Raw genomic sequence first — 135,068 nt, 5'->3', positions numbered from 1 at the left:
CCAGGTATTTCACTAGGGACAGGTCTGCTCTGAGCCAAATTCAGATACATAGGGACTAGTCAGGCCTGAAGCCCAGGTATTTCACTAGGGACAAGTCTGCTCTGAGCAAAATTCAGATACATAGGGACTAGTCGGGCCTGAAGCCCAGGTATTTCACTAGGGACAGGTCTGCTCTCAGCAAAATTCAGATACATAGGGACTAGTCGGGCCTGAAGCCCAGGTATTTCACTAGGGACAAGTCTGCTCTGAGCCAAATTCAGATACATAGGGACTAGTCAGGCCTGAAGCCCAGGTATTTCACTAGGGACAAGTCTGCTCTCAGCAAAATTCAGATACATAGGGACTAGTCAGGCCTGAAGCCCAGGTATTTCACTAGGGACAGGTCTGCTCTGAGCAAAATTCAGATACATAGGGACTAGTCAGGCCTGAAGCCCAGGTATTTCACTAGGGACAGGTCTGCTCTGAGCAAAATTCAGATACATAGGGACAGGTCTGCTCTCAGCAAAATTCAGATACATAGGGACTAGTCAGGTGGCCTGCTGAAGCTCCAGGTATTTTCTACTCAGGGGATAGGGTCTGCTCTGGAGCCAAATTGAGATACACATAGGGACTAGTCAGGCTTACCCGAAGCCCAGGTCTTACACTAGGGACAAGTCTGCTGTGAGCAAAATCCAGTTAAATAAGGACTAGTCAGGCTTGTAGCCCTGGTCTTACTCTAGGGACAGGTCTGCTCTGAGCAAAGTCCAGTTAAATGAGGACTAGTCGGGCTTGTAGCCCAGGTCTTAAACTAGGGACAGGTCTGCTTTGAGCCAAATCCTGTTAAATAAGGATTAGTCAGGCTTGTAGCCCAGGTATTTCACTAGGGACAGGTCTGCTCTGAGCAAAATTCAGATACATAGGGACTAGTCAGGCCTGAAGCCCAGGTATAACTTATTAAGGATGGGTCTTCTCTCAGCAAAATTCAGTTACATACGGACTAGTCGGGCCTGAAGCCCAGGTATAACACTAGGGACAGGTGTGCTGTTAGCAAAATTCAGTTACATAAGGAATAGTCAGGCCTGTAGCCCAGGTATAACTTATTAAGGATGGGTCTGCTCTGAGCAAAATTCATAGTTACATAAGGAGTAGAAGGGCTTGTAACCCAGTTATAACACTAGGGGCCTGCTCTGTGAGCAAAATTCACAGTTAAACACGGAATATATGCATCTGAAGTCCAGGGGGAAGTCAAGGGATCACTCTGAGATCATAATTCCCAGACAAATCTGGAACGGCACGTCTTGAAGCCCACCTGGGCATCAGGGGTGGGGTCTTCTCCAAGATACAAATTCATAGAGAAATCTGGGAATGGAAGGGCTTGATGCAGAGAAAGAACAAAGAGAGATTCCTATATGACATGTAAGTTCAAAGTGAAATCAGGGAATTTAGCGGAACAAGTCAATGTGTGAGTTGAGATGCTATTTCACAGAGAAATTTTGGAAGAGAAAGCGAAGAACCCCAGGAGAGAGTCAAGGGAGATTCCTCTAGGAAATGCATATGAACAGAGAAATCCGGGACTGGAAAGGCATGAAACCCAGTCAAGAGGTTCCTCCAGATGCTATTTCACAGAGAAATCTGGGAATGGAAAGCAAAGAAACCCAGGAAGGAGGCAGGAGAGATTCCTCTATGAAATGCATACAAGTGGAGAAATGCAGAACTGGAAAGGTCTGAGCCCAGGTGGGAGTGAAGGGTGATTCCTCTACGACATGCATAACAGAGAAATCTGGGAATAGACGGGCATGAAGTCTCTGCTAGAGGGAAGAGAGATTCCTCTATTAAATTTACTTATGTATTTCAATTTGTATGCCCCACAAGATCTCAGAGCGGCTTACAGTAGTAAGTAACATAAAATTTGATGAAATAACAATTAACGCAATTAAAACAATGATAAAATTAAAATCCAATCTGGTTAAAATGCATTTAAATTAAAATGTGTGTGTGTATATACAATGCAAAATCACCACTTAGCACTATAACCTGAACTACTGCAATACATTTCATAAGCATTAAAGGTTTTGTGTGTATATACAATAGAAATCACCACTTACCTTTACAATCTGCACTATTGCAATACATTTCATAAGCATTAAAGGTTTTGTGTGTGTATACAATGGAAAATCACCACTTAGCTCTACAACCTGCACTGTTGCAATACATTTCATAAGCATTAATGGTTTTGTGTGTGTATACAACGGAAAATCACCACTTAGCTCGACAACCTGCACGACTGCAATACATTTCATAAGCATTAAAGATTTTGTGTGTGTATACAATGGAAATCACCACTTACCTTTACAATCTGTACCATTGCAATACATTTCATAAGCATTAAAGGTTTTGTGTGCATATACAACGGGAAACCACCACTTAGCTCTACAACCTGCACGACTGCAATATATTTCATAAGCATTAAAAGTTTTGTGTGCGTATACAACGGAAAATCACCACTTAGCTCAACAACCTGCACAACTGCAACATATTTCATAACCATTAAAGGTTTTGTGTGCGTATACAACAGAAAATCACCACTTAGCTCAACAACCTGCACGACTGCAACATATTTCATAAGCATTAAAGGTTTTGTGTGTGTATGCAACAAAAATCACCGCTTAGCTCGACAACCTGCACGACTGCAACACATTTCATAAGCATTAAAGGTTTTGTGTGCATATACAACGGAAAATCACTTAGCTCGACAACCTGCAGGATTGCAATACATTTCATAAGCATTAAAGGTTTTGTGTGCGTATACAACAGAAAATCACCACTTAGCTCGACAACCTGCACGACTGTAACACATTTCATAAGCATTAAAGGTTTTGTGTGCATATACAACGGAAAATCACTTAGCTCGACAACCTGCAGGATTGCAATACATTTCATAAGCATTAAAGGTTTTGTGTGCGTATACAACAGAAAATCACAACTTAGCTCGACAACCTGCATAACTGCAACACATTTCATAAGCATTAAAGGTTTTGTGTGCGTATACAGCGGAAAGTCACCACTTAGCTCAACAACCTGCACGACTGCAACACATTTCATAAGCATTAAAGGTTTTGTGTGCATATACAACGGAAAATCACCACTTAGCTCGACAACCTGCACAACTGCAATACATTTCATAACCATTAAAGGTTTTGTGTGCGTATACAACAGAAAATCACCACTTAGCTCAACAACCTTCACAACTGCAACACATTTCATAAGCATTGAAGGTTTTGTGTGAGTATACAACGGAAAATCACCACTTAGCTCGACAACCTTCACAACTGCAATACATTTCATAAGCATTAAAAGCTGGAAAAAAAGTGGAAATCACCACTTACCTCTGCAATCTGCACTTCTGAAAGGTCCCGCACACGACACGAGAAGAGTCCAGGATCATATACATACATCTAGTTCAGCTCCCCTCAAGTGGACAGCCCCCACCCACCCCCCATGGACACAAAGATCAAGATTGTCTCCTGATTCTGCATGCAAGCCCTCTATTTCAGATATTTGCTGTGTGTGTATATAAAGATTCCCTAAGGACACTATGGCTAGCGCAGTGATGGCGAATTGTTTGGGCTCGGGATGCCAACAATTTGGAAAATGCTTAACATGACTCTGCTCCCATGTCACCCATCCCCATGTCACCCATCCCCCGAATAAAAGACACAGGTTTTTTACAAATTCATTTATTAAAAAAACAACAACAATCCATTCATGTGTGGTGCTATCTGTTTTATTTTTTAAAAGTCAAATAATTCCAAAATGCCTGAAACTCTGCTCCCATGTTACCCATCCCCATGTCACCGATTCCCCGAATAAAAGACACAGGTTTTTTACAAATTCATTTATTTAAAAAAAACAAAAAAATCCATTCATGTGTGGTGCTATCTGTTTTATTTTTTAAAAGTCAAATAATTCCAAAATGCCTGAAACTCAAGCAGGAAGTATTGTCATGTGCTGGTGAACACTAGTGTGTCCCCAAAACACTGTGGTGTTTCACCTTTGACACGAGTGTCATAGGTTCGCCATCACTGGCTCAAAGGAATGATGTATCCAGTGCAGACTGGAAAGAGATGAGCATATTAACTTAGAAATAGAAATTTCAAGGCACCAAACCCAAAACCTAAAAGCAGTGTTTCTCATACAAATCTTATGCAGCAGAATATAGAATCTCCCCTTTAAAAAATAACAATGATCATAAGCCGCCCCACTTTAAATAAGAATTACATTTTTGCTATAGGAAGGGTGATATACAAATACAAAAGGAGCACACAAATTATTACCATCACCATATAAAATGGGAGGAGAGAGAAATAATCTAAATTGCTGCTCTTTTTCCAAAGAAAAGAGAAAAAAGCTGGAACCCTTCCTATAGCAGAAATTACACAGCACAGCAAATCTTGGTTTCTAGTTCAGTCTGAGGGAGACCAGACGTAAACCCACCCATATCTGCATACATTGACAACCGCCACCTTCACGGACTGGACTCACCCAATCTAGCTGTCCAGAAGATGCTGCTGCTGGAAAGAAAAGGGAGAATCCGGTTAAGAAGGATCTAGCCAAGCCCAGGGCCAGTCCCGTTTCCTCCCTCCTCAGGCCTCAAGAATCTGCACAAAGAAAGGAGCAAGCCAGAGTCACACTCCAGCACCTGCCTCCAGCACTGGAAGAAGCCTGCAAAGGAAAGCGAGCAGCCCTGGGCACAAGGAACCCAGATCCTTCATTGGCTCAGCAACAGGAAACAGAGGCCACTTTGAACTGTGAGCATTGGGGAACTGGCAAACTTTGCAACAGACTGAAGAGCACTTTCGCACATGCAGAATAATGCACTTTCAATCCACTTCCTCAATTCTTTGCAAGTGGATTTTGCTGTTTCACACAGTAAAATGCAGCTGCAAAGTGCATGGAAAGTGGATTGAAAGTGCATTATTCTGCATGATTGGCGGGGTGGCTCCAACCAAGGACGTTAGGTAGACAGATTTTATGGGTAATTCTCGGGGGTAAATAATAACTCCCCACCCGCCCCTTAGGGCATAACCACGCTTCCCTGGGCACCGCTTCTGGCTCTAAGGTTTCTGAGGTCGGGGAGGGCAGACTCCCCTGCCCTGCCCTGCCCTGCCCCTCCCCTCTGGGCAGAGGCATAGAGGGAAAATGGAGCCTGGTGCAAAATCTGAGTTTTGCGCCCCCCTCCCCCCCGGCAGCCGTTGTGATGCTGGAATCCACCCCCAAACAGCATCACTTTCAATGGTGTTTAAACTAGAGAGCCCAAATTATCCTTTTAAATCCACCTTAAAGGGAGAATCTGGGGTCCCTAGTTAAACAACATTGAAAGTGATGCTGTTTTGGGGTGGATTATCCCCGACCCTGAAACAGCATCACTTTCAATGTGGCGTAGTGGTTAAGAGCAGGTGCATTCTAATCTGGAGGAACCGGGTTTGATTCCCTGCTCTGCCGCTTGAGCTGTGGAGGCTTATCTGGGGAAATCAGATTAGCCTGTGCACTCCCACACACGCCAGCTGGGTGACCTTGGGCTAGTCACAGCTTTTCGGAACTCTCTCAGCCCCACCCACCTCACAGGGTGTTTGTTGTGAGGGGGATGGGCAAGGAGATTGTAAGCCCCTTTGAGTCTCCTGCAGGAGAGAAAGGGGGGGATATATATCCAGACTCTTCTTCTTCTTCTAAACTGAGGACCTCAGATTCTCCCTTTAAATCCATGCTGAAGGGGGTGGATTTAAAAGGAGAATCTGGGGAAATTTGGGGGGTGCCTGCTGTCAGGGGTGCAATTGTTAAGCTATAAGCACCAAACTTTCAGGGTATCTTTAAGAGACTCTCCTAATGATACCACCCAGGTTTGGTGAAGTTTGGTTCAGGGGGTCCAAAGTTATGGACCCTCAAAGATGTAGCCCCCATCTCCTATTAGCTCCCATTGGAAACAATGGGGGCACCCCCTTTGGGAGTCCATCGCTTTGGACTCCCTGGACCAAACTTCACAAACAATAAGAGACTCCCAGGTTTGGTGAAGTTTGGTTCAGGATGTCCAAAGTTATGGAATAAGAGGGGAAGTCCTCCTATGGATTAAAAACTGGTTAAGGAACAGGAAACAAAGGGTGGGTATAAATGGGAAGCTCTCACAATGGAGAGATGTAGGGAGTGGTGTCCCCCAAGGATCCGTATTGGGACCAGTGCTCTTTAACTTATTCATAAATGACCTGGAAGTAGGGGTGGGTAGCGTGGTAGCCAAGTTTGCAGATGATACCAAATTATGATACCACAAAGGATTGCGAAGAGCTCCAAGCAGACCTTAATAAATTAGGTGATTGGGCTAAGAAATGGCAAATCAGTTCAATGTAGCAAAATGCAAAGTGATGCACATAGGGGCGAAAAATCCAAACTTCACTTACACGCTACAAGGGTCAGTGCTATCAGTCACAGACCAGGAAAGGGATTTGGGCATCTTAGTTGATAGTTCCATGGGAATGTCAACTCAATGCATGGCAGCTGTGAAAAAGGCAAACTCTATGCTGGGGATAATTAGGAAAGGGGTTGATAATAAAACTGCAAGGATTGTCATGCCCTTATATAAAGCTGTGGTGCGACCGCACTTGGAGTACTGTGTTCAGTTCTGGTTGCCACATCTCAAAAAGGATATCAAAGAGATAGAAAAAGTGCAGAGAAGGGCAACGAGGCTGATTGAAGAATTGGAGCACCTTCCTTATGAGGAGAGGCTACAGCGTTTGGGACTCTTTAGTTTGGAGAGGAGACGTCTGAGGGAGGATATGATTGAAGTCTATAAAATTATGCATGGGATAGAAAATGTTGACAGAGAAAATTTTCTCTCTTTCTCACAATGCTGGAACCAGGGGGCATTCATTGAAAATGCTGGGGGGAAGAATTAGGACTAATAAAAGGAAACACTTCTTCACACAACTTGTGATTGGTGTTTGGAATATGCTGCCACAGGAGGTGGTGATGGCCACTAACCTGGATCGCTTTAAAAAGGGCTTGGACAGATTTATGGAGGAGAAGTCAATCTATGGCTACCAATCTTGATCCTCCTTGATCTCAGATTGCAAATGCCTTAGCAGACCAGGTGCTCAGGAGCAGCAGCAGCAGGCCATTGCTTTCACATCCTGCACGTGAGCTCCCAAAGGCACCTGGTGGGCCACTGCGAGTAGCAGAGTGCTGGACTAGATGGACTCTGGTCTGATCCAGCAGGCTAGTTCTTATGTTCTTATGGACCCTCAAAGATGTAGCCTTCATCTTCTATTAGCTCCCATTGAAAACAATGGAGGATGGGGCACTCCCTTTGGGAGTCCATAGCTTTGGACCCCCTGGACCAAACTTCACAAAACCTGGGTGGTATCAATAAGAGACTCCCCTGATAATACATCCCAGGTTTGGTGAGGTTTGGTTAAGGGGGTCCAAAGTTATGGACCCTCAAAAGTGTAGCCCCCATCTTCTATTAGCTCCCATTGGAAACAATGGAGGATGGGGGCACCCCCTTTGGGTGTCCATAACTTTGGACTCCCGGAACCAAACCTCACCAAACCTGGGTAGTATCCTCAGGAGAGTCCCCCAAACAATCCCTGAAAGTTTGGTGCTGCTAGCCCAAACAATGCGCCCCCTGCAAAAACCAAAAAAGCACTAAAATGTTTTAAAAACCCACAAACGGAGGGGCAGGGCTTCGGACATGAATGGGGGGGTTCAAACCCGAGAACCCTCCCTTACCTACGTCCATGGCTCCAACCACCTTGAAGGCTCAGTGTATGAATTAAATGAAAACAAAGTTCACTCAATAGAGTACTAAAACTAAGGAGAGCAATTGCTCAGGAGCAGCAGTCGCGTAGTGGTTAAGAGCAGGTGTACGCTAATCTGGAGGACTGGGTTTGATTCCCTGCTCTGCTGCTTGAGCTGTGGAGGCTTATTTGGGGAATTCAGATTAGCCTGTGCACTCCAACACATGCCAATTGGGTGACCTTGGGCTAGTCACAGTTCTTTGGAGCTCTCAGCCTTACCCACCTCACAGGGTGTTTGTTGTGAGGGGGGAAGTGAAAGGAGTTTGTAAGCCGCTTTGAGTCTCCTTACAGGAAAGAAAGGGGGTGGGAATATAAATCCAACTCTTCTTTTAATTGATAGTACATGATTGCCCATAGGAAATAATGGAAAGCATGCTTGCCCATAGGAAATACAGCAGCCCCTTCCACATTGCTGGGTTTAGGGGTACAGCACCCCCTGTAATTTGGAAATCCTCATAAAAATTGTTACCTTCCCTTTGCACCAGAGAAGTCAGAAGTCTAAATGTACTCTATCATTTTAACATTTTTTAAAAAAATTGTGTATATTTATGGCATTAAAAGATATGTTGATATTATACAGTACTATACATATTTTAATGCATTTCTAAGTCATCTATTGGCATCTGCATGTTATCTACCAGCTTCTGCAAATTTTCCAAAAAATTCCCATTTAATTTCTTATGCCAATCAAAACCATGATGGGGAAAGTCACAATGTGGAACAGACAACTGTAATGGCAATCATGCTTTCCATTATTTCCTATGGGCAATTGTACTTTCCATTATTCCATGTGGGCAATCATGCATTCTCTATGAGCAATCACGTATTGTCAATGGTTTTAGTATGCCTCCTTAATAAAAGCTGAATCCAGCTTAAGCAGGCATGAGCCCAGAGCCTCAGTTTTTGGTGAATATCTCGCAACACACTCTTCTGAACATAATTTAATGGGATGAGTCAATTAATACCTACTATTTTGAGTTTCTACGATACTCTCAGGTTTACTGGCAAAGCTGCAATTTTGTGTTTGCCATTTATATAGGGAATGCTAGTAGCAATTATATCAATCATCCATGCCCAAATGGTAAAAATACATAAGGATAGGTACAGCTGTTCTTTAAAGCCAGGCTAGGCTGTTATTTGAGGGAAGATATTGAACTGTATCAGGGGTCTGCAACCTGCAGCTCTCCAGTTGGCCATGCTGGCAGGGCTGATGGGAATTGTAGTCCATGAACATCTGGAAAGCCGCAGGTTGCAGACCCCTGAACAGGGTCAACTCATTACCTGGGTTCTCAACCTTGAAGACTCCATGTTCCAAAGAAGAGGCTGAGGTGTTTCACATGCTGTAACATAAACATTGAAAGTTGATTAGAGATTCCTCAGCAAACAAGTTGATAGCAGAACAAATCCTGGAAGCCTGAAGTTTTAAAACTCACTATACTGAGAAATTTTACAGCCTTTCCCACATTTGGTAACTACAAGACTAATTCAGCAGGTTTCGGTTGTTGCTTTTTTTTAAAAAAAAACAGTCCTTATTATAGTTCAATCAACATAAAAAAGGCAGGTAGAGAGTAACCCTGTAAAGCTCCTCGATTGCATGCAATTGTATTTTGCAAAATCCTGGGGGAAAGGGTGCAGTTTTAAGCAAAACCCTATAAAACCCCATTTTTTAAGCAAAACCCTATAAAACCCCAGAGCCCTTCGGAGGTGGGCAGTTCATTTATTATTATTATTATCATCATCATCATCATCATCATCAACAACAACAACAACGGCAGCCTTCCCTGAATGGTTAAGGGGTGCAAATGAAAGCCTCAGGTGTTTTTCCCGCCTTTTTCAAAAGCTCCCGTTCCTGGATAGATAAGCCCCTCCCGTCCCCTCAACTCTACAGCAATTCTGTGGTAAAAAATTTTTTAAACCCCTCACACTTACAGGCTCCATATCCCATGGTTTTTGGTTTTTTTTAAAAAAACCCTTCTATTTTACTTCAGTTTTAATTTTTGCCACACCTGTTCCAAATGTTTCATGCCACATTAAGCCTCCTGCCTGTTGCTTTCTCTTCATGGCTTCTTTTGGGGTCAATGTGTGCTTTGTTTCTTCAGTGATCCTGCTCTACAATGCAGGCATGCCCACCTTGTGACCCTTAACATTCACCAGCCTTACAGCAAAAAGAAAATTTAAGTCTGTTTTCTGTTCCATAAACAATGATGTGTAGCCCAACAAAGAAATAAGGCAAACCAATGCAGAGACAATAACCAACATATAATTGTTGTTCTTACCTGTTATGCAAAACAGACTAGCACCGCCTCTACAGACTAGCAGTGCGTTTACAGCTCTCTCTAGCTGTGTCCTGCAGCACCGCTGAGGGGCTTACAGCTTTGCGGAGCCCTCTCTCCATATGTCCAAGCCTTCAAGGGCAGCCCTGAAATATCAGAATATAATGCATGAGAGCTGAACCCTCTGAGGTAAATTAACTCCAATTGCAAGCCCCTTAACAAATCTCAGGTAATGGAGCCTTATGGAAAACCTGAGCTCTTTAGCTCCCCCTCATCGACTCTGGGTTTACCCAAAATGGACTTTTTGACTATGGCTAATAACCTGTAATAATGTCCTTGCAAAAAACATTTCCCACTCTTGTATGTAATTTAAAATCTGTAGAATGAATTGGAGGCTAAATTTAAGTTGTCCATTGTGGTCAATGCTTGGCCTATGAGCCATTAAAGTATATATTCGTATCTCTTTGCCTGTTTGCTGCTGGAGACATCCCTCAGCTTGATATAATTATTTCCAAATCTATTGTAAACAGTCTTTTTTTAATTAAGGAGCTCAAATCCCCCTCCCCATTTTATTCCACATTTTTTAAATTTCAGCAATGCCTGGCAAATTGAATGTTTAAGTCACTGTCAAGGGGGGGGGGGGGCTTCTTCATACTTTTGTTCAATAAGCTGTCCGTCCCACCCACCCACCCACCCACCCCGGGCTAATTATATCTTACATTAAAACATATATTCATATGTTTTGTTCAATAAGCTGTCAGTCCCACCCACCCACCCAGGGCTAATTATATCTTACATTAAAACTTATATTCATATCTCTCAGGTTGATATAAACAATAATGTGCAGCCCAAAAATGAAATAAGGCAAACCAATGCAGAGACAATAACCAACATATAATTGTTGTTCTGACCTGCTGTGCAAAACAGGCTAGCAGGGCCTCAGCCTTTCTCAGCTCTCTCTAGCTGGGTCCTGCAGCACCCCTGAGGGACTCCCAGCCTTGCTGAGCCCTCTCCCCTTATGGCCAAAAGCGTTCCAGGGCAGCCCTGAAATATCAGAGTATAATTCATGACAGCTGAACCCTCTGAGGTAAATTAGCTTCTCAACAAATCTCAGGTAATGGAGCCTTATGGAAAACCTGAGCTCTTTAGCTCCCCCTCATGGACTCTGGGGTTTACCCAAAATGGACTTTTTGACTGTGGCTAATAATGTCCTTGCAAAAAGCATTTCCCCCTCTTGTATGTCATTTAAAGTTTGTAGAACAAACTGGAGGCTAAATGTAAGTTGACCACTGTGGTCAATGCTTGGCCCATGAGCAGTCCATCCCACCCCCAGGCTAATTATATCTTACATTAAAATATAGATTCATATATCTTTGCCTGTTTGCTGCTGGAGACATCCCTCAGTTTGATATAATTATTTCCAAACCTATTGCAAACAGTCTGCTTTTTTATTAATGAGCTCAAATCCCCCTCCCTATTTTATTCCACCTTTTTGAAATGTCACCCTTAGCAATGCCTGGCAAGTTGAATGTTTAAGTCACTGTCAAGGGGGGGGGGACTTCTCCTTCATACTTTTGTGCACTAAACTTCAGCTCTGTCCCTGTTTCCTATGATAAGCAGTACTGCTTTGATAAGGCTGCCTTCCCTGCATGGTTAAGGGGTACAAATGAATGCCTCAGGTGTTTTCCCGCCCTTTTCAAAAGCTCCCCTTTCTGGATAGATAACCCCCTCCCCTCTGGTCCCCTCAACTCTACAGCAATTCTGTGAAGTAGTCAATTCTATGACTACTTTTGGGGGTCATAAAAGTAATTTGTGCTTTTGTCTCTCCAGTGATTCTGCTCTACCATACAGGCATGCCCACCTTGTGGCCCTTAACACCCACCAGCCTTACAGTAAAAAGAAAATTTAAGTCTGTTTTCTGTTCCATAAACAATGATGTGTAGCCCAACAAAAAAACATATAATTGTTGTTCTGACCTGTTATGCAAAACAGGCTAGCAGGGTCTCAGCCCTTCACAGTTCTCTCTAGCTGGGTCCTGCAGCACCCCTGAGTGGCTTGCAGCTTTGCTGAGCCCTCTCCCCTTATGGCCAAGCCTTCCAGGGCAGCCCTGAAATAAATATAATTATTTCATAACAGCTGAACCCTCTGAGGTAAATTAGCTGCAGGCCTCTTAACAAATCACAGGTAATGGAGCCTTATGTGGGAAACCTGAGCTCTTTAGCTCCCCCTCATGGACTCTGGGTTTACCCAAAATGGACTTTTTGACTATGGCTAATAACCTGTAATAATGTCCTTGCAAAAAGCATTTCCCCCTCTTGTATGTAATTTAAAGTCCATAGAACAAACTGGAGGCTAAATTTAAGCAGCCCACTGTGGTCAATGCTTGGCCCATGAGCAGTCCGTCCCACCCCCAGGCTAATTATATCTTACATTAAAGCATATATTCATATATCTTTGCCTGTTTGCATCTCTCAGTTTGATATAATTATTTCCAAACCCATTATAAACAGTCTGGGTTTTTTTAAATTAAGGAGCTCAAATCCCCCTCCCCATTTTGGTTCCACATTTTTGAAATGTCAGCAATGCCTGGCAAGATGAATGTTTAAGTCACTGTCAAGGAGGGGAAACTTCTCCTTCATACTTTTGTGCACTAAACTCCAGCTCTGTCCCTGTTTCCCATGATAAGCAGGACTGCTTTGATAAGGCTGCCTTCCCTGCATGGTTAAAGGGTGCAAATGAACGCCTCAGGTATTTTCCCGCCCTTTTCAAAAGCTCCCCTTTCTGGATAGATAACCCCCTCCCCTCTGGTCCCCTCAACTCTACAGCAATTCTGTGAAGTAAAAAATATATATAAAGGCACAGGAGCAAGTCAGCATGGTCAGCTAGCAACTCTAGCCTGACCCGCATGTCCAATAATGCACTGCCATTCTTCTTGCTGTCTTCAGATTCCAGGCATGTAGTGGCCTTGGCTCCAGTCCGACCATTTTGTTAGGCCAGAACCAGAGGACTTGCAGTTGCTTAGCAACGGACCTGGCCTGGAAAGAATCCACAAGACAGAGGGATGCAAAGATGTGGACAAAATTTACTGTCGCCAAATTAGGAACAGTCAAAATTCCAGTGTGTTATGAAAAATATGAAGTCCTTTCCCAGAATGACTGCTCTCTTATCTAGCTGCCCACTGAATAACACACTGACTTGCTGAAATTGTGGCCCACAAAGCTTCAAGGAAAGCTGCTGGAGAACAGATCATTCTCTGGAAGGGAAGCCAACAGCAAGATTTCCATTCTATAAATAGTGTTGAACGTGTGTGATCTCTTCCCATCTGACTGTCACAGAAAAAATGCTTCAGATCTAGACCTTCTGGCAGTCACAAGGTTACAAAAGATGTCCTGGGAGTGTGGGTTTTTAAAATAATCATGGAATATTAGTTACTAAAGGAAAGGAGACGAGAAACAGGAAGGGATGTAAGAGGTGGTTTTTCAGAAAACTAATAAAACCGCCATTTCCCGCATATGCTGACAAAATAAGAGAAATGAAAATTCATCAAAAATGAACTGGAATTGGGATGGCTCTTGCGAGAACAGGAAGATGGGATAAAAAACTAAAATAATTTCTTTCTTGTACAGATTTTTCCACATCTGGCTATACATTGTGTGTGTGTGTGTGTGTGTGGGGGGGGGGATGTACAAGCTGAGGACTGCAGTTTCATCAGGCCTAAATTATAAAGCTATTCCTGGCAGCAGTCTGGCATCCCAAATTTCCAGACACCACCCCCAAATCTGCAGGAATGTCCTAAGCCAGTTTGCGCAGTGTGGAACAGACTTCTTTCTGAAGATGCACCTCTGAAGATACACCTCTGAAGATGCCAGCCACAGATGCAGGCGAAACGTTAGGAACAAGATCCAACAGACCACGGCCACAGCCTGGAAAACCCACCACAATCTATTGACTTTCATGAGGCCAGGTACAGGCTCTAGTCTTTAACACAAGGGTGGGGAGAGTGCGGAACCTGCTTTCCACCCCAACCACTGGAGTGGCCAGTGATACATGCAGGCATAGTTATTCCCTGTTGCAGTTTTGCCATATGAGCTTTGCAAGTTAGAGTAGTGTCATGGTTAAGAGTGTAGGACTAATATCTGAGAAACCCAGGTCTGAATCCCCACTCTGCCCTGGAAACTCTTTGGGTGACCTTTGGCTGGTCACACACTCTCAGTCTAAGCTACCTCACAGGGTTGTTGTGAGGATAAAAGCAGAGGAGAGGCTAAGGGGTCCCCATTGGGGAGAAAGGCAAGGTATAAATGACATAAATAAAAACCGTCTATTCGTTTACTCTCACCCATTTGTGTGAATAATTGCCACTCATGCCAGTGGGAGAAATGTAAAACAATAATACACAGCCTGTGTACGGTATTTTAAGAGCTTTCACACACTTACAACAACACTTTAAGGTGGGTCAGCATGATCCTCCAAGGGTAAACAGGAGAGCTGAGATAATGGCTTGTCCAAAGCTACTTACTGAACGTATGGCACAGTTGACATTTGAACTGTGAACCACCTTCTTCCTAACTCACAGATACCAAGCCATGCAAAAATGTTTCTTTTTACCAAGGATTTCATCTGAAGCTTTATTCTGTTTTCTGTTTTTCTATTTGATGGCCCATACCTTGCCTGCTTTGATTTTTATTACCTCCTTTTATGATTCCTGTATGCTGCTTTTATGCTTCCATTGGGTGGTGGTTTTATGACTAGAGATAGGGATGGCTTTATTGGTGGCAGAGTTAGTGTTACGGAGCTGATTTACTGTTTTATTGAATTTATTTTTGCCTTTTTATTGGCAGTTTATTTGAAGAGGACTTTAGAGAAGTGGAATGCAGAGCTTATCAATAAATAATCCAGGCACTGAATCTGGATTTCCTGATAATGAAAAGTAGAACCAAAGTTGGTCAACATATGGATGTCTCTGCACTCTATAGCAGGGATCCCCAATCTTTTTGAGCCTGTAGGCACTTTTGGAATTCTGATGCAAGTTGTTGAGCGCAACCACAAAATGGGTGCTGCAAAAGACAGAGCCAACCCCAACATGTCAGGGAGCAAAGCTATGCATCTCTCTCATAGTGACTTCAACATTTTAGGCAGGAGCTCCACATTAAAATGAACATGCTCAAAAATATTTCTGGCTTACATGTGGCTTACATGCAGTCATGTAGTGTTGTAGTGGCAGATGGTGCCAAAGGAATGTTTTCAAAACTCTGCAAAGCTGATCAGATCTCCAATAGCCAATCAGAAGTCCTGGTAGGCAAAAGCCCCACCTGGCCCCAGCCATTAAAAAAAAACACAGTTGGCAGGGGCCATAGTGGCCAAGGACACCACACTGGGGACTCAGGTTCTATATGGCTAGAATGGTTCCTCGCAGCAATAATGAATGTTTTTTTAAAAATACCAGGGACGTTATAGCACCTTGCTGTAACCCACAGGATAAAGCTTAGAAAGCACAACAGCAGTAATCTGCCGCTAACTTCAGCTCCTTCAAGCAGGAGCAGAACTACTGTGGCACAATGTCCGTACCCCCAACCCTTAGGGGGAATCTTTGCAAATTGTTTTAAGCAGTCAGTGCAAAATGTCACGCAAGCCAATAGGTATGTGCTGGAGTATTGGGATCAGTGCAGCTCTTGCAGCTCCCTTGGAATTCCACTCTGAGGTTCTGATGCCAGCAAGTCCAGGGGAAAAATATCAATAAATTCCTCAAAACCAAAAGTTCATTCTCATTTGTTATATTCTTAGCACCAAAACCACTGAATGTTGGGAAGAATCATTTTTCTTCCTCTGATCCTTGCAAACAGGCCTAAATTCCCTTGCTTTGTTACACATCCAGTAGCCTTCCAACAGCTCCCAGCGCTTTCAGACCAAGTGCCCAGACATTTTAAAATATTAATTTCCTCACCCTCATGACCATCAAGTTACTAGTTATGAACAGGAGTTTTTTTTTCAACCACAGACCACATAATGCTCTTCTCATAATTAAATTCGAGAAGTTCCCTTTGGTAGAGCAGGCCAAACATTTTCAGTTGTCATGGTGAAAAGGTATAGAAGGTAACACAGCCATGACATCTGCAAATGTTGCACAGATACCTACCAGCATGCTGAAGAAGAACATAACCTTTTTAAAGGTTCCTTCCTAGCCTGATCATCAGATACTTCCTGGAAAAATCATGAGTTAAGCAATTATGCATAATTTTCCATGTGTATATTGAACTGAACAGAAAAAGTTTAGGTGTGTACGTTACACAGGAATTAGGCCAAATGACAAGATGGCCGTCACTTACTGAGAGAAGGTTTGGAGCCTAGAGGAAAGACATACTACCCTTCATGAGAACAAGGAAGGGGATGATTTCATTAACGGAAACCAAAACACTCTGCACAGGATGGGGACACCAGTCAAAGGGACAACAGAATAACTAGCTTCCATAAGGAGCCTCCTCTGAGAGCTACAGTGGGAACCTGATGGTGTCGAGCAAGATGGTACTCAGTGCCATTGGAGCAGAGGGACTGATTCCAGGCCTTTGCAGTGGTGACAGAGATGGAAACACTGGCAGAGGAGGAGCCACAAAGACATGAAAGACTGGGTGAAGAGAGCACTGGAAACTGTTGGACGTTGATGATTTTATGTTGAGGGGTATGGAGAGTCATGACTCATGTGTCCAGGTAGCCTGAGAACTGTGTAGCCTATTATGGGTAAAGAGCAAAGATATTGTAGATGGGATGCCAAAACTGATCAAACCTTTAGATGATTACCCATTTGGGTCCGTCCATATGGGAACGATAGATGCAGCCGTGACACACACATCAAAACTGACTATGAAGTCTTGGGAGGCAGCTGAAAAAAAATTGGAGCACAGGTGGTATTCTCTTTGATCCTTCCCATCAGGAGAAGAGGAATGTGATGGGAACTGAAGATAATGGAAATGAACAACTGATTGCATTGGTAGTATCGGTAGGAATGATATGGATTCTGGGACCATGGCCTCAGTTTTTAGGCAGACAGCCTACTAGCACATTATGGACTTTGCTTGTCAAGGTCAGAAGGGCTTTAAACTGACACCACAAGGGGAAGGAGCCCTCACTGGCCGTCTTCAAGCAGTGGCTGGATGAGCACTTTCTAGGGATGCTTTAGGCTGATCTTGTATTAAACAGGGGGTTGGGCTAAATGTCTTGTATGACCCCTTCCAATACTATGGTTCTGGGCACTGAACAAAGGCCAGCTGCTGCAATTTGTTTTCCTGGCCCTGCCCTTATATTACTTAATTACTTTATTTTTAAAATATCGATCCCCCCTCTTCTCCACCCATCATCATTGCTATCAAGATGGTAGTAGCCTTGTTGGTTTGCATTAGAACAGCTAGATTCAAGTTCAGATGCACCTTATAGCCCAACAAGGTTTTCTGGTATCTGAGCTTCCACAGTCAAAAACCAATGGAATTTTGTTGCTCTATTGGCCTCCAATCTACCTATTCAAGGAGGTGATGCTGTTGCCCAAACAGACGCTAATGTGATGGGTAAAGTGTTCTCTGAGTGTTGCCAAAGTAGTGTTTACTTGGAAAGAGGTCTCACTTTATTTCAATGCACCTGTCCTCCAAATAAGCCTGCACGGCTGGAGCCTAGCATTGCCACTCAAAAACAAGCCCATGACGGGGCGTTCTCCAATAAGTCTGAAAATGCAGCCTTCGTTTCTCTGAGTCGGGCAGGCTGCCGTTCAAGGCAGAGGAGAAAACAATAACGCATCGGCCGCGTTTCATTGGCAACCCCGACGGGATCCTTTCGGTGCACAGCCTGGCCGGGAGCAGCCGCGCGCCCTGCAGGGGTCCGGGATGCCAGCAGCCCTCCGGCGCGTCCCCTGCCTGGCCGGCTCCCAACGCGATGGGGCGTTTGCCGAGCGGCACCCCGAGCCACTGGGTTGCGCTCAGGCAGGCAGCTGTTCTGCGCGCCCTGCACTCACATCCGGGGCTGGGTTTGGCTAATGGGAAGCGTAACGAACCCGGAAAAAAGAGGCGCTGGAGAGAGCCGGGCGCAGTCCCCCGATGCTGCTGGGAGTCCCGCCGGGAGCAGCTCGCAGACTCGACGGTGCCTGAGCGCCATGTCCGCGGCCCGCCGGCCCAGCCCCCCGCGTCGTCCCCAGGCGCAGCTCGGTGAGTGCTGCCAGGACTCCGGCCACGGGCCCGGAGGAGGCGCGCAACAGGCGTGGGAAAGTCGTGGGGAGCAGGGACCGGGGGAGGGGCGGGGGACTGGCAGGGACGAAGGGATTGCGGCAGGGGGTCTTGCACCCCTCAAGGCTGAAGAGGAGGCGCCGGGACAGGGCGAGGATGCAGCAGCGGCAAGGAATACCCTTGGTGGGGAGGGATTGAACTTGAGCCATGCACCAGGCGTGCAGACACACCCACAAGCTCAGCCCCGGAACCTGTTCGGAGTGCCAGGGAGCTCCCCCTCCCCAGCAACTTCTGAAGCAAGGAGGATCTCTGAGCATGTGCAGACTGCCTCTGGTTCTGAATCGAATAGCTTTCGCCAGTCTCCGAAATTAGTGGACCCGAGTTTTCTAGGTCAGATGGCCTCCATCTTTGCGCTTAAAAAAATCGTCATAAAGTACTTCCCGCGAAGTTTAATCGTCCTTCACAAATAAATGCTCATAGGCGTACGACATCAGTTGCCCCCACTTGGTTGTTTTTTTTAATGGAACTTTTTAAAAAGCGTTGCAGAGCCCTGCAGTCTGATCCTTCGCGTATTGTTTGAGTTCAGTGGGAATCACTACGAACAAAGTAAGCGTGCATAGGACTGCAGCCTATCTGTCGTTCTCTCCTGCATTCCAGGAATAACAATCCAGTGCCCTCCTGCCAGGGCGTTCTACTTTTAGGCATCCTTTCCAAAATAGCGGTTGAGCTTCCCCTCTGTGTGTTGGCAGAGGCCAGCCTATTCTCTACACTCTTGGTGCAGTCAACATTTTCAGAGTTCTGAGCCCTGCTTGAGGCCTGGCGTTGAGAAGTGTGGTTGATGATCCTCAAAGGCATGACCATACAGTGCCTGTCTGCATTCTTGGCTTCGTGGAGCAACTCAGATCGGGTACACCTGTATAATGAGAATAGGTGCAAAGTAATGGCTAAGCGGGCAGATGGTTAGCTGGCAGATTCCTGGGGCAAATCTCGCCCCTACCTTGAACTTGCTGGGTGGCTGCAGGTAAACAGATTTCTCAACAATGTAGAAAAAAAAATACTGGTTTTCTTTACAAGTAAAGATCACTCCAGTAACATGCATGAAACTGTGAATGCTCTCAAGAGTTATATAAATGCTAATTAGTATTATTCCCAAAATAGCCAGCTGTGTTGGTCCACAGCCCAATCTAAAACCAAAAGCCAGATAATGTCTTTTGTCTTTGTACCAAACAACACATTGTGCAAACTTTGAGTCCTCCACGGCTTGTAATAGGGCTGAATGTTAAAAAGAAAAGAAGGGGGGGGGGGGGGATGCCAGGAGTGGAAGTTGGCTGCCAGCCAGCCACACCCTGTGCCCATTGAAGTCAGCTAAGCATCAAATAGGAGGCTTGATACTGTGGCCTAAAAGATGTGTTTTTCTCCCCTCCTTTTGAAAACATCCAGGCTGACAAAGAATTCTGGACAACTCAGCTGCTTGCCCAACGAGGTGTGTCATTTGGGCTGGTCTCTATTACTTGCCTTTTGGCTCTTAAAATTATTGATAATCTTGCTATAAAGGAGTTCCATAGTATTCAGTAAAGATAACCTCTTGCAGGAGATAGGCTGTGGGCTGCTTCCTTTATGGCAAGATAAATTGGAATAGATATTCCCTTGGTGAAGAGCTATCAGTGCTCAAAACAATCACCTCAATTTTTCTGCACAATAAAATCTATCCCGTTTCCATTCAGATTCTCTTTTAAAGCTTTGTTTGTGCCTTGGATTGCATGCTAAAAAGAAAAGTTATTGAATTGTTGGCACCCAACTAGGATGGTAATAGCTTGAAATCTGATGTATTGCTTTTGGATTGGCCTATTTTTCTAAGGAGTTTAGAGCAACCTGCATACTTCCTATGTTATCTCTTCTCTCTCCCTCCCCCATACTTTATCTTTTGGGAGATTAAACCAAGAGAGAAGATCACCTAGTGAGCTCCACACAATGTCTTCCAGTGCCCTTCAAGATCTCTGCCTTCCCAACCAGCATTATCTCTGTCTTTTCAAGGTTTACTTTCAGGTTTTTCATTCTTAGCCAGGTTACCACAGCAGTCAGGACCTCTACCTTATCACCAGCATATTTGGATAAGAGCTGTGTATCATCTGCATATTGATGATGTCCAACCCCAAAACTAGGAATGATTTGTCCTAAGGCTTTACATGGATATTGAAAGGCATGGGGGATAGGATAGGTCCCAGACTGATGACAGCTGGTTTCCCACTGCAACCCTTTGAGCACGATCTGTGAGGAACGATTTGAACCAGTTTAGCATGCATCCCTGATACCTACTACTGCCTCCATGTACCTCAACAAGATGGTATGATCTGCTGTATCAGATCTACAACAAGGAGGCATGGCCTTTGTCTACACTCAGATGGAGGTCAGCAGCTAAAGCTAGCAGAGCCATCGCTGTCGCATCACCTCTCCTGAAGCCAAATTGAAAAGGCTCTAGAGCAGATGAGTTATCCAAGAAGTCCTGGAGTTGGTCCACTACTGCTTTCTCAGTCACTTTGCCAGGGAAGGGAAGCAGTGGCATAGCGCCCAAGGGGTGGGTGGGCATCTTGCAACGGGCGCCCGCCGGTGCGGGCGTGTGGCAGGGGAGTGGTGGGGGTGCAGGGCACATACATGCCCCAGGCGCAATTCCCCCTTGCTACAGCTCTGAAGGGAGGTTCCAGATCTTGTTCTGTAGTGGTCTACTTTAGCCATATAGAAGGGCAGCAATCAGTGTCAGGCTGTGAGGCTTAACTGGGGTGTCTCTTTGAATTCACTACAGGGTGGGGAAAATCAATTATTTTTAAAAATCAGATTCTTAAATTTTAAATTGGGTTTTTTAAATTTAAATCAGATTTTAAAATAAAATGCTTTTTGAGGAAATGTAAATCTTTTGAGCAGAATACTCCACAAATCTTTGGATCTTTGTCTGTATAGTCTGGGGTTTGTCATATTCTCTCCCTGAAGTAGAAAACCTATAATGACAGCAGGCCCAGCAAAAGAAACCCAGTTTGGGAATATTTTAATCAAGTTCCAATACCTAGTAAGGCCCCTTCCACACATGCAGAATAATGCACTTTCAATCCACTTTCAGTGCACTTTGCAGCTGGATTTTACTGTGTGGAATAGCAAAATCCACTTGCAAACTATTGTGACAGTGGATTGAAAGTGCATTATTCTGCATGTGCGGAAGGGGCCTTAAGACAGACATTTCTGCAAAATGCAAACACTGCAACAAAGGAATGACTTTGTTGACTTTTTTTCAACAAATAAAACTTACCCCAGCAGAGGGCAAACCCACCAGTGGGCAGCCATTTTGGCCCTCCACAGTGGCCAGACACAACATAGTGCCGAGTCAGCGCTCTTGTGCCTCCGCCAGTGTAGCAGGGTCATTCCGGAGGCATGGCCGGGGTGGAGCCAACATTAGTCAATGTTCATCTGTCCTTTGCCTGCTGGAATGCCAGGGCTGGGGGCTTGGGCTTATGCCACTATTTTGGGTGGCGTAGGCCCATACAGCTCAATGGAGGGCTTTTTGGTGGCGGAAAGGCTTTTTTGTTGTTGTTTGGTTCCCCGCGCCACTGAGGAGCCCTCTTGGGAGTGCTGCATCCTGCCACTGAGGGCTCTGAATTGGGCTGCCTGTTACAAATTTATTCACTGTTGCCTGAGTGTGAGTTTTTTGTTTAATATTGCGGGTGGGAAGGGAGCATGAAATTTCTTTGTCTGTGAGTCCCTCAGAACACAGTAAATTTAATTGTAGGTCCTACTTCAAAATGTTGGTGAACCACTGGCTTATGAATTACATTTCTTTATGTGTGTGTGTGTGTGTGGGGGGTGCTTATCCACATAATGAGAAGCTTAATATTTATCTACTTCATTTGTTCTCCACTTTTTTCACCAGTGGAAACACAGCTTGCATAATTCTTCTCTATGAGTGTGTGTGTGCATGCATACATGTTTACAGGGACAGTGTGTGTCCCGGAATTAAGTGTGATTTATATATTTCTGTGAGACAAAGTTGCGCGTGGGGCTTTGTGTGTGGGAACAGTATAATTCTCTGTAGCGCTAGAGAAAAGGAGATGTGCGAATGCTTGACCTGTCGTTGGCTCAACTGGGTAGAACAAATGTTATTGTTCTCATTATTCTTTTCCAAGGTTGTGTGTGTGGAAGTGGAACCTTTAAATGGAATAGGCTTTTCGTGGCCATAGAGACCAACAAAAGAATGTATGAACTGTTGAATAATATTTACTTTTTTATGTTCGTATATTATGTTAGTATGTTATGTTATGTTAGTATATCATGTTAGCATATATCCTCTCATATCACTGAGAGGATTGGGGAGTTTTTGTAAGGCTGTCTAGTACTTTCAGGGCAAATGCAAGAGTCAAATGGCAGAGTTCCTGATTCATAGCTCAGTCTTATAGCACAATAGTACACCAGTTCCTAAGTTTATCCGCTTTTTTGGCAGGTGGCTTCTCTGTCACTGGCAGAAATTTAGCAGGAGAAGTCCACTTCTTTATGTGTGTGTGTGTGGGGGGGGGGGGGGGAAACCTCCACTTGCTGTTTGTGTGTGTGTGTGTCATCAAGTCACAGGTGTCTGGTTTTCTTGCACATGTTAAAAGTACAGAAATCTTGCCCCTCGCCAGGTTGAACTTGTTTATCTACATGTATTCAGGCTTTAGTGGACTTGTCCATAGACCTTTAGTCTGCTTGAACACTTCCCAAGTTGGTAGGTAACCTTTCTGTCATGAGTGGGGGTAGAATAACAAAGAAGGACATTGGGAAGGGTTATTGCTAGGGGTGTTTAGGGTTTGTGGTCTCTTCTGTTCCTATTTCAACGAAAGGGGGATTTTTGCACCTTCCTCTTCCACAATATGTAAGTCAGCATGTGCTTTATATGCACCCAGAGAGGAAGCTATGTAGACTTCGGGCACTGAGGAAGTTGGCACTTTTCCAAGGGGATGGAGGTTCTAAAAAAGGCAGTCAGTGGAGCTGGTAAATGCTTTCTACAAAACCTCTGTTCTGTAGCTGGAGAGTTGAATGCCTCTTCTGCTTAGTTAAATGTCCCTTTTTATGATGAGGATATGGCGTGTGTGTGCACGTTTACCATTGGTCTTTCTAGCTCAAAGATATCAGGCAGAGGAAATGTATTTCTTGACACCTATACTATTATGAGATATTTAAACTGGAGAGGCCACAGGTTGAATGTTTGACCTGTGAAGGTAAAGTTTCCCCTTCAGTTGTGTTCGACCCTGGGGTACCACTGCAAGCAGTGATTTCATAGGCAAGCCGTTTTTGTGGGGTAGTTTGCCATTGCTTTCCCTGGATATTCTTTACCGCCTAGCTATGTGCTAGGTACTCATTTACTGACCAAGGAATGGATGGATGGCTGAGTTGACCATGAGCCAGCTGCCAGGATATCTGACCCACAAGGGGCTTGAACTCCTGACCGTGTGAGTGGCAGTGCAAGCACTTAACCACTACGCCACGCAGCTCCTGCAAGTAAAATACATGTACTTTAACTGAGTTATTCAACCCCATTTATGTATATATTTATATGCATCCTCAGTCTGAAGCTAATTTTGCCAGAGTGCTCCTTCAACAAAGGAGTGAGATCTGGGCAAGCTAAGGACCACTATTCAAAATGACACTGTGACAAACTCCATGGCTACCCAAGCTGCTCACACACATCTATCTTTTCCCTTGAGGAGTGGCACAGAGGCGAGGGGCAAGAAAAGTAATTTTGAGTGGAACCATTCAGGAGCCTAGGTTTGGTTTGGCAACAACCTTGCAGATGAAAAGGTATGTATTAGTCAACCATGCTAAAACAAAATAAAACTAACAAACCACCCTTTTAAACCTAAGCTATTCTGCCTGGCCACTGAAAGTAATTCAAATTCTTCACATGACAAGCATGTATGTGTTTTTAATCTTATTGTGCAAGCTGCACACGCATAATGGTAGTGAAAACTCATGTATCGTTAAGCTTTGATTTAAAAGAACTTGCGCTCTGCAAAGTCAGCCAGAGAACTTTAGAGTGCCATAAAGAATAACTCTAAACCCATTTCAGCTACCAGTATGCTATGTGTGCACATGCAGCTGGGCATTGCACAAACTAGGGCCATCACTGCATCCTGGAGCAGAGAGTTCCACAATTTAACTATGGCTCATTCCGCACATGCAGAATAATGCACTTTCAAACTGCATTCAGTGCTCTTTGAAGCTGTGCGGAATGGCAAAATCCACTTGCAAACAGTTGTGAAAGTGGTTTGAAAACACATTATTTTGCGTGTGCGGAAGGGGCCTATGTGTTGTGGGAAGAAATACTTTTGTCTGTTTTGAATCTCTCAGCTGTTTGCTTCAGTAGATGACCTTACATTACTATGAGAGAGGGAGAAAACCTTCTCCCAGTCCACTCTTTCCACACCATGAATAATTTTATATTCTGAGGGATATGCTGACACAATTTTTGCCAATACCAGTAAGCTTTTAACTAACTTTCTGTGTGAATACTCAGGAACTTTGAGGTAGTTAATAGACAGGTCTGAATGCAGTTTCAAGACCCCCTATGGGTCTTCTGGGATCTTCTTGATAGCCTTCCGCATTCCGTTGCGTAGAGTCAACAGAAGCTGAAGATTCATCAGATTCTGATTGGGCTGGCATGATATAAGAGCATAAGAACAAGTCTGCTGCATCAGACCAGAGTCCATCTAGTCCAGCACTCTGCTAGTCTAAGTGCCCCACCAGATGCCTTTGGGAGCTGACATGCAGGATGTGAAAGCAATGGCCTGCTGCTGCTGCTGCTGCTGCTGCTGCTGCTGCTGCTGCTGCTGCTGCTGCCGAGCACCTGGTCTGCTAAGGCATTTGCAATCTCAGATCAATGAGGATCAAGATTGGTAGCCAAAGATCGACTTCTCCATAAATCGATCCAAGCCCCTTTTAAAGCTATCCAGGTTAGCGGCCATCACCATCTCTTGTGGCAGCATATTCCAAACATCAATCACGCGTTGCGTAAAGAAATGTTTCCTTTTATTAGTCCTAATTCTTCCCCCCAGCATTTTCAATTTATGCCCCCTGGTTTTAGTATTGTGAGAAAGAGAGAAAAATTTATCTCTGTCAACATTTTCTACCCCATGCATAATTTTATAGACTTCAATCATATCCCCTTTCAGACGTCTCCTTTCCAAACTAAAGAGTCCCAAACGCTGCAGCCTCTCCTCATAAGGAAGGTGCTCCAATCCTTCAATCATCCTTCAATCAATCAATATAGTTGCAGTCTATGTTTGGTGGTTTGCAAGCTGTGCTTGCATGCTTTAATGAATTCTACAGGAAGTTTGTGTATATGTGGGTACATTCATGCACAAGGAAGTAGAATTTGCAAATACAAGTCAGTATGATCATGGTGTTCTTAAACCAACATCCTCCAGAGTTTAGATCAGCACTGATATTTTATCAAAAGCAATTCAGGGCCTTCTCATCTTAGCCTTTAGTTGACAACTGATGTCCTTCCGCTATTCTCCTCAATCAAGTCTCTAGTCGTCTAACCATTGCAATACACTGGCTTTTGGACTCTCAGTCAACCTAAATGTATAATCTCTGAAAGTTTGGGGGAAAGCGTGGTTGCTTTCCTGATTGAATGCCCCATTTTGGGCTTTGAAGATCTAGAATTTGCAAAAGTGGTAAGAAGTTTCAGGAGTTTTCCTTTGTAGAATACCAATCTTGCAATTAAGTCCATGAAATTTTCTATACTCTTTTCCACTGAAAGATTAATGTACAGTTGGGTATTCATCCGCCACATGCTGGACCTTTGTTGTCATAGAATGCTCTGCTTGGGTCCCAGTGCCTACCTAGTTCTGCTTTCCCCCACCTCAGTTCACCTTTTGCTGTCCCTCCCTTCCTCTTGAAGATCCTGGGTGGGGGTGTCACCAAGCTCTGCCGTGGCATGGGGCTGGCTGTGGGTGCATTCGGCTATCTGCGGCCGCCCTCTCATCCTGCTCCCCCTGCCAGCCAAGCCTTGTTGTTGCCATCGCCTTCCACCTTGTTGGCAAGGCAGCTTGAAGATTCCTCCTTGGGCGGGTTCCTGCTCCCCCCGCCAGCCAAGCCTCTTTGCTGTCTCCTGCCTCTTCGGTGAGACGGCCTGAGGATTCCTCCCCCAGTGGGTTCCTGCTCCACTCACCCGCTGAGCCATGTTTAGATATGCACAGAATAATGGTTTTGACAAAGGCAGCGCTTAAAAATGAATGATAATTCTCGTATTCATTTGGGACTATTTTCTAATGCAGAAGCATACTATTTACTCTTGGTCCACATCACAACTGACCACACTTTAATCTTTCAGTGCTGGTTTTTGGGTACAAAGCTTTAATAATTCATGACAGTGATTGGAAGGGGTGCTGGTAGAGGGCAGTCTGTTCCTCTGAACTGTGCTACCTGGCCGCTCAGGCCAATTTGATAAAGGTTATTCGGCCCATGTTTTATGTTATGGGAAGGGAAGTTTTATTTTCCAGTTTCCTCACAGAAATATGGTACTTTTGTACAAAACCACTACCTGGGTTTCTTTGGCTTATTCCTGATCTTTTGTAAACCTGCTTTGCTGTGATGTTTTGGGAAATGTCTGGATGGCTGACATGTGGGTATGAAAATGCCCTGTTTCACTATGGGGAAACCTGTAGTGTAGAAGCACTGCACTGAATTTCAGTACACTGGGGAACTATACAGACCTGTAATATTGTGGAAAATACATCAGACATGATGTTTGCCCCAGGCACCAGAGTGGGAGCATTAGCTATAGAGCTGTTGGAAGGGTAAAAGAAAATATTTTACGGCATTTTAAATGTCTAAATATGGTGTTGCTTCATTAGTGTGGTTTAGTGGCTGATAGTGTGATCCATGAGACATGAAATATCTGACTCAGATCTTGCCACAGCTAGAAATTCCCTAGAAAGCTTTAGGCATGCAGGTTAACCTTCACACACAGACCCCTTTCTCCATCATGGACACTATTGATCTACGTTATAGAGATGGGGCCCCTCCACACAGCAGAGGCAGCTAGGGGTTCGGGACCTCATGTATCTTGGAGAATCATGTTACCTTCGAAGCTCGACTCCTTCTGCTTTCTCTCTCCACACACAGCAGCTGGCTTGTGTCTCCGAAGCTGAGTTCAGAGGATGGGATTACCTCCTTAATTTGTCCGCCTCCCTTTCATTCCCCGATTACTGCCGGTCTCTATGGCGAGGAAACATGAGTGCTATCGTCCCTTTTTTTTGTTTTCTACCCGGCCTTACGTAGGAGCTACATAGGAGGATTTTTTTAAAGGCTTCTCGCCATGTCCGCCAGCGTCTCCCATTCTGGCAAGACTATTGCCAAAATACTGCACTGTGGATTGAAGTTGGCTTTGGCTGGCAGAGTCGAGGTGAAGAAGAGATTCCCGCGCGACTTCTGCCAATTCTCAAGGCTTGAGTGCAAACCCGCAGGTTCGCCAGAAAGTTATACCCCCCAGTCGAAGCCTCGGAAAATTTGTGACGCGAGAGGAGGGGGGGGAGCAGAGACAGACACGAAGTCGCAAACGCTCACGGCTAAAGCGGAGTACACGGGTTGGACCTACGTCGAACTAAGGTCGAACCCTACAGTGCGGAGGGGCCCATGGTGTGCATCAAGTGCCTTGAATGCTCAGAAGTGTTCTGCAAATGCACATGATTGTTATTGGGAGTATTTCATGCTATTGGGTAGTGACAGGTGCCAACCATATCAACAGAAACATTCTCTAGATCTATCAGAAAATCACTTGACTTCATCTGGCTCTGGAGCAGATCATTTTAATAGACCTTCCCCCTGAGAGCGTGGTGTCCCTCTAAGACTAAATCTAAGCAAATAATGATTTACCCAGATATGTATTTTAGCTGCCAACAGAAACTGAGGAAGGGGTAATCAAAGGCAGAGTGTTGGAGAAGGATTCCCCTCCCCCTTCTTTGTTCCCACATCAATTCACTGGTTGAAACCACCCTCCTTTAGGGCTTCTTAAAGCCTGGGGGTGAGAAAATATACAGATACCCCTTCTCAATCACAACAGCAGAATTTGCCCTTGCCCAGAACTGTGATTCTATCTAATCCATAAGAGAGAATGTCACTCTCTAGTGACTACTTTTTGCAGCTAAACAACACTTCTGGGAGTTTGTTCATGGATCCCCAGTGTCATATGTAGTTTTCCCCTCTGTCAGATATAGGCTAAGGTTGAAGTCTTCCTACAGCATATGGGGAGTTTATTCCCAGTTCTGGCTAGAAGTGACTGTTCCCAAGTCTCAGAGCTGGTTTGCACGTGCATTGTTTCTGTACTCTTGATGACTGGCTATGTGAACTAACTTAATTGAAGACAAGCATTGTGTATTCACGTGGCACTGTGAACGTATTGTTTGTGTTTATTTCTGTGATGGTCTTTTCAGACATGCAAGCCATACTTGGTGTTACAAGTATCAAGTGAAAGGTGTGACTCAGGTGCATATCAGTCTCCCTGCTCTGTAGCAGTTAAGTGAAAGGTCCAGTCTGGGATGCTTGCCAATAGATCTAGCAATTTTTAAAAGAGTATTTAACTTTTTAATCTTCTAGAAGAAGATTGTTTGGATAATGGAAGGCAGTGGCTTTTGTTAAACCACATTTTGGTTTTCGTATAAGCTGTCTTTTAAAAGAAATACCACTTTTGACAGAACTTGTGCAGTTCTGTGAAGTTTTTTAGGTAAAACTTCTTTCCTTGAAAATGTATAACACTTGTCTCCTGCCATTCTGACAGGAACTCAATGTGGCATATATGAAGGTAATCCTGTTTGTTCTCACAGCAGCCCTGTGAGGTGGTTTTTTTCAATATCATTCCGTGAGCTTTACAGCAAAACGGAGATTTGAATTCTGATCTCCTCAGCATTTGAACCACTATACAATACTGCTTCTCTTTTGGGCTGAAACTTGCTTTTAACATGGGGAGATGAACCCTTATAAGAATATTGGTACAAGTAGTTTTGTTTAACAGTAATACAGTCTCCTTGGAGACGTCCCAGGATAAATTTGTTTCCCGTCTCTTTTTTTAAATATGCAAAGCAGGAGAGAGAAAAAGGGCCCGCATTTGAGCATGACAAATCATTTATGGCAACCAGCTTGCACAATATGGTTCCTCTTTCTTTCTCTTTTACAAAATGTCAAACTCTGCGGTCTCTTTTGCTCTTAGAAGCTTAACTGCAGACCAAAAGCTTGGGCTGGTTTCAGGAACGATGGGAGGACGTCATTAGACTTCTTTATTAGGTAAGGCATCACAGTAATGGCTATTATTTCTAGTGCCTCTTGGGATCTCTAAGATTAAATTGGGGATCTGATGGCCTGCAGTTGGGGCCTGGCTAAGCAAGCTGAGCTACCTGGTACTGCTTGTGCTGTGTTTGAGAGCCTTCTTCAGAAGGTTCAAAAGAGTGGGCAATGTCAGCCCCTGTAATCAACAAGACTTTGGGGTTGGTTGGACTTGATGTAAAGGTTTGCCCAGTAGGGTTGCACCTGCTGAAGTGAGCTTTGACTCACAAAACTTGTCCTGGAATAAACGTCATTGATCTTTAAGGTCCCCTTAGATACCTGTTTTATTATTCCCAAATGAGGCATTTTCTCTTACATTGTCCTGGAGGCACCACCTTCTTTACCTTTGCCAACATCCAACTCCTAGATCCAATCGAAGAACCCAGCTCCCCTAGGGGACCCTGAACAAAAGAGCACTTTATCTTGGTCCTGACAGTGCCCTTCCATTCATCAGCTGGAAGCAAAGCTTTGTGGTCTTCAGATATGGGTTCTGCAGCCCAGCTGGGCAAATTCTGCACGCACAATGCTTTATCACAATTCAGCATTTGTCCATATGCAGGTTTACCTATTTTGCTTTGAACATTCGTTATATAGTCAAGGACCGGTAGAGAGATGAGTATGAAAAGTGGAACTTGCAAGGACAGGAATATAGAAATGTTACCTCCCAATGACCTGTCGCTGCATGGAGTAGTCATTACCAGTGTAGGCTGTTACCAGCCAGTTTCTGTGGACTCGCTAGCAATCGGGCTAGATCCTGCAGTTTCATTGATTGTTTCATACAAATATACTTGGTATTGAATTAAAAAGTCAACTTTCACTTGAAAAATTAGCAAGTTTCTAGCCACTGAAGTTGCTCAAGTGTGTGAACAAGCAATGATGAAATCGCAGAAACCTGGCAAGAGAGGGTTGAGCAGGATTTCCTGTAATCAAGGGACTGCATTTCAGCACCCTTCAGAGCCCACGCGTGGTGTTAGTGGTGGAAAGTGGTGTCAAGTCACAGCTGACTTGTGGCAACCCCGTAGGATTTTCAAGGCAAGAGACATTCAGGGGTGGCTTGCAGTTGCGACCCTGGTATTCCTTGGAGGTCTCCTATCCAAATACTTGCCAGAAGCCAAACAGCTATGCAAAGAAAGGGAGCTCGTGCACCTTGGTATGCACAGGCTGTAGAGTTGTACGGAATTTTGATGTTAAGACACTCGCAACCCTGACAGCGTTCCCAGGGAATGTGGTAGCAGTAGTTTGTGTGACTGGCTGACCTTATGGTCTTTGCATTCAGCTGTGTGGCAAAAGAAAATTGTAAAAGGCTGTGTAACTGTCATAGTTGTCTTCAGATTTCAAAGGCCCTGCTCTTGTGAAAGAAGACAGAATTCAAGTGATCCTCTATGGTCTCTCATTAGCAGCTGCTGCTATCTCACGGGAGACGAGAAGCCTGCTAGGTAGATGGATAAAGGGGCTCTTGTTGCTCTCTGCCCATTCATCCTCATTTCTCCTCATATGTCCTTGACCTCCCCCCTCCCGGCCTATCTGTCCATTCAAGTGCCGAACAACACTGGCAGCCATGTCTCCTGATATGGCTTGCTTAGGGCTGAGATGAGGCAGGCAAAGAGTATCGTTTAACTGCATTTTCATGATTCTCTGTACAGGGATGAGTGAATGTTCCTAATTTAGTTCCTTTTTATATCTAATTCTAGACATGGCTTTCCTACATAGATAAAAAAATTTGCAGGGGAACAAAGAGAAATGGGGGTAGCCCTGGATTTAGAGAAAAATCAGAATGCTGGAGAAAGGTCTGTGTTTGCATAAACATTGCAAATTAAAAAGAAAAAAACAAGATCTCACCCTGCTGTGTCATGAGATCTTGGTTATCATTTTGGGGGTTGCCTAGCAACCATAATAAATTGCCCAAACAGCTGTAGTGGTGGGGAGTTGGGAAGGAGATGGTTGGAGGCGGCCAAGTAAAAATGGAGGCGGGGGGGGGGGGGGGCATGGAGAAGAAGGTGATGGCAGTTCAAAGATTAAATGGAGTAATTGGGGGGGGGGGGGTTCTTAGCCCCTTTGATTGCTACTTGATTTGTATTTTTGTCAACAGTGATGGATCTTTGCTTTTTACTGTTGGTACTTAGATTCATTTGCACTGTGAACACAGCTTGTGCAGTGCTTATGCAGTGTTTTGTGAATACAGGGTATAACTTTGATGTGTAGAATGTGATTTACTGGCACACACACACAGCATTAAAATGTGTACATTTTACAGATAAATTCAGTGCAAGGGAACAAAGTGCCACAGAACTGAAGTATTTCACCTTTTATTCACACAAAAGAGCAGTGAAATCAAAATGAAGATTTGAGGGTAGAAAGACAGAGTTGAAAAGTTTGTGTGTGGGAGTGGGGTGGGGCAAATTCCTTTTGCTATCAGTGTGGAGGTTTTTATATGATGATGATTTTGGAATGGGGTATGACAGAGTGAAGTCCGAGGAGCCCTGCAGTTGTATTTATATTTTTGAACCATATGCCACTAAATTGTATGCCTAGGCCAAACCAGTTTTGCTGGGCAGCTGTACCAGAAGCTAGACTGGGCTGTGTGTTCTTTGGGTCACCTGGAAGCTGAGGATACTGCTTTGCTTACCAGAAGAAGCACAAGATCAAGCTCCCCTCCTCATGAAGCCTGCCTGCTGGGTGACCTTGGGCTAGTCAGTTTTCTGGGAACTCTGTCAGCCTCACCTACCTCACAAGATTCCTGTTGCGAGTAAGGTAAGGGAAGGCGAATGTGAGTTTTGAGACTCCTGGAAGAGAAAAACGGGATGTTCTCCTCCTCCCTCTAGCATTTGTTAGTCACACAGCCTGATATTGCTCAGTTATTCAAGCTATAGCATGTCTGAAAAGAGCTCGGAGGTCTGAGGGGAACCAATTCCCATTTTGTTGACATTTCTAGATTCTGGATTAAGATCAGAAAGGTTCTGACTTGCATAGTCTGACTATACTCTGTTCCACATGAACACCTAAGTAAAATGGAAACGTCATCCTCCATTTCCTCCTGCCCTGTCCCTCCATGTGCTCCATGGCCCCCACTCGTTTTAGCCTGGTCCGGACTAGATGGCGAGTGGGGGGCGTGGAGCATGTTCCGGGGGAAGGGGGCAGAGGAAATGGAGGATGAAGTTACAATTTTACTTAGGTCTTTATTCGGAACAGGGTATAGCACACTCTCTATGCTACTACAAACCCCGCAGGCGGGAACATCTATAGAAACTTCTTTTTAATTTTTAAAAAATCTGTATATTTTAAAAAATTCCTTGGTTTTAAACCTGAGGATTTTTAAAGGTTCCTAATTAGATGCTTACGTTTTGTGTCCATGCCTCCTGGCATTACATTATTACTCACCTTGAGTCTGAGGAAGCAAGGTGTGATATAAATAAACAGTGCCCGACTTTCTGCTCAAGCACGGTGCTACAACAGCATTATATAGCAGGGGAAGTTAGTGTCAAGCTCTAATGAAGCTGGGGAGATGCCACGACGGAGGCTTTTGCTGAAGGAGGTTAACAAGAAAATTGCGTACTAACCAGGCAGGCACCCTTTGCACAGGAAAAGACGTCATGACCTCAGATTGTACTCAGAGATCTCAGCAGATCTTGGGCAGGGCAGATAACAATTTGCACCCAAAAACCTTCGTGTACATTCCAGAACATGCTGTGCTGTAGCTTGTGCGGTTGGAAAGTGGTTACCAGTCCCCATCCTTTAACTTTGGTTGTAGAGCTGTGGTGTTCTTCTGCGTGAACTGGCCAGCCATCTCCCGGGAGACGTCTGCTTAGCTGCATTCCTTCTCTTTGAGGTGGCTCTTGCTTATGATGTCAGTGGACTCTGCAGGGTTTTTGTAGTGGCTGACTGTATTTAAATTCTAGCCCTGAGACATGTGGGCGGGCGGGGGGGGGGCTTGCAAAGGGCCTTGATTTTTCACAGAATTTTTAATATTCTTTTTTTTTTTTGCTTCTGAGATAAGTCTCTTTTGCATTTGGACTTGCAAAGATGTGCAGCAAAAAGTATCTAAGCACTGTTCTGCCTAATTGCGTAATAAGAATGAAACCGGTTTCTGACTTTACTCCTGTGAGTCCAATGGCACTGCAATTACTGGCCTTTTAAAACTGTACTAAGCTAATTATTTTAACCGGAAAGTTTAAATGTATATATTGTAGTTTTTAATTTAGTTTTTGTTGCTTTGCACTGTTGACGTGTACTGCATTTCTTCATCCTTCCCCTGTACTGTGCGGACTAGTAAATGGGCCCCAGTGTAGAGCTGTTTAGAGGTGGCCTGAGAGATTTTGGAGACAGAAAACTTAAATGTTTCTCCTATGCAAATACCTTTCCCCAACTTGCTGCAGCAAGTGCAGGCCCCGGTTAGAGTGAAGGAAGTAGCTAGAGGAGAGATTACAGAAAAGTATTGGTTGGAAATATAGTAGAAGACTGACAGACATACACTCACCAGCTTTTCTCCTGCCAGTTATGCCATTCTCTGTATCTCTTTACACTGAAAAACTACAACTGAGATTCTTGCTCCTTTGTTCATATAAATGGACCGTAACTATGCCTGGGTAAAATTAGATTTGTCAACCTCCAGGTAGAGCCTGAAGATCTTCCAGAATTACAGCAGAGAAAATGGCTGTGATGACAGGTGGATTCAATAGTATCTCATCCCTGCTAAGCTACGTCCCCTCCTCAAATCCCACCTTCCTTAGCTTGGAGTTGGCAATCCTAGAAGAAAATCAATCACATGGTTTGCCTAGTATGATTACTTATATGAACATAATTCCTCGATTTGGGGGAGGGAGACATTTACCCTTTATACAGAGAAACAAACTTTATGCTGGACTCATAACAGCAGCCTTACTGGGTCAGAAAAATGACCTGTCTAATCCAGCATACTGTTTCTCACAATGGCTGGCTGAGATGTACTAGGAGGCCCTGCGAGCCGCGCATACAGGCCTTTGCTTCCCCGTTACCCTCCAGCATCTGGCCCTCATCGATATTCTGCCATTGAAACACAGAGGTTCCATTTAGTAATCAGAGCTAATATTGTCCAGGATTGTATCCAATTCCCTTCTAAATTTTTCTGTTGGTGGCCAAAAGTACAGGCATTGTGTCAAGAAGGATTGTTGGATTCTGCCATGAGTCTGCTGCTTGTCTTCATTGGGTACTCCCTTTTCTGGTATGATAAAAAGTGAGAAGAAGCTCTTTATCCACTTCTCTATGCTAGGAACACTTCTTATTAGCCCCTTTTGTGCCCTCCTGACATTTAGCTGACCTTTATCTTAAAACAAACAAACGAACCAAAAATTGTTTACCATGTAGTTGGCTTAACTCATTACAGTCCTCTTTGCTTTTCATCATCCAAATTAAGTTGGTGTCACTTTGCCACACATCTCTGCAGATAATTTATGAACAAATTAAATAGCAACAGTCCTAATGCAGATCGATGGGGAACCCCAATGGTTATTTACATCCATTGAGAGAATTGTCAGTTTATTGTTACTGTCTGCTTCCTGTTGTTAAATCAGTTAGCTGTCCTATGCAAATCTATTACCTTGAGTATCAGAGGAGCATGCTTATGTTATTAGGTGCTGTGAAACACAGGCATGATAATGCTGCTGCTGCTGTCTTGTTTGTAGGTTTCATAGAGGCGCCTTGTTTGCCACCATGTGAATAGACTGCTAGACTTGATGGGCCTTAATCAGATCCAGCATGACTTTTCTTATGTGCTTATGTTCCTGCTTGCAATAAAGTCCGTTGGTGGGTTAAAAGTGCCCACTGAGGGAGCTAACCCCTCCTGCCTTCCCTCCCCCCTTGGCCCTGCATCACCACTCCCTCCTCATCTCCCTTCTCTTCCTGGGTCCCTGCTTTGGCACACAAGGACTGATGGTGCCCACAGAAAGGGGTGACCCTATCTGCCTTTCCTCACCCCCTCAGCCCCATGTCACCAGCTCTCTCCTCCTTCTCTTCTTCCCAGACACCCACTTGTCTTTCCGGATGCCTGTATTGTCACACAACAATTAACGGCAAAGTTGCAGCTGCCAGCAGTCGCGACCCTCCCATGGCCTGCACTTGCTCCTCTTCAGGCAGCTGCAGATGGTACCGTGACTGTAATTATTCAACAGTAGGGGAGAAGGGTGACCACACGAGAGAGTAACTGCCACATTCCCCTGTTTTGTTTGCATTGTTTTTTACGCATTCTGTATGAGTTGTGCATGGTGATTGGCTGGAAGTGAGCCGTCGCCAACGCAGCTAGCCTTTTATATAATAGGATGAAATATTATATCCTCTTATTCCATGGCTAAATATGAGAGACGTTGTTCAAAGTTTTTAGAGTAAGTCAGAGTATGTAGAGTCTTACTGGCTCACCCTTATTAGCTGGGTTGCTAACCCTCTCAAATAAATCCCAAATGTTGTAAGGCAGGAAACCTCTTTACAGACCCCATGTGATTTCTTCTTCATTGAGGTGTATTCCTTAAGTTTTCACCAGTCTTTATCCAGAGGAGACACTGGGCTCAAAAGTTCCAGGACACCCTTTTAAAAACTGGCATTTGCTACTTTCCTGTCCTCCATTTAGAGACCATGTTTAGCTACAAGTTGCCTATTTTTCTTTTAAATCACTGAGTTGTTTAGGTGCCACCCACAACTGTCTACTGATTTTAATCTTTCAACCTTGGGATGTATTTTAAAGTCACTTTGGCATTATTGGAGAAAGTGGCTCCAGAGATCCAAGTGGAGGGACTCATTCTCAGTATTTGGGAGTTTCCAAATGAGGTGTTTTCATGCTTTGAGCGCAGTGTGAAAAATGAGAATAGCAACAGCACTAGGGCCATGATGGGCCTTTTCCCTCGCTCTTGAGTTTAATAAAACACTTGACCTCCTCACCCTCTGGAGCTGTCCTGGGCTGTTGCGTTTTTGCTATGAAACTGCCAAAAGGGTGGAGCTCCCAGCCTGGGGTTCTAGCAGCAATTTCAACTTTGCACTTGAGTCAATTACAACATGCCCACATCCTTCCTTTCTCATGCATGTATATTAAGGTTCCATCCTAAAAAAGCCCTTATCTACAGTTTTCAATTCTCATCTTGAAGAAATAGAGAAAACTTGATCTTTTAAAAATCTGGTCTTCTCTTTAAAAATCTAGTTATTTGTTCTTGTGATTGGGGAATCTGAAGAGCTTTTAATGCATAGAATGGAATCATAGAGTTGGACGGGGCTAAACAGGCCATGTATTCCAACTCTCTGTTCAATGCAGGATCATCCTCAAGCATCCCTTAGTTCATCCAGTTGCCGCTTAAAGACTGCTAGTGAGGGGGAGCTCAGCACCACTGCTGTAGGCAGCCAATTCCACTGCTGAACCATTCTTATTGTATCTTTAGTGTACAGTATCCTTAGGGTACAGTAGCTGTACCTCTGGCTGTCTTACTCATACAGTCTTCCCTTTTGTCTTTTAGTAGTATCTAGATTCAAAGTACTAAGGGATATAGTTGTGCTGAAGCCTTTGGCAGTGATTGGCTTGGCTGTCTGTCTGTTACAGAGAGGCTGGGCAGCTAGAAGAGGGGAAGGCATGAAGCTTCACGTCACTTGGAGCCCTGTGATTGATCTCCTTGGTGGCAGATTAGCATGGGTGGAGGGAGGAACCTGATGGTCAGCCTTGAAAATCAATTACGGATCTCCCAGCATAACATGTAATTTGGAAGTGAGGTATATTCCCCAAGGTTCCTACCTGTCATTAACCTAGTTGCTCACATTTCAAAAAGGGGTGGTTTGGGCAGCAGGGGTTACCAGGCAAGGACCTGAGAAAGCAGCAGTCAAGGGAAGTAGAAGAGTCCAGGCGGAATGATACAAACACCATTTGTATAGCTCATTTGGGTGTTTACAAACATTTTATCAGGAGCTGCATGGCATAGTGGTTAAGTGCTTGGACTGCCACTCACATGATCAAGAGTTTGATCCCCCTGTGGAGCAGATATCCTGGCAGCTGGCTCCTGGTCAACTCAGCCATCCATCCATTCCTTGGTCAGTAAATGAGTACCTAGCACACAGCTAGGGGGTAAAGAATAGCCGGGGAAAGCAATGGCAAACTACCTCACAAAAACGGCTTGCCTATGAAATCACTGCTTGCAGTGGTACCCCAGGGTCGAACACGACTGAAGGGGAAACTTTACCTTTTTATACATGTTATCATAACGTGTTTATGAGATCACATGATGTGGTGGTGAAGGTCTTTAAGGAGGAATTTTATACGGTCTCTATTGTGTCTGCAAGCTCTTGCACACCACAGTTGTATAGAATAATTAGGTCTTTAACTTCCCTCAGGCAGGGATCTTCAAACTGCAAAAATTCAGCCATTAGCATGGATCTTGTGTAAAGTAACTTCAAATAATAACAAAAATGACTCCAAACGGAGAATAGTTATTGTCGAGTGCTGGTGAATGCAAGTGTGTCACCTAAAACGTTGGGATGTGTCACCCTTGACAGGTGTGTCATAGGTTTGCCATCACTGGTCTAGACAGTGGAGCTTTGCTATTCTCTTTGAAAAGCACATGACTATGCTTTTGTTGCATGTGTAACTAATGTCTTCAAAAATAAACAGCTTTGGGCTCTAGTACCTGAGATGTTTATGTTGAAATAAAACTTGTTCATTTTTAAGATGCCCCAAGACTCCTATTTATTTTGGCTGCAACATTTGACTTTCCAGCTGGTAATAGCTGCATGGTGCAGTTACACATTGAATTCTTTTGCAGTGCTTTTCCCCAGAGTTACTTGTCTTTTTGCCTTGATCCCCCCCCCCCCCGCCCCCGGGAGCAGATGTATGGATGTTGTCAGTTGAGAAGTAGTCTTGGGTTTTCACAGGCTGGAGACTGGAGGTGGTAGAATACTGAGTTGGCAAAATGGACTGCGCCCCCTTCAGGCTGCAGGTGGTGGTTTTTGTTTTTAACAATCCTTCATATTAAAAATACATCATTCCAGAGAAACTGAGAGCTAGCACAACAGGAATAAACATTATTTGTGCTTGCTTTGCTGAATTTCTGGTTGCAGAGAGTATTTAACACATGGGAAAATTTCCAAAGTGTGATTCTCCATGGTGGCCTGTCTCTTGCTTGAGATATTCAAACAGAGTCTGGGGCCGGAGGTTTGGAGCTGGGAGTTGGGCCAGCTGGTACAGAAGGGCCCTTCTCTGTCTGCTGTCTTGGGACATTGCCCTGCATGAGTTAATATAAAAAGAGCCTGCTGGATCAGACCAAGGATCTATATAGACCAGGATATTTTTTTCACTCAATGGCCAACAGTGGCATAGCGCCAAGGGGGCAGGGGGTGCGACGCACTGAGCGCGCCGGTGCAGGGGTGTTCCAGGGCAAGAAGGGGGGGGCGCACGTGTGCCCTGGGCACAGTTCCTTCTTGCTGTGGTCCTGATGGCGGGAGGTGGGGAGTCAAACAAGCAGGGCACAGAGGCTGAGGCCCTCCCCTGCTGCTACCTGCCAACAGAGATTTGCTGCTTCTATATTTGGAGGCTCCCTTCAGTAACCATGGCTAATAGCCACTGATGACCTCTTTTTCATGCATCTGTTTGTGCCTCTCCCTTAAAAACTATCTATGCTCATGGACATCACGGTGAATTCCACAGTTTAAGTAATTATTGAGTAAAGAAGCATTTCCTTTTTTCTGTCTTGAACCTATTTCCCAACAATTTCATTCAGTACCCCTAAGTTCTGCCATTATAGGGCAAGGAGAAAAAAGCCCCCTCTATTTACTTCTCTGGACTTCAGTGTTCAAGGGCAGTGATATTTTTAAAAATAACTTCTGAAAAGCTTATCAGAGGTTCCCCAAGACTAATAATAAGATCCATGCTTTTTTAGAAGACAGTTTGAACACCACTTATGATAATGCTTGAAATATACGGCAATAGGGAAATGTTGAGTTATTCTAGGTAACATTCTGCATCCTAGTGAAATCCTAAGATTCCTGCCTGATACCTTACATGCACTGAATGGTCTCTAATGTGCACCTGAGAATGTGCCCCAGAATCCTTTGCAAACACGCAAGGCCCCTATGTCAAGTTTCTTGGTTGAGGAATTCCTTTGGAAAGGGTTCCCTGAAAGCTTCAAAAATTCCAGCTATTGTCCTATGAGTCATCCAGGGAAATTTTCATTTGCTGTGAACTTTTCTGATGGTTTCGTAGCTGTTGAAAGTTTCCCTCTAACAGGGGCTTTTTGATGAGTTTTCTCTGGAAGTAGCTGTTTGGTATAGGGGTGGGGTAAAGAGAGGACAGTGATGAAGACTGAAAGGGAATACTAATTGCAGTGACATTTTTGTAGTCAAGTTGGGTAAATGACCTAGGTATATGTTTCATAACATGCAATAATTCTTTGAAAGGTTCATCTGACTCGCTTTACTTTAATTGATAGAGTGTATGTTAAAATGTCTTGCTTATAAATAGCCGCTTGCCTGGTCATCTGTAGTGAACAAAAATAGATCCCAGGAGATCAGGTGCAGACATTTTTGTATTTCAGGAGTTTGCATTTCCCCTTTTCCCTGCTTCAGATTGTCAGCAAATGTGCCACAAATGATGAACTCCAGATATATACAGGCTAGTTCAAATCATTTTGGTCTGAGAGGTGGCAAATTCAAATTCCATCTGCTTATCTCTGATGAACATTAGGTACAACTGATTGGGAAGTTCTCATGCATAAGCCTAATTGTTCCTACACATCTCTTAATCATTTTGATGAGGCTTATGTGGGAGAACTTATTAACAGATTGAACCTGTGGGTTAGATTTGTCTGTCATCCATTCCTTTTATTGCATCCAAAGCATTGTAGGGTTGGCTATCTAAACAATAAACTTTTATCATAATTTGTACATGATTTATTATGACTTTATATCCTGCACATTTTGCATACTTCGTTCCTAACTAGCTTCTAGCAATCCTTTAAAACGTTAATTAAACTTTATCTAAGATTAGAACACAGACCATAAAAAATCAGCAATAAAATCAGCACATTTTTAGTCTGTTTTATGATTTAAAAAAAATGGACTTGGGCAAGAGCAAGGAAGACTTAAAGTAATAAAATGGGTAATAATATGCTAGGAAGGGCTTGGCATTTGAGGTTCAGCAGGTTTGATGACATGTGCATTGATGCAGGAAGATAATTCCACAGCTGAGGTGCTGCAGCAGAGAAGAACCTGTCTCTGGCCAACTTACCTCTGAAAGTGGAAACATACAGATAATCCCATTCAAAACTGATCTTAATTGGGGGCAGACTCCAGTGGCAGCAGAAGGTTCTTCAAAGACACCGAGATCTAGCAGTAGCGTTCCCGCGACAGCACGATAGCCAGAAGAAAGCTGCAAAGGCGGGGATACGACAGCCAATCAGGATAGACCCGCCCAGCCGATCCCGTGGCAGTGGGGATTGTAACATTTTTTAAATCCGAGATAGACATAGATGTCTTCACTGGAAACATTATGTGGTGGGGAGGTTGAAACCACGATGAAAAGGTGCAGTTTATTTTGAAACTTGGTTGTATCTAGATTCAATTTCTCAGTGGGGATTCGACCTTCCATTCAATGCCTGGTCTACGTTGGCTTATCAAATGATCTTGCATGCATTGAGTGTCTGCTTATTTGACACTGAGAGGTTTCAGTGAGAATATACTAGCAAATTGCAATTACCTATGAATGTTGCATCTCTCTGTGTGCACCCCCACTCCATAAGAGTATATACCAGGGGTAGGGAACCTGCAGCTCTCCAGATGTTCAGGAACTACAATTCCCATCAGCCCCTACCAGCATGGCCAATTGGCCATGCTGACAGAGGCTGATGGGAATTGTAGTTCCTGAACATCTGGAGAGCCGCAGGTTCCCTACCCCTGGTATATATAGTAGAAAAAAACTCAAGTGTGCACTTGGCGCATGTTACCACCACCATTTTTTTTTTGCTTTCTTAAAGGCATGCTTAGGTTTTTGCCAGTGCTGTGAATTATTGGATTCATGGGCTGCTTTTCAGACAGGCCTGCATAACTTGTGGTTAGGAAGGCTGAACATACAACCAGCCTATATTGTGGTTTTATCAGTCCTTACTAAAAACCCGCCTTTGCAGTTCCAGGCAAGGAGGCAGAGAAAAGCCCCCAAACGTGGTTTGTGGGATGCATTCAAGACAAACTGGACCACAGGTTGTGCAATTCTATTGTGGTGCAATTTTTGGGTATTTTCACAAGTCCTGAATCTTATTTGTATGCGTCTGTGATTCTCAGGGGGATGTTAGAAGGAGCTCAGAATGCCTTATCTGGATCGTCAGAACCGAGTCTGTGGGTTCCTGGACATTGAAGACAGTGATGCCTGTGGGAAGTTCTTGCGAAGGTATTTCATCCTGGATACCCAGGCCAACCTCCTCCATTGGTATATGGACAATCCCCAGGTGAGACTTTCATTGTCAACAGCATTCTCAACATCTCAACATTTTTCATCCCATTTGTCTGCTTTTGGGTCCTCCCTCCTCCAAGGCAGATTTGAACTGGAACGAGATGTTGTTGTAAATAGATGGTAGCCGTTAAAAATGGCAGCCCTGTGTGTTTCCCTCGTCCTTTTCTTAGGAATGTTCATAACACTGAACAAGCTTCTTGACATGATTGGGTTTTGGATGTCTTCATCGACATTTTCTGTCCCTTCAGGCATCACAGAAACTGGTAATGCAGTGACATTCCATGCATTTTGTTTTGGAAATTGCCTCGGGAGAGGAGAAGAGACAAGAAGCTGTTCCTTTCGGTGGTAGCTATGCGTGTTCCCTAGAGGCTAGTTTGAGTATCGTTCCTGCAAGAATGCAGTTCTTAGGGGTAGCAATTTAAGAGGCCTTTGCATGTTTTGAAAGACCTATCTGCTACTTGGCCTCATGATCCAAACACTCTATTCAGGGGTCCATCCACACTAGAGACTTCAACTGGTTTAATGATATTCCCTCTTGCTAAAAATTCTAGGGTGTAGTAATTTAGGACAGAAGTGTGTGTGTGTGTGTGTGTGTGGGGGGGGGGGGGTTCTCCGTCCTCTGCCAAACTACATTTTTGAGGTTTCTTTTTTGGCGGGGAGGGGCTTATGAAAGCTAAACTGATAAAAAGGATATATGTGTACCTTTAGTAGCCAGATCATAGATTGTAGCAGATAGGTCTTTCAAACAGAGTCTACAAGTGGGGCTGTTAGACAACTAATGCCCCAGTCTCCACAAACGTATGTCAAAGCATACAGTCATTCAACAATCCACATCAATGAAAGCTTCTCTAAACTCAATAGAAAACCCACAACGAGCTGCCCGTATCCTGTAGTATCTGGCTTCGATAAATCTTCAAAGGCTTGTGGGCACCCTGCTTCCCTCAGCAGCCAGTGGGAATAACCAAAAATCAAAATGCCCTCCTTATCTCAGAGAAGATGGAACCCTCAGAGCAAGTACCCAAGGTTCCATTTTTGGACCTAGAGTCTCTCTTGTCCAGTGCTAGAATTAGAACAAAGAACTTCAACTGGAGTAGAGTACTGAACAGTTGACTGAAGGCAGTGCTCCACTGTCTAGGCATAGGCCAACTTTCATGCTAGGTGAGACTAATCCTGATGCTTCACATTGCCTCCCAATTGCAAGGGCAAATATTTCACATCCTTGTAGCTTGTGTGTGTGTGTTCATGTGCTTGTGTGTGGGTACAGCTAAAAAGGAGCTCTAAAGCTTGAGTGGATATTGTCCTAAATGATTCCTTAAATATATCCAGACTGTTTCAAGCCCCAAGATCATTGGTGCAAGGAAGGGTTCCTAGTCACCAGCCATCATTTTCTGTCTCATGAGCCCAAAGAGGAAGCTGTCCAGCGGTTTGCTCTGACTCATACACACCTTCCTCTATCTAAACCTCTTTGTAAGAAAATCACAGCAGATCTTTTTGTTTGGGAAGCCCCCTGACCAGCTGGAGTGTGTAATCCAAGCTCTGAACTGAGGCAGACCTGTTTAGAAGATGGCATATACACAAGATCACACCCCATTGCTCTAGACTGATCCACTCTGAAATAACTGCCACTGCTTGATTTTAGTAATTGCCACAATAATAATTACCATTAAAAAAAAGGTAGTTGCTCTTGCCTTGGGGTTTGTTTGTTTTTTGAGTGTGATGGGGGTTGGGTGTAGTATGGGAAGCTCCATCAGCCACCTCTAGGATTACTTCTTTGCAGCTCCTGTTAATGTTTAGCTCTTCTGCCTGTGTGGTTAGTGCAGATTCTGTGTTTTCTACCCATGCGAGCAATACCCACCTGATTATGAGAGATGCCACCAGCTTAATATTCAACTACAAGGTAAGATCGTTACAGGAATGGTGTGGAAGCAATCTCAACTGCTTTGCTCTGGATAATGTATAAACTGGGCCCAAAAGGATAACTGATTGTATTGAATGAGATTGAACCAGCTGGGTGCCCACAAGGATTTAGAGGAGGGAGGAATGATATGGAAATTCCACCTGGCCCTGCCTGTCCCCAAATCTTTCACTCTAAGGTTCTTTCAGCTTTCATGGGTTTGAGCAGGCTAACCCCCTCCTCTTTTATAAAAAAAGTGACGTTCAGCAGCACTTCTGTGACTCCTGGAGCATACTCAGTCTTTATTGGGTCGGGTTTTTTTCCCAACACAAATGAAGAGAAAATATTTTGGTTTACCTGGCAAGTTGCCCAAGTATACATTAAACCCAGCTTTGTCTGTGAGCAGGGTTCTTTTGTGAATACTGAATACTGGTGCCTTTTTGGACATACTCCCAACTCCTCCAGGAAGAACTGGTGGAAATTGAGGCAATAAACAGGGGCGCAACAACGAAAAAGCACTTTCTGTGAGTAGCCCAGTTTTACTGACTCCCTGATCATACTGAGATCCAATTACTTTACGATGAGCATGGTATAGTGTTCAGAGTGTCAGGCTAGGATTTGAAAGACCTGGATCTGAATTCCCACTTTGTCATGAAAGCTTGTTCAGTGATCTGGGGACGAGTCACACTTTCGGCCTTTGTTACTTTGCAGAGTTGTTGTGAGGATAAAGTGGAGGAGAGGAAAACGATGCAAACTGCTTTGGGTGCCCTTTGGGGAGAATGGTGGGGTATAAGTGGAGTACATAAATATAGTGAGATTCATTTTTCTCTAAAAGACACTATTCTTCTGGGAGGGGAATTTGAACAAATAGCCACCTGATTAGGAGGATCTACAGTGATTCAAGTCCTGGTTTATCCATGAAGCCCAACAGGCATGATTCTAGGCTAGTTACCCTGTCTCCGCCTAAGCCACCTCACAGATTTAATTATACAGCCCTGTTGAGGCTGTAGAGAAAAGATGAAGTGCCAATGTGATGGAGTGGGCCAAACTCCAGAGATCATTTGTTTCAGTTTTAGCATGCTTCCCACTAATCCCCACTACCTTTAAATTAATAATGTGAAACTGACTTCTTCATTAACTAACTTTTTAATCCCTTTCAGAACTTGGCTATAGGAGCAAGAGCTGTGGGACGTTTGCCTCTGACCTATATTTCAAAGGTAAGAACAAGGCGGTGATAGGATTGTAAAGTAGGCCTGGTGATTTTTCAGAAATCCTCCTTTTCTTTACCTCTGACTATTGATGTGTTCTGGCAACTGAACAGCACATAGCAGCTACAGGAAGCATCTAACATGGGTGGGGGTGTTGTTGTTAACCTTTTGGGCAGGCAGGCATTGTATCGTGTTCTATACATACCTTTGCACACTCTAGCAATGCTAAGCAGTAACTCAGCAGCAAAAGTGAATTATGTCTAAAATGTTTGTTTGTGTATGCCTTTGTACTACTGCTATTCTCAGATTACCTGAATGATAGTTTAACATATTTGAGACAGAAACTGGGTTTTAATTGTACCCCAGATTTATTTGCTCAAGTGTCTGTCCAATAAAGCACAGAAGCAGAGAGCTCCCCCCCCCCCCAAAGCTCTTCTTGTCCCCACAAAAGCTTCATTCTGGAAGGTTTTTGGTTCTCTTTCTGTAACGTTTTGATTTTTAGACTACTCTGTTTTGGGAGGATGATGATGGTTTTTAATGTTTTGGTTTAATTGATGGATTTTTATATGCTTTGTTGTGACCTTTACTGTCGTTGTGATCTATTAATTTTGCTGTTGCTTGGTTAGTTGGTTTTATGTGGTTTTGGTTGCTTCTAGGCCATTAGCTGCCTTGAGCGCTAAGGTTGATTAATGGAAAGACAACATATGCATTTTCTAAAATGAAATGGAGTACTCTGGCTTTTCTTCTATGTCATAGCTGATGTTTTACATCTTCCGTCATCTTCTGCTGTGCTTGTCTAGTCCCTGGCAAAGTGGTGATAGGACGTTTTACTCGCGTTGAACTTAAGTTATGTTAGAGAAGAACTTGGATTCTCTTTCTCTCTCTAACCACCCCTTCCTCCCCCCATAACATCCTGTGCTTTTTGTAATGGGAGTGAAGAGGATCAGAAAAGAGGTACAGAATCGTTAATTCAGTATTTTGTTATAAGGCCCAGTTTCTCCCATGCCATTCCTGATTTGCTGCCTCAGACAAGTTCCACACCTGTTTTCTTTGTAGGCTTCAGAGCCCTGATTTCAGCTGCTGTGCCAACTTGCGATAGCGTGCATGTGTTCAGGTTGCCAGCTGCCTGGAGAAAAAAAAGAGTCTTATTTATCTGTTTATATTGACCTTGATGCCATGAAATGCTCCAGCTGCTCATTCCCACACAGTAAGCCTGTCTTAAAGGGACAAGGACATCTTGCTTGGTCTGTTTGCATTTGCACAGCATCACAAGCTGACTGGGTAGCTGGTTCAGAGTCAGAGCTAACAGCTAGCTGGAGCAGCAGGAGTTGGCAGGAGCATGGTGGGGAGAAGGAAAAGGTATCGCAGCAGGTGGAGAGCAAGAATCTCTTCCAGTCACCAGGCCTGTCCTTTGGGTCGAGTTAATTGCCCTGTGGATCAAGCTGACGCTATCTTCTCATCATTTGATAATCTGCATCTTAAATGGGGCAGATGTTAGGCTGTCTGGCAACTATGTGGGTGTACTGGCAATGAAGAATTCTTCTTGGATTATGTAAATTGATCAGAGGTTCTTCTTAAATGAACTGTGATGATGAGAGGTGAGGTTAAGTTAGTGTGTGTGTGTTTGCGGTATTGCTTTTCCCCTTTTAGGATCACCAATGTCCCTTTTTTCTGGCAAGGCATCTGTGCCTTTGACTGCTGCATGAGGTTAGCAAGGTCACCCTATTCCGTTCCTTGACCTTTGTGTGCTAGAAAAGGTGTCACCAGTTCAACCCCTGCCTGGGATGCCTCTGTTAATACCATAAGAACCCTGGACCACCCAAAATGAGCAACTTACCCTCTTGCTCCCCCAGCAAAACAAAGGGCTCAGGTTTCAATGCCACCATCTGATTGCCGTCCATGCTTTCATTTTAGGTCAGCGTGGCTACCCCGAAACAAAAGCCGAAAACTCCTTTCTGTTTCGGTAAGTATAATGTGTATAATGTGTTGAGAGAAAGGTAAGAGGTGGGATGGGGAGGATCTTCTGGGGCTGGAGAGACAGTATGGGTACCTGCTGTGCCTCCAGTTCATCTACCCAGCAGCTTTTTCCAACTAAAATATAAAGTATCTTGAATCCCTATCTAGTTCTGAGAATTTGTGTCATTTAGTGGCTTGGGAAGAAGAAGTAGAGTTGGATTTATATCCCCCCTTTCTCTCCTGTAAAGAGACTCAAAGGGGCATACATACTCCTTTCCCTTCCCACCTCACAACAAACACCCTGTGGGACTGAGAGAGCTCAAAAAAAACTGAGACTAGCCCAAGGTCACCCAGCTGGCATGTGTGGGAGTGCACAGGCTAATCTGAATTCCCCAGATAAGCCTCCATGGCTCAAGCGGCAGAGCCAGGAATCAAACCTGGTTCCTCCAGAGTAGAGTACACCTGCTGTTAACCACTGCACCACTGCTGCTCCCTGATCATACTGAGACCGTTCAGGAGACAGTTCAGGTTGTCCCTCTGCCAGCTATTGTCCTGTGTACAAACTCCATAATACAGATTTTCTGCCCTGTCAGAGAACGGGTAAGAAGTTCTTATGCCACTCTTTTGCTGTGAGGATTGTGAGTGATGCTCAGGAACACATTTATTGACTAAAATATGATAAAATAGTGCTTGCCAGATCCATCTAATCCAAGATTCTATGTACAGCAATGTACAGCTATGCTCAAAGCTGTCAAGGGGGCAGGCCTTCCTTCCTTCCTTCCTTCCTTCCTTCCTTCCTTCCTTCCTTCCTTCCTTCCTTCCTCCCTTCCTTCCTCCCTCCCTCCCTCCCCCCCCCCCCCCTCCCTCCCTCCCTCCCTCCCTTCCTTCCTTCCTTCCTTCCTTCCTTCCTTCCTTCCTTCCTTCCTTCCTTCCTTCCTTCCTTCCTTCCTTCCTTCCTTCCTTCCTTCCTTCCTTCCTTCCTTCCTTCCTTCCTTCCTTCCTTCCGGTTTGCCTGCCAACAACTGGCATTTGGAGGTACATGACTTTTAGACTTGAAGTTTCCATCTTGCCATTATGGTTAATAGCCAGTTATAAACACGTGGGTGTAAAGTGCTGCCAAGTTGTAGCTGCCCTATGATGACCCCACCAAGGGACTTTCAAGACAAGTGAGAAGCAGAGATGGTTTGTTATTGCCTTCCTCTGCAAAGTCTTCCTTGGCAATCTCCCTTCTCAGTACCAACCCTGCTTAGCTTCCAAGATCTGCTGCCTTCCCTCCCAATTATAAAAATATTCTCTGTGAATTTATCAATTCACTTTCTAGCAGCACCTTAGTAAGTATCATTACATCTTGTGGCAGTGAGTTCCAAAGTGTATGTATATATTGAGTGATATATATTTGCTGTTTTATCCTGCCCATAGGGTTGGAACCGATGTTAGAAACCTTTTCGAATTCTTTAAAAATTCTTATCCATTATAGGGAAGGGTGGTCTGTTAACTACGCAACTCCTAGCTAATTTTCATGATTACAGATTGGATGTTGAGGTAATTACTTTCATGCTTCTGGCATATATCCGGTCGTTACACTGATGGTTTACTATGGGTGCTTTTCTAAATGAGGGCAATTAATTGTGTTGCAACTTAGCATGTATAATGGGAGGTGAAACATAAACCAAGTATCTCAATTCTATGTGCTATTTGAGGCTTCTTTCTAGAACCAGATGTTTTCAGTCAAGCTATAAGGTCCTTTTCCAGTACTTTTTACGGACACAGATTTGTTGCAGACCACCACTGGATCACCACTGGATCATTTGAAGGGATGTCATGTTAGTGAGGGAGCAAGCTTGTTTTCTGCTGCTCCAGAGACTAGGACCAGGAGTAATGGGTTCAGCTGAGCATTGCAATTCAGATGTGCACTGTATCTAGGCTGGCTGGTCACATGGAAACTTGCTTCCATGCATACATCTCCCTTTCTAATGTAGGGCAATTGTATTAAACAAGGTTACCCAATTAGTTAACGGATCTGGTTACTTAGTTATTAAGGCCAGGTCTACATCTGCAGTACAACGAAGGCTGCCGTGGCTTGAGGAATGGAGGAATAGGCATTATTTCAGATGTGCACATGCAATAAAAAGTTCTTTCTCTTTATTTAAAAAAACACCTCAATGCAAGGAGGAAGCTATTCATTAGCAATACAGTTTCAGTGGCAAATATATTTGGGGAATGGGCAGTCTTCACCAACCTATGAATGGTTTAAAAGAAAGAGAAAGAGCTGGCATGATGAGCTTTCTCTGGGCAAGAAATTCCAGAACTAGCAGCGATACAACAACCCTAGACTTCTGTGACGGCAGACGCATTCGTAGTGGGGACTGCTTAGAAGCTCTCTGACCAGGGTGCCTGGGTAATACTCTGCTGAAGCTCTTTCAGAAAGCTGAAAGCAACCTGAGCGTGTTCACTGCTTTCTGTTCTACTCAACTCTGATGCTGATCTTTGTGTCCACAGTTATCAATGCTTTGTCTCAACGCTATTTCTTACAAGCCAGCGACCAAAAAGATCTGCAGGACTGGGTGGACGCACTAAATCGGGCAAGCAAGATAACGGTATGTTGCCCTGCGTGAGCAATTCCATTCTCCAATGGAAGGGATGGAGCTTCATTTGATATTTCCCCTAGTTTCCTTTCAAATAGAAAAGGAGTAGATGCTTCAGATTTCCCTGATGGTGGGAGTCTCCTACCAACAGGATTCCTTAGGCATGACCATTGACATGGTATGAAACCCAGTACAAATATGTATTGTCCTTTATCGTAGCTCTTTGTGTTTTCATGGACAAAGTGGTTGCTACACCACATCAAAATGTAATTTCCTTGTCGACAGATGTGTTACCTTTAGCCTGTATTCCCAGGTTACCCTGATCTTGTCAGATCTCAGAAACTAAGCAGGGTCACCACTGGTTAGCACTTGGATGGGAGGCCACCAAGGAAATCCAGGGTTAGTACACAGAGGCAGACAATGCCAAGTCACCTCTGTTTGTCTCTTGCCTTGAAAACCATAAGTTGGCTGCAGAGTGATAGTACTTTGCACTACCACCAGAGTGATAGTACTTTGCACTTGAAAACCATAAGTTGGCTGTAGAGTGATAGTACTTTGCACTACCACATCCCAGGTAGCACATCTGTATCTGGAAAACACTATTTTCTCTGTATGCTAAGGACTATATTGAGTTGCTGAAGAAATGTGATTTTTATACAAATATTGTTATATTAGTAGCATTTTATACTTTTATGCAAGCATTGCAATGATCAGTATGAGGCTAATCTTGCTTCTCGTAAAATAGGCCCGTACAACTCCTGATCCCACCATGCCAATCACAACTCCCACGCTGTGGACTGTGCCGGAATAAGCCTCTGTTCTTGAGGCCAAAACCAAACCAAGGCTAATCATTATTGATCTTATTTTTTCATATATTATCCTATCCTATTTATTTCATATATTATCCTATCAGCATACTTAGTAATTGCAATGACTTAATTAGTATTTGCCTTTCAAAGCGTTTCGTGTCCATTATTTCAGCAATCCTTACAATAAACCTGTAAAGTATCTCCTTACTCTGAATGGGTAGACCTTGTGGGTTGAGATATGGTGGCTTACCCTTGGCCATCTAGTGAGTGCTTGGTGGAGGCAGGAAGGAGTGTGGCTCAGGGTAGGTTTTGTTTTGGCTAACATTTGGAAGGAGTTGCTCTGTAGAAGAGAAGCATGCCCTCCCTCTCTTTGCAAGCTGAGAAAAGCAGCAGGACAGTGAGGTAAGGTCACTCAGTGGTAGAGAAGATTCCTCCATGGCCCTTGGCATGTTCTCATGGTGGCTTCATGATGTTGATGTATTTCATGACCCCACCTTTTTTGGCCTGCTGCCCATGCTCCTGGCCTTGACACTTGTGAAGCTGTAACCCTGGTCCCTTCTTCCTGGCTGACGTTACATGATGTCTTGTCTTCTTCTGGCCACCTAGTGGGTCCTGAATCTGGAAGCATTGAAAACGGCTCTATATCATTTAAAATGATCCTTTCCCACAGATGATGCATGAATGTGTGGAATATGAATGAGCTTCCCCTCTAATGTCATGGGGGTATATCTGTTCTTGAAGATTAGGCTATATACACTCTGACTTAGGGGTGATGGTCTAGTGCTGTGTGCACAATTGAAGTTCCAGGAAAAGCCATGGATTTTTCTTTCTCTTTCTGTGAGAAAAATGTGAGATTTGAGGCAGCTCAGGCCAAACCTTGATATAGGGGCCAGCTCAGATGGATGGGTTTTCTTCCTCTTCAGTGTTTGTCTGGCTGTAGCCACATCAAATGGAACCTGTGGGGGAAAGGTGCCCTGCAGTGTGTTCCAGCTGCTCTGTGGCACTCAGCAAGAGTTGTGCCACTACAAACACAGGCATGTAAGAGTTCAAAGCATTATTTCCTCCTGCTTTGGCAGCTGCGTTTGAGGGGCTTTCACTGGTTCCATTACCAAGCTGCAGCTGTTAAGTCTCCAAGACAGTGGGGATTTTTCTGCCCACATTCTGAGGAAACCCTGAGGTTCCTTGGAATCTGTTTGTGGTTTCTTGAAAGACTGCCCATCCACCTTTGTCAGTCTTCCTCTGTGCATCCACAGGCTGAATGTTAGGGATGTTTTCTCAGGAACTGAGGGGAGGAGGTGATCTTTCAGTTTGTGTCAAATAGTGAAGAGGCTCCCCAGACCTGGTCGTGACACTGCAGGCAAACAGAAGAATGTACAGGAACGTTTCCTTTGCAACCTTCAGACATAGGTTCTCTGTCAGATACATAGAAGATTTCTCTATGAGCGGGATCAATACACACATGGGTCTTTGAGGGCAGGAGTTGTGAAGATTACCACTTAAAGCCCATAGTCACCAAAGCAGCATATTACTGTTTGTGTGGTTTCTGTGAAACACATACCTACTGCAGTAGGTCTTTGCAAAATAATGGATTGTGTTGCTTGGTGTATCTCTTGCCATTATGTTCCTCCTCATTGGCTGAGAGAACTGTGACTTGCCCATAGTTACCCAGCAGGCTTCATATGGAAGAGGGGAGAATTGAATCCAGTTCTCCAGATCAGAGTCTGCTGCCCTTAATCACTACACCATGCCATCCCCAAATGCCTGGCACCCTTCTGAGTACTGGAATATCACACTTCTGAGAAATGTTCCCTTTTTTTAAACATCGGCTGCTTTTATACCAATCCATATCTATAAAAGATGCAAAAGATCTCTCACATATTGTGTTTTGCTGTTCCTTAAAGGAGCCCATGTGTGTGCTTCTCCATTTTTTCCCCTCACAGCTGCTCAATGGTATAGCTTAGGATAATAAATGAAGAGTGGCCCTGGTAGTACTTAGGCACCAACTCAGTTGCCCTGACAACCATGGCCACATCAACTTCTTCCTCTCCCCCATTGGCTTGTGGGAATGACCATATCAGAAGTTGGATTAGTGAGAAGTGCATTCACAGTGGACTCGAGGGTGAGGGCTTCCATATAGGTGACTTGACCCCAACATCAAGGCTACCTGTGCTCTTTCTCTGTCCCGTCACACTTTGCTGACTTCAGCATCTTCTGTGGTTTGAGATCAGAACTCTGAATGCTGTGTGGTGGATCATAGCAGGCAGCAAGGATCTAGGCCAGTTGGGTGTTAGCCTATTAAAAGCTTACAAATTCCTTAGCAAGTTTTACCAGCCCAGCCCACAGACTGCTTTTACCTTAGGGACGGAGTGAATAAATCCAACCTGAATTCACCACAAGATTGTAAGGATGAGTTTTTACCATTTAGTGGGGAAAATTCATGAGGGACCTTGTTCAAACTGAACCTTGTATGGGGATGTCTTTAACATTTACGCTTCGCCCAGAGAGAGATGTTCATGGCTACCAAGAGCTGCCAGAAGCGTCCTTAGAATTAGCAGCCAAAGGGCCACACACACATAATGGCGATGACGTTATGGCAGCTTGTAGGAGGATGTCTGAGAATCTTTGGGCCCTTATACTAGGCAGGCTCTTGAGAGGCAACACCCAGGATAATAACTGTCACTAGTGAGTACCAGCCTTAGCTGCAGAGGGTGAGCAAATGACTTCATATTGCAGCTTCTCCAGTGACGCCTGCCTCCACAGTGTGTTGGGGTAGTGCATAAGCATTTTATTGTCATTGTGCACGCACAACGAAATTTACAATGTGGCACTTAATACTAGCACAGTATTTCAACAGGGAGTAGAATGCTCACTTTATGAGAGCAGTGGTGGTTATTTTGAGAATAGTATTGCTGAGGTCCTGAAGGAGAGTCGTTACCCACCCAATGCTTCAGATTAGATAAATGTCTGGTTGCTCTAGCTGTTGCCATGGAAGATCCATTGCAAAGAAAGCAGTTGCAGTCAGAGTTGAATGTCTCTGCATTGCAAATTGTGCATGGAAACGAGGTTTCATAGCTTCTTTTGCCCCCAAACTGAAAGTTCTTATTTATACCATTTATATCCCAATTTCCTCCCCCAATGGGAACCCAAAACAGCTTGTTCTTCCCTCATACGTTTTAACCTCTCGACAATCCTTTAAAGTAGGTTAGGTTGAAAAAGAATGACTGGTCGAAACTTCCATGGCAAACTGGGGATTTGAACCTGACTCTTCCAGATCCTAGTATGTATTCTAATCATTACAACATGCTGGGTGTGTCTCACAAGCAGTGATGCTTCTTTCCGACTTTATCCAGCTCTGGGGGGGAAACGTTGGGTCTGCTTCCAGCCTAGCAGATCACAATATCAAGGATATGTGGATATTCAGTGCATTTCTAAGTGGTACTTTCAACCTAGAAGTTCTTAAATGACTTACAGACTAAAATACTAACATTTTAACTGGTAAGGCTTTAAAGGTTAGAACAATAACCTAGAGAGATGCAAATATTAAGGGAACATTTGGATGTTCCATTTGTTTCTCTGGGATTGTTCACACTCATGACTTATTTCTATTTTTTTAGCTGTTGATCCACTAGTGTTGGAATTCTGTTGCGCACTGAGGTTCAGTAGTTCTTCCCTCCCTAGCTGCCACATCAGTTACTTTTCTTAAAGATATGACTTAACTTTGGAACATTCTAACAAGTGACTGAAGGTATGGAAAATGTGTACAGTGCTGGAGGATACCTTGTCCGGCACATTCTCAGAAGGTTGGTTATATGTATCAGGTGTAACATCTTCCTTTTATTTCTTTTCATTTCGTAGGTACCAAAGACTGGGAATGTGTCTCCAACCACAGATGCTGCAAAAGCCCCCTACAAGACTGAGATCATTGGTGGAGTAGTTGTGCAGACACCTATCTCTGTCAACCAGGTGAGAAGGGAACAACTATCAAGTCATATCTGTTACCGTTGAGGAGGGCATGGCAGGGTATGACCATAGATCAGTGACCAAATTGCATTGTGAACAGCCTAGAGCCCTTTGTGGATTAGGCGGTCTATAAAATCTAATAAATAAATAAGTAAGTAAACAAACAAACGTGTGGAAGAGCCTTGATTCAATTGCTAGCATATGCAGTGGAAATCTCTGATATCAATGCTGGGGGAAAATCTTTCTGCCTGCTGTTAAAGTAGATAATATAGGGACAGATGGACCAATATTCCTGCTCAATATAAAGCAGCGTCATGTTCTCTGTGATTATTCATTTCTAATGTAAGTCTGCATAGGAAAAAGTCCTCTTGCATTCATAGTAGACACTCTGGTCCTCAGACAGATTGCCAGCATGTTTGTTAGTCCCCCCAAAAACAAAAGACATATTGTTATCACAACTGTTTAGACTAGATGTGTCAGTGTGAATGCCACCCATTTTCTAGTTTGAGCCTGAATTCACACAAGATAAATTGAATGTAAGGAAGGAAACTTGTCTTTCACCTCTTCTCACGCTCACATGCTAGAGATGCTGTTGGTTTTGGCATTTTTTGCTGTCAAGTCACAGCTAATTTATAGTGACCCTGTTGGGTTTTCAAGGCCAGAGATGCAGCTCAAAGAAATACCCTCAATCTGGGCAGGGACCCACCCAAATCTTTGACAAACTCCAGCAGTGCCTCTACAAGGTTGGGAAGAATACAGAATCTGAAGGAATTATGCCCCTACCCCCCCCCCCCCAAAGAGTGAGGGGAAGATAAAAAGATGCGAGTTAGTGAATTAGCAATCAACCAAAATAATATCAAGCATCCAACACTAGCAAGCTCTTACCACAAGGAATGAAACTCACAGTCCATGTATCATTAGATGAGGGTATTTCTGGGCAAACAGAAGTTTAATTAAAGGGCAGGTTCTGGCTGCAGTTATAGGGCAAGAGGAGCAGCAGTGGCGTAGGAGGTTAAGAGCTCATGTATCTAATCTGGAGGAACCGGGTTTGATTCCCAGCTCTGCCACCTGAGCTGTGGAGGCTTATCTGGGGAATTCAGATTAGCCTGTACACTCCCACACACGCCAGCTGGGTGACCTTGGGCTAGTCACAGCTTCTCGGAGCTCTCTCAGCCCCACCTACCTCACAGGGTGTTTGTTGTGAGGGGGGAAGGGCAAGGAGATTGTAAGCCCCTTTGAGTCTCCTGCAGGAGAGAAAGGGGGGATATAAATCCAAACTCTTCTTATTCTCCTCCTCCTCCTCCTCCTTCTCCTCCTCCTCCTTCTCCTCCTCCTCCTCCTCCTCCTCCTCCTCCTCCTCCTCCTCCTTCTTCTTCTTCAACTAAAAATGAATTTCCAGACAGAAGGAGGCATGGTGGGCAGTAAGGTGTGACTTCTGACTGGCTGAAGGGGAGACAGAGAGGTGGTGTGGAGATGTGGGAATATTTCCAAATAAGGAAAGAGAGGGAAGATGGCCAGCTGGAAAGAAAACATAGTTCAAGCAACCTTGGTCTAAACCAGTGATGCGGCTTTGTAGGCAATTCCAAATAGTCTTAATTTATTGAGACAGACCTATTTTTGGGAAATGCAGATGTAGTTACATCTCTACTTTTGGCAGGATACTAATACTGGAAGATCCTTTTTGTGGTTAAGGGCGCACTGATTCCACATGGCTGCCCAAATACTGGGTGTGGCTTGCCTTCTGTCTGGCATGGCTGTTTTTTTTAATCTAGTAAGTGCAACGAGACTTCTTGGATTTCTGCTTACTTTGCTGTGCCTTCTTTGTTGTGATAATGGGAAAACATCTTTGCACAGTCCACTAAACAAGACAGAGAAGAAAAGTTGGTCTCAAATTATTGATAGGATCTAGGAGACCCAGACCATGGGAGCTTTCTGGCTGACCTTGGGCCAGTCACACACACTCAATCCTACTTCACAGGGTTGTTGAGAGGATAAAATGGAAGAGGAGAAATGATCTAAACAGCTTTGGGGGGGGGGGCAAGATATAAATAAATAAAGAGGTGGAAGGAAGGGGAAAGAAAGACAGAACAAAGTACAGTTTTTGTTGCTGGTAATCAAAATACAGGAACATAAAATACTTTTGCAAGCTGGGTGTTTAGGGGGTGGGTGGGTGGCTGAAAGCACTTGGTGTCTGAAAGCTTTCAAAGTACAGGGACCAAATATCCCTGTGTCTCACAGTGGGGAGGCCCTGTCCCTTGGTTGCCATTCATCTAAACTCTGACAGTGGGGGCATCTGGAGCTGACATTCTGATGTAGATTGAATAGATACTATACTGTCCATATCATGATTGGGGAGGATTTTAGGGGAGAAAGTGGTCTGCTACAGAACAATACTAGCACGAAAAAAAGCAGGTCCCTGGTCCAGAAATCTTAGCCAGCATGATGTAGTGGTTAAGAGACTCTAATCTGGAGAGACAGGTTTGTTTCCTCACTCCTACCCATGAAGCCTGCTGGGTGATCTTGGGCTAATCACAGTTCTCCGAGAACACTCTCAGCCCCACCTACCTCACATGGTGTCTGTTGAAGGGGTGGCAATTGTAAGCCACGTTGAGGCTCCTCAAAAGGTTGAGAGAAGCAGGGTATAAAAACGAACTCTTCTTAGTCTGAATATTTAGGAGAGAATAGATGTGATGAAATGGAGAGGCAGCATAATTGAGTGCATGTGCGCATAATGTATTAATAATCCTTAGAATGCATGATGTGCTTTCAGAGTGTTGAAAGGGCTCAGTCTCAGGCCTTACAACAGCCCTGTAATGTGCTTCTATATAATTATCCCCAACTGATATGTGTGCCATCTGTGGAAGCTAATAAGAGAAGGTGGCTTCCCTAGGGCTGAACCAAGACTTGTTCTGGTGATTTCCTACTTAGCCTTTCCAGGGCTGTCTCATCTCTAGAGCTGTTGTGTGTACTTCTCCTCCCCTTCCTCCTCTTTTTCCTTTCTTCTCCTTCTCCCTTCTTTCTTCTTTGCAGAATATGTGAAACTTTAGTTATAATTTAGTGCAGGCCAATGTAAGAACTAAAATAAATGACACCATGGTAATAACCCTGCTCTGCCCAGCCCTTGGGCATGACAAAATCCAGGGCACAGCTGGTATAGCCTCGCTGCCAACACAGCTAGTCTGTTGTGTCTCATTATCGGTGTGTGTGTGTGTGTGTGTGTGTGTGTGTGTGTGCTGCTGTCCTCCTTTTATGGTGCACTTTACAGAAAAGCAGGGTTGTTTATCCTGAGATCCAAGTGTATGAATGTTTCGAAGGAGACCTGAGAAGCAAAAGCTTTGCTTCACAGAGGCCTGTGCAATTTGTGAAGTCAGCCATGTGACCGCTCCCTCATCAATTGTTTTTGCTGCTGGCCTGAAAAATGGAGGTTGTCATGCAACTGGCAGTCAGCTGCACATTCTTGGTGGGTTCTATTTGGCTTGGTGGCACCCGAACTGTGTAGGCCAGGGGTCTGCAACCTGCGGCTCTCCAATTGGTCATGCTGGCAAGGGCTGATGGGATTTGTAGTTCATGAATATCTGGAGAGCTGCAGGTTGCAGACCCTTGGTGTGGGCCCAGAAACCTTCAGTGGCATGTTACTTGATGAGACTGTGTAATGAAGTGATGACATGCTGCTGTTAGACCTACTACCTGTCCTCTGGATCTGTGCCCCTCCTGGCTTATTAAAGTGTGCCAGGTGGAGCTACAGCCCCACCTGTTGAACATCATCAATAGCTCCCTTGAGCAAGGAGTTTTTCTGGGTGGGCTGAAGGAGGCAGTGGTCCGCCCACTCTTGAAAAGACCATCATTAGATCCAGGCGATCTGGCCAATTACTGCCCCGTTTCGAATCTTTCGTTTCTGGGGAAGGTAATTGAGAGAGTGGTGTTGGAGCAGCTTCTGGGCTTTCTGGAGGACACATCGGCTTTTGATCCCTTCCAGTCCGGCTTCCGTGCTGGGCTTGGGACGGAGACTGTTCTTGTCGCTGTCACAGATATGCTCTGTATACAGCTAGACCGAGGCGGATTGGCGCTACTGGTGTTGTTAGATCTCACTGCAGCGTTTGATGTGGTCGACCACGACCTTTTGACCCCCCCGCCTGGCCGCTTCTGGGGTGCGAGGCACTGTCCTTCAGTGGATTGCCTCGTTTCTCCAGGACCGGACACAGCAAGTGTGGTGTGGGGACCAAGCCTCCCAGAGGTGCCCACTTCAGTGTGGTGTGCCTCAGGGAGCGCTGTTGTCCCCGCTATTATTTAACATCTATATGCGACCCCTTGTTCAGCTGGTACGGAGCTTTGGGCTGACTTGTCATCAATATGCTGATGACACTCAACTCATTCTGTTGATGGAGAGGGGAACGGTCATCGCCCCTGCGGCTCTCCAGCAGTGCTTGGAGGCGGTTGCTGGTTGGTTGAAGCAGAGCAGGTTAAAACTGAATCCATCGAAGATGGAGATCCTCTGGCTGGGGCGGGAAGGAGATGCTGGGGATTTTCAGCCGCTGGTGTGGGAGGGGGCTACATTGGCACCGGCCTCCTCCGCTCGCAGCCTGGGGTTCCACCTGGATTCGTCTCTTTCAATGGAGACCCAGGTGGCCCAAATAACCCGGGTTGCGTTCTTCCACCTCCGTCAGGCCCGGCGGCTGGTCCCCTTCCTCTCCCAAACGGACCTGGCTACTGTGATCCATGCAACAGTCACCTCCAGTCTAGACTATTGCAACTCGATCTACGCGGGCCTTCCCTTGCGTCTGATTCGGAAACTAAAACTGGTCCAGAATGCGGCGGCTCGTCTGCTTACAGGGGGTGCCGCCAGAGACCATATTCTACCTGTGCTGTGCTGCCTGCACTGGTTGCCGGTTGAATTCCGAATCATTTTCAAGGTGTTGGTATTGACCTTTAAGGCCTTACGCGGCCTGGGACCTCCGTACCTACGGGACCGTCTTGCCCCATATGTCCCAAATCAACCTCTGCGGTCAGCAGAGACCAATCTGCTGGTGATCCCTGGCCCCTCAATGATGTGGCTGGCCTCCACCTGGGCCAGAGCTTTTACAGCTCTGGCCCCTGCCTGGTGGAACGCTCTGTCTCCAGCTACGCGGGCCCTGCGGGACCTTAACGAGTTCCGCAGGGCCTGCAAAACCGAGCTGTTCCACCGGGCCTTTGGGGAGGCCGGCCGCTGATGGCGCCCCCCTTTTTTCTTCTTTCTGTAACATCTGTGGATCCTACCGCTCCTTCCTCTTTTTCTTCTTTGGGGATCTGTTAGTAGGACGCCATCTATAAATTTGACTGATCGCTGTTTTTAATGGGGTGATTTTAACATTGATAGAGCCACTGCTTAATGTTTATTTAATCCAATTTGAGATTACTGATTTTATTGTGTGCTCTATTTCTATGTTTTGTTCACCGCCCTGAGCCCTTCGGGGGAGGGCGATTTATAAATACAATAAATAATAATAATAATAATAATAATAATAATAATAATAATAATAATAATAATAATAATAATAATAATGTGTGAAGTAGTCGTCACAGATCACAGCTTTCATATCTCCTGATCCAAAGTGCAAATAGTGTGGTCGTTATTGTTGGGTTAGTACGGAGGATATCTAGATTAAGATCTCTGCTTCAGTGGGTTACTGTGGCCCTGTCAGACTAACCTACCGCACAAGTTTAGTTGTAAGGATGAAATGGGTTTACTACATTTCCCCCCATTTTTCTCTCCAGCAATTCTCAGGTTTGTTTATATGAACAAACCTTCTCCCGTTTTGTCATCATAACGACCCTGTGAGGTAGGCTAGGATTACAATTGGGCCCAGTCACCAAATGAACTTTATGGCTGAGTAAAGTCTTGAACTCAGGCCCCCTTGCTCAGCCCCCCTCTCCCACTCTACCCATATGTATTCAGTTATAGAATTATCATTTCCGTGTGACTTGCATAAGTGTGAATTGGCCCGGTGTCATCTCAAGTGGCACTTTTTCCAAATAGTGTTTGGTGCCAACCCAGCAACAGTTCTTTTGCCCATCATAGAGGGGGTCTGCAGCTCAATGGCATAGCATGTGTTTGAGAGCCAGCATGACACAGTGGTTAAGAGGGGTGGACTCTAAACTAGACAACCGGGTTTGATTCCCCACTCCTCCACATGAGTGGCAGACTCTTATCTGGTGAGCTGGATATAGTTTTTGCATTCCTACATTCCTGCTGGGTGACCTTGGGCTAGTCACAGTTCATTTAGAATTATCTCAGCCCCACCTACCTCACAAGGTGTCTGTTGTGGGGAGAGGAAGGGAAAGGAGTTTGTAAGTTGCTTTGAGACTCCTTACAAGAGAGAAAGGTGGGGTATAAATCCAAACTCCTCCTCTTCTTCTTATGCTGAATGCCAGCATATTTGATTAAAGCAGTTGTAACACTTTGTTTATAGATGGACTTTCTGTACATAGTACATCTATGACATTTTACAAAATATTACAAAATTCACATATAATAAGTGCAAAGTACTCATATTTCTTCCCCATGTTAAGCTTCCTGTCCTTGGGCAGCTATCATGTCAGGAAGAAAGTTCCTCATTCCTCTTAATGTACAGCAGTATTCAAACATGGGAACACTACCACCCCTGCCTTCTGATGTGGTTTGTCCCAGGAAGACTGTACCAGGTGCTTTTGCTGAATGCAAAAATAATCTCTTAGTACTCTATCTTAATTACTGACTTCATTTTGCTCTGACTCTAATTTACCCTAAGCCCTCAGGATGGGGCAGGCTAGAGAACAAAGCAAGTTGTGCCAACGATATGCTCGGAGCAGAGTGCATGAAGTGCATAGGAAGTCTTTCCTCAGTTTTATGACCACTGTTACCAAATGCTTGTTTTATGAGAGTCGGTCTTAATTAATGCCTTGGGCCCTCCTAGTTTAATTAAACGATTTGGCTCTATGTTAACATTCACTATCACCTAATTGCTCGACCTCTTGATGGCATGCTCCACTTTGTTGTGAATGAGTGGCAGGGAAAAATAAGCCCTACGAGAAAAAGTTGGAGGAACTGGGTTATGTTTAGCCTAGAGAAGACTGAGAGGGGACAAAATTATACTTTTCAAATGCTTGAAGATTTGTCACATGGTAGAAGGACAAGACCTGCTCTGTGCTACACCATAGGGTTAAGACCCTAACCCGCCCCCAGAGATGGTGCTTGGAATTTATGCCTTCTGGGTTCTTTCACTTGATACTTAAGGTTAGTGAGGACTGTTTGCCATTTCTTAATCTGTTGTAAAAAGGAATTTGGGAAAATTACAGACTGGGGTGCTGAGTGTAGATTCAGTTGAAACTTTGCAGACTAGTGAACGTTGGGATTTCAGTCCCAGGAGGGTTTTATTGTAAAATGTCCAGAACATTCAGATGCTGGCAAGCTCTAATCTGTTCTTGCCCATTTTTTACAAAAAAAGCTTGAGTCAGATCACTCCATAAATCTCTAAGCAAGTTCTTCAAAACAAGCCACATGGATACTTACCTCATGGCCTGCTCCCAGATGAAGCTTTTTTTTTCTTTTTTCCCCCTCTACAGCCAAGTCCCATTTTTCATTCCTGTTTGTAAACTTTCTTCCCTATTTGCTCTAGTTTGACTTCTGCCAGTCTCTCTGTGGGACTTGTCAGGCTTTCGCCTTAATGGCGCTCAAGAGGGGCAAATGTCATCCTCTGGGCTGCTGTTTTTTGCTGAACGTAGCTCTTCTGTTCAGACACAAAACCACAGCTTATTCTCAGCCCAGCAGTGACAGTGCCGGGCTTTGTTGCTGACCCTCTGTGCCGAGGGAGCCTGACGCACCAACAGACCAGGCCACCCGAAATGGGGGACACAATGGCACAGTGTGTCTGCCCCATTGTCACCAGGGAACTGTACTTATTAAAAAATATGAAGTGGGCACTCATCCATGTAATTTATGCTGTGAGCAAAACCCTACTTTCTTTTCCAGAGCTTTTCGGCTCATCCTGTTGAAGTAAAAAAATGAAAAGTACAGTCATTGAACCGTTTGATTTCTTCAACTAGAAGGCAGTTGGAAACACTAGCTTACTTTTCTGAATCTTTGTCCATTGTATATTCTCATTGTATTATGCCTCCCCCCACCCCCACCTTTGAGCCTTTCCTTTTATCCCATGTACATTTGTCTTTCAGACAGCTGTAGCCCTTTTGCTTTCTGGATACGTATTCTGGCTTTTTGACTTCTAGCAAAAAGTGGAGCAAAGTCTGCAAACTTTCCAAGCTCTCTTTCTGTAGTTAAACCAAAATTCTGTGCCTAGGAAAACCACCTTTGTGAACATGTAATTCTGCTACCTGGGTATATCAATGCCAATTTGATAATGTCCGGTTTGCTTTGTACTATACTTTTAAAAAATTATAACTGATTTTTGTAACCCAAGGAGCTGTGCAGTATGCTGATAAATACCCTTTTCCCAGTCTTTGTTCAGCCATCTCCTCTTCCTTCTGAGATTTAAGTAGAATTGACCTACACATGTTCTAATATCAGAGGCATAGCAAGGGGGGAAAGTGCCCGGTGCACTGGTGCGTCCTCCGCCCCTGCCCCACCCCAGAACGCCCGCATCCCACCCCGAACGCCCTTGCCACACCCCTGGAATGCCCTCACCACAACCCGATGGGGGGGGCGCGCAGTGTGTCCCCCCCTTCCCCTTGGAGCTACGCCTCTGTCTAATATATCTTTGTAGCCATACAGCCTAGAGTCTCTCTCCTTTTACAAAGGAAAGCAAAATTCTTCCTCTGGTGCTGTTTGATTTGCTTTCTCTGCACTGCCATGAAATTCAGTGGACACATTGTTCTTCCTGCAATGCTCCTTTAGTTCCAGAAGTACAAAGACCTTTGCTGGCAAAGCTCAGGGGAAGTTTGAAGCAAGGAAGGTTGGGCAGAGCTGTTAAGTAGCACCAGGTCATTTCTATGTTCTGCTCAGCACATAAGTAAATGTATCGTGGTGGAAGTCGGATTCCTAGCTGACCAGGTAAAAAGAGCACTGGCGTTCCCTTGTGCCTCTAATAGCGGTTCTGTCTGCTGAAAGCATCAGAGATTATTGTTTGCTAATGTTTGTAGATCAAGCTTCTGTTAGATCCACAAGAGCAGGGGCTAGTTGAAAAGTTTTAGCCTTATGCAGAAGTGATATGCAAAATACAGTCAGGCGACAAAACTAAAGCTCAGATTTAACGATATTGATATATAGCATGTATTTCAGGAGTTCAGAGTACTTTACATACTGTATGTTCTCTCAGTAATAGTTACAAGAGCCCTGCAAGGTAGGATGGTGTCTGGCCAGTTTTGCAGATTGGAAAGGACGAGGCATCAGTGGCTTCCTTAAGGCCACCTAATGTGCTTGTGGCTGAAGCAAAACTCCACAGTGGTTGATTCTGCATGGTCCAAATATCCCGGGTTCAACAAGGGAAATCTCCCGGTTTGGGAAGGTGGCATGGCATAGCCCGATCTCATCAGATCTCTGAAGCAGGGTCAGTACTTGGAAGGGAGACCACCAAGGAAGACTCTGCAGAGGAAGGCAATGACAAACCACCCCTGCTTCTCACTTGCCTTGAAAGCCTCTAGCTGGGATTGCTGTAAATCAGCTACAACTTGACAGCACTTTACACACAAACACAGACATACAATCCACATGTACATTTGCCATATATGCATGGAAATTTGATACTCCGTGGCATCCATGCTAGCTAACCATTAATTTCATCTATCATTAAGATTTAAGAATTCTGCCATAGCCGTAAGTGGCAGAATCTCTTCCAGTTACCGATGGATGCTTAGCCTTGCATTTTTCTTGCCCCAGCTGCCTTGTTATTTCTTTCAGGATCTAATTGTTTCTGTTCCTTTCTCTCTCTCTCTCTCTCTCTCTCTCTCTGCCTGCCCCACCTGCCAGAATGGAGGGGACTCCTCTGAAGGTGGTGAGGTAGCAGCTCACCCTCTTTTGAGACGGTCTCAGAGCTGCATCCCCACTTCAGGTACCAAAACAACTGGTCCTCCTCTTCTCAAGAGCGGCTACTGTGTAAAGCAGGGGAATGTGGTGAGTATCACCCGTGGCCTTCCTTTGTGATACTGTTATTGCCCTAGGTAGTAGTAATATGGAGGGCTGAATAATCTTTTGTGCTTCTTTACAATATGCTAAAATTGTGCTGTTTACAATATGTGCTGTTTACAGTATGCTAAAAGGCGAGCAAACAGGTGGTGGAAGGCAATAGAGACCTGACATTCTGGCTCCAACTGCTGGAATGAGATGTTCAGACTGGGAATGGCTGCCACTATTTATTTGCATCAGATGAGGACTTTTTTCTGAAACTCTCCCTGTATGATAACTTTGAAGCAGATAAGAACTTCCTAGCTGGATCAGATCAAAGAATAACTGTTCTGTTATAGTATATCCCTATTGCTTTTTATAGAAGAATGGTCCTGAACTGTGTGTAACATAGTTTATAGAATTACAGGTATGGGAGTCCTCCTGACCTCCTTGGGCAGGCCAAACTGCAAGGCAGGGGCCACAACATAGAAAGCACATAGCTCAGTTTTTGATCTTGCCCATTTGCAGGTTGACACCTGAGGAAGGTCCTGGACCAATGCGTGGAACTGTCATGGCAGAACATAGGAGTAGAAGTGTTCTTTCTAATATGAGGTTTCAAGGCTGTTCAGGGCTTTCTATAGGATCATTAGTACCTTGAATTGGGCCCAATAGCCAATGGAGTGGCTGCAAAATGGATGTAATTGGCATGACCCATCTAGCTTCTGATAATAACCAATCTGCAGCATTCTGTACCAACTAGAGCAGGGGTCAGCAACCTTTACCACCCAAAGAGCCATTTGGACCCGTTTTCCATGGCCCCGAAGATCTACTGAGCCAGAGAGGTGGCTCTGCATGGAGACGCCTCCAGTTTGGCCCCTCCACTCACCTTTCCTGGAGGGACACGCCCATGCTAACCTCCGACCTCCAGGCCACGCGGAGCCGCAGTATAAGGCTGAAAGAGCCGCATGTGGCTCCGGAGCCGCGGGTTGCAGACCCCTGAACTAGAGTATCTGGGTTGATTGCAAGGGCAGACCCATATAAGTGTGTTTTACAGTAGTCTAATCTTGATGTTGCTGTGGTATGGCTAGATTGTCTGAATCACAATAGAGGCTCATCTTCCAGGCTTGATGAAATTGGACGAAAACATTTTTTGCAGCGCCATTTACTTGCCCAGCAGTAATGTTGGATCCTGTATAAAACCCTAGACTCTTCACTGAGACAGCAAGGGTAATTTGAGATAAATGTTCCATTTCTCTTTCATGGTTGATAACAATAGTCCTCTTTGAAATGCCCAATCCTTATCGCAAGCTTTTGTTGTGTTTGAAGTGTTCAGGACTGCACTGAAGTGTTCTTGGAAGATGGGGAAAGCATTCACATTAGAAGGGGCTTCCTTTCTGTCTTTCAGAGGAAGAGCTGGAAACGACGGTACTTTACCCTGGACAACGTTTCCATCAGTTACTTCAAGTGTGAGCAGGTATACTGTGCAGAATTGTCATTTGCATTTGCTGTATTTTGTATAAAAAGATCCCATAGAATCAAATGTACATTGTCCTTATGGTGAAGCGGTCATCATAATAATGGTTAGGATGTTTGAAGTGTTCGGATAACTTCATAGATTAATTTCAGTCATTTATACAGTCACCTTGTAAAGTAGATTCATGTGGCTTTTTCAGTTTTTGTTTTAATTGGCAGTTGAATATCATTATAATGTTATAAAAATCTGTGTTCCCTGAATTCAGGGAACCTGAATTCCAGGCTTTCATTTTTTTAAAAAAAGGTGGAAGTCTATATCCCCTTTCTAATTCCAAATATATAAGAGGAAAGGCATAGCTCTGCAAGGAAAGGGAGAGTGTCTTACATTTAAAAAAAAATAAGCTGAGAATTTTGAGAACCTGATGTAATGTTGCAACAATATGTGTAACAATATTCAGTCGCTAATTTTAAAAATTCCTCCCCGTTGGGTCCATTTTAGGCATCAGCTAAAAACCTAATTTTCCTACAGGCTTTGGAATGATTAATTTAGGCTCATTGGTTGGGTTTGTTCTGGCTTTTAAAAAAATAGTTTTAATTTTGGCTTTTAAAGAGAAGATTTTTGGTGCTGTTCCATTTGGTGCATTGTTTTTATGATTGATGAGTAAGTTACTGTTGGCATATTTGGTTTATCATGGTTTTTAGGGTTTTTACAGTGTGATTTTTAGCATTCTTTATAGATTTTGAGGCTGCTCTATGAGCCTTTTTGTGCTGAATAGCATGGGGTACAATTGTTTTAAATAAATAACCAGTGTTACAAAATTGAAATAATGGTATGTATTGATGGACAGGGGAATTCTAGAGTTATCCTTCTCCAGCAGGGAGTGTTTGAACATCATCCAAGCATTATGAATCCCGCTTCTCACGCCAACACACAACGACATGCCAGCTCATCATAACTACATATGCACATTTATTTGGCTTGCACTGACCCACTTTCCAAATGTTCACATTAACTCCAATAAATAATGGTATGCTGATATAACCGACCTTCTTGCTGGATTAATAAAATAGTGAGCTTCTGAATTGTGAAGAACTCTGTTTCAGGTGGGACATAAAGAAGAGTTTTGTGCAATATGGAAATTTTGCTAGCCTCCCAACTCAGTTGGCCTACTAAACTGTATTACTTCAATATTATCTGCCTCTGGGACCAGCATGACATCTGCTTTCACCCTAAACATCCGTTTTGTTTTTCTCCTCAGGATAAGGAACCATTGCGGTCAGTCCTTCTGAAGGATATACAGAAGACTCATGAATGTCTAGTCAAATCTGGGTATGACTTTCCTCCAATCTCTGGGAGATTTTAGCCTTGGAATTGTTGCTAAGAATCATAGTACATGTGATATGGGACTTTCATAATCTAAACTCCCTGATGCAGCCGTGTAGCGCCAAGGGGGTGCACAACGCACCAGGCAGGCACCCCCGCAGAGGTGTTCTGGGGGCATTCCGGGGGCGGGGCATGGAGGGGCATGTGGCGCACGCGCGCACCGGGCGTACTTCCCCCTCGCTCCGTCCCTGCCCTGATGTGTTCTTTGGTTTTGAAATGTCACAAGAACCCTCAATATGAGCCAGTTCTATAGCTTTGAGGAAGAGCTTTTCCCCTTAACTCATCCTTCTGTACTGTATCACCCACTCAGTGTGCTGTTAGCCCAAGAAGGAAAAAAGATAGCTATCTTTTTTATCCCCTGTTCCCAATACCTTTAATTAGTCTACATTATTGAGCTAAAGCTCAATAAACTGTGTCACTTTTGTAGAATACTTGCTATAAAGGAGAACATCTGTGTGATGAATTTCCTGTGAATGCCTCTCTCTCTATTTCTAGCGACCTTCTAATGCGGGACAATCTTTTCGAAATCATAACAAGCTACAGGACCTTCTACATCCAGGTAAAATGTCTGCCATATGAATAGGAAAGGGTACTTTAGAAAAAAACTAACAAAAAACTATATTGTGAGGAACTTTGGGGGTCTGAGAAAGATCAGTAGAGGCTCCTCGAAGAGAAGATCCATTCAAGAAAGCGAGCTTGAAGATGATGAAGCAACCATCTTCAAGGAAAGCTATTCCATAAATAACGAATCTTCTTTGTGGAGCCTCTACAAATGATGACTGATAATCCTGTATGGCAACAGGTAACCTCAGGGAAGTGCTGGGCATGCTCTCATTCACATGTTCAATGTAGCAACGCAGCTGGGTAGGCCCAGCTATTCCCTGTACAAACTGAGACCTCCACGAGACCCTCATTGTTTGAGAAACAGTCACATGTAAGCCAACATCTGACTTAAAATTCTAGAGATTTCCAAACAGAGAGAGCTGGAAGAGGTAGGAGATCCCCCTGGCCACCTTCCTCCCAATTGTGTAAACTTATATATTTTTAGCTGGTAATTGCCCCTTGGAGGGGAAAAGAGGATGAAGAAGGAGTAGCTGACCTCTGAAGGAGAGATAAGATAAGCAGTGAATGGCAAAAGGCTGCCCAGAGGCTCTGGGATCTCCCAGAGGAGTTTAAAATTCTACGCAGCCAAAGAGTTGCTTACACTGGGCTGCTGTTCATGTTAATCATGTCACATTTAGCCAGTTTGTGCAGCCCACTGGTTTGTTGTCTGAATGTCCAAAGAGCTCCCTGAGGGGGAAAGTTTGAAAGCTTAGCAATGCAGGAAGGTTCTTGGGTGGTTAATAAACCCTCTCTTTTTTTAAAAAAATGGGTTCCTGTTGTTTGTGTCTTTTGAGTTTATTTTTCTGAGCAGTAAATTTAGCTCTTGACAGTTGGCATAGTCCTTTCCCTGATAAACAGGATGCTTTGCTGGCAATCTTTCATGCAGAAAGGGTAAGTGAGGAAATATCTTCTATAGGCATTTTTGGTCTGTTTGATCTCTGGGGACTCAGCTTGCCATGGGAGCTGCTTCTGTGGCTTTCTCACTTCCCCAGTTCATCATATTTATATCAAAGACTTATTTAGACAGATGCAAATGAGAGCCCAAGACAAGGATTGTTTATGTGCAGTACGTTAGTTTGGTAATTCTCTTCAGCTGGTTTGTGTGAAGATGCTGCTTGTGAACGTGTCATGTAGCTATGAGTCTCAGAACCAGGTTCAAATTCTCATTCTGCCACTGAAGTTCACTGGGCAACCTTGGGCTAGTCACTCTCTCTTTCCTAGCCTAACGTACTTCACAGGGTCGTTGTGTGGGTAAAACGGAGGGAAGAATGACCCTACAGCTATTTGGGGTCTCCTCCACTTAGAGGAGAAAAGTTGGATGAATATCTGATAATGATAACGTGCAGCTGGAGTGAAGAACCTTGAAGACACTGAACACAGTTCACCTTCTGAGATGGATGGGATCCACATGAGAGCATCGTATAGTCTGCCTGTGTAGGCTGGACTTCTTCACCCAAAGGGAGCATCGTCTCCCTTTGGGGAGTCTGGCGTGGCAGAGGTTAGGCAGCTCTTTCCTCCCACAACAGCCACGCAGGGTGGAAGCTTTGCCTCCATGATCTTTCCATTGGCCCTTCTGGAGCAGCAGTGGTGGGTAGTCCAGTGACAAATGCTGGGGAACAGTTGGCAGCTGGCTCCCGGGAGCAGCAGGTACAAGGCTGTTCGTTGCATTTGATAGTGGCTTATCCCTGGACTCTTTAGCAGGCCCACATCCTCACCAGGCCATTGGCCAGGCTCTTACTTTAGCAGACAACTGGCACATATGCTCTGGGAAGGACCACTGCTAGTCTGCCTGTGAATCATGTGTGTTCCTTAGCACTGTCATTGGTGGTTCCAAGCTTCCTCCTGTAGTGGGAGATCTCCCAGCATTCCAGCTGGTTGCTTGTCAGCATCTCAGGTGCCAGTGGAAGAAAATGGGGATGCTCTAGCACAGGGGTCTGCAACCTGTGGCTCTCCAGATGTTCGTGGACTACAGTTCCCATCAGCGCCTGCCAGCATGGCCAATTGGCAGGGGCTGATGGGAATGCTGGCAGGGGCTGATGGGAATTGTAGTCCATGAACATCTGGAGAGCCACAGGTTGCAGACCCCTGCTCTAGCATTATACAAAATTTCTGGGTAAAACCACACACCCTATTTCTCCCCTGGCAACCCTGTCCTGATGTATGAAATTGCCCTTGAGAAGTTGTTCTATGACCCAATAATATAATATCAGCTATGCCTGAAGAGCTTATAGACAGCTGTAGCAGTCATTCACCCAGCAACCTTTGTACCAGAGCACCAATGTGAAATAGTGGTTTGAGTAAGGACCAAAGATACCTAGGTTCCAATCTATGAAGTTTACTGGGTCAGTCATCTTTTGTCTAACTACCTCTCAGCATTGCCGGAAGATAAAATTAAGCAGGGGCAGAGTTATATTCACCATTCTGAAGTCCTTGGAGGAAAGGCAGGACTTTTTAAAAAGTAATTTTAGAGCTTAGGAATTGCACAGGGTCTTAGCAAAATTTTAAGCAGTTTTGAAATTGTCTACACCCCTTCTCCCTAGAGTTGTCAAATTCAAAATAGGGAGGAACATCATCATAAGAGGATGAGAACAAGGGATGTTTGAGTGATTTTGCAAAGCAGCGCTGTTTCTTGCACCTGTGAAGGAGTTACAGTTGACTGTGTCTGTTTTTCAGTCACAGAACAGTGCAGCGGGTTCTTGGGGGGGGGCAAGAATTGTGCCTTGGTCCATCTTGATGGGAGGGGCCACAGATCAGTGGAAGAACTGTGAAAGAGGACCGACATTCAGTTTTTGCAGCGTCCAATTAAAAGGCCTTTGGCTAGGAAGGCTATGAAATACTTTTTAAAAATGCCTTAAAAAACCCCCTCTTCTAAGCCACCTCCCGTCAGAGGAGACTGTGCTGTTTTAAATAGGCCAGTGGTCTGCCTCAGGATCAGGCATCTTTTCTTGCCTGTTCATTTTACCCTCCAACAGCTCTAACATTCAGCATATTTGATTTTCCCACATATATTCGAGGCACTCGGGGATATTCATGTTGGAATAACCACAACTGTAACCCATGCTGTTTCTTTACACTTTATAGGGGGTGAATAGTGGTTTGAGCAACCTCCCATTTATCCAAGAAAGCAATTATGTGGTGCTGGATTTAGGTCTGGAGGGTCTGGGAGGAGTTGTGCAGCAGCAGGTGGCTGGTTCAAGTTCAGAAGAATCTGAGGCTCCTTCCGCACATTCAGAATAATGCACTTTCAAACTGCTTTCAGTGCTCTTTAAAGCAGTGTGAAATAGCAAAATCCACTTGCAAACAGTTGTGAAAGTGGTTTGAAAACACATTATTTTGCATGTGCGGAAGGGGCCTGAGATAGCTCCCAGGAAAAGCAGATAACTAAAGACGAGAAGAAGAGAAGTTGGTTTTTATACCCCACTTCTCTCTACTTTTAAGGAGTCTCAAAGCAGATTACAATCGCCTTCCCTTCTCCTCCTCACAACAGACATCTTGTGTTGTTGGTGGGGCTGAGAGAGTTCAGAAAGAAAAGTGACAAGGTCTTTCCCCTCGCTAAACCCCACCATCCCTGGGTCTACCCTCAAATCTCCAGGTATTTCCAAACCCATGGTGGCAACCCTAGGTGGAGCCAACAGAATGTCAAGGAACAAGGCCATGTATAACTATAGTAGTGTCTCTTCATCATTTCAGGCTGAAGCTCTATTTGACAGGACACCTTTTAAAACGAATGTATTGTTTGAAAATATTTTCTTGCACATCTTACCTCCAGTCATGCGGTGAAGATCCACATACTGTGCTGGCAACTGCTGCCCCCCTCCCCCCAAAAAACCCTTTTAAAAATCTGCACCATCAATTTACATTTCCAGTTTCCTGTTGGAAGCCCTGCTGGTAAAAGAAGAAGAGTTGGATTTATATCCCCCCTTTCTCTCCTGTAAGGAGACTCAAAGGGGCTTACAAACTCCTTTTCCTTCTCCCCTCATCACAACAAACACCCTGTGAGGTGGTTGGGGCTCAGAAAAGCTGTGACTAGCCCAAGGTTACCCAGCTGGCATGGAGTGCACAAGCTAATCTAGTTCACCAGCGAAGCCTCCACAGCTCAAGTGTCAGAGCGGGGAATCAAACCCTGTTCTCCAGATTAGAGTGCACCTGCTCTTCACCACTACACCATGCTGGCTCTCCTGGCTATGCTCCCTTTTTTGGGAGGCACCAGGAAAAGGTGTCAACAGGGACCTTGGAAAGGGAAAGGGGTGAAATTTTTTCAAATGCATTATTTGGGGGCTGAGACAAAAACATCCACTGTCTTTGATTACCTCTTAGAAGAAACCCAAGAAATGACGTGAACTTGCCCACGTTTGCCCATTAGGGGTTTTTTACTATCGTGTCAGCTTTGTGTGAACCAGAGCCATTGACTCCAGAGGGGGACTGCAGCTTTCTTGAGCAGGCACGCCGTCTCAGAACAAGAAAGCTGGATTTTTTAAACTCTGAGTACTTATTTGTTTTATCTCGTTTCTGCCCCCTAGTGGAAATTTGGAAGGTTGTTTGCTCTTCACTCTGACCCTGGCAGTTTTTCCAGCTCAGACAGTGACAGGAGTGGAAAAGGAAACCGAGGCAATTCCACGATCTCTTAAATTGGTTGCGAAACTCCTTTCTGCTTTTGCAGGATTTCCTTCTTCTCTCTTGTCACTTAACTTGCTTTAGAAAGTTGCTGTGAGGGTAAAACGAGCAAGAGAGGTGTTCTGTTCCTTGGAGGAGGAATGGAATACAAATGTAAAAAAAGGAAAACTAGGACATATTTTCACAAAACCTTCTGTTTTATGTTCAGGCGCAGAACAGATCTTGTGTGCACAAGCGGGCAAAACCGTTTTCATTCTCCCCCTGCCCACTGCACCGAGCAGCTCAGGGCAGTATAGTGGATCTTTCCCTTCTGTTCTATCTTGTAGACTGTGACCCCTTCCGCATGTGCAGAATAATGCACTTTCAGTCCACTTTCACAATTGTTTGCAAGTAGATTTTGCTATTCTGCACAGTAAAATCCAGGTGCAAAGTGCATTGAAAGTGGATTGAAAGTGCATTATTCTGCACGTGCAGAAGGGGCCTGTGAAAGAGCAACTGGCACAGCTTCACCCAGTTAAGCTACATCTCTCTGGTTCCAGTTTGAGGGGCCAGGTAAGCCATGCCGGCTCGTTGCCTTTAAATTCAATTTGAGCGTTTGCTTTTCTCAACTTTTAAGTTTATGCGCAGCCCAGAGAGGCGTCTCATGGTTTTTGGCTGGTGTGTGTTTTTTTTTCAGGCCTATAGTCCTGAGGATATGCACAGCTGGATTAAAATGATCACGGGGGCGGTGCAAGCACTAAAGAGCTGCCCAAGGGTAGGTCATATCCTTTCTGCTGCACATTCAGCATCAATTAACTGGGGTTGTTGTTTTAAGCAGACATCATTTATTTGAATGTCTTCGGCAAAAACTTGACAAATAGCTCATTTCCAGGAGGAGTTTTCCGGGCTTTGGCTGTCTCCAGCACAAGACCAAGAATGGGAAGCTGGGGGATTAAGAGAAGTAACGGGCAAAACAGCCAGAGAGGGTTTTCTGGCTGTTTCCACCTTCCCACATAAAAGATTGGTCTACAGTTCCTGGTGACTAAAGAGATCTTCCATGTGCAGAAGCAGTAAACCTCATTACCAGTGCCAAGAGGAAAGGCTTTGGCCTCTATGGCAGTGGTGGCGAACCTTTGGCACTCCAGATGTTATGGACTACAATTCCCAATTGGCCATGCTGGCAGGGGCTGATGGGAATTGTAGTCCATAACATCTGGAGTGCCAAAGGTTCGCCACCACGGCTCTATGGCCTGCTGTTAGACCGCCAGAGGAACTGGTTGGCCACCATATGAATGGGATGCTGAACTAGACAAACTTCTGGTTTGATCCAACAGGGCTATACTTATGTTCTTAGGTACAGCTACAACAAAGAATATGGCAAAACTCAGTAGTGTGGTATTGTTTCCTTGGATTATCGTTCCACTTTCAAAGGTGAAATGTATGGGCCTAGAATGCTTACAGTACAATCCTAAAAAGAGTTATTGCCTAGGCCAATTGATTTAAAAGGATATAACTCTATTTTGGATTGCAAGCAACCTTATCTCACTCATAATCGGAAGAATGAATTGCACAAATGAAGCATTCAAAAAAATTTGGTCTCTCTGTTACACTCGCCCTTCCATACAAGTCTTTTTAAATAAATAAAGCAAATTAAAATACATTCATTTAATCCTGACATTTCCATTTATTTATTGGATTTGTATCCCGCCCTATCCCTGAAGGGCTCAGTCTCCTAAATGCATGGTTCTCACACTTGTCTTAAGGTATAGCTGTGGATGCAGCCACAAAATTGTCTCATCCCATGCAATACAGTGGTTCGGAGTTCTACATAAGAGAAATCTTGTCCCAGCTGCTGGCTCAATAATACACCTTTAGCCTCTGAGATAGACACTGCCTTTGCCTTTTAAAGAATTTTTTACCAAGGCTGATAAGAGTTAGAAATTTGTCCAACTGCGGAAAGGAGAGTTAGCAACAGAGTGGGAAGGATCAAGGCAAAACTTGGAAGAATGGGTTGAAGCTGCTTCCAAAGTTCAAATGAAACCTTCCCTTGAGCATTTTTTTAAATCCAGCCAATGTTGGTGCAGCTTAGCAGGAAAATGGCACCTCCTCTGGAATATCCTGTCTCGGAAGGGGTGCTTTATGGTACAGGCTAATGCTGAAAATGGCATTATTTGTTCATTTTGAACACTTCTGTGCTGCCTGTCTCGAGATGCTGCTCGTGACATTTCACAACATATTTTTTTTTAAAAAATCAAAATTTACAAGAAAAACCCAGCCCAAGCTTCTAGCTGGAAAAATTGTTTCAAGGAGGATCGTTTTAAGCTGTTAAATGCAGTTAACAGCTTTCAATGATGTTCCTCAAAACAATTTTCCAGCTAGAAGCAGTCCGTATAAAACACATTAACAAATCAAGTGCTTTAGTTAAAAGCATGCATAAAATGAAACATTTTGGCCTGGTGCCTAAAAGAGACTAGGACCAGGTGTCAGGCAAACCTCAAAGGGGAGGGAGGGTGTCCCCAGGTGAGGTGCCATCACCTGTGACCCTGGTTGCTATCTGGTTTACCTGAAGGCAGGGGCACAGAGAGCAGGGCTTGGGAGGAGGATTTCAACTGGTAGGCTGCTTGTGATGACAAGTTGTTATTTTCAGGTGATTTTATTAAAAAAAATAACAGCTGTGTCTTTCTTTCTATGCAGGAAATGCCCTTAGTGAGATCCGTGTCCATGAGCAAACGTGGAGGCCACGCCCTGCCCAGCTCAGCCATCCCATCCATTGCTAGATTGAAGCAGTTGGGAGAGGAGAAAAAGGCCGCCCTCAAAGGGTCCTCAGCATCATGTTGGCTGCCTTGGACACCTGTGCCTCAGCCAGAAGGCAAGCAGCAGCCAGCAGTTAAAGAGCAAGCTGCTGAATTGAAGGACTCTGAGTTTGCACCTGTGCTTTCCAAGAGCAATGCTGGAGCCCTGCAGGGAGGACGCTTACGGCACAGGTCGGAACCCCAGAACTTTAAGGAGCACCCCTTCCTATATGACCTGGACGATGAGACCATCCGGACCTCGGATGTGTGACTGCAGAGAGATGACAGAGCTTGCAGGCAGCCCAGGGAAGCTGCTGAGGGTTCAGACGAAGCCGTGAACCCAGCGCCAAGTGTGCTGGGTGAATGCTGGCTAGCTTGCGTATGCTGAGGCAGTTAAGACTAGGAGCAACCATTGCAGTGCTATGAACTTCATCTTGGGAAGGATGATCAGAAGGGGGACCACAAACACTGGCTTACTCAAGTCCTAAGACATAGTTGAACAAGCTGTGCCCAAGGGGTTAAACTTTTCCCCATTCTTAACCCCCTCGCCCTCCCACGTTTACAAAAGGTGGGATCTTGCCTCCTTTACCCTGCGGAGAAGTTCATCAAGCCCTTTTTCTCCATCAAATGGAGATCTTCCACTGGATGCTTTCTCTCATAGTGAAAGGAGGGCCATGTTGTCAGATTAGTTCGGCACCATGGAAAGAGGTTGCCTTTCTGTGTGTATGTGTGTCTTTGCTGGAGCCAAGTAGACATTAATGTACCTCTTTCAGGTAGTGATGCACTGGTGGTGTGATTTGTGTGGTTGATCCTTACAGAGACTGAAGACAGTGAGGCTGCTGGTTTAGGAATTCCTTGTGGCTGTCAGCGTGGCACCCTTCTGCTGTGGGGGAGTGCACAGGCAGCATAAGGTTGGTGGAAAGTGGGAGTTACTAGAAAACGGCTCTGGAGATAGGAATTTTTTTTTTGCAAATATAATTGGGAGAAAGAAAAATGGACCAGTGTGGGATATTCACAAAACAGCATTTTAAAAAATATAGATTAGTAAATCTAAGACCAGAATTTTAAAACTCTGGTATAGGAATCCTAACTGATCCAGAAAGGCCATGAAAAAATATTAAAACATTAATGTAAAAAGGCCTTTTCTGAGAGCAAACAGTGATGAATGAAAACTCTTCCCCTTCTGCACTTCAGAACAGTGGCACCAAACGGGAAAGGGAGAGAAATGGGCGAGTGCTGTGTGTGCTGCATTAAGATGTCAATCAACACCTATCCGGGTGCACAGCAAACTTCACCCTTGCTTTTCTATGCTGATGCACTGGAATGCAGAAGGAGAGTGGCTTTAATTTGGAAGACGTTCAAGCAGCCTCCTGCGTGACATGAGGGAAAGACCACACAATAACATACCAATGTAAGCAATCGAGATACCCAAGTGGAAGAATTGTTGAGCTGCTCTGTTTAGCACCTGGTTCCATCTTCCCTGATGAGAGACCAAGGACCAGGTCCTGCCCAAAGGGTGTCTAATCTGTATTAATATTTTTTTTGAGCTCTGAACAAAGCAGGCGGGCCCTTGTGAAGTTCACAGCAAACTCCTCCTTTTGAACCTCACGTATTTCCAAATTAACCACATAGCTTGTCATTTGTCAGTGTGATATGATTGTGGTGGGAAGAGATTTCTTAACATAAATTCTAGTGCTTTGTGGGTTTTAGCCAAGTCCCTCAACCCAGTGGGGGAAAAATACATGTCTGAAGCCCCTTGCAGAGGTTCTTCTGTAACGCCATTATATTCTCATAAAGGCCTCACTGAATGTGTTGGCAGCAATAGTATTAACACACAATTCCTTCTGATTATGTATATTAGAGATGTAAAGCTGAATTTAGCAATGTCAGGGTCTTTCTATAACCCAGTTTGGTACGTATTTGGCACTAAAAAAAGTAGGCAGTACAAATTCCATGCTAGGAAGTTCTGCAGCATGCATAAATTATGTTAATTATATGATTTGCATATTACTGCATAATTTATGCTCCCCCCACCATTGTATAACTTGTTCTGGAGTTGCTAGCTTTTGGAGAGAGGCAAGGAGCTATGCATGATACCCCCTAACCACTAAATCATTTTATAGCCCATTCCTAAGCACATTTACAAGGAAGTAAGTGTTTCTGAGCTGGGTGGGACTTATTCCTGTGACAACGTGTACAGGCTTGTTCAGCTGCCTCTATGCTTCTGAGATATCAACAGCCACTGCCGTTTTAATCCTATATTGACATTCATAAGGACTGTTTGTTTGAAAGCTGACTGTATTAAGCTGAACCACATGATGCTGCTTTTTCTGTTTCCTCAAAGAGTCACTGCATTACACAGCCATACACAAGAAGGATCTTCTTGGGAGGAAAAGAGGCTCAATGTCATAAGAGATTTTTTTTCTAAGCAGAGCCTGGGTAGTTGGTTCTCTGACTCTTTTCTGGGACATCGTCTTCTGGTATAAGAGGTATCATGAAAAATAAATTAATTCATTTATGAAATGCTCCTACAACCACAAAATACCCATAAGGGGGCTATCACTGGTCTCTGCATGATATACTATTCTGGGTTCTTCAAGTCAGCCTCTGATAGATGGATAAATTTTGGAGTGGACTGCTTTAGGGGCAGACATTTCTGAATGTCTTAAAAAGAAAACCTTTTTGGGGTATAAATGCAAAGTGTGCCTCAACCTTCAGAAGCTTTGAGAATAATTGGGTTTAAGAACAAACAATTCACCAGGGAATTCTTCTGAGCAGGAAATTGTGCAGAGATGCAGCAGGCCTCATTGAAATCACTGGAAGTAGCAAAAGTGCATGGTACTCATTTCCTCAAAAGTCTTTGTGGCTGGAATCTGTGTGGGCTGTCATCTGTTGCATGTCTAAATGGTGATTTCTGAGGCTTGGTATACACAGGCAGTGAAATAAGGAGGTAGAGGTGTAATGCCCTGACTTGGCTGGAATCCCCTGACTCGGATGGAATCTCCACGGTCAATTAATCACGTGATACTCATGCAAAATCTCAAGGTTTCAGCAGGAACTCCCCACTGCTCAATCGCCGAACACAGATTCATCCCGGTTCTGGTGCTCCCACTCCACCTTATCACATGTTTTTTAAGAACCTGCATGGAAGTGCACCTTTTTAAAAAACACACGCCGAAGCCAGATCGGTGGGGAGGTTCGGGGGTTGAATGTAGATTTATTTTCCCGCTGTAGGGAGTAACACAGAGCTATCGTACATCTGTAGCTGCAAGGAAGGTTCCCACACAAAGACCAGTCAGAAATTCCATTCTCCTTCTGCAGTCTGTAGCAGTACAACTTTCTCCACCAATTCATTGTGTTACAGGCATAGACCAGGAAACCTGAAGAAGCTTGATGCTATGGAGCTTTTCAAGTTGCCGAGCTCATGAACTGTGGCAAATAAAGAGCTCTGTTTGAAGTGCGAAGGAAGCATGGTTACAGACCTGGGATCACACATTTTGCATATGAATGAAAACAGCGCATATCTGCAAAATGACATCATGTTGGGGGCTTGACTACACGTCATGTTTTCAGATTGATGTGATCAGATGTGCGGTTGTGACTTCCTTGCTCGGAACTCAGTTCCTAGGTCCATGAGGGCCAGTTAGGCTCAGTGCCATTAGCCCAATCTGAAAGGGCCCTGGGGACAGCTGCTTTCTCTGTGGGGTGCTCCAGGTGGGGCTGACCAGTTTGCTGAAGGTTGCCAACAATTTTCTGGAAAGTCTTAATTTTTAACAGGCTACAAGATGGGCATGAATTCTCCAAGTAAAGCATTTCCAATCACATCTTCTGCATACTGGGAACATCTTTCCCTGCTGCATTTCTACCCACTTATAATCACCTACAGCAGGAGTACCCGACAAGCTGTCGATGGTGCCCACTGACACTTTCCCTGGTGTTTACCAAGTGTTTTTTTTAAGTGGGCAGTCTAGTTGGAGCTTTTGCCCAGCAAGGGGTTCTGAGTAACCACGGGCGATTTGATTGGATTTCCAGATTTTGAAAAACATTGCTTTGGCAGCAGCTGCCATCACAATACAAGAATCTTCACTATGGCATTCGTTTTGTGGCTGGCTCCATCTCCTGCGGCAACTGTTGTGTGGCAGCCATTTTGTGACTATGTCCGGCAGGCAGTGTCAGAATTCTGAAGATACTTGAAGATTGCAGATTCCTGGCCTAAAGCATTGAAGCCTCTGTTTGCTTTTTACAATGCGTGAAATATCTTGGTAAAAGCTTACAAGAGATTTGTGGCAGTTGGGCAAGGGGGTGGGGTTTACACGAAAGCAACACCTGTGTAGTACAGTCCTGTACAGATTTACTGGGAAACAAATCTCATTGGGTTCAGTAGCACTTACCGCTGTGGAAACGTCTAGAGCAGGGGTAGGGAACCTTTAACACTCAAAGAGCCGTTTGGACTCGTTTTCCATGGGAAAAGAAAACACTTGGAGCCGCAAATAATTTTTGACATTTAAAATAAAGATAACACTGTATATATTGCAGTTTTTTACCTTTTACTCCACTCATTCTGAGAAGCATCCGCCCTGCTGCCTGCAGGGCGGGCAAGGATGGGGCCAACGGCTTGGCCTTGCCAGCCGCTGGGAAAGCGCTGCCCTTCTCGAATGGGGTGGGCGAGAGGGGAAGCCCGCGGCACTGCCCAGCCGGCCACGGGCAGTTGGTGCGCCCGCCCTGCTGCCTGCAGGGCAGGCAAGGATGAATCTGGCGGCTCGGCTCATGGAGCCGCAGTGCAAGGGCAGAAGAGCCGCATGAGGCTCTCGAGCCGCAGGTTCCCTACCCCTGGTCTAGAGGCTGGGAACCTTCACTGAAAATCCCCTCAATTTCTTTTCCCAGCGGAATTGATTTACAGGTGCACTTAAATAGAATTGGAGCCTCAGGCAGAAACCCTGAAACACCCTGTTCACCTGATTAATTCAGTGAGGCTTACTCACGAGTAAACATTATTAGCATTGGAAGCCCTGGATTGTGAATCTTCAGCATGCTTACCTGTAAGATAGACCCTTTGCAATCAGTTCAGCATGCTTATGTTCAGCATGTTAAGGTCCCTTCCTGCCTGAGGCTTCAGTCGTTTTTAACTCAGACTATAACGCGAAGCAAAATATAAAGTATTCACTTGGGAATCATTGCCATGTCAGCATCACAGTGAGCTCATGGAGCCAAGCCTTGTGTAGGAGGCATCTCTGAGAGGGCAGCCTAATCCCCCTTCTGTGATTAATCGCTGTTTACTGCCAGGTCACCAGAATTTCCCTAAATGCTGAATATGGCCAGTGCAGTGCTGAGGAAAGGACCTGCGTCCGTTGCACGCATCAAGGCGAGCCGCCTCATCAGTCATGTCTTGGAAAGAGAGCACCTGCCTGCTTGCCTGTTTTGGAGGAGGAGGTTTCAGAACCTTCCTGGGTTACACCAAAGCTCCACCTAGTCTGGTGCTCTCTATCTAGTGGTGGTTCAGTGCCTTTGGGAAGGTCACAAGCAAACCATATCCAGCATCTCCTTTTTTTTCTGTGCCCAGTTTTTGGTACTTAGAGGTATACTGTCTTTCAACAGGGAGATTACATTTAGCCAAGAGCGGCTATGAATTTATCTTGTCCAGTGTTGAGAGTTATCACCATACATGCAAGTACAAAGAGGCAGCTTCTTTTGCTTTGCATGAATCTACAGCTCATTTTTGTTTGGTGACACCTTCCTCCCTCCTCCAAGGAAATAGGAAAGGGTTTTAAAAAGCCCCTTCTGACTGAAGGTCTTAGCACATTCCCAATGTAACCAGTACTGAAGTTGGTACTACTGAGTAAACATGCTTAGAGGACTGAGCTGCACAGCTACCATCTTCTGGCCATCCCAGTCTGGCTAAACCAAGTGACTTGGATCAAAGTCAAATGCAGTCCTATGAAAACCCATGGTTCTCATATGGCTGCAATCCATGTTCTTTGACTTAATTGAGCTGATGGATCAAGCTGTCATGGTTTTCCCGCCTGCTGCCAAGCATCCCACCCAGTTTCTTTTCAAGTTACAAACTAGTAAGCAAGGCGGAATTGGGGGGGAAAAAACAAGCCGATCCATCATCACCACCAGGTTTCTGTTTTATTAATAAGTCTTTTTGGAGCTGCTTGTGCGTTTAGCTGTGATTCTTCCACTAATAATTCTCAGCTGTGAATTGCACTTCGGTAGAGTAACTTTTTTCCTTGAGCAACATTTGTGCGGTACGGTGACTTGATCTGTACGACGATAACTTTGTTTTTTTAATAAAATGGCGTGAACATTTTTAATGTGTTTTTCTTCCTGCCTTGACTTTATGGTGTAATTTAAACTGTCATGATTTTTTTTAACTACAAAAATTGCAGTAAATTTATGTTTTCAGCCAGACAACAACAAAGGCTTCTTATGTAAGTCCATACATGTGGCAAGATGAAGGGGCATGTGTTTTGGTTATATTTTAAAAGGGACAATTTTCATCTCCCTAAAAACTGAGCATGTTTCAAGAAAAAGCTGTACCTGTGGAACTTCTGCTTTCCATCAAGCAAGGAAGCAGAAGCCTTATTGCAAAGGTCCTTGAGGATGATGTATTTCAACAATTGCATCCCAGCTTTCTATTGTCTGCCTATGGCAGCTTGCCACAATATCATTACAACAAATCAGAATGAACGTACGAATTACCATGAATATAAATTACCCAGAAATGGCTTTGTAACTGTAACTCATAATCCCACTTAATCCACATCACCCATTTGACACCTGAGAATATCAACAACGAGGAACAATCCTTAGAAATAAAAGTTTTCCAGCAGTCTCGAATGCTAACAATGATAATTTGATAAAGTTAACCATGAGATGGAAAAGCTTTTGTCATCTAACAAAGCCATGTACAGAGGAGAAATATCCCTCTTTATGTGTTCAGAAAGTACAAGGGAGGCGGAAAAGTTGGGACACTGGTGTGTATTGGACAGTTTGGCCATGATGTGTTTAATTGCTCTGGAGGACATGTGTCTGGTCTGGCATGAAAAAATTGATGCTCTGATAACTTCGCTTCACATGTGTACCCATATTCTAGAGGCAAGTAAAGAAGCAGCCAGGTCTGTGATGGGCATCACATTATCCAAGATGATGAAACTGCAAGCAAGATATGAAGGTACCAAAGGGGTATCTCCAAGCTGGGTGAGTAGATTGCAATATGCCAAACAAGATTCAAACTATGGCTCATTCCGCACATGCAGAATAATGCACTTTCAAACTGCTTTCAGTGCTCTTTGAAGCTGTGTGGAATAGCAAAATCCACTTGCAAACAGTTGTGAAAGTAGTTTGAAAATGCATTATTTTGCGTGTGCGGAAGGGGCGTATAAAAGGATAAAATCCCATTGGGACCAAACCCCACCCCCCCATATCAGATTGAGAAAGAGGCCCGCGAGTTGCTAGGGCCTTGAAACAGAAAACACACATTCTGTGCTGATTATTATGAAAGGGACTGAAAATAAAACCTGCCTTTCAATAAATCTGTGGTCTGGCTGCATTTGGAATCCTGGATATCCTCCTCTTTTTCTTTTGCCATCAAGTGACAGCTGACTTACAGTGACCCCGTAGGATTTTCAAGGCAAGAGACGTTCAGAGGTGGTTTGCCATCGCCTTCCTCTGCATCAGGACCCAGGTATTCCTTGGAGGCCCATCCAAATCCTAGCCAAGATCAGAGCTGAGAGTGCATAACTGGGCCAAGGTCACCCAGCAAGCCTCCATGGGGATTTGAACCTGGACTTCCAGGATCTTAGTCCAATACCTTAACCCAGGAGTGTTACACATGTTATGAGGGTCGAAAGCAACATAAATGTGGCTTGGTCAGGCAAGGCCCTGAATGGGGAGGGGTGGATCGATCCGGAGCAGGGTGGAGGGGGGTTGCCTGGACTGGCCAGCCCCACACAGGGAAAGCTCAAAATGGCTCACAGCTATCTGCTAAATGTAAGCCATTAAAATCCTATAAATGTACATTAAAAATGATTGCAATATAAGATATAGTAAAACCAGATCCATGGTGCTGTTTATAACATCTGTTCCAGTTAAAATTCAGCAGATACAGTGGCTGAAGGGAGGAAACAGAAGTCCAAGGCTACTACTGTGGGTTACAGCATTCCATGATTTAAATTATTCTAGCAGATATTTATGGGAGGTCAGGAGATACACGTAATAGACGGAAGATCAGTGCTTTAGAGGGTGTACTCGATGTATGGCATTATATCCTGCAGAGTGAGCTCCCTCTTCAGGCTCCACCCCAAAAACCTCCAGGAATTCTCCTATCCGGAGGGAGCAATCCTAATACTGCCCCAAACTCCTTGCAGCATGAAGGTTGGGATAATAAAACTACTGTAATAATATGGCATTTCCCGCTCAGGTTCTACATATCCCGAATGAGCTGAGTTGCTGGCGGCCTACCACCCTGATTCATGGGAAGAGAGAGAGTCCAGATTCTTTTTGAAACCCCAACTTCGAGGGCGAGGTTAGGCTTTGCTTCCATTGCAAACTTTTTCCTCCATCGATTCTTTCTCACGTCAAACCTCGCAAGGACTTGGCTGGAGTCCGCGCGCTTTGCTCGTGTGCCAGACTGCGCCTGTTGCAAGCAGCTGCTTCTGGAAACGCAGCCTCCCCCCCCCCCCCCCGCCGCCTCCCGTTTGGAGACCCAGGAGCCCGACCCTCGGGTCCCCAGAGGTGCGATCCCGGGTTCGCCATTCCCCGCCTCTTTTGGCCGCAGCCCTGCAAGATGCCCTTCATAAAAGAGGCCTCCGCCTCTGGGGTCAGAGTTGCTCCTTCGCGCCTCCGCTCGGCCTCCACGTGCGCCCCTCCGACGCCCATGGCTGCTGCAGCCCCCGCGTCCGCCCTGCTCCGCGTGCCGCCGCCGCTGGTGCTGCTGCTGCTGGCCTTCTCGGTCGGGCCGTCGGCTCCGGCACCGCCCTGCCCCGCGGCCTGCGAGCGGACGCGCTGCCCTCCGCGCTCGCCGCAAGCCTGCGCTGCCGTCGGGGGCCTTTTCCAGCCCGACCGCTGCGGCTGCTGCTGGGAGTGCGCGCCTGGAGAGGGCCAGCCGTGCGGCCCGGGCAGCCTTTGCGCGCACGGCCTCTTCTGCTCGCGGCCCTCCGGGAGCCGGCAACGGGGCACCTGCTCGTGCGCAGAGTCCCCCCTGCCCGTCTGCGGCAGCGACGGCCGCACCTACCGCAGCCTCTGCCAGCTGCGGGCGGAGAACCAGCAGAAGCGCCTGCGGGACCAGCCGGCGATCATCGCTGTGCAGAAGGGCAGCTGCGGAGAAAAAAGTGAGGCGGCGGCGGCGGTAGTGATTCTAGGGTCTCAGTAGGCGCGGAGGGGACGTGGGTTCAAATCCCCAGCCTTCCAGGAGGCTTTAAGGAAGAAGACATGTGTCCACCTCCCTCTCACATGGCTGTCATGACTCAAAACTTTAATGTATTGTTTGAAGGCCTTCATAGTTAGAAATCAACTGGTTGTTTTGGGTTTTGTGGGCTGGGTAGCTGCGGTCTGGGTCGGTTTTGCTCCAAACATTTTCCAAGCATCTATGATGAGCATCTCCAGAGGCATGTCCTGATGAGATCTGTTTCTCTCTGTGGCACAATGTGGAGCTTACATTGGAGTGCAGAGCTGATGGGCAATGTGATCCGGGGGTGGGGTTGGAGTGGTCGCAGATGCCCACCTCACCAGTTCAAGTGGCAAATGTGCTAATGGTGGGGGCAAATACATGGGCAGTCAGGAGTCCCGCAGCTCCGCGGCACCCAACCCAAGAAGCGGTTGCCATTTCCCAGCCCCATTGGTGTAGGATGATATTCCTGGGGGTATTTCAGGGGTGTTCTCAGGGGTGGACTCCGGTGGAGCCAACTTTAGTCAGCTTCCATCTGACCTTCCACCTAGGTTGTTGCCATGGGAATTGGACATATGTCCATTTAAGGCAATGGGGGAATTCTGTGGTGGCTGGGTTCTTGCCTTCCCGCACGGCCTGAACACCCTTTGGAGGCGTCACAGTAACATGGTGGTGCCATCCCCGCTGCCTGGACCTCTGGATTGGGCTCTAAATGTCATCACTGGATTTCAAACCAGGCTAGTCCACTAAATGCCACAATTGGTATTTCTAGATTTTTTAAGGCAAGGATGAGATATTTCTGACTGGAGAAATTACATGGGGTTAAAGGGTTAACACCTTGAAAACCTCAAAACAGATTGGTTCCCTCCATATTTTCTTTGAAGGCATATATGGGGATCCATATCTGAATTCCTAGTGTCTCTGGTAGTTTTACTGATAAGTCAGAAGTTGAAATGTCATGAGGTAAAAATGAGCCATGTCATATATTAAAAGTCAGCTATGCATACGAACTTCCACTCTTCTAGAATCCAGAACCTGTTTAAATGCAGTGTTTTAGTTATTTTTTATTTTATTGCTTATTTATTTATAGCCTTTCTTTTCATCCAACTCAGGGCCCCCCAGGTGACTGTGTGTGTGTGTAGAAGCAAAGTTATTAATGAATTAATTAATTAATTAATTAAACTTCTATACCGCCCTTCCCTGAAGGGCTCAGGGCGGTGTCCATCAATTATATAAAACAGTTAAAATCCATTTCACACCAATCCCAGTTAAAACCATATATAATTATAAAAGTTCGGATGGCGATTAAAATTGTTTCCCCTTCCCCATTCTTGCACCCACAGGAGGGTTACATCCTTCTAAGCCCACTAACTTTGATGGATTTAGAAGGTGTAACTCTGTTCAGGATCATGTTGGCAGTCTCTTCACCACTGTGCCGAACCAGCTCCATACTGGATGAGTGACACAGGTGCCTTTGTCTCACAGGTGCTGTGGATACTAATAGCCTGCGCTACAAGTTCAACTTCATTGCTGATGTGGTTGAGAAGATTGCTCCTGCTGTTGTGCACTTGGAACTCTTCCGCAGGTAATGAAAGGGCTGCCTTGCAGATCATGTTCTCCATTAACCAAACTTTTAACCATCCCCCTTTGCCATTTAATTCACCTTGTCCTTCTCCAATTCTCCTCTTACTTGTTCTAAAGATGCTAAGCGCCTGGAACGGTGAAGGGCAGAAATGGCCATGACAGCATCGTGGCTCTGTGTCTGCCTTAAATGCCTTCTGAACACCACAAAGAAGCAGCGGGAGGGCTGCAGTGTTCTTTTTCCTCAGGCTGGAAATTGCATTATAGCACTACAGCAGCTCCTCAGAGCACTGTAATGCACAGTGGCCTCAGGAAAGCTCTTCTCAAGGGAGAAGAGGTCAGCAGAGGGATGATGATGAAGAAGAGCTGGATTTATATTCTGCCCCCTTTCTCTCCTGTAAGGAGACCCAAAGGGGCTTACAAACTCCTTTCCCTTCTCCTCTCACAACAAATACCCTGTGAGGTGGGTTGGGCTGAGAGAGTTCCAAAGAACTGTGACTAGCCCAAGGTTACCCAGCTGGCATATTTTGGAGTGCATAAGCTAATCTAGCTCACCAGAGAAGCCTCCACAGCTCGAGGCAGAGAGGGGAATCAAACGCGGTTCTCCAGATTAGAGTGCACCTGCTACCACATGACTCATTTCAATCTCTCTAAGAAGCAGCAAAGTAGAAATTTAAAACAGGAAAACTTATTTGAGAAGTATCCCCCATTAAAAGATATCTTCATCACTTAATTGTGTGGATTTTAAGCAACTAATAGATGACATAGATCTGCATTTGAATGTAATTGACATAGATGTAATTGACATAGATCTGTATTTGAATAAAACAAAAAAAATGAACTAGAATGCATACACTGCCTTTAGGTGGCAGCATCTATGTACGGCAGCACACAGAATTTCAGAAGAGGCCTCCTGTGTGAGAGAGAAAGGATAGTTGTGGAAACACTTCCTCCTGCCCCCACCCTTGATTTCTGTCAGTCTCTCAGGCTGCCTGCTTTTTAAAACACCACCTGTATGCTCATCTGTACATCACGTTTCTCAATTTTCTTGAAGCAAGCATTTTAAAAACTGCTCTGGAAGTTGAAAGAGAGGTTATGGCTGATGTCATAGGAATGTCAGCAATATCTTTACCTGTTCAAGATTGAAAGAAAAGCTGCAGTTTGGTGGTACTCTCTGTTGAACAAGACCTGGGCCTTGTGGTACCTGGTTCAGTTCCACAGAACCTGTATGGCAGAGGTGTTCCAACAATAAATTGAGTGTAGTGTGCAGACAAGCAATGATCAGAACAAAGTCACTATGCCCAGGCTACAATAAGCAAAGGCTTGCTAACAAACTTGCAAATTTATTCTAACAGTTTATAGAAATGAAATGAAATGGTCAAAGTCCTGACAGCATCTTAGCCCAGCTGGAAGGGACACATCAGTGACATTGGTTCTAGCATTTTATGGCATGTAATATGATAGTGATCCCAGAATGTTATGGGCAAGGCTGAATTACATCGCTGATGAAGTGAACAAAATTTCCACAAAACAGGTGTACAATGGGGAACTTGTTTGCATAATGGACTGTCTGAACCTTTTTTGCTATTTATTTCTTATTTATTTATTTATTTATTTCTTAAACTTTTACACCGCCCCATCCCCGAAGGGCTCTGTTGGTGGGAAAAAAATTTGCACAATAATGGTGTGAGAGTAACATTTTGGCAGCAGATTCTCACATAGGACTTTGATGCTTGTGTTTCATTTCTATTAATTGTTAGAATAAATTTACATGTTTGTGAGGCAGAGATAACCAGGTTTATGATTGAGGGCAGAGACAGTTTTACAGCAGATGACCTTCCTTTCTGTTCTGTTCCATTCTCCCTTTTCCCCTTATTTTCTTTTCCCTTTTCTCTCCCTGCTAGATTAGGTTGATAGACTAGTCAGGTATGGCCAATCATGGCGCTCCAGATGTTCATGGACTACAATTCCCATTAGCCCCCACCAGCATGGCCAAACATCTGGAGCGCCATAGGTTGGCCACCCCCTGGACTAGATTCTTTCCTCATGTTTTATAGGTCTTCTGCTATTACACTATAGGACCAATATCACTATATTAATCTGGCCTAATGAGGATATCATTATTAGGGTGCCATTTTAATTAATTTGAAATTATTTATAGTAATATATATGTTATATGATTGTTCTTAATGTATTAATTATTGTATTATGATTCTTTGTTAGCCACCCTGAGCCCAGCTTGCACCAGGAAAGGGCAGGGTAGAAACCGAATAAAATAAAATTTGAAAATTCTGTCCTCCCCCCACCCTTTAATCTCACTCAAAAGTGGATAAAGACACATTTGGACTCTAGCAAATTGCTTCCAAACTGCCCTTGTTCCCATACAAATATTATCTTCTTCTCTACTTGTAAGAGACTGACTTAAATGATAAAGTTGTTGGTGGAAAAAAAATGTCTGTAATCCTGGGGCAGGTTGCCTTACTCGAACAAAGAGGTCCTGGTGTCCAGTGGTTCGGGCTTCATTGTGTCCGAGGATGGTCTGATCCTCACCAATGCTCATGTTCTCACTAACAAGCAGAGGATCCAAGTGGAGCTCAAGAGTGGTCATCAGTTCGATGCCAAAGTCAAAGAAATTGACCACAAGCTGGACATTGCCCTGATCAAGATAAACACCAATGTGAGTACAACCTTCCTTTCTAGAAGGGCATGTTGGAGCGCTAGAGGCACAAATGGTCTTGGTGTAGTGGTTAAGAGCAGGTGGATTCTAATCTGGAGAACCGGGTTTGATTCCCCACTCCTCTATCTGAGTTGTAGAGGCTTATCTGGTGAACCAGATGTGTTTATGCACTCCTTAATTCCTGCTGGGTGACCTTGGGATAGTCACAGTTCTTTGGAACTCTCTCAGCTTCACCTACCTCACAAGGTGTCTGTTGTGGGGAAAGGAAGGGAAAGGAGCTTGTAAGCCACCTTGAGTCTCCTTAGAGGAGAGAAAGATGGGGTATAAATCCAAACTCTTCTTCTTCTTTTTGCTGACATAGTTAGAGTGGCAAAATTTCACCCACAAGATTTGGGCTACTAAGCTGCAGGCTAGGCACGAACAATGATGGCCTGATGTTTAAACCCAGAGTTTCTCCAACTCATTATTTGTCAAGAAATGAGAGAAGGGTGGGGGGAATCTTGGGGATTTTTTTAGAACCTTGGAGGAATTTTCAGCAATGTTGTTGTTCCATAGATCCCCATCACTTAGGAGGAAAGAATGGATATCTTGAGATCACTTGCCTTGGTCTGTGTAGGGGTCCTTTTATGTCTGAATCTTGGATTTCCAGTCAGAACCAGACTTTTTAGAATTTCAGCAGCAGAATCCACATCTGTTTGATGACAGTTTGAGGAGAACATGTTGGGAAAGAAGAGGAAAGTACCATTATGGTTCTGAAAAGATATAGCAGTAATTGTCGGGGGGAGGGAGCAGAATCAAACAACTAGAAAGTCCTGTCTAGTCTGATAGGGACTTGCAGAGTAGCAGCTCCAGGCTTTGTGGGAAATTGCCTATCTTAAAACATTTTATATTTGACCAAATATTTTGCCTTTAGGGTCAAGATGTCTTGGGTTGACCATGTCCTGTGGCTCCAAATATCTCATGCCTGGAGTTTAGTCACTATCAAATACAGCCATATTTTTTTGCTAGCTTATAAGAGTCAAGTTTTATTCTGTTTCAGACAGGCTAAAGTTGAATTGTCCGCTCACCTGGAGGAAATTCTGCATTGCCACAGGAGACGAGGCATATTTACAAGCTTAGTGTTTCCATTATTATGTAGATGGTTCTCCCAGTTCTCCTGTTGGGCAGGTCCTCTGACCTTCGGCCTGGGGAATTCGTGGTGGCTCTGGGCAGTCCTTTCTCCTTGCAAAACACTGTGACAACTGGAATTGTCAGCAGCACTCAGAGAGATGGCAGAGAGCTTGGGCTGAAGGACTCCGATATGGAATACATCCAGACAGACGCCATTATCAATGTAAGAGACTCCTCTGCAGATCTTCCCTGAACATCAGATAGTAGCCCTGCTACCATGCGTGGTAAAGATTTGGTTTTCCGCAGTTCTTTCAACCTCACGGTGAGACTCTGTTCCCTAAAAAAGCATGAGCAGCTGCTCTTTCCCATCTGATTTTATTACCATCAAGCTCAACTCTCTGCATGGCTTTAGCAGGGATGGAGGGGAGGGTCTTCTACATACCAGCTCTAAGGAAATAAAAGAATATGAAAAACAGGTGAATGACCAAAGATAACTTTGAGCTCCATAGGGTGTAAATTCAGTACTCCTATGCACCAGCGTCACATGATGTGATAGATAGATATTTATTACGGCCTTTTGGCCAGCCAAGATCACATGATGTGAAATGGGAGACTTACCCATCCACACATATGTTCCCATGAGTACATTGGAGTATATGAGGGGCTGTGAATGGGAGCGAATGCCTGCATCAAACAAAGGTGATCTTTCGTCGTTGCTGTGAACAATCTTAGAATGCCATGAGGTCTCTAATTAAATAACCGTGTGCTGTCAAATCACAGCTGACTCGTGGCAACCCTAAAGCAATGTGGTTTTCAAGGCAAGAGATGAGCAGAGGTGGTTTGTCATTGCCTTCCTCTGCATTGCAACCCAAGTCTTCTATGGTGATGCCTCATTCATGTAGTAACCATAGAGAACCCTTCTCATCTTCCGAGCTCTGATGAGATCAGGGTAGGCTGGTGTTGTCGACCCGCATGATTAGCGTGAGAACGAACGAGCCGGAGATAACATCTGAGGTGGAGATAAAAGTCGCCAACAGCAGGAGGCGAGGAGGAGTCCGTGTTCCTTGAAGTCTCCGTCTACCCGGTTCCTGGCACCTTTTGTGTTATCCTATTAGAGCGTGTGGGAGAGGGACGGGGAGTTCGAGGAGAAGCCGGAGACCGGGGAGATCATCATGTGATACATGATCTCATCACAGCTACGTCGCCGGAGAGGAAGCGTAAGCGTCTGAGCCTAATCACCTGGGGGCAGACCATTGTCCCTAAGCCGGTGATCAGGCCAGGCAGTTCATGACCCGTGACTCATGGGGGGATGAGGAAGTGGGGGGGTATGATGCGACCAACAAGGCACGATAGGTCCGTTGGCGTCCCCAACGTTCTACCCGCGGTGCTGCTGGGTCCAGCAGTGCGATACCCACATCTCCTCGCTTTTACATTTTAGAAGGGGCAGCAGCTAAAGAGGCGATTTAAAGGGGCCGCTTGTCTCCCTCGCCCGTCTGGTCAAAACGACCGGAGCTGCTTGTGTAACATTAGAACTTGGTTTCTTGAGCGGTAAAGGGAAATTCGAGGGAGCTTCTTACATAGGTTACGGGCAATATTAGACATGCATTGGAGCGAAACAAAGATCCGATAGCGAGGCATACGTTAGAAGCTTAATGCAGAGCTGTACAATAGCACTCAACCAATCCTCCGGCAGCCATCTCAGAGGGCTACGACCACCAATAAGGGCAAAACATCATACTTCCAGATTAGATACAACTTCCAGCAATTCGGCGCACTTTCATATGAAATCAAGTGGGAATTATCAAGAGAGATTAAAGCAACATATATCGCGTGCATTCTCACAACCTTGGTGAGTGCAACAACAATAAGAAGTAATCAATAAGCGTACGATTATCTGGAGATTAAACTGACGAAGTTCCACACCTGCTGCTTTCGAGGCGGGGCATCCAGAAGGCGGATTGGAGGTAAGTTGATGAACTATGAGAACACAAAGGCCAGGAAGCGACCGATAGTGAATGTAGTGTTGCATAAGGAAACAGAGTCGGGGACCCCACAAGAGGTCGCAAAGGCTGCGCTCATATGGCGACGAGCATTTCGCATCGGCAAAAGGGGGGGGGGTCGAGAGAAGCGGGGCGACACCCGGTGCTTGGAGCTCCGAGGTGAAACTGATGCAAAACAATGGTGAGACGGCAGTATTGAAATTACGGCAGGCAGATAGGCGGGAATGCGGCAACAGCGAACTCTACGATAACTTCACTAAAGTAAGGCATACCGCAGTAACTTCAATAATCAATTCGGATTATGACGGTCATGAAGTACACTTGGAAGTCGGCTCCAATGGGCTTAAAGAGTGCAAGCTGTCGAACATTGCGTTGGCAACCATATATACAAGACATGCATGTTTGTAGATAGGCGACATCATATATAAATGAAAACAATAATCATAATAAACAGTACATAGACTAGATGTAATGAAGGAAGGCAACCCGTGGTTGCATAATTGTCAATGGCTGGCTTGCTGTTTGACTACCAAAGCTACAGAAGCGATAAGTTAGGAACCATATGGGTTTCTCTCAAAAGGCGTAGGGAGAACTACTGATAGTCTTTAACATTGCAGGTTCAGTGACTCCGCGAGAACAAGGTTGTCGAAGAAACGTGTTCCGACAATTATTCAAGCGGCTGAAAACAGCGGAAGTTCCAAGAGGTTGGCTCATCAGGAATGTTCCTGGCTGCAATTCAAGAAGTTTCAGCCGGGAGGCGGCAGAAGAGGAGAATGGCTGACTGTAGATGAGGAGCAGCAGCATGGCGACATCAACCTCTGAGCCACAGCTGGCCCAGAGCTGCCGTTCCCCCCCCCAGGGGGGTGGCCCCAGCCGGGGGCTGTGATCACTTTAATGGAAGAATAAGGTGTGCTGGCTCCAGAGAAGTCCCTCCCATCTCGGCCCAGGCTGGGAAGGCATGTCGGGCCCACTCGACAGAGGCCTGACTGGGTTGGATCACTCAGGGAGGCCAGCTCCCATTCGAGGGATAAGGGCTGGCCTGGCATGAGTGGTCCGAGGTCACGGGGACCTGTAGGAAGAGGGGACTGAAACACACCCCTTTTTTCCCAGGTTACGGGGAGGGGCCGGAGTCCCTCCAGGCTCCAGTTTTAGAAGCGGATGGCAGGAGATTGGGATCGGTTGAGTGTTTGATTTGGTATAAGAAGGAAGAAGGCTTGTTTGCAACTGTGAAGGTTGCTTTAATGCAATCCTCCTGGGGGCAGCCTACTCGCATCTTTCTTTAAGTTGTTTGACGGGGAGGGCAGGAGGTAAGCGGCCCTGGGTGGGAGGCAGCTTCGAGAAGCGTCATCAGAGGTCGCGTCAAAGGCGAAGGGTCGAACCTCTCGAGGGAGGGAACTTGGCCGGTCCACAGGGAGAGTTGTGGGTATGCATGCTTAATCAGCAGCACACAGGGCTTTGGAAACTTTTGGGGAGATGGGAATCCGAGGAGAATGAAAGCAATCAGCAGGCAGTGGGAGGCAAATTCCCTACATACACAAAGGAAAAAAAAAAAGAGGGGGGTTCACTTTGCAAGGGAGTTGTACTTACGTGACCTTGGTGGCTAATGCAGGAAACTGGATGGTGCTAAAATTTTTTTGACCCGAGGGTATCTTTTGAAGATGCAGCCCGCCCATGAAACCACTTTCGGATAAACATCTTAAGTGATGATAGTGCTATAATGCCATCACCACTAGCTAACGGGGTTTGGTATTAGGGGCATAATGGTGTAGCCTTTTTTAAACTGGGGCCACTGTCACTGACGGTGCCTGCGGTATCAGGACCGGGGCCGGTGGGTAATCCAGGGAACCCGGTCAGCCAGGTGGCCCTCCACGCCTACAGTCGAAAAAACAGAAAGAGAAAGGAGGGAGGAAACAGTTTCCTTACCGGAGATAGAGAGTGAACTGCACAAGTCACAGTTGGGATCAGCTGATCTGTGAAGTAGCCTTGCACCATGTGAGGCCAAAGTGGTTTGGGCTGACTCATGGGGTCCCTTCCCCAGAAGATTGGCGTGGATGTCACTAAGAGCGATGGGGGGCGGAGGCTGTGAGCACTGCAAAACGAACCCTGGGCGCTGTTGACGTGGCGAGGCTGGGATGCTCCGTCTTCGTGGTTTATGTCCCCACAGAATTGTGCGGGCAAGCCTGGGTCGGCCACTGGGTCCGGAGCCCTTTCGACTGCTCTGATGGCCCGGTAACATCCAGCGGTGTCCCACCAGGCCCCTTGAACCCACATCCGCTTCTGTATGGCTGAGCTCAAAATCTCCAGGTAGGCCGAGAACTCCCGATAAGCGTCTCCGCTGCTCGCGACGGTGGTGCGGCTCGCCATGGTGTTGGCTGCTGGGGCACCGTAGCCTTTATTGGGTTACGGCAGCAGGGCGAGCGCGTAGGGGCAGAATCAGCTGGCGCCCGGCTGGCTCCGGCAGGCAGCTCCCTAAAGGATGTCTGTCCCAAGACCTGGAGATGGATGGGTCCTTGGCCCAGTGGCGTGGAGTCGATCACTCCGGGGGCGATGAACGAAGATCCCTGTTCAGCGGCGAGGCGCTGGCAACACTAGCGAAATTGTCCCAGTAGGGATGGGCACAAAATCATACTTGGGTTGGGGCGACAGAAGAACCTCGTGGGGGGGAACTTTAAGGAGGGAATGGAGGCAGGAGTGCATGCGGCGAGATGCCACGAGAAGGGGTGGTTTGGCAGGGGCCTTGGCGTTTGGGTCTGCTCTGGCCTACTCCCCTCCTTGGTCCCTGAGCTGGGGAAGCCGGGCAGGAGAGTTTCCAAGCCCGAGCAGTCGTTTCTCCAGTGGAAACTGCTGCAACAGCGTGGGCACCCGGATGTAGGTGGCCCTTCTCACTCACTGGAGGGAGGACCCCTCCTCCACTCGGGGTTGTAGGCCCCCGCACGGACTGCCTACACTCCCTTAGGAAGTGTCGGGTCTGCAGGGGTTAAAGCAGTTGCATGCTGAGGGCTGCACTTCCGCCCGGTGGAAGTGCTGCGGCGAGGAAAGGCTAACCTGGTGGGCGGGAGGACCCGATGTCCTAGCGAAGTACCTTAAGCATGTCGGCCAGTTCAGGATTTTTTACTTGAGCCGGTGATAAGCCCTGCGGCACTCCGTGAGGCGTTCTCTTTAGGCATGAGAGCTCCGTTTGGGCCTCCCTGCAGCTATCTACCTGCCTCTTGGCCTCCTGGAGCCTGTTCACAAACTTCGGCATAGAGCTCTTAGGGGTTTTGCGGATGGAGAAAACTCTGGGTTAACAGCTGGCGTTGGGGACCTATAACAAATGCCCATAAAGGCGCTTCGAAGCTGACCGTGAGAGGTGGCCTCAGAGCAGGACAATCTGATACGTTGGGGTTGGCAAAAGCATCCCGAAGCCATTAAAGCTGCTTGGCGGCGGTGTAGAAGCGCCGCCGGAGGAGTGGCTTTTACTCTGTTGGCGAAGCTTACTGCTGGTAGGAACTCACTTTCCCAGACCACAAATTGTGCGGGGCTCCAGGACGCCGCGAAAGGTGAGTCTTCCGTCGTCTGGAACCATTAAGGTGGTTCCTTGCAATGGCCTTCCTCCAGCACATGCCCACTCGCGTGGGGACTGAAGTGACTCCTACGTCCCGCATTTAACTGGGGAGCTCCGGTGGAGATGTTACCAGCTTAAAAGGGGCGGTACTTTTCACCGACAACCAGCGTAATGGCGCCCACCTTCCCCCTCGGTATCTGTAGAAGTGGGCCGAGGGGCACAATGCAAAATCCTCGAAGCATCGTGCTTCGTCAGGGTTTCTTTCTTCTGCAGATAGGTAGCTAAGCTCGTTCTGCGGGTGCAAAACCGCGCCGATACGATGGCAGCTAATGAGGAGTGCAATTACAGTGGCCCCGGAAAATGAAAGCCCGAGGACGCAGGGGAGAGCTGGCTGAAGATTTGGAGATAGGTGAAGGAAGCGAGGGGGGCAAGGAAGGAGGACAGGCGTCCAATTTAGTGGATAGTGAATAAGCCGGTTGAAAGTGAAGGTGAAAGATCGGCGAAGAAGGCCCTACAGCAAAGGGAGCCATAAGGTCCTACTGGCTGGTGGCGACAAAACATTGACTCTCCGCGTCGGTAGCAACATCGTACGGCAGCGAGCTCTAATGCCCGAAGATGCGCCCGATGTTTTCCCGGTCGCAAAGATTCAATGTCCCCCCCCCCCTCTGGGTACCATGGACACTGAGCTTCAATCTCCTCAACCAATTTCGCGCGCTCCCTTCTCACTACGAGGGGACCCTGCCGCGCATTTGCGTTGGCAGCTTTCGAGGATTCAGATCAGCGTGGCTTGTCATAAGCCGCTGCAACTACCCAGCTCCACTCCACCGGTGTTCCGTCGGACGTCCGAAGAGTGGCGATGGCATTACTCCTGAATCGCCCGATCAGAGGACGAAGCGATACGAAAGCGGTGGTCCCTGGATGCTCCGATCCAGCCGGACTTAAGGTATCGCTGACCCCTTCCCAGGCGACGGTGAGCAGGGTGGAGGGTTGAGGATTCCGGTTCGGCACGCAACGTTATTAGAACGCAGCGGTCAAGCGTAAAACGAGCGAAGGCCAGACCGAGATAACATCTGGTGGAGATGCGCCAGCTTGGCGGAGGGGCACGGAGGTCCACGTGTTCCCCTACTTGGCGGTCTCCGTCTGCCGGTTCACAGCACCTTTTATTGTTATCCTATTTGGGAGTATGGGAGAGGGAGGACCGGGGAGTTCGGAGGAAGGCGAGGGAAAGTCGGGGAGATCATCATGTGATACATGATCTCATCTGGGCCTACGTCTTGCGGAGGAGGCGTGGCGTCTGAGCCTAATCCTCACCTGGGGGGCAAGACCAAATTGTCCCTAAGCGCCGGTGATTGAGGCAGCCTGATTCGCGACCGCGACTCAGCATGGGGGGATGAGAGTGGGGAGTCTTGAATCAAACCAACAAGGAGCCGTGGAGTCCGTTGGCGTCCCTAACGTTCTACCGGTGCTGCTGGGTCAGCAGATGCATTACTACAGGCTGGTGTTGTCGACCCGCCCGGTCAGCGTAAGAGCGGGCGAGGCGGAGATAACATCTGGTGGAGATAAAAGCCCGGCAGCGGGGAGACGAGGAGGAGTCCGTGTTCCTAGCGAGTCTCCGTCTGCGGTTCTGGCACCTTTTGTGTTATCTATTAGAGCGTGTGGGAGAGGACGGGGAGTTCAGGCGGAGTCGGGGAGATCATCATGTGATGCATGATCTCATCTGGCTACGTCTTGAAGGCGTAAGCGTCTGAGCCTAATGCTGGGTACACAAAGGCGTTCCGGTGACATTCATGACCCGTGACTCATAGGGGATGAAAGTGGGAAGTGCGATGCGACCAGCAAGGCACGTAAAATCGTTAAGCGTCCCCAGCGTTCTACCCGCGGTGCTGCTGGGTCCAGCAGTGCATTACTACATCTCCTCCTTTTACATTTTAGAAGGGGCCAGCTAAAGAGGCGATTAAAGGGGCTGTCTCCTCCGCCCGTCTGGTCAAGCTGACCGGGGCTGCTTGTAACATTAGAACTGGTTTCTTGAGGAGTAAAGGGAAATTCAGGGAGCTTCTTACATAGGTTACAGGCAATATTAGACATACATTGGAGCGAAACAAGATCGATAACGAGGCATACAATTAGAAGCAATGCAGAGCTGTACAATAGCACTCAACCATCCTCCGGCAGCCAGCTCAGAGGCTACGACCACCAATGAGGCAAAACATCATACTTCCAGATTAGATACAACTTCCAGCAATTGGCGCTTTCATATGAAATCAATTGGGAATTATCAGAGATTAAACAACATATATCCGTACATTCTCACAACCTTGGTGATGCAACAGCAATAAGAAGTAATCAATAAGCGTACGATTATCTAAAGATTAAACAGCGAAGTTCCTGCTGCTTTCGAGCCAGGGCATCCAGAAGCCCGATTGGAGTAAGTTGATAGACCGCGGGTACAGGCAAGAGCGGCCGATAGTCTTAGTGTTACATAAGGAAACAGAGTCGGGGACTCCACGAAGTCGCAAAGGCTGCTCTCATATGGCTAAGAGCATTTCGCATCGACAAAGGGTCGAGGAAGGCGGGCGGCACGGTGCTTGGGCTCGAGGTGAAGCCTGATGCAAAACAATGGTGAGACGGCAGTAGAAGTCCGGCAGGCAGATAGGCGGGAATGCAACAACAGCGAATACGATAACTTCACAAAATTAAGGCGTACCGCAGTAGCCAATGATCAATTCCGGTCATGATGCTCAACAATTCCCTTGGAAGTCGGCTCAATGGGCATAAAGGGGCAAGGCATCAGACATTGCGTTGGCAACAATATATACAAGACATGCATGTTTGTAGATAGGCGACATCATATATAAATGAAAGCAATAATCATAGCTAAGCAGTACATAGGCTAGATGTAAAGAAGGAAGGCAACCGTGGTTATAATTGTCAATGCATGGCTCTGTTTGACTACCAAGCTACAAGCGATGGCGTTAGAGTCCATGGGTTTCTCTCAAAAGGCGTAGGGAGAGCTACTGATAGTCTTTAGCATTGCAGGTTCAGTGACTCACGAGCAAGGTTATCGAAGAAAGTGTTCCGACAATTATTCAAGCGGCTGAAAACAGCGGAAGTTCAAAGGGTTAATCTATCAGGAATGTTCCTGGCTGCAATTCCAAGTTTCAGCCAGGAGGCGGCGAAAGGGAGAATGGCGGACTGTAGATGAGGCAGCAGCATGGCGGCATCAGCCTCTGAGCCACAGCTGGCCCAGGCTGCGTTCCCCAGGGGGGTGGCCCCAGCCCGAGGCTGTGATCCTTTAATGGAAGAATAAGGTGTGCTGGCTCCAGAGATCCCTCCCATCGGCCCAGGCTGGGAAGACATCCCGGGCCCTCTCGACAGAGGCCCGGCGGGTTGGATCACTCAGGGAGGCCAGCTCCCATTTCCGGGATGGGGGGGCTGGCCTGGCATGAGTGAATCCGAATACACAGGGACCTGTAGGAAGGGACTGAAACACACCCCTTTCCCAGGTTACGGGGGGGGGCCGGAGTCCCGCCAGGCTCCAGTTTTAGAAGCGGATGGCGGGAGGTGGGGTCAGTTGAGTGTTTAAATTTAGTATAAGAAGGAAGAAGGCTTGTTTGCAGCCTGTGAGGTTGCGCAATGCAATCCTCCTGGGGGCAGCCTACTCGCATCTTTCTTTAGTTGTTTGACAGGGAGGGCAGGAGGTAAGCGTCCCTGGTGAAATAGCTTCGAGAAGCGTCATCAGAAGTGCGTCAAAGGCGAGGTCAACCTCTCGAGGGAGGGAGCAGGCGAGTCCTGGGAGAGTTGTGGTATGCATGCTTAATCAGCAGCACAAAGGGCTTTGGAAACTTTTGGGGAGATGGGCATCCGAGGGAATGAAGCAATCAGGCAATTAGAGGCAAATTCCTGCGCACACAAAGGAAAAAAAAAGAGGGGGGGTTCACTTTGCAAGGGAGTTGTACTTACGTGACCTTGGTGGCTAATGCGGGAAGCTGGATGGTGCTAAAATTTTGACGGAGTATTTATCTTTGGGAGATGCAGCCCGCCCGAAACCACTCGGCCAAGCATCTTAAGTGATGATAGTGCTATAATGCCATCACCACTAACTAAGCGGGTTGGGTATTAGGGGCATAATGGTGGCCTTTTTAAACTGGGGCCTGTCACAGCAGTGCTGCGGTATCAGGACGGGCCCAGATTTTAATCCAGGGAGGCCAGTCAGCCAATTGGCCTCCACGCCTCTATTCGAAAAAACAGAAAGAGAAAGGAGGGAGGAAACGGTTTCCTTACCGGAGATAGAGAGTGAACTGCAGAAGTCACAGTTGGGATCAATGATCTGTGATGGCGCCTTACCCATCCCAGACCAAAGTCGTTTGACCTGACTCATGAGTCCCTTCCCCAGAATTGGCGTGGATGTCACAAAGACGATGGGGCGGACTGTGACTGCCTTTCGAGCCCTGGGCGCTGTTGACGTGGCGGGCCGGATGCTCCGTCTTCGCGGTTTATCTCCCCACTGAATTAATGCGGGCAAGCCTCGGTCGGCGTACTGGTCCGGAGCCCTTTCGGCTGCTCTGATAGCCCGGTAACATCGGCGTGTCCACCAGGCGCGAACTATCCGCTTCTGTAAAGCTGAGCTCAAAATTTGTAGAGACTCCGATAAACGTCTCCACCGCTCGCGACGGTGGTGTAGGCTCGCCATACGGCTGGCTGCTGGGAAGCAGCCTTTATTGAAATTACGGCAGCAGGGCGAGCGCATGGAATCAACTGGCGCCCAGCTGGCTCCGGCAGGCAACTCAGTAAAGGATGTTTGTCCAGACCTGGAGATGGATGGGTCCTTGGCCCAGTGGCGTGGAGTCGATCACTCCGGGGAATGAACGAAGATCCCTGTTCAGCGGCAAGGCGCTGGCAGCACTAGCCCAATTGTCCCGGTAGGGATGGGCTCATCATACTGGGTTAGGCGACAAAAGAACCTCGTGGGGAACTTAAAGGAGGGAATGGGCTGGAGTGCATGCGGCGAGATGCCGCGAGAAGGGTGGTTTGGCAGGGGCCTTGGCGTTTGGGTCTGCTCTGGTACTCTCCTCCTTGGTCCTGGGCTGGGGAGGCCGGTGAGTTTCCAGCCCGAACGTCGTTTCTCCAGTGGAAGCCTTTCACAGCGTGGGCACCCGGGTCTTAGGTGGCCCTTCTCCTCCTGGGGAGGACCCTCCTCCATCGGGGTTGTAGGCCCCCGCACGGGCTGCTACACTCCCCTTGAGTGTCGGGTCTGCGCAGTTAAAGCAGTTATCCTGAGGCTGCCTTCCGCCCGTGGAAGTGCTGCGGCGAGGAGGCGCTAACGGTGGGCGGAGGACCCGATAACAACGAAGTACCAAGCATGTCGGCCAGTTCAGAAGTTTTGCCAAGGCCCGTGTCGCCCTCGGCTCCACCAGGCGTTCTCTTTAGGCATGAGAGCTCCGTTTGGGCCTCCTGCGCTATCACCTGCCTCTTGGCCTCCTGGAGCCTGTTCACAAACTTCGGCATAGGGCTCTTAGGAGTTTTGCGGATGGAGAACTCTGGGTTAACAGCGGCGTTAGGGACCTTAACAAATGCCTTATAAAGGCGCGGTAGAAGCTGACATGTAAGGGTGGCCTCAGAGCAGGACAATCTGATACGTTGGGGTTGGCAAAAGCATCCCGAAGCCGTAAAGCTGCTTGGCGGCGGTGTAGAAGCGCCGCCCGAGGAGTGGCGCTGCTCTGTTGAAGCTTACTGCTGGTAGGAACTCACTTTCCCAGACCTAAAATTGTGCAGGACTCCAGAACGCCGCGAAAGGTGAGTCTTCCGTCGTCTGGAACCATTAGGTAGTTCAGCACGGCCTTCCTCCAGCACATGCCCACTCTCCGTAGGGGCTGAAGTGACTCCTACGTCCCGCATTTAACTGCCCGAACTCCAGTGAGGATGTTATAGCTTAAAAGGGGCGGTACTTTTCGACAACCAGCGAATAAGCGCCACCTTCCCCTCAGTATCTGTAGAAGTGGGCGGGGGCACAATGCAGGAATCCTGGAAGCGCCGTCTTCGTCAGGGTTTCTTTCTTCTGCAGATCGTGGCTAAGCTCGTTCTGCGAGTTTGAAACAGCGCCATTACGATGGCGCTAATGAGGAGGGATTACAGTGGCCCGAGGAAAATGGCCCGAGGAGCAGGGGAGAGCGGCGGGGAGAGTTGGGTGGGTGAAGGGCGAGGGGGGCAAGGAGGGATGGCGAGCGTCCAATTTAGTGGATAGAAAAAATTCGGGTTGAAATTGAAGGTGAAAGATCGAAGGAGGCCCTACAGCAAAGGGGCCATAGGTCCTGCAGGCTGATGGCGACAAAACATTATCTCCGCGTCGTGCCGACATGTCCCGAAGGCTCTGTCTTGAAGAGTCGTGATGTTTCAGTCCTTAAGATTCAATGTCCCCCCTCTGGGTACCATGGACACTGAGCCAATCTCCTCAACCAATTTGAAGCTCCCTTCTATACGGGACCTGCGGCATTTAGATTGCCTTTCGAGGATTCAGATCAAAGTGGCGTCATAAGCCCTGCTTTTACCCAGCTCCACTCCACCGATGTTCAAATTCGGACCCGAAGAGTGTCGATGGCATTACTCCTGGATCGCCCGATCAGAGGACGAAGCGATACGAAAGCGGTGGTCCCTGGATGCTCCGGTCAGCGGACTTAAATTATCGCGGGCCCCAGGCGACGGTGAGCAGGGTGGAGGTTGAGGATTCGGGTTTTTGACGCAACATTTGTCGACCGCAGCGGTCAAGCGTAAGAGCGAAGGCGAAGACGGAGATAACATCTGGTGGGGAATCGCCAGCAGCCGAGGGGCAGAAGGTCCACGATTTCCTATGAGAGTCTCGTCTGCGGTTCCTGCTGCCTTGTTAATCTATTTGGGAGTGTGGGAGAGGGAGGACGGGGGAGTTCGGAGGAAGCGGGGAGGTCGGGGAGATCATCATGTGATGCATGATCTCATCTGGCTACGTGCGGAGAGGAGCGTAAGCGTCTGAGCCTAATCCTCACCTGGGGGCAAGACCATTGTCCCTGCGCCCGGTGATTGAGCCAGGCAGTTCATGACCGTGACTCAGCATGGGGGGATGAGGTGGGGAGTCTTGATCGCGACCAACAAGGAGCCGTGAAGTCGTTAGCGTCCCAACGTTCTACCACGGTGCTGCTGGGTCAGCAGTGCATTACTACAGGCTGGTCTATCAGTTTGCTGAGGCCTCTTTAAATATAAATAAAGGGCCTGCAATCTGGTTGTGGTGGGTTTTCCAGGCTGTGTGGCCTGTAATTTGTTTACAAATGTTCTGTTTCACATGAATTCTGCCAGAAGATAAGAGTTGTGGACGATGAACCTTCTTTTCAATTCTCTTCTCTTGCAGTATGGAAATTCTGGAGGGCCCTTGGTGAATTTGGTAAGACTTTTGCTGCTGCTCTTCCTTGCCACTAAATGTTCCTTTTATCACAAACTGCCATTGTTTTTAATAACGTATTCCATACTTTTGAGCATAAAAGAAAGATCTCATCTTTCTTTCTCCAAGTTCTACCAGGCTGACTTTCAAGCTCTGGAGCTCAGGCTTTGAAAGAATGATGAGTACAGAGCTTTGGTCACCTGTCCCTTGAGTGGGAAGAACACCCAGGCTATAAACCACTGTTGTAGAACCTCGTTCTTCAGCAGTTGTACCATGTCAAGGTTAAATATAACAAGGCCACAGCAGTGATGGGTAGGAGCAATGTAAAGGTCCAGATCTAAACACTGAGAAAGGTAATCTCCCCTCTGATATAGCCAGTATGTTTGGAGGGAAAACTTGTCCTCATCTAGGATATCTAATGATCAAGCAAAGAGCTTGGGCTTAAATACAGTGGTTGTGTTGGGCCATTAATCAGACAGTGTTCTACTAATACTGGGTTATACTAATACAGCTTCTGTATTTAACAAAATAGCATTGTAAGTTTTGCATTGGAATAAAGCAGAGCATTTGCCTTTATTTCTAGATATTGGTATTTTAGTCCTGTTTCTGGTTGCCATACACTTTGGTTTGGTGTCCTCCCCTCCCCATAATGTAATGGGGTTCCCCTCTTGAGTTTGGGGGAATGTTCAAATAATGTCATCCCTTGCTCCATTTCGCCAAGTTGTATCCTTACTTCTGCCTAAGTAACTCCAGTTTATTCATGGCTGTTATAACCCTCCCAATAGGATGGAGAAGTCATTGGGATGAACACATTGAAGGTGACAGCTGGCATTTCCTTCGCCATCCCTTCAGATCGAATCCGCCAGTTCCTAGAGGAGTCTCACAATCGCCAGGTGAAAGGTAAGTATAGTGGGAAAATCATTGGTAAAATGGTCTTGATTTTCTAAAGTAAAGTTCACACATGGGGCCTCAACTTATAGGTTGTACAGAGTGTGGCATGATGGGAAAGAATCATGGCCTACCATGTAAAGTTGGCCATATGAAAATAGATACTGTTCATGCCAACCAGATCTATGCAGGGGCCCTTTAACTCACCATAAAAGTTCCTGGCAGGTGAGCTGCTGGGGCTGGGAACAGGTGTAACCTCGTTGTACCGGCTACAACTCAGTGGCTACTTGCATTGGACTCAACCATGAACTCCTCCCACACTACTGCCCGAAAGTGCTGTAAGAATCTTACTCTGGTTTTTGTTGAGTTTTGGATCTATTTGCTGGGCTAGAGTTTTATTTTTGATAGTTTTTGTTTGGCAGGCAGTGTGTCATGGTTCCCCAGTTCCCACTCATATTTACAGAGTCCAGTTTCCACAGTCAAAGTTGCATTCCAAAAGTCAGCACAAAAGTTCCAACACTCACAGCGAGAAGCCCAAGGGTAAACCAGAAACCAAAGTCTGGAGATTCAGGCCGAGGCTGAGCAGATACAAAATCAGTAGCCATTCGCCCTCTTGATTCCATGCAGCTATGCCCTTTCCCATTGTTGATAAAGGCAAGGCTACTCAGAGGGCCTGTAACATTTTCCCTTAGACCTGCTCCTGCAAATAGTCCTCACTGTACATGCAAGGGGCTGTGCTGGGCTGCCAGGCACACACTTGGTCTTCTGTCCTGTAGGGCCCTGTGCTTTCCCCTCTCCTCTGTTCCCGAGGCTCTGGGAGGTGAGCAGGCTGGCATCTGGCTTTCCACAGCTAGCTCAGAACTGGAGGGCTGTGGAAGTCACTGCTCTGGTGACTGGCTGCGGGTTCATGTCTGGCCCCACAGGACCTGCTTCTCCCTGTGCCATTTCCAGTATTGGCTGTAGACAGGAGCCAGGGGTTTCAGCTGACTCTTCATCAGAGGAGTTCTCAATACCTTCTGGACCCAGCTGGTCCATGACAGTGTCATCAGCAAATTTGAACTGAATTTGGAGGGCAGAAGATAACCTATAGTTTATATACATTAAATTCTTAATTTGATGTGTAGTGGACCAACTGGGCAATGTGGACTTGATCACAGAGCTTTCTGCAGACAAACACATAGGCCTTGTTCATGCAGGATGGGTGGGAAGAGAAAGCTAGGACTCTGTGAAGCAGGCCTGTGCATTTTACTTGAGTATGTGAAAATGTGTTTGATCCTCTGTCTCTAGGGAAGACCAGACCCAAGAAAAAGTACTTGGGACTCCGCATGCTTCCTCTCACTTTCAAGTAAGTTTTCTGCTCTCTCCCTGTCCTCAGTTTCTTTCCTTCTCTGGCTAACTCTTGCTTGAAAGTTGATTTAATAAGGTTATAACCTGATAATAGCAGCCATCTTGTGACTATCTATCAAACTACGGAATTACCTCTAGGGTAATCTGGACCAGAAATGAGCAGTAATATTTTAGTCTATTAGCTAATCCAACCTGGATGCCAACTTATCAATATGTTCTTTGGTAATAGTGTTTGCTGCCTCACTTGGTCTCTTTTGTACGGATCATTTCAGTCTTATTTCAGTCTGAATCTTGGGCATGGATTCAAGGAAATGCAGTTGGTGCAAAATGTGGCAGTTTGTCTCTTACCAGGGGGAGCCTCAGAAATTACATCCCATCAGTTTTGCAGTCTTTGTAGTGGTTGCCTACTGTTTCCAAATACAAGGTGCTGGTTCTTACCTGTACAACCCTTCATGACCTGGGGCCCCATATACAGCACAGATATCCCCATGTCAGCACAGCAGCCCCTGTTGGCTACCCCCAACCCCTGTGAGGGTGCATTCCATTTTTACCAACTCATGGGCTTTCTCTGTAGCCATTCAAGCCCTCCTACTGACTTCCGTGGTCTATTCACTTGTAGAGACAGGCATCTCTTGCGCATGCTGAAGTTTCTGCTGGCAGTTAGGTCTAAGGAAACTTAATCCAGAATGAAGAATACTAATATAAAATGGAATATTCAAATGATACAATAATTTTTTTTAAAAAAAAGGAAACTTAATCCATATTTTCTCAAAAGTCAGGACAAGTTGGAAATGGATGAAATTCTCCAGTACAGATAAATTGGGTTTGGAAGAAATGTACCAGTAAGGAGATGCTTCCACCTTTAAGTGAGAGAAATGATGCTGTGCACCTTTGAAAGACTATTTGAGGAAGGGAATTGCCAGCAGATGAGCATCCTCAGAGGCCACTCAATCCCCACCCCCTTCAGGTTCCAAGACAAATGCAGGCCACATTATGTTGCAGCCTGACTGTATGTATAGCACCTTCTGCTGTCATGAGATGTCCTCTAGTGACATGTCCTCTAGTGACTAAGCATATACAACACTGCTCCTTTCCGTTCCCATTTACATTTTTTGATGGCATGGTGGAGTCTTTAGGTACAGGCTGTTTTTGACCCATGCTTTAGGAGCAGTAGATGTCCACACTTAACTACCTAGTGTGGACTTCTGTTAGCAATGCTTGGAATATCTTTGTTAAAGTAGCCTGGTTGAACTGTCCTGTTTTCTCTTCTCAGTCTTGTCCGCGAGCTGAGGCGGAGAGATAGAGATTTCCCAGACCTGAGCTCCGGGGTCTACGTCTATGAAGTGATTCAAGGAACAGCTGCTGCAAGGTAACATTATTACATAGGATGGGACAGACAGCTGAAGAAAAATAAAGGCCAGTCTTGGTTCTCTGAACATGTCTTAAATTACAGAGTGCCTGTTTCTCACTCTGGTTGCAGTATTCCCACTCTGTCACCTGTGCCGGCCCACCAAGGATCATCTTGGGTGGCTTGAATATTTTCAAACTGAGAAGAGTAGAACTGGATCACAGGGGTATTTTTCAGCTATGGATGTTCCTGGTTTTCATATCTTCTCTGCCCTGCATTAGTTTCAAGTGCTAGGAAACTAATTGAAAATTTCTGCGCTTCGTGTTTCAACCTGAAAAATAAAGACCAGTGTCTTATATTAATTTTATACAAAAGATCGCGGCTATGTCTTATTTTTAGGGGATGTCTTATTTTTCTGTGTTCTGTTCATTGGGCATGCTTTCAAACAAAAACTTTGCTATTTCTTACTTTCGGGGGATGCCTTATATTTCGCACTTCAGCAAAACCTCTACTATGTCTTATTTTCAGGGGATGTCTTATATTTGGGGAAACAGGGTAGTTTAATGAGGGATTGTACAACATGTTGGTGAGTGGCAATAAACAATGTGCATGTTTATTGCTTAGAAACGGCTGGTTTTATATAGCTCTGCCTTCCAGGCCTGTGATTCTTTACCAGTTCTTACAGAAATGTGGTGGGGAGAGAGGTGATTCCTCCATGAGCTCATACAAATACCGTAACTAATTCAGAAATGATCTGGTTGCAGAGAAGATCCCTTGTGTCCATATATACTACTTAAGAGACAGAAGAAAAGCACTGATCTTGCACATGTACCCTCTGATTTTGAACCAGCTAATTGTGACACAGCTTTTGGTTTAATCTGGGCTAATTGAAATCTTTGTAATGGATGGAAGTTATAAGTACGTGCTTGAGACTTGTAAGAGAGCCAAAGGCCAGGAAAAACAGAAGCTGCTACAAGATGGGTTTCTCAGAATATATATTTTTGTACCCACTATTGTAAGGCTTTCTTACATTAACAGCAGCAGAGCTCACTTCCAATTAAAAATGTTAGAAAAAACAACCTAGAAAAATAAGATTCACTCCCTTGAGTTTTGTGAATGGGGTTAGAGCAGCTCCTCAATTATTTCAGTACTTGGGGTCAAATGATGTAGGTTGGATCCAAAAATCTATTCCACTGCTTATAGCGATGTCTTCTGCCTCAAGGAAGGCTTCTTGTATTTGAAAATGTTTGTCTGTTTGCAGAAGGTATCTAGCCTTGGACATCTAGTTTCCTGCTTGCTAAGTTTATACAAAAACACCCACATGTTGCTTTGAAGCACATTTACTAAACTGTAGCAGCTGCTATTTATTCTTCCAGCAGAAACACTAGGAAAGAACTCCTGAGATAGCATTAGTTGCTCTCTTATGTGAATCCTGCCCTTTTCTATTGGTACTTAGCAGGATTTGTGTAATTTATCAAATCACAAATGTGGCATAACGCTTGGGGTACTTATGAAGAACCTGTAACATGAATTATCTTGCATGTGATAAATTCTGGTGAGCTTGTCATGCCAGCTTTTCCTACTGGTGGCTTCATCTCTATAAAGAAAGCAAAAAGGATGTATAAGAAGATCCTAAATCGCCTCCTAAGTTCATGGGCCCGTTGAGATCTAGCTTTATGACTTTAAAGGAACAGGCTTCTGTGCAAGTTCAGAAGCTAACCTACAAGAACTTTGATAGGTCAGCAGTCTTAACCCTTTAACCACTGTAGTGGCTGCTACTGGTAGAAACATCCTGTCCTTACTGATTTTAAAATCTCTGGTTTTGGTTGCAGTGCTGGCTTCAGAGATGGGGATGTCATCATAGCAATTAACGGAAAAACTGTTACTTCGACCAGAGATGTAATGGATGCTGTGCAGAACACCAACATCTTGGCCATAGTGGTGCGGCGAGGAAACGAAGATGCCATCTTGACAGTGACTCCAGATGAAATTGATTAAAAATTGCCCTTTTGTAGCAAAGGAAGGTGTGAAACCTTAAATTGCAACCTTTCAACAAGAGGCATGGAGGAGAAGGGATGATCCCAGGTAAAAAGTGTGCAACAAGCAAGTGCAAGGAGTTAATTTCTTTTTAAAGGCCCTTCCATCCAAGTGGGACCAAGGCAAAAAGCTACATTTCCATAACAACTATGTAGTTAGAAAGGAGATGACGTTCACTTGTCCCAATCAAGGCAAGAACTTCTGGGCAAAAATCCTACTCCACAAGGAATTATGGAGTAGTCCAACACCCATTTTATGGAGGGGTCGGGAGCAGTCAGAGGTTGAACACCGCTGAGGAAGGTGCATCAATTGCCAACAGTTGTCTGCAAGATAACAAGTACATTTAGTACAGACCTACTCAGATCACTTTCCCTCTCTGGAAGAGGTAGTATGACCCTAACAGGCTTAGTCTAGCCCATCGTCTGCTTTTGTGAATATTTCTTTCTAACCCTTTTTGCACACCCCTTCTCCAGCTGATACTTTTTGGCAGTCTGTAATAACAAATCACCAGATGGTGTTTTATAGCAGCAACTTTTATGGTATCTCAGAATCAAAGTTCAAACATTTAGACATTATTTTTTAAAAACTTTTTAAAAAACCTGCACTAGCTGAATACGTTTAGCAGAACGGGAACAGACTTTGATGCTAACACTGGCAAGTAGGTGCCCCAGTGATCTGTTATCTTGTACCTTTCCCGCACACATATGCCAGAAACTTACTTCTTGCCAACAACAAATAAGGACTAATTTATGCCTAAAACTGTTGGATTCTGCTCTTGCCAATACTGACCACATAAACATATTGGCGAGGTTCTAGCAAAGACAAACGTGGTATTAATAAACCAGAGGCATGCTGGAGATTCTCTACTGGCAAGGGTTAAAATGAGGCTCACTAAAACAGGTGAACCCAGGAAGTCTCTCTAGGCATACCTTTCTCCAGAAAGCCTCCAGAACCCTTACAACAAAGTTATTGGGGGAAGATCATGCTGTGGTTTTGCAGGTACATTTGGGATACATTGTTCACAAAAGATTAGTCCTGATGTTTCTGCTTCCCATACACAATATGTACAATTAAGTAAATTGTGAGAAAGGAATGTTGCAGTTTTCATGCTTGTATATGTGCCAGAGGACTGAGTCCCAGTGGCCATGACACAAGCAAGGCAAGGGCTCAACTAGCCTACGAAGGCAGAGGCTGCCTTCCTTTACACCAGGTTTCCAGGAGGCAAAATTGTTGCAAGAGTCATGCTGCTTCTATCTTCTGTAAACTCCCCATGCAAAACAAAACGAGACCCATCTCCTCTCCCCCAGGAGGTAAAGAGATGATTTCACCTTTCAACAGGCTTTTTGTGAATTGGATTTTTAAAAGAAAGTGTTGCCAGCTTCACTTAAGAATCCTAAACGGTATTATGCTTTGCAGTATTAACCTTAAGAGGTGCTTTGGGGACAGAACTAGGTAGGCGCTAAGACCCAAGCGGAGCATTCTAGATGGTCTAGGAAATGGCAGACTAATATACAATTCTGTTGTCATCTTTTGGTGGAAAAAAGTATCACTACATGATTTTTTTCCTTTTAAACCTATTCTAAATTGTACAGCACAGCCACCTACGATGAAGCAGTTACTGTGGTAAACCAATTGTTGTAAACCAATTACTAAACTGCAATCACTATCTTAGTTCCTCCCAGAGTGCTACAGAAGTTTTAAAGTTGTAGAGGAATACGATACCTTTATTACAGCGGTAAGTTCATTAAGTAGGTTTATTCTACAAAGGTAGAAATCTTCCCAGTCCTATAGCTAAGAATAAGTACTGCTTCCATTCAAGCAACGATGTATGTACACCAGAATTATAATGTTTGCTGTTAATTCCACTCCATGAGGATCTATGACGACCATTCCAGTGTAACAGGAGAACAACAATAAAGTCTGTCTTGTTGCAATAGAACAGAATGCAAACAGCAGGTCTCCAGAAATGCCAAGTTAAGACTTCCTCCTCACTTTCCTTTTTCAACTGAGGTCCAGAGTTGCAAGTTCTCCACTTTTCAATAAATAGTACACCAGTTGCTTCCATCACTGGGCATCAGTCCTCCAGTGATAAGAAGAATTAAGTCCACAAACCACCAAATTCCTAGCCCTCCAAGCGTGAGAAGCTTCCCCACTGCTGTGCCTGTGTGTCCCAGGCAGAAACGATCCACTCCAAAGCAACCCAAGAAAAAGGAGTAGAGGAGAGTGGTTATAAAGTAGTGTCCAGTGTACCTACGATAGAACAAAGTTGGAAAGAAGTTTTCAATGTAATTTCTTTAACAGAATGAGATGGAGGTATACATTTCAAATCTAGTCTTCATTTTAATTCAGTTTCCTCCAATGGCCCCAGGGGAAAAATGGTGTCAAACATAGATTTAAAGACTGACTGAAGCTACTGGAATGGACCTAAATGTGGCATGCTTTGAACAATGGGGCGTTAGTGGCAACATTTGCTCTTAAGCGTGCAAACAGCTAACACAATCCTTCAGGACAAATGGCCATCTCCTCCCATATGTCCCCATGCACTAATTAGAGTATTCCATCTGTTACCTCCTGGTTGTGTCACACCCCAATTGAGACTGCCTACTTAGCATCTACTGCAGCCCACTTCTTTTTAATAGTGGCTCCTACCATGTGAAACAGGAAGTCATCCTCTAGCAGGTTTTAAGAAGTGCCGTGAGGCGGTTTTATTTCCTATGCCTTTTAATGGGGCCTGATTTACAGACAATGTCTTAGAAGAGGGTATGCATAAGGCTTTATATTCTGGATGGTTTTTATTTAGAATTGTAAGCCATCTTGAGACCCATGGGAAAAGGGATATATAAATATTTTAATAGTTAAATAACAAGACCAAGTGGGAACACTAGAAATAAGTGTGCTGTGTTTCTCAGGAGGAAGACACCTTTGATTGCAATAATACTCTGCATCTTTCTTCCTCCACCCCCTCATCAGTGGAACTCTGGCTTCAGTGTTCCCAAAGGCACGAAACCCATAACAAATGAAACTCACTTTATACATGGTTTATTCCCTCGCCGAAAAGTCTTTGGACCTGCACACTCAATGCCATCGAGGGCTGTGCACTGGACCTGAGTGTGGCTTACATCGCTATATGCTTGACCACCAAACTATAAGAGTCAAAAACAATACAGTAATCAAGATGTTTGTTCCAATTAAAACTTACTTTATTGTTGCTAAAGAATGCATCTTACACTTTAAAGGCATTGACATACCTTAAGACACCCATAGCCCAGTTCATCTCGTGCACTTGTGTTTCCACTGTGATCTACGGGATCCTCACATTCAATGAACTCTTCAGGTCTGCAATTAGCCAAAAGGCAAGTTTTAGACTTGGAAATACTCTCCCAATTTACATTTCAGAAGTTACAAGAGTCAGGAGCGGGAGTAAACTGACCTAGAAAACTATCCATGCCATGGAGCCCAAGTTACAGATAGTATTTTGTAATACTAACCTTCCTGCCAACTTGATAAACCAAACCAAATCCTGCTCCAGTTACCATCTATATATACCCATCTGTCAATATTAGCTGCCTCTAAATCTGTGGGTTTGAAGCTGTGGAATCCCTTTCCTCAGGACCTGAGGAACTGTTCCTCTTCGATTGTCTCAACAGGCTGAGAAATCTTCCTTTTCCACTTGGCTTGGCATCTCCATGTCCCTGGACAGGCAAGAACATCTCAGCTGCTCTCTAGTCCCAGATTTCTTAGCTCTTCATGCCAAGCAGATTCCAAAGCAGAGTCCTCTCCTCATGCAAACACTCCTGGGCCATTATCCCTCCTCAACACAGGCCTCATTTACTTTGCCTGACTCTAATAATTCCTCCCTGAGACTAATCACTAATGATAACTTTAACTCACTTTGTGTGTTACAAGTCTCTTTATAACATGCGTATTCTCTCATCTTTCTCCCTTCCCCAACAGCCCCCCTTTTCTATCCCACCCAAACGAAACACACTTCAGTCTTTTCTTACTGGATGTTCTACCCTATTGTACCAATCTTGACTCTTCAGATTCTTTTTAACTTTCACCACAGCACCAGCCCTCTCCATTTACACACCCTGATCCTCTGTAACATCTTCTCAAAGTCTTTCCCTTGTATTTGCCATCCATTTGGCATTCCCTCATACAAATCAGGAATTAATACATTCTTCTGGCAACATCAAACTGCTGAGCAGCTGTAATACTCCTGTGGTCACAGCCAGCAGTATGCATGATAAGAAAATGAAGTACTTTTTGGCTGACACTAAAGCAGTAATAAAAATTGTGCATGGTACAAAGAAAGTGAACAAAGAAAACCATGTCTCGTAACATGAGAACTTGGGAGGTCTCCCGATGAAACTGTAGATCCAAGAAACATAAAATAAAATACTAATTCACACAAGAGGTAGTTGACTAGTGGAACTTAGTTCCACAAGATGAGGTGGGTCCCATTGGCTTAGACAGATTCCAAAGGGGGGGGGGGGTTGGACAGACTTACGGAGGATTGTTGGGTAGTAGGAGTAGAAGTTCTGAGCAAGCCTATTAATGATAGGACATTTTGGAGATCATTAATTTATAGGTTGGAAGTGACTTGATGGCACTTTAGCATACAAACACAGGGGCAGAATAACAGTCAGCTTCAGAGACAGAGCAACACTGTCAGATATTGGGGTGAAACCAGCAAGTAAGGGGCTGTAGCAGAGGGCCCTGATCAAAAGTTCCCCTGTGGTATCTGACCAGTCACTGATGACAACATTGACAAATTGGACCACTGGACTGATTCAGCATGGCTGCTCTTATGTTCTCCTGCAGGGATAAAGTGCAATGATTTTCAGGCAACTTGGCAAAAGAAATATCTTCAGGGTGCTTGAGCATCTGCTTAGAAAATCTCAAATCCCACTAAAGGGCTTGGTCTGACTAGGTCTCACCCTTTTATACGGCCCATACCTTCACCTTTCTCCTCCCCACCTCCAAAACAAGCCCCAGCTATTTGTAAAGCTAACCTCTTTGGCCATACCTTCCTTCCCTTCCCTTCAGCCCTGCAGTAAGGGTTCAGACGTCAGACTAGGGCCCACGTTCAAATCCCCACTCTGCCATGGAAATTTGCTGGGTGCCCTTGGGCTAGTCAGCCTCGACCCTAGCAGGTATTTGAATGACAGACCTCCAAGGGGAGTGACACAGAGGTAGGCAATGGGAAACCACCTCCAAACGTCTCTTGCCTTGAAACCCCTACAGGGTCGGCATAAATCAGCGGTGACTTGACAGCAAAAAAAGGTGTTATACGAGTCCCACCCATCCACCCACCGCAGACCTCGCCTTCTTCAGTTTCCCCTACCCTATTCAGTATTCCCCTACCCTAATAACTATTCAGTAGTTATTAGCCCAAGTTAGCCTTTCCTGCCACCCCCTTCTCATGCCACCCGAGCCCCGCCCCTTACAGGTGGTCGCAGAGGACGAGCGGCGCGTAGGGACCCAGGTAGTCCAAGGCCTTGGAGGCCGGCGAAATGATGGCGGCTATCGGAGGCGTCTCCGCCGGCTGCTCTTGGCTGTGCGCAGGGCTGTCCGTGGCGTTCTCTTGGTGGCTTCGAGAAACGCCCTGCAGCACCAGCAGGTTGCCCAGCAGCAGCGCCGCCTGGCCGCACAGCAGAGCGTAGCAAACCGGCCCCCGGTTCGCCATGACGGCTACCGGGGCACCCCTCAAACGCCGCTGGGCCGCTTCCCCTTGCCTCCCCTTCGACCAATAGGAAGCAAATCTGAAGCTCGGACTTCTAGCCAATCAGGAAGTGCGCGTAGGGTTGTGGGTAGAGCGGAAGTAGGTGATACTGGAGGCATAGATTTAGAATAAGTCTACAGCGGCACGCGTTGTGGGCTTCCGGTACAAATGGCGAGGCGCCCCGCTGTTCTATGGCGTTCCTCTCCGGTCAAGAGGCTTCCTTATAACGAAAACCTTCCTCCGCTTTGCGTTAGGAAGTCAATAGAATTTTCTGCATAGGAATCGTTTAGAAAGATGGTCATGGTGCGTGAGGTCCGTTGATATAAAGACCACGCCCGCCTGATCCTGCCGTCGTTATAATGTCCATTGCCATCGTTATGCTGATCGGTATAACGATGGCCATTACAGCGATCGTTATAACGATCGGCAATGGCAGGGACTACTGGTTCTGGAGGTTCGTCGTTGTCGCTGGGGGGACTCTGGCCGCCCTCCCTCGCTGGCCCTGGTGGACGGGGAGGGGCTGGCAGTTGAGGAGCGCTCGGCTGGGAGGTCCTGCGGGGCTGTGGGTCCGTCGCTTGCTGGGGGGCAGGAGGAGGTGGCAGCTGCTGGGTGGGGGCAGTTCTGGTCCCGGGAAAGGGAGGCGTGCATGGGGCTGGTCTTGTCCGCCCCTTTGCTCATTCCGCAGGAGGAGGAGAAGTGGGGTGTACCGCCTCAGCAAGTGGAGGCTCCACTTGGCTCTCCTGGCCAGTTCAGTCTATTGCAATCTTTAGCCTGCAAGAGCTAACCTTCATGTCTACCCGATTGTCAGCATTCTATCCTGTGGAGCCTGAAAACCGCGGATTTTGAGTAGGGGGGGGGGGGATTCCAGTGAAGGGGAATGCCGTAGAGTCACCTTCCAAAGCGGCCATTTTCTCCAAGTAATCTCTTTGTTATCTGGTAATAATATTAAGTGTAATAGCAGGAGATCTCCAGCCTCCACCTTGATGTTGCCAACCCTAAGGTTAGCATGGGCCATTTGTCCAGTAAGGCCAACCTTATTAGGGCCACACTGCGGATAAGAGGGAGAAGCAGGCTTGAAGGTTATCAGCGGAGTTAAAGGCAGCCACAAGATTTTAACCAGGCACTTCCTGGCTGAAACTTGTGGGACGCCAGCAGTAACAATATTATGATTATACACAGTTCTGGGAATAGGAACGTGCCGGATATCTTTCCAACCCCGCATGGGCTTCCATTTGCTCATCCGTGCAGCCTCTCTCTTTGCAAATGCAGAGTTACTTTGCTGCCCGAATCAATGGGAAAGCCGGGCTCTGCAAACAGGCAGGATCAATATCTCAGAATGAGGAAGAGGCCAGTTTTTGTTGGCATGTTTATTGCCTGGTTACATTTCGAGGACAGCTCAGATTGCAACCCTCTCGATGCGGCCTTGAGAGCTGTGAACGTCCAAACCACGCGGCTGTTGAAAACAAGTCTCTTGGACTGACCCAGCCAATTTTCAATCTAATAGAGCAAGGACATTAATTCAGGGCACAAGGTTTTATTTTGGCCCGACGCTGAACCAAAACAGCAAGTCTATTTTATGTTCTAGATACATTCAGACAGTTCTTTCAACTGCTATTTGCTGGGATTCCTAAGGCTGAAACCTCCATATTCCAAGGTGGATCTTGTTCCTAACCCTGCTGCTAATCTGCATAGACAATATTAACATTGATAGATTAAGGGTCTATCAGTATAAGGCAGCTTCATGTATTCATGTGTCTTTTAGCATACTAATAAGCATAAGCATTTTATTGTCATTGTGCACGCACAACGAAATTTACAGCAGCATTCCTCGATGCACACAATTTCAGACTCATACATCATACTCATACAATTTCATACAATACATCATACTCATACAATTTCAGACTCATACCCCATCCTCACTTTCCCCTTCCTCCACCCATCCCTACACAGCCCCAAACACATCAACATGAAGCCGTGGAGTTTAGCATAGCCACAGCTCTAGAGTAGAAGCTGTCTCTAAGCCTCTTTGTCCTAGATTTGATAGTCCTGTATCGCCTACCAGATGGTAGCAGTTCAAAAAGAGAGTGTGCTGGATGAGATGGGTCCCTCAGAATATTTTGGGCTTTTTTTTAGGCTTCGGGAATTATAGAGTTCTTCCAAAGGGAAGGGAGGAGAGGGGCAGCCGAGTAATCCAACTTTGCAATGCAGTAGTGATCACCCTTTGGAGCGCCTTCCTATCTGCCACTGTGCAACTGGAGAACCATACACAGATGCAGTAGGTTAAGACACTCTCTATAGCACAGCATTGCCCTTTGCCTCATTTCATGGAACTATAGATTAAAGAGATCCATTACAACTTGTGTTATGAAGCACCTGGGAGAGCAATTTTAAACAGTTATCCCCTTCTGAGTCCTTCACAGCGAGTAGGCTTAGAAGAGTGTAACTGTGTTTAGGCTTGCATTGTGAGATTCAGCTTAACTTCTATTGGATTGATAGAAGCATTTTCTCTCTCTCTCTCTCTCTCTCACACACTCTCTCTCTCTCTCTCTCTCTCTCTCTCTCTCTCTCTCTCTCTCTTAAGCCAGCTAGCCATGTGTTTCACCAGACTTAGAAGTGAGAAACGGTGTACAGTGGTCTACTTACTTTTTTCTAACTTGTTGTTGATCTCTCCTGATTTTTCCTTGCCAAAGAAAGTGTTTTCTGTCGTGGCATTAACAGAAGCAGAAAAACCAGTGCAAATGACAAACACCCCTCGAAGAGCTGATTCTTAGCTGCAGTCAGACACAACGGAAGAGGTTTCCAAATGCTTCCTGCCTTCCTCCTGATACTGATTGGAGGCAGCTGGGAAGAGGATGCTCTCAGTGGAATCCAGATCCTGGCAGGATGGATGCTTTTAAAACATTTTTTAAAAAATTCATGGCATAAATAATAGAAATGGGCAAGGCTGAGGCAAAAATGTTGCTAGTAGCAGGGAGTGAGTTCAGGCATGCAGTGTGCTACTGGGTGATTACTAAAAATAAACACGGATGCATTTACCTATTGACCTTGCTATCTTCATTGTGACTTACATACTAGAGACTTCATTGTTACTCACATGCCAAGCTACTTCTATTCAGATGGCCTCATATATTGACCTCACAGTATATATACTCCACTTGCTTTCCTTTCCTACCATCAGATCCTCTGAAGATGCCAGCCACAGATGCAGGTGAAACGTCAGGAGAGAATGCTGCTAGAACACGGCCATACAGCCCGGAAACCACACAGCACCCCAGAGTACAGATTGTTTGTTATTCTGCTCAGCTCAGTATGAAGCATTCTTCAAGCCCAAGGTGCTTTCCTCTAGCACAGAGGTCTCCAACCTATGGACCTCCAAATGTTCCCGGACTACAATTCCCATTAGCGCTGCCAATTGGCCATGCTGGTTGGGGCTGATGGGAATTGTAGTCCATGAACATCTGGAGGGTCATAGATTGGAAACCCCTGCTCTAGCAGAAGAGGCTCTTCCTTCAGAGGCTCCATACTTTGCTAAACTGGTTAGTGAGATAGAACTTCGCTGAGCCTGTGGAACTCCCAAAGTATTCATCTTCCTCAATGTAAAGTGTTGTGTGTGTGTAATCTATCATTTCAATCCTGTCAAAAACCAACCGTGGACAACCCCCACCCCATTTACAGAAATGTGAGATACTTTACCAGCAAGCTTCCATGGTAGAGTGGGGATTCAAACCTTAATCTCCCCGATACTAGTCCAACACTCTTAATACACTCAGTATGTCCAGACTTCCCTCTGCTTGAGTATACCACTCCTAAAAAGATGCATAAGCCACAGATGCAAAGCGGCAGATTGAGGGAACAAGATCCACTGTGAGACCATGGCCATGAGTCCAGGAGAAAACCCACCACAACCAGTTGAATCTGGCCGTGAAAGCCTTCGACAATATAAAGTCTAAAGTGTTTGAGTTTCCTGAATTTAGAAAAAAAGATGACCAAGGCAGGAGATACACAATAATGCCCTAAATAGTTATCAAGTGTGGAGAAATGTCTTTCTCACATACACACATCCAAAACTAAGGGTTGGATCCAGTCAGCTTTTTCGGCACTCCAGATTTTATGGACTACAATTCCCATCAGCCCCTTCCAACATGGTCAATTGGCCATGCTGGAAGGGGCTGATGGGAATTGTAGTCCTTAACGTCTGGAGTGCCAAAGGTTCGTCACCACTGTCATAGTCCATTTGGTGGTGGTGAAAGGGACACCGTCCTCCTCTACGATTTGATAGCAGAAAAAAAGATGATGTGGGCAGTACCCCTGGTGGCTCAAGACTACTGTGTGCCCTGAAAATTCTGTTCACTCATTTTGTGTGGGTGCTAGAGGCAGAAAGCAGTTGCCCATTGTTGAGGAAAAGGCGCTCTGTAAATGCTCAGAGGTTTGTTATATTAATATTAGCCGATATCTTTCTTCAATGAAGGATATGTCTAAAGATGCAAAAAGATAATACTTTAACTAACCCTGCTTAGCTTCCAAGCTCTGATGAACCTGGGCTAAGCAGGCTACTAAATTTTTACTAAATTGGGCATAAAGTAGTCAGCAACTTCTCCTTGCAACCTGCTCAACAGGCAGCTTCACCCATAATTCACTGCTGCCCTCTACTGACAATAAAACCATTCTGCTCTCATCTCTCATTGGCTCTCAGAAAAGGTTCTGTAGTCAACCAGGACTGCACTGGAGGTACTGATAATGCTACCACAGAGCTAGAAAACTATTAAAGTAGCTTCATGTTTAATTTGGGACCTCCATTTTATATTGTTAGAAATGTAAAAACTCATCTGCATGTAAGTGAAAGGGGAATAGCATCTGCAGTATTCAGTTGAATGCTTGGGTTGAGAGAGGTTCAGTGGGTGACAGAAGCAACTGTCTAATTGGATTTAACTTTATGGCAACTCAAGATGTGTTCTGAGAGTAACCTCTCTTACTGCACTTTCAGCTCAACTGTGCAGTGATTTTATGTTATTTAGAGAAACAGAAACTCTAAGCAAAATGTGTTCATTTGGAACACCTTTGTGTTATATTACGTCATTGTTTTTCTGGTTGCCTGCATGCTGTTCTTACATGGAAGACCAGTACCTATAATACCACATTTCACTATATAATAGGTGGTGAACAAGAGAGTTCTTAAAAGCAGGGTGTGTGTGTGTGTGTTGCACTATAAAGATTAAACCAGATTCATTGTGGAGTACACATTCATGCACTAAAGGCTACTTCATCAACTGGAAAACAATGAGACAGAAAAAATGTAAATAGGCAAATCAAAGATAACAAAATGCAACAGTACAGGCTGTGACATCTGAATGGAAGGCACAGCTGGATATTTTAAAAAGTTGTAATCAGCTCTGGTGGTCCACATAAAATCCCAAATAATTAACAAAATCATGTAATGCCTTTTATTGAGGCCAATCCAAATGGCACAAAAATTCTGTGGAAGCTTTCAAGTGTTACAGTTCCCTTTATCAGATAGCAGTTAGAAACATTTTTAATGAAGGCAAAATAAAGCACATAGGGTATAAACCCAGCATAGTGACAATTCACAGCCATAGCAATTGTATGATGCCAATATCTGAAAAATAGTAATGAACCACCGTCCTTACATGCAGTGCATAAAACTGATGCTATCTACTGATCTATATTTAATATCTATCAACCTCAGCCTCCCTTCTCATATGTGATTATTATAGTATAGCATCTATTTTAAAGCATCTCTTTATTCAAATCTACAAAGTATAGATAGTAACCAGTGATTAAATTGCAGTTGTTAGAAAACTTATATTTCTTTTCTGAAAAATATTAAAGGTTTCAAGCACATTACAACCTAATTAAAACCACAATCGTATAACACATTTTAATAAATACTCAAAACTATTTAACTATTTAAATTAACCATATGGTAAACATAAAACATAAACATAAAACTCAGTTAGTACCAGATTAGTACTAGATAAAACATAAAACTCAGTTGTTAGTACCAGATTATAGCTTTCACTCTCCAAGTACAAAAGTTATCACAATCAGAAATGCATTGAATGAAACTAAGTGGGTGTAACAGCGGATGATCCAGATAATTCAATCTACCATTTTTATAAGCTTGTGAACCTGAGTTGTGGTTCTAGCCTCTGGGATTTGGCAGTCCCAAAGGGTGGTGTCTGTTTCTCCTGTTGCTGGGCAACCTGCCTGGAGTTTGTAACCTGTTTGTAGTATCCTTATAAAGATTTTTTTCAGTCCAGATGCATGAGCCCCACTCTGAAAAGGAATAAACTCTTCATGATCATTGTGTATGTGTTTGAGACAATCCTTGAGTATTTCACAGCTACATTGAAATCCTGGATTTAACCTCCAAGCAAGAGGGAAATGACCACAGGTAAGCAGTGCTGACCATGGGTCAGTCACACACACTTAGCCTCCACCCTGGCAAGTATTTGGAAGGGATACCAAGGTTGTGGTGTGGAGGAAGACGATGGCAAACTACCTCTGAGCATTTCTTGCCCTGAAAACTCCACCAAGGATCGCCATAAGTCAGCTGTGACTTGACAGCAAAAACAAGACAGGCAGGAAGGCAGGGTAGATAGGAGGAGGGCCACATGCCCATGACCATTTTCCTCCCAATTGGAAATTAAATCCAGGACTTCATTGTAGCTGTGAAGCTCCCTTTCCGCTGAAGTACAAAGTTTATTCTTTTCAGAGTCGGCTCTCATCGAGCATTAATAATGTAAGCAAAGAAAAACCCTGTAAAATGATGGCTTTCATTTCGGGGTAGGAGAAATAAATGGCACCCTTTGGGATTGCTAAATCCCAGGCGTTGCTCCCAGATCTCACGGTGGGTCTGGAGTCCAGCCACATCTTTATATCAACGGACCTCACGCACCATGACCATCTTTCTGAACGATTCCTATGCAGAAAATTCTATTGACTTCCCAACGCAAAACGGAAGAAGGTTTTCGTTATAAGGAAGCCTCTTGACCGGAGAGGAACGCCATAGAACAGCGGGGCGCCTCGCCATTTGTACCGGAAGCCCACAACTGGTGCCACTGTAGACTTACTCTAAATCTATGCCTCTAGTACCACCTACTTCCGCTCTACCCACAAGCCTACGCGCACCACCTTGTCCTGATTGGCTAGAAGTCCGAGCTTCAGATTTGCTTCCCTATTGGTCGAAGGCAAGGGGAAGTGGTCGATGCGGCCCAGCGACGTTTGGGGTGCTGCGGTGCCCTGACTTTTGCTTTCCCCATTGATCGAGGACAGGAAGGGTCGACATAACGACACCGAAGGGCGGAGGGGAAACGTGTCTGCTGCCTGCGTCGTTATATCGACCCTTCCTGTCGTTATAAGGATGCAGAGCATCGTTATAACGGCACCGAGGGGGCGGGGGGAGGGGACTGCTACCGGCGTCGTTATATCGACCCTCCTTGTCGTTATAACGATACCGAGAGTTATAACGACATCGAGGGGGCGGGACGGGGGTTGCTGCCGGCGTCCATGGTGAGATGCTGCATGACAGCAGGGGAGTTGGCAGGAGTTTTTGTCTCTGTTTTAATTGCTCAAGAATAAAGAAGAAAATTCTTTCAGAGTGTTTTTTTTTTGGGGGGGGGGGGTCGTGGCCACTCAAATGCCTCCCGATTTATGGCTAAGCATCCTCGAGCAATGGGAAAAGCAAAAGTCAGGGCACCCGCTTCACTACGATTTCACTAAAGCTCACTCAGCATGTGCAGACAATGTTCCACCATCTTAATATTGTAGCTGGTGATCCACCCAAGCTGATATTTTTTACATTTTTTCTGGGCAATTTAATTTATTGGAAATCTACCGCTTCCATCGCTCCTGACTGTTTACTTCAGCAAATGTTTTGACAACATGCATTTATACAAGAAGAAATTAAACGTCCCACTTCTGGATCTACTCCTCCTTGAAGTCTTGAACCTTTTAATGTTTTTTCCCCATTAAGTTTTGGTGGTTCCTGAAGGCTGATCACATCACAAGTTCCTGTTATGATTACATCAGACGGCTCTATTGTATTTGGATGTCTGAGTAAGCAGGAAGTATTAATAACATTAGAGAGAAAAATGAAGACAACTGACAACTAATTTTATGAGTAGAGTTGCCAATCTCCAGGTAGAGTCTGGAGAACATCTGGAATTATAACTGATCTCCAAATAACAGAGATCATTTTTCTTGGAAGCAATGACAGCTTTGGAGGGCAGACACTGACCTAATGATCTGGCTCCCCAGGTAGCACTCCGAAATCTCTAGAAATTTTGCAATGGAATTGGCAACCATATTTATGGACAAGCTTCAAAATGTGGCAGTGTTTGAAATATGTCCTAGGAGCAGCTGGTGCTGGTATGCGGAAAGCATGAGGTTCTATCCATAACCAGGTTCCTTTGGGCAGTGGCGTATGGCCATTGGGCAAAGTGGGCAGCTGCCCAGGGCTCAGGAATTTTTCAGGGCATGCTCCTGCGTTTTTATTTTTTTGGTGTTTTTTCACGTTTTGGCCTGCAGGGGATGCATTTTTAGAGGTATCGGCACCCAAATTTCAGTGTATCATCAGGAGACTGTCCTGATGATACCCCCCCCCCCCATGTTTGGTGCAGTTTCGTTTTGGGGGGTCCAAAGTTATGGATCCCCAAAGGGGTAGCCCATATCCCCCATTGTTTCCAATGGGATCTAAGGAGATGGGGGCTGCACATTTGAGGGTCCATAACTTTGGCCCCCCTGAACCAAACTTCACCAAACTCGGGGAGTGTCATCAGGACAGTCTCCTGATGATACCCTGAAATTTTGGTGTCGCTAGCTTAACAATTGCACCTCTGACAGGCACTCCCAAAATTTGGCCAAGAATCTTACTTCTGCATTGATTTTTTTCCATTTATGTCAAAGGGGAATTTCTGGTGCAGCCTGTGGGGTGCACATTCTGAAGGCACAGTCACAAAACTTTCAGGGTATCTTCAGGAGACTGTCCTAATGACATCCCCCCCCCAAGTTTGGTGAAGTTTGGTTCAGGGGGATGGGGAACCCCTTTTGAGAATCCATAACTTTGGCCCCCCTGAACCAAACTTCACCAAACTTGGGGGGTGTCATCAGGACGGTCTCCTGAAGATACCCTGAAATTTTGGTGTCACTAGCTTTAAAATGCTTTTTTTGTGTGGAACCCGGCAGGCTTCATGTGCAGGAGCAATGAAACACACACACAAAAAAGCAAAATCAGTTACCTATGTAGATGTAGTTTCCTGTAGCAGGGCCAGTTCTACACATCTAGCAAAGTGATCAGCTTCCATGGTATATGAAAAACTTTTGTAGAAAAATCTGTTTTTATGTGCTGGCAGTTTGGTAATGAGTAAAAGTTCTGGAGGTTGTGTTGGCTGTTTATTATATGTTTCACATCCTTCTGCTAAGATCTGGATCTATCTTCTTAGGTCTGGCAACCATATGTCTTGTTGAGCTGTTGCCCTGTACTTGGTTATGCCTTGATGTCCTTCCTATATCTTAGTGTGAATATTACAATATATCATTCTTTCATAAAAAGCCATCTGCCATGTGTAAAATGATTGCACTCCTGCCAATATGGAAGCAAGTCTGTTGGAAGTTGACTCTGTTGCCTCCAACCCCTCTGGCAAAGATGCACAAGTTTCTGACATATTATGTCACTTTTCTGTTTATTTTTAATTCAGCAAATTGTACTTTCAGATGGTGAATTTATTGTTATAACAAAATCAATGCATGCTGTGATGTCTTTCTCTAAAGAAGTATCTTCTTTTGCTAGATAGAGCGCTGGCCACTACTAGTGACAATGTTAAACGAAAATAATAAAAAGAAAATAATATTCCTTATAGCCAAAGTCTTTGGGTAGTGCGAGGTAGATCATCAAGTTGTTTTGACTCTAAAACACTAATAAGGCTTGTGATCCCTGGTTGTGGTGGGTTTTCCAGGTTGTGCGGCCGTTTCACCTGTATCCGTGGCTGGCATCTTCAGAGGTGTATCACAGAGAAAAATCTGTTTCTGAAGATGCCAGTTTCTCTGTGATGCACCTCTGAAGATGCCAGCCACAGATGCAGGCGAAACATTAGGAACAAGATCTACCAGACCATGGCCACACAGCCCGGAAAACCCACCACAACTAGTTGAATCCGGCCGTGAAAGCCTTCGACAATACTTGTGATCTCTGTTTCAATAGCAAAATGCAGACTATAGAAATATATACTAAGCCATTCACATGCCCACATAATAGTGAGAGCTTCTTTTTTGGCATGGCCGTGCTACTATTCTGTTTCTATTGTCTATTCAATGTCAACGAAACAGGTTCTCATCACCTCCTCGCTGTTTTTGTGTGAGCATTCCTCCAGCCTGTAGGCTGATGCATCAGCTGTTGTTGTCAGTGAATCTACAGAATATTGTGCTAAAACAGGTGGGGCTGTCAAAGGTAGCTGCCATCTTTTGTTGTGGGTTCCTCCAGCATTTCAAAACCGCCATGCAGTCATTTATCACGTTAATTTCTGTTCTTGCCATACCCTAGCACATCACCTGCATGACACAGGATGTCTCATAGCCCAGATAGTCTGAAAAATTCTCTTTGGGGAGTGTCCAGGAGCAAATTAAATGCCAAATAGTGTGATGAAAGGGGTCAGTGTTCTAGATTCTAATTTTGAAAACAGTTTAGCTTTTGAAAGCTGTGAAAATGACTGCACTTTCTGGGAGGATGCATCTTTCTTTTTAGCTTGCTTTCATTTAGTTGTGTGATGTCCATTCAAATCAGTCACTAGGTTTGATACAATTATTATACCTGCACAATAATCGGTAGGCTCCCCTATTGCAAACATTGCTCCCATGTATTCAATTAGTTGTAGTTCCTCCTTAACTTTCCCTTAGAGAGGAATAAAAATATGCCATGGAGGAGTAGTGAGAGCAACCCTGACCCAAATAGTCTACGGCTAGTCTGATCTCTTCAGATCTCAGAAGCAAAGCAGGGTCAGCCACCCTGGTTAGAATTTGTATGGATGGCTTCCAAGGACTGTAATTGGGAGGCAATGGCGAGCTACCTCCAAATGTCTGTTGCATTGATAATACTGGCTGTATTGTATAGTTCTTTGTCAGTCTTCCCAAACCACTGAAGACTTGTGTCCATATTGTGTTAATTTCTGATATTGGTTCACTCATATATTCTAATTTCTCTATTGATATGGCTAGTAATCTGAGCAGAGGTTTGATAATTCACTGATTACATATATTGCTTGTTGAACCCCCCTTTTCTGCACTATGCCCTGGAACTGGCTGTAAGCATTCAATATGTTATTACCTGTCTGTATTTCCAGCATTAAAACCAAAGTCTCAAAGAATATCTATTGGTCATGATGGGCTTTAGAGAGTGGCATCTGTATCTCTGTAGTGAAAGTTCTATATATATTGTTGCACTGGAAAATATACAGGAAAGACAGTTTAATATTAGAAGTGCCAACAAAGGCTACTCTGGGACCTAATTACTTATCTTCATTTATAGTCCATCTTTCTTGTTGAGACTTGAAGTGAATTACACAATTGGAAACAATGCAACAAAAATAATGATATAAATCACAAACCTGAAGTTTGCCAAACTTTCAGGTTTTTAAATCCATAATTTGATTTCCTCTGCTTGAATAGGCTTTTTCATAAATTGACTGATAAATTGGCAGTGGTACATACACACAGTAAACAAAGTCCTTGATCTATCTTTTATCAACAAATTATTGAGCATATAGATCAGGAAAAAGAAGTGTAAACTCTTTTGCAGTTCTTTCTCCTGAAACTAAAATTTCTTCTGTGACTTTTTGAATTTGTGGGTCTTTGCCATAACAGCAAGCTGTTTTCCATTTAGTAAAGTTCTAACATACTTTTCAAATCTAAAAACTGGGAGCACATTTGGTTTTTATACCCCATAACATTTACTTGCAGAGTGTGAAAGAACAGGACCCTCATTCACCAAGAAGTCAATTTCCTGTGTATTCCTACTTAACTGTTCTCCCAAGCTCTCCTGTGAGAGGACCAGTGACAAGCAGAGATGCAGCAGGCAGCCTCCCCAAGTAAATGATTCTGCTATTTCTCTACATTGTAAGGGACTGAATAATCTAATATGATGCAGGCACAATAGAATGACCCACCACCTGCACAGCAGAAGCTGATTGGAAAGAGTCCAAATTAGAACAGAAAATAAAGCAGAGAGGCCTTGGGCAGACGGGGTCTTTGGGATTACATGAACCTTCAATTATTGTGGTTTTTTTGTGGTACTCACTGGGGTTTGAGCATGAGTGGTGCTGTGTGTATGGTGTGTGTGTAAAATTACCATGGTAAAACAGGTTTGGCAAACTTGATATCTCTCAGGAGATTAATGTCCTTGTTAACATTAGTGAAACATTTAAATGTGAAATGTGGTTTCGGAATATCTAATGACAGATAAATGCTTTGTCTAACTGCATAGCTTTTAATAATGAAATAAGATCACCCTTCCTGTCAGAAAATCTGCAAATGTGCTTGTTCTGTTCCAGATCCTCTTGCTAACAGTCTGCAAGTAAAATCTTTTCTTAAGAGTAGGTAGTGGAAGAGTTTGGGGACCTGCAGAGAAGCATGGAGTTTCCATTTCTGATGTTCTCTGCTCCCTTTTGCTGATATCTAGGCAAAAACTTCAGGTATCAAAAAATTGCTGATATCTAGGTGAAAACTTCAGGTATCAAAATAACATTTAGATCTCCTGATTTCAATGCTTTTACACACAAAGTGTTGTGTTGCCCGTCTTATAATCAAGCCCAGATTACAGAAAATCTCATAAATTTTGAAAACTTAATGGACAATAATTCATAATAATTAACAGAGGCATCTCTTCTTGACCCAGGTATCTTGGCTTACTATTGATACACAGAAGACCATCTTATACCTTCAGATTTTAAAGTTGATCAAAACCTTGACATGTGGACATTTATTTTAGTTAACACACAAGACCAACCATTCAAGGTTTTTGCAAGATCATATAAAAATTCCAGCATCACCCAAAGCTACTCTGACTTGTGTTGGAGAAAATTGGCATTACATGGATCCTATTATCAGTGATGATCTTGTTCCTAGATCCAGAGGTGCTAGTTCTATATTCTTGCTGACATAAAAAGCATAATAGATATAATACAGCTTGCAGATCCTGTCCAATGGGGGGAGGGGAATCTCTCAGTCTAGGTGGGGGTTAGAGATGACCCGAGGATGAATTACTCTTTGAGCTGATCATAGTCCTGTTTTTTGAGCTCACCTGGAAGTCTTAGGCACTGAATTGTCCTTTTCTCTTCCTGTTCCTGAAGGTGAGGAACACTAGGAGGGCTGGGATGATGAGGAAACCAAGTGTTTTGGCTCAGTTAAGGACATGATTGATGACCTGACTGATATATTACTTCCATTGTTCTGTTTTTATGATTTTTTAAAAACGTTGATGGTAGGTCTAATTTTATACTGTAATGAGCTTCTTTTTAAAAAATCTAAAGTACAGAAGAAATTATATATGCTGAAAGGGAGTTATCCTTTTTCACATTAGGTACTGAATTCCAAATCCCAAAACTCTGGAAACAGTCGAGCATCTCCTCAATTAATGGTTGATAGCTGGATGGCCCAGGCTACCCTTAATCTGGTCAGATCTTGGAAACTAAGCAGAGTCGGGCTCAGTTAATATTTGGGTAGGAGGCCTACAATGAATACCAGGATCATGATGCGGAGGCAGGCAATGGCAAACCACCTCTGAGTGGCTTTTGCCTTCAAAAGCTCATATGCTTATCATAAATCAACTGTGACTTGACAGCAACAGACAACAACAAATAGAAAATGTGGGAACAAGTGGCAATGGATAAAATGTTGCCTTAAGCAATTCTGACTTTGTTTTTTTAGTTAAGTGGTTCCTGTTTTCCTCATATAGTAATTTATCTGAGAATGTTTGTATGCATTCAGGAAGGCTCTGTTCTGTCCTCATTTGTTAGAAACAGATAGATTTGGGTGTTAGGTCATGTTATGTCCAAACATTTTATTAAAGCTATTGAGTGTAGAATCTTACCCAGTAATTACGCCTGTTAATTTCTTTTATGTAATTAGAAGAAAAAGAGTTTGGATTTATACCCTGGCTTTCTATCCTATATGGAGTCTCAAAATGGTTTAGAAACTCGATCCCTTTCTTTCCCCACAACAGGAATCTTGTGGGGTAGGTGGGGCTGAGTCAGTTCTGAGAGAAGTGTGGCTAGCGGCTAGCCCAAGATCACCCAGCATGCTTCATGTACAGGAAAGGGGAAACAAACCTAGTGTACCAGATTAGAGTCCACCACTTGTATGGGGAGGGGGGGGATCAAACCTGGTTCTCCAGAGTATTTTATTTTGTATCAGTGTAATTCTTGTTTTGTGATTATACACACATACTTGGCATTGATGTTCATTGTTCCTTTTCCTTTATAACTTGCAGTAAATCGTTGTCTGTCATTAAAAAATAGCTGTAACAATCTCAAAATGAAAAGTACGGTGAGAGGAAAAAAAGCAGCCGTGGGGAGGCTGAAATTGGGAGCAGAGGACCGCAGTGGGTAGGGGATTGCTTAATCCCTTTCTTTTTTGTCCCTCAACCTCATCTCCTCACTACTTCTTTTCTCCCAGGTGTGTGTGTCACAAAATGGCGGTCCTGTATCAGTTTCAAAATCAATTAAAATGTCATTAGATGAAAAACAACATACAAAACAACTATAAGTAAAGAGACAAGCTTTTAATATGAGGTTGTAATTCATGGAAAGGAATGCTGATTCTTAAATGAAATGGATTAATTCTTTTGTGTGTAGGCGGCATCCTGATTGCTGCAGGGCAGGGAAGGCACTTGTCCTATCAGTGCCATTTTTTCTTATCAGATGGATCCACTGTGCAGTTAAAAAGCTAGGCAGCCACCTGCCTAAGGGCAATCATAGTTTTGTGGACTATGTGACAGGTCAAATAATACCAAATAATGTTTCTACATAGTGATGCTTTCCTGTGTTGCTGCCCCTTTGATGCAATACAGTGAGTAGACAGTGGGACTTGCAGATAGTGGGTTTTCCAACATTTTGACAGAACCCATGGCTGCATTTCGTGCTAGCTAAATGGAACCTCAGTTTTCAGAAACACTACACCTTTTAATACCGCACACTGAACACAAACACATTGGGAGGTTTTGCTTTCATTCTCCGCTTGGGAGTTTCCCAAAAGTATAAGACAAGTATGCTGGAGTAGATGGGCCTTGGACCTGATCCAGCAGGGTTCTGCTTACATTCTTGAAGTGATACTTTGTTCATAATGTGCATCAATGATTGCAGGAACTTCCGGAGTCATAAGTACAAAATAAAATGCATTGACTAGCATGTATGATTGTGAAAATCAGACCATAATTGTGCACTGGAAAGGCATTTGTTAATTTAACCTCTCCAAGGACACACATTTAGTGAGTTACATTTAATATACTTTATAGTTATTTATTTAACATATACAGATAGCCTGTGTTCTGCTCATAAGGCAGATTACAAAAGTCAAAATGATTAATATCAACCAAATGCAAGACATGGTTTAGTGGTTAGGGTAGTGGATTGGGATCTGGTGCACCCGGTTTGAGATTTCCACTCTGGCCAGCCATTCCAAAGTACTGTGGCACTACCAAGAAAATTGCACCAGAGAGAGAGACACCTCTCGTAAAGAAGGCTCCTCTATTAGGTGGTGATGTGCAGAAAGCTGGGGAGATATATGGGGACAAAGGATCCTTCAGATGTGTGGATTCTAGGGAAATGCTTTACGTATCAAGAGCAGTACCGAAACCAGTTGAAAAAAAAACTGGAGGGAAGGGCTGAAGCATGGTAAAAGGCAGACATGTAGAAATCTGTTGAAGGGGTTTCATTTTGTAGATTCTCCCACTCTGCCCTTGATTTTGCCCAGTGTACTTTAGCTGCAGATCTGAATTTCAGTTTCCAATGGTGCTTCCATTCTCCTAATCTTAAAGTGACTGACCCCATATGTTTCAGTTCCTGAAAGTTGAAGATACTGAATCACAGAACTGGTAGTCTTTAAGATGATAAAAACTTGCTTTTGTAAAGGTGCGTGATGAAAATGTTTGGGTGCACAAGGGATCAAATGCGTTGAAATGGTTTTGCTCTTGTACACACTCGCATTTTGAACATGAGTACGGCAATAGTCTGTGTAAAAAGAGTTTGAAACCTACAATGCCACAGGGGGTTTGTTGTAGCACGAAACGCAAGAGTTACACTCAAGCAGACCGGAAAAGAAGAAATCACTACAAGTGCAAAACAGAATTTATTACACTGTTAGAAGCTCTGCGCATCTTGGTATTATGAAAGATCTTTATCAGAAGAAAGCTTAGATCAGGAAAAAAGCTCTTATTAAAGTACATAACTGTATAGCTCTTGGCACATCTTGGAATGTTAGGTGGAGTTTCCCACAACCTCCTTCCTGAGATCACAGTGTTCCTTCTTTTGCCGGCGATCCAATTTGATAAAAGGCAGCTGTGATGGACCTAAGTAGGGGTGGTAAAACCTTGAAAAAAGCCACATTGGTTTTTTTTGAGTTTCCTCTTTACAGGGCTGAATTAAGCCTGGTGCTGAAAAGCCACATCGGCTTTTTAAAGTTTCCTCTTTACAGTGCTGAATTAAGCCTGGTGCCGAAAAAGCCAAATAGAATTCAGCTTCACCGGCTCTTGGAGCAACCTCTTCCTACACCGTGGTTTTCCAAGTCCGTGTGGATCTGGGAAACAGCAGTGGGGAAAGGAGCACTGGGACTGAACGCTGGACCCCAGCATTCAGTTCAAATTCTCCCCAGGTGCCATTTCCCAACTTCCTATGGACTTGGGAAATTTGAGCAGAGGGTGTGTAAGGACAGAGCACTTGAACTGAGGGGGGAGAGAACAGCATCCTCAGCTAGGCACAACCTTGTGGGCTTGGGAAGTGGTAGCAAGGAATCAAAATACCAGTGGGGAAGGAAAAGAACTGCATTCAGTTGAAGTTCTCATACTGTGGCTTCTCAAATCCATGTAGACTTGAGAAGCCATGGCAGGAAGAACTGGTAAATTTCATGTTTTAAAAGCACTAACCTGAATTTTACCCCCCTCTCCACAAACAGTGCTCACCCTTAGGCCTAAAGGAAACAGCACATAAAAACGTCATTCCATATAATGCTACACAAAGCTAGGAGCATGCAGAAGCAGAAAAACCTGACTATGAAGGGTTCATTCCACACAGAGCCTGTGTATGTGAGTGGCATGCTGGGAGAGGGTGGAATTTAGAACTCAGTCAGAACTGCTGACAGGAATATAGTCTGGAACAGCTAGGAGCTGGAAGGTTCAAATGTATTTATTGTCTATGTGGTGTTCTCAGGGAAAGAGTATCTAGGAAAAAGCCCTCTAGCCAAAGAGGGCAACAACTTTCAAATGAAAGAAAAATTCCCAGCCCAGGTTCTAAAAACATAGCTAGCTTATCTCCTGAACTGTGTGTATAGAACAGAGGGAGCTGGCTGAGTGAGAGAGTTGATGTCAGAGAAGGACCAATCTCTAGCCAGAAGCAGAATTTAAACGTCATGTGGGAGAATTCCTATCCCTTGTTCTGAGGTGGATTTGCTTCAAATGCTCTGATGTGATCCTACAGTTTGAGGAAGTCTGAAAGGAAAAAGGGAGTTAGGTGAATACTTAAAACTCCGGGGACCTGAATTTACACATGATCCTCAGAGTGCAAGTCTGAGTCAAAACTGTATAACAACCAGAAATGTTATATTTCAACAAATTTAGAAATCTACAACAAACTGGAATATTATCAGCAAAGTGCCATCTGAACTATACAAAAACTGTGGTGTTCAAACTATGGGATGTGACTGTTTCAGACAGGTTGCAAATCCAGGCAGGCTGAGAAGGAACAGAGTGAGGTAGTGAAGAGGGAAACTCAGCGTTAAATTTGGATTTGTCTCTGCATGGTGTGCAAAACGTAGGAGCCACGTGGCATAGTGGTTAAGTGCTTGCACTGCCACTCACATGGTCAGGAGTTTGAGCCCCCTGTAGGTCAGATATCCTGGCAGCTGGCTCATGGTCAACTCAGCCATCCATCCATTCCTTGGTCGGTAAATGAGTACCTAGCACACAGCTAGGGGGTAAAGAATAGCCGGGGAAAGCAATGGCAAACTACCCCACAAAAACGGCGTGCCTATGAAATCACTGCTTGCAGTGGTACCCCAGGGTTGGACACGACTGAAGGGGAAACTTTACCTTTAGTGTGCAAAACAGCCATGAAATACAGTCTCAATAATGCTGTATATTAATGCAAAAACAAAACCCTACACAAAAAAACATGTTCACTATTAACTTAAGTGAGATTTTGTGTTGTATGTGAGGGGGGAGTCCTCTAGTGTTTCTTTACTAGTGGGTACTGAATTGTACAGTTGTTTTAGGTAACAAAAAGTAGAAGTTTAGAAGGGCTTGCACTTTTCAAAATTTGAAAGCCGCTGATGTAGCACATTTATATTCCAATTTTCCAGGTATCTCCTATAGGTAGCTCTAAATGTCTCCCTGAGAAATCTCCAGATACCTGCTGTCGTTTACCTCTTGCTGTATGAGATTCTTTAACTGTGTGTGTTGTGACTGATCCTGGGACAATTTGCAGCCAAGGCGTGTGTGCTATCACACAGCCATGAAGAGCTGACTGTAGCCTTGTCAAAATGTGTAGCCAGCTCCCTCGATAGTGGCTGAAGACAAAATATGCACATGGGCATGAGAGTTTCATATCCTGGGTACTGCTGATCTTCACCTGACATTTGTTATTCCTTCTTCTTACCAAGATGGATTTGATAAGGAGCCAAGAAAGAAAGGTTGGCGATCAGAAAAAAATGGAAACAAGTTAAAACAGCAGAAGAGGCTTTCCCTCTAGGTCGGAGTATGCTGAACCAGCACTGGGTAGTGGACTTGGCTGCCTCCCCTCTAACAAACAGACTTCACAAGCAATCAGAAAATGACATCTAGGCTTGGATTCAGCTCTACTTTTCCAATTAAGCAAATAATTATCTGCCAAAGTTTTTCTGCCTTGGAGGAAGAATTAGTTGAAAGGACTCATTGGATGAATCCACCCCATAGTGCCTTTTCCGCAAGGTCTTGTCCAGCTTCATCAGAACTTCTCAGTTGCCCCTGTTTCCTCAAAGGTCTGGAATCCACTTGCTACCCACAGGAGCTGGCAAAAACTATGTGATCTTGAGCCAGGAAATAGGATAAAGACATCGTTGGAAATTAGCTCAATTTATTTGGCTTATTTTATTAGCTGTGAATCAAAAGGATCTATGACAGGTGTAGGCACTTGGCAGTCTACAGGGTGAATTTGGACAACCTGAATTTCTGGTTTTCAGTTGAAACCTTCCATTGGCCATTACTGTCTTATGGCATTTGTATGCTGAAATCCTTTGCATTGGAAAACTGCTATCACTCCATTGCACGTTGTTGGACAACACTGAGTGTGCATTTGAAATTGCATTCCATTATTAATTTTGTCTCTGAAAGCATGGTGATACATGTTCGAGTTTCATATTTATGAATATATAATCACAGCACACTTTTCCTGGATCTTGTGACTGATGCATTACAGGGCCTATATTTAGTGCAAATTCTTTGTGTTGTCTTCACATAATTAGGCAGAGCTAAATCGACACCTTTCGAAGATAACACTGCCTTTCCCCGCCATCATCACTTCCACCTTTTCTAGATTAAGTTCCTGTTCCTGTATTTATTTTGGAAATGTATATGCCACCTCTCTGGGATCTTCTCACATCATCCGGGCATGGACCTTGTATAGAGATGGCAGCTTCCAGAGGCTTTAATCAATGACTTTCAGTCCCAGAATGATGATCTTGTGGCTTGACACAACAACAAAAGGAAAAGACCAGAACCTGCAGGTATTTTATTTATTGACTTAAGACTCAAGGTGAATTATACAATTAAAATCAAGGCACGTAAGGGCAATATAATATACACAATCAACAATGCAACAAAAGCAGATGGCAAAATTAAGAATAGCTCTCAGGGCCCTCGCTCTGGCTGTTTCCCATGCAAAGATTTCCCCCCTGCAGGGATCATGACAAACACCTGTTTAAATGTAAACATGCACATAATGCCAGGCTTTTTGAGAGCATCACCTATGGGCCTTCCTTCCTGAGAAAGGGAGGGAAAATGGAGGGTTGCTAGCCCATGGAGTGGGGAGGGGCTCAGCATGTTGTCCACTGGTGTCTGTGCATTTGCATAGTCATGAAAAAGGACCTCGCCGTCAGTGTTGTGTGGATGGCATTTCAGCCTGCTGCCATGCCACTTGCTGGGGGGTGGGGGCCAGGGGGGGGGGAGAGATGCATTTTTGAACTCTTATATGGAAGCAGCTCCTGTCTTTCCAGCAGCAACATTTTTGACTAGATAAAACGATAGAAAGTTTCTCAAAATGTAAAGTGGGCATCATAGTAATGAATGACCTTTGCACTTTTTAAAAATTAGATTTTAATTTTATATAATTACCCTGCACTTTATGTAGTTTATGTACCAGG

General features: G+C 45.0%; 3 protein-coding genes across 3 annotated transcripts; 2 read left to right on the top strand and 1 right to left on the bottom strand.

Moving 5' to 3' along the window:
* Nucleotides 1–17,920: 17,920 nt before the first annotated feature.
* PLEKHA2 (pleckstrin homology domain containing A2) lies at nt 17,921–79,884 on the top strand. The gene is made up of 12 exons (XM_048482968.1): nt 17,921–18,279; nt 41,908–42,071; nt 45,131–45,187; nt 47,093–47,141; nt 49,634–49,731; nt 54,384–54,491; nt 64,423–64,566; nt 65,963–66,031; nt 67,290–67,360; nt 67,910–67,973; nt 73,308–73,385; nt 75,305–79,884. The coding sequence occupies exons 2-12, from the start codon at nt 41,931–41,933 to the stop codon at nt 75,671–75,673; spliced, it is 1,248 nt and encodes a 415-aa protein (XP_048338925.1). The 5' UTR covers nt 17,921–18,279; nt 41,908–41,930; the 3' UTR covers nt 75,674–79,884.
* Nucleotides 79,885–84,190: 4,306 nt separating this feature from the next.
* Nucleotides 84,191–109,069, top strand: HTRA4 (HtrA serine peptidase 4). Its single transcript, XM_048482967.1, has 9 exons — nt 84,191–84,771; nt 86,259–86,375; nt 88,844–89,048; nt 90,187–90,381; nt 103,078–103,110; nt 103,893–104,007; nt 105,283–105,340; nt 106,616–106,711; nt 108,523–109,069. The coding sequence occupies exons 1-9, from the start codon at nt 84,191–84,193 to the stop codon at nt 108,686–108,688; spliced, it is 1,566 nt and encodes a 521-aa protein (XP_048338924.1). The 3' UTR covers nt 108,689–109,069.
* A 1,394-nt stretch (nt 109,070–110,463) lies between these two features.
* Nucleotides 110,464–114,494, bottom strand: TM2D2 (TM2 domain containing 2). Its single transcript, XM_048482969.1, has 4 exons — nt 114,178–114,494; nt 111,976–112,063; nt 111,755–111,870; nt 110,464–110,977 (listed from the first exon to the last, which is right to left on the bottom strand). The coding sequence occupies exons 1-4, from the start codon at nt 114,414–114,416 to the stop codon at nt 110,764–110,766; spliced, it is 657 nt and encodes a 218-aa protein (XP_048338926.1). The 5' UTR covers nt 114,417–114,494; the 3' UTR covers nt 110,464–110,763.
* Nucleotides 114,495–135,068: the final 20,574 nt, after the last annotated feature.

Source organism: Sphaerodactylus townsendi, unplaced genomic scaffold, assembly GCF_021028975.2.
Source record: "Sphaerodactylus townsendi isolate TG3544 unplaced genomic scaffold, MPM_Stown_v2.3 scaffold_32, whole genome shotgun sequence".
Classification (NCBI taxonomy): domain Eukaryota; kingdom Metazoa; phylum Chordata; class Lepidosauria; order Squamata; family Sphaerodactylidae; genus Sphaerodactylus; species Sphaerodactylus townsendi.
Note: the sequence above shows the minus strand (reverse complement) of the source record. Positions and strands in the feature narration are given on the sequence as shown.

Coding starts and splice junctions, on each gene's coding strand:
- PLEKHA2 (XM_048482968.1), top strand. CDS start 41,931: ATGCCTTATCTGGATCGTCAGAACCGAGTCTGTGGGTTCCTGGACATT. Junction 47,142..49,633: donor GAAAACTCCTTTCTGTTTCG/GTAAGTATAATG, acceptor TTGTGTCCACAG/TTATCAATGCTTTGTCTCAA. Junction 54,492..64,422: donor CACCTATCTCTGTCAACCAG/GTGAGAAGGGAA, acceptor CCCACCTGCCAG/AATGGAGGGGACTCCTCTGA.
- HTRA4 (XM_048482967.1), top strand. CDS start 84,191: ATGCCCTTCATAAAAGAGGCCTCCGCCTCTGGGGTCAGAGTTGCTCCT. Junction 84,772..86,258: donor GTAGTGATTCTAGGGTCTCA/GTAGGCGCGGAG, acceptor TGAGTGACACAG/GTGCCTTTGTCTCACAGGTG. Junction 90,382..103,077: donor AGACAGACGCCATTATCAAT/GTAAGAGACTCC, acceptor CTTCTCTTGCAG/TATGGAAATTCTGGAGGGCC.
- TM2D2 (XM_048482969.1), bottom strand. CDS start 114,416: ATGGCGAACCGGGGGCCGGTTTGCTACGCTCTGCTGTGCGGCCAGGCG. Junction 112,064..114,177: donor CTCGTCCTCTGCGACCACCT/GTAAGGGGCGGG, acceptor GGCTAATTGCAG/ACCTGAAGAGTTCATTGAAT. Junction 110,978..111,754: donor GGGAATAAACCATGTATAAA/GTGAGTTTCATT, acceptor GTTCTATCGTAG/GTACACTGGACACTACTTTA.